Raw genomic sequence first — 144,179 nt, 5'->3', positions numbered from 1 at the left:
TGAGAAGTGTGAATGCATCATGAGATGAGTGCAAACAAAAGTGAATGATCATTCATGCAAACAATAAGTGTAGGATTCTGGAAATGGGAAGGCATGCATGTGTTTGAAGCGAGTGACCACAATGACAACCGTCCGTGCAAAAATAGTTTCATGCATGCGATAGCAGTGAGATGTTAACAAAAACTGAAACGATGCTAGTAGAAGCTAGTATGTATCAAAACAACAACAAGCGCTCACTGAAATCAAGCAGACAACATTCATACGAAGCAAAACACAAAAAAGCGCTAGAAACGTAGCGCGAGACATGAAAAGCGAGCTTACTCAAAAACAACTGAGCTGAATGTGCTGACAACTCCTAGATACAATGTGGGATGTTAGAGATACAAAGTCGATGTGAGGAATGAGCTCTGCAGTGTCCGGTTGATGAGTTTTGATAAAATCGAGGTTACGATGTGCATTCAACAAATATAGGGAAAGCGACACTTGGTGGGAGTTTTCTGAAATGATCTTTGCATCTAACCTCCAACTACTAAAAATAGATCCCTGAAACAAGGGATGCCTTTGTATGCTGCCTTGGGAGGAGTAGCCCATGCATGCAAAATAGTTTTTCTCGGTCCCGGAGGGAACCGATCAACTCAACTACACATGCAACAGTCTACTCAGCTGGGAGGAAAAAATGTACATTTCTGGGAGGGAGCTGGGTTGGCTTCCCAGAGGGATTGCGCAATTTCTGGGCAGAGCATCTGACTTCTGCACAGGATTGCGTAATTATAGGCTGAGAAGTCCTGCTGGGAGGAATTGCACAATTTTTCTAGTCAACAGTGACAGGAAAATTTGCACAATTCTAGAGCCCAGCAGGCTGCCAGACAGAATTGCGTAATTTCTGGAGGGAAGGCTAGTTTCCCTCCAGAATTGCGCAATTTCTTGAGGGAGCTGCTCAGCCTGCAGCTGGACCAAGTCTGGTGAAACAACCTATGAGGGGGATGCAACAAGATTTGATGGACATGCTGTCATTTTGCAAGAAAATCACTGAAGCTTATGTACTTGACAAGACAAGACATGCTGCTATGAAAGGTTGGTAGGGAGGCTCCAAAACGAAGCTAAGGAAAAATTTTGGAGGGTGGTTGTAGATGATACAACACGACAATGGAAGAATTACATTTTGGGAAGGAAATGATCATCCGCATAGACCACCGACCCCTATAGTTCATACACACGCAAGGAAAGTTGCAGAATGATTGCCATCAAAAGTGGTCCACATACCTGCAACAATTCTATTTGAATATTAAGTACAAGAAGGGAAGCACCAATAATGTTGCAAACTGCCTCAGCTGACCACCAATAATGGTGTTAATCACCGTGCTCAACTCTTGTGGGCACGAGACTTCTGATTGGCCACTCCTCTACAGAAGTGACCCAGAATTCGGCCACACATACCGAACGCTCTTGGAGGGTTGGTAAGTTCCATATTTTCACCTCCAGGATGCCCTGTTATGCCACCTGGGACATTTTTGTGTTCTTCAAGTGAGCGTACCAAGATGATTTGGGAAGCACACTACACTCAGGCTGCTAGGCATTTTGGGGTCGAGAAAATGGTGGTAGTACTATAGAAGTATTTTTATTGGCCAGATATTTGACACGATGTTGGGAAGTACATCAGATCCTGCACTGCCTGTGTCATTGCCAAATCAACCATTTAGAAGCAAGGCCTCTATACTCTGGTGCCTACCCCTAGTCGACCTTGGGAATCCATCTCCATGGATTACATATAGGACCCTCCTTCTACTAAGCATGGCAACGACTGTGTTTTTGTTTTCGTCAACAAATTCTCGAATATGGCCATTATGGTGGCCTGTAAGAAGAATATCACAATAGAAGCCACTGCTAAACACTTCTTTGAACAAGTGTGGGTACACTTTGGGATCCCACAGTCTATCATCTCATATTAGGATAGCATGTTCCTCAGTACATTTTGGTCTAGTCTCTGGTCGATGCTAGACACCAAGATCACTAAGTCCACAACATTCCATCCCCAAACTGATGGCCAGACAGAGGTCGTCAACAGGATGATTGTACACATTCTGCGCATGTACAACTCAAATCATCCACACACATGGGATGAGAGCCTCCCCTATGTCCAGCACAACTATAACCGAGCTCTCCATAGCTCGACTAACCACAACCCTTTTTAGGTGGGCTTGGGATTCTAGACACTATGTTGTATTTATGTGGCCATACCATTTGCAGCTACTCAAGAAGATTCAGCTCATGTCTAGTCTGAAGCCGATAAGGCAAACAACTTCATTGATCACATCCAACACATCTGCTTGTAGGTCGGCAACATTATGGAGAAATCAAATGCCAAGTACAAGTAGCGACATGATCAACATCAGGTGCCACATAAGTTTCAGGTGGGTGATAAAGTCTGGTTGTATTTGCAGAAAGAATGCCTTACCAGAGCCTATCGGAAACTCAAACCACTCCGATATGGTCCTTACACCATTACCAAAGCTGTGGGAGACAATGCATTTGAGCTCAACATTCCCTTATTCCTTGGCTTGCACCCAGGGTTCAATATGGACCGCCTTCGACCATACTTCCCACAATTACTGGACACATTAGACATTGTAGAACAACTCACACCTACAGAGTTAAATCCAGACTGCATGGAACAAGCCACAAATGATCGGATCATGGACTCATAGATCAAGAAATACCGACAACAAAGGATCCAACTATATCGAGTTGTCAAAGCAGGCCAACTCCTTCACCAGGGCAAGTGGCTCATCAGGGACCAAGTTCAGCAAAAGTTTCCTCATCTCATGGAGGAACTCAATGCAATGGGGGCCATTGCTTCCTAAGGGGGGAGGAATGATCCAGGTGGATATTGGTGGCCACTCACATATTCCACTTGGACCCCCCACCATTGTTTCTTTAATTTTTTTAGTTTCCTTATTTGTAGCACAATTTACTATTTTTGGCAGTTTTTCGGGTCCTGAACTTCCGGAGCCGTTTTTAGGCCCTAAACGACGTTATTTGGAAAAAGATAGGACCAACATGGGTCATACATTGATGTTGGTCATTCAAAATTTGTAGTCCTTTGATAGATCTTTCTAATGAGGTATTGTGCACGTCAAACAGAGATCGTATGCCAAAGTTACGACCTAGGGAAGTTGATGTACCAATTTAACCAAACGGGGCCCATATTGGTGCTTCATCTCCTAGGGTTAGGTTTTTGGATGTTTAGGGTTTCCATTTTTTCTCAATAATAAATATGCCTTTAAGCCTCATTAAAACACAGTCAAAGGCATGTAGCCACCACATCTCTTCTGAGAGATAAGCTACCATCGCCCGAGCTAGTCTTATTTCCATTATGTTTGTAAGCATATTTTAGTATTTGATATTAATGAAATGAAGTGTTATTTCTGTTGCATATTTGTATTTATGGTTATATCTGTAATTTTTTGCGTTCCTGTTTAAATTCGAATCATGGTCCCATGGTATTATAATTAAATATTTGTATATATAGGGGTGTGAGTAAAAAAAAGGAAATATATGGGTGAGAAAGAATGAAGCAAGTGAAATGTATAAATATTTTCATTGTGATAATAAAAATATACTAAACCCTTTCCTCGTGGTTTTTCCCCAAAATGAGGTTTTCCACGTAAATCTAGTGTTCCGTTTTTGAGTAAATTTTCTAGATTATTTATTGTTTTAGTGCATGATTTTTTTTATTTTTTTTCGGTTAAATAATTTTTCTGATGTCTTTTATTAAGAAATGATTCTCGCTAAAGATGCAATAACTAGTCTAAAATGATAACAATTCTTGATGTTAAAGTGAAGATGAAAAAACCACAAAACTACAAACCTTCAACTTCTATAAACGAAATTAGATCAAACTAGATTAGTTTATGTTAGACATACTATATTGGAAACCAACTCAACTATATTAAGAATTGATGTCAAATAATGATATACACAATGTATATATAAATACATAAAGAAATTGTTGATTTACTTTTTGGGTCTTCTTGGACTCTAATAACCACTCACCATAACACAAACCTAATCCCGAGCATTAGTTGTCTAACATTCCCCCCTTAATCTGAAGGGATGTATCAAAGTCCAAGAATGAGAGCTCAAAATGTAAAAAATGCATCTCAACCAAGAGCTGAATGTCTCTCATAAATGGTTTTTAAGGATGACAAAAAACCAAGGATGGTGGTTTTTAAGAGAAAACCACAAAGGATACCCACATCTAAAACCTTCATAATAGTGCTCAGATCAATAAAAAAATGTAAACTCTAGAACCATCAATGTAGTTCCTCAAACAATTCTGAATTTGGAAGTGCTCGTGCACAAACAACTAATTCAGAAAAAAACTAAACTCTTTCTGGCTACAACACGAGCTCCTGCTAGTACAGTTTGTGGCTCATGCTCACTTGTGGATCTTTGAGTCAGGCAAACTGCTGGATTCAGTTTCTATTCTTGAACTTCAATAACTAATCACCCTAATACACTAGAACCCAAATCAAAACTCGAGGATTAGGTGTCTAACAATTTATACATTAATACATCAAGAAAATTTATGATGTGCAAATATTGTTAGCTTAGTTTAAAGGAAGGCGGACATCAATGACTCTTGAAGTTTGAAAGATACTCCGTTGATGTATTAATGAATCAAATAAAAAATAATCACAGTTAAATTGTCAACTCAAAAGAACGACATCCTTTATAATGAAAATCACGGAATCAAATCACGAAGACTCTAATTGTAGTAATGCCCAAAATCTATATCATTCTTAGAATTCAAATTACTAAATAATGATACAATTGATATAAACCACGAGTTAACAAAATTTAAAGGAAATGCAGGATAATCTATTATTCGTCCATGGAATCAAATTACCGAACAAAAATAAACAACCATCACAAAACTTTAAGAGATAAAACTACAAAAAAAATTTGATAAGGGAACATTACAATGATCATGAAAAAAAAATTATGAGCTTGCATTAATTGAGTAAAATAAAAAATCCACCTCCTTACAAATTGTCTCCATAATCGTTCAAACACAACGTTTCCTTCCTCCTACATTAAAGATTGATCCTCCTATTCTACAAATTACAAATTTATTCCTTATACTACCACCAATATTATTTCTAATGCTAACTCATCCCCCTTTAGTTTATTTCCTTTATAATCTTGGAAGAGTTTCTCTTCATGGTTTGGATTTGATTTTCCTCCATATCTTTAAGACCTCAAATCTTCCATTTTTACCTGCCAAACAAATCACAAGATATTATTAGCTAAAAAATATTTAAAAGATCAAACTTAACAATAATCTAACCAAAATAATATTAATATAAATCTAACCAAAATAAAACTATATATATATAAAACTAAAATTAAATATTTATACTAAACATAATTATATAACAACTAACCAATATAACCTTAATTGTATCTTAAATAAAATAAAAAATTACAAGTTTTAAATTAAATAAAAATGTATCATTTAAAACTATAATGAAACCATAAAAATAAAAATAAAAATGATTTCAAAATAGTTATGTTGTAACAAGGAACGCATGTCCAAAAATGGATACCAAGGAACCACGAGGATCTCCCAATCGGCACATCAAATCCTGAATATTTTTCACAGGGAAACTAATTGGGCCAATTGCCGAAAAGATCCATGTTCCATATTTTGGAGATTCGTCTTGGTTTGGACAGGATCTGAGTTGGAAAATGATCGTTTTTTACAATTTCACCGCAATTCGTTTTCCTATTGCTTGTCAAAAATTCAGTCAAAGATCATACCTGCAACAAGGAGAAAGGGAAATCAGTACTGAGGATCACGAATCAAACAAATAAAACAATTTGAAATAGTTTCAAGGTAGAAAAATTATGAAAAAGAACCATATTTACCCTATTCTCGCAACTTCAAGTTTTGCAACAACATTATAAATTTCATTAGTTTTCTAGCAAAATGGAAAAATGGTGACACACAATCTAATTCTAAATTGCCTCAAACTCACCTACAATCACAAACCAAACCAAAATAGTCGAAAATGGCAGATCTAATATTAAAGAATCTCGTGGAAAGATCAATTTTGGATTTTCGAGAGTCACTGTTGTAAAACACATGAAACTGGAAACCAAATCAAATGTATATTAATTGATCTCAAACAATGATGTACAATGTGTACATATTAATACATACAAGAAACAGTTGAATTAGTTCCTGGGAGTTCATAGACTCCAATAGCTACCCAAACTGACCCAAGGTTAATCTCGAGGATTAGCTATCTAACAGTCCCCCCTTAATCTGAAGGGATATACCAAAATCTAAGAACGAGAGTTCAAAATGAAAAACTGCATCTCAACTAAGAGTTGATTGTCTCTCAAGAAATGGTTTTTAAGGATAACCACAAACCAAGATGGGAGAACTCAAGCTATCAAAAAACACCAATTCTGGAACCTTCATAGCAGTTCTTAGAACAATAAACAATGTGGTTTTAAAGTGACCACAAAATCTAGAACTATCATAACAGTTCCTCGAACAATTCCAAACATGGGAGTGTCAATCAACTCAATCAACTCAAATATGATTCAAGCTCACTTGACATCTCGAACTCGAACTTGTAGCACACCATCAACAATTCCCCCCTTGTCAGATACATGGTGAGAAGTACTCTTCATCACTGCGTGATTGGTCATCACTCTGGAACATATTCTTCAATATGACCTTTAAATCTTCTTAGTTATTTTCGTCCAATCCCAAGAAGCAATCCATCTGAAATTTACCTTCTCTCTTACAGTAGTCTTCTTTCTAGAACATCTATTTTTGTGATGATTTCGCTTTCCATAATGATCACATGGGTGAAGATCAAAACATCAGCCTTTCACATGTCCAACTTTGTTATACAGTCGGCATCTATCAACTTGCTCTGAAAAAACACTGTCCAAAAATCTAGCACTTCAGAATTCTATAGGTTTAGCGAAATCTGGAATGTGAAAAGATACATCTAGAATATCTTCCCATGGTCTTATGAAAGTTTTGGAATAACATGCTTCTCATAATAACTTTTAGTTGCATCCAAATTTGCTTTTGAAATCACTACATTACTCTGATCATTTTCTGACTGGTGATCGAGCTCAAACAAACTGTTATTATGAACAAGAACAAGTTCAAAATTCTTCTTTTGCAGTTCTTCTCGTTGAAACTGGGACTCTAGCTCCAAGAATTCAAATTTTCTTTTCACATTTTGCAAATATCTTTGGATGTCAAAGAGCATGTCCTTGCTAACTTGGACACTGTTATGAACACTGGATGACATTAAACTACGTAATAACTACAACAAATCATCGACTTTGGCCATTTTCTTCAGCAATCAACTTTGAAAAATGGGTGTCGGCTACCACAAAAAATGCACCCAATACAAATAAATTTACGATAACTGGGTGTTGGGTTCAACTGATCATGCACCCATCTACAACATAACTTTAACTTCGGGTTTTCAATTTAGACTTTGACTTTTCAACTTTAACAAATTTTGTGGTAAAAATGCAAAATAAAAAATTATTCAAAAATTATTTGTCAAGTTCGACTTTCACTTTACAACTTTAAAATTTTTTGTGATAAAGCACAAAAAAATTCTAAAATTATCTTGTCAAAGATTTAAACCTGTGACCTTCAATCCACCAAATAACTATATAAATTTCACCAACCACAACACCTTCTCTACAACTTCAATTTCAAACCCAAATATCCATATCCCAAATATCCATAAACTTCATATCGAAAAAATAGCTATGCATAATAACTCTTATGCTTTCCACTCTTCGAATTTTCAAATTTATTTGAATTTTCTTAAGTTCTCAGTCAACATGTATTTGTGAGAAATATTGGTCAGCATGTATTGGTGAGAAAGATGAAGACATGCCTTAAATCCTCCACGCCATGAAATATTGAAACATAAATCTCACGTTAATAACAGATCCAACAAAGCATGTGCACGCTTATTCCTATGAATAATTTTTAGTTAGAAATCATACCTCTTATGCTCTCAAGAAATTGCAAGCCTGTGACTTTGGCATTACGGACTTCAACACACTTCCAGAAGGAATTCATACTCTAAAAACAACATTTCTCAGTCTTTATCACAGTGGCAAATCTTCCTTTTTGATGTTATTGTTCTTATACGCCACAAAAGATGTAAAAAATGAACTCCGAGAGGCTTCACTGCCAGTCAAAGAATTTCTTCAAGGATTCTCCAAAGTTTTGGACTCTCAATTCTTTAAAGCACTGCAAACTTTTATTGACAAGTCAGTGACGTTGATCATTCACTCTCTGTTTTTGCAGTTACCATCCTTGAAAATGTTTGAAAAATCCATCTTTTATTGGTTCTTCTATGACAACATTGGTCTCTTTACATAAATATTACGGTGTTTCTATTATATATCTATGAGAGAAGTTCTCGCTCGGAAAGTCATGTTCTTCCTTCCTTTCTTCAACACCAACTAGATCTATGCTCTCACACGAACATGATTAGAAGTCCAGGTAGTAATATCAATTAAAGTATGAAAACTCTATGATTTGCTACAGTGTGATTGATAATGAAAGAAAACAAGTCATATGAAAAAAAATGAACAGAAAATTCCTCCTGGGAAACGTCGAGGCAATGACCCCCTTCAAATGTTAAATATTTCAAATATTCAAATATATCTACAAGTAGCATAACATAGTCTTTTGCAAGCACAACACGATGGAGGTCTTTTAACAAGCTTTATGTTATCCCAATAGACACACTACGAACCTCTGGTACATAAAATCCAATGCTGATGGTCTGACCACATTCGCCAGGCTCCAACACTCTTAGTGGGTTAGAGGATCTCTGTCAAGTTCATAACTCGTCCACCATCTCTTTATCTCGGTTATAGTAGTGCACATAACCATCATTCTCAGTCACATCGTCCTAAAAATACAGATACTGATTTACTTTCCAAATGATCTGATTCACTTGCCAGAAGATCTTTTGCATTGAGGTGGAACTTAGGTAAAATTATCCTCTTAGGTAAACTTCTCCTCTTGCCCAATGCTCTGGATGGCCACAAAACTAGTGGTTCACATTCAACAGAGCAAATCAACCATGCTCTGATACCACTGTAAAACACATGCAACTGGAAACCAAATCAAATGTATATTAATTGATCTCAAACAATGATGTACAATATGTACATATTAATACATACAGGAAACAATTGAATTAGTTCCGGGAGTTATTTGACTCCAATAACTACCCAAACTGACCCAAAGTTAATCCCGAGGATTATCTATCTAACAACTGTCAAATTAGTTCTAGAAGAACTGAGATTTTCTCCCAATTGGCCCAACAATTCACTGAAATCTCGGGAGCGAAGCTAATTGGGGGCATTGGGAGAAAAACTCGTGTTTCAGATTTGTGAAATTCGCCGTCAATCGGCTGAGAACAAACGCTGAAAATCAGGTGGTTTTTTTCAATTAGTTTTCTAGTTCATTTGTTAAAAAAAATATTTGCATGTTTGGGAATAAATCCCACAAAGTTATTTTTAAAAGTTGGTGGTTAGGCTTTAGATTAAGTAACATTGTGGTAACTATTGAGCCTGTGACACAGAAATGGTGATATATTTGTTGGCTTAATGGCTTGGTTGATAAATTACAATGTAAATTAAATACAATATAATACACATAAATTACAATATAAATTTAATACACTTTAAAAATATTATAAATACAACCTAAAACACAAAAGTATATATATATATATATATATATATATATATATATATATATATATAGTTTCAAAGAAAATAAATAAATATATATATATATATATATATATATATATATATATATATATGACTAAGCCAAACTAAAAAGTAAAAATATTTTTTATAAAATACAACATAAAAGATATTTTTTATAAATACAATATAATACACAAAAGTGTAAGTGCATATATATATATATATTATACCAAGACAAGCCAAACCAAAAAGATAAATAAAAGAAGGAAATGGTTAAACCTCGAAAATTTCATAGTCTCATCAATCAAGAAAAGTCAACAAACCACCATGAGAAAAGCGGTCAAAGCCAAAATTCCAATGATAAAAGAATCGCAAGAAATCATGACCAAAACTCGAAAGGGCAAAGTATAATAATCAATAATGAGGGGAAAACCATGAATCACATTAGGAATCATAATTTGATCAAGCCATCTGAATGATAGTGTTCATATAGACCTTATCGTATGTGAAAGGTATCATAGAGGTCTGCGACATAATGAAAGATTATGTAGCAGAACTTTATACTTTCAAATTCCCATTCACAAATTATTTGCAATAACCCCAAGAAACATGACCATGATGATGCAATTGAATGAAAAATTGATCAATGGAATCAAGCAGCCACTATAAGAAAATCGCTCAGATACCTTGAAGTCCATAATCCACCAATAAAACTTGTCCATTAAGCTCATTCTATTCAAATCCAAACAACTGGAAAAATAGTAAAAATTTCAAAGAGGGGCCCTTTATTTTTCTATAAAAAATCAAAGGAGTAGTTTGGCATGCCAACAATACCTATGCCATAAAACCTTGCATTTCACTTCTCTAAATAACATTCAAATCAACAATAAGAAGATTGGCATATATAGCATCCTCACCTTGGCAACATAACCATGACTTTTTTGTATTTTACAACATTCTTTTACTATGCAAGCCTAATTTTTTTTTTTGTAAAATTAGTTGATCCAAGAAACATCATATGCATCATTTGTAAATCCTTTCAAAACTAGGATTGGCTATTGGACGAGTTGAACTAAGGGTTCTCACCATTAGTTTCATTTTACACAATGATATGATAATATGGAAAGAATGTTGTGCCTTGCATTGTTTCTCAAACTCTCGATGAAGGTAAATCCTAGTCCTACCAGAAAGATCCAAGCGACAACTACTAGGAAATCCACTCACTTTCACCTCATTCGCATTTCATCTCACTTCTAGGTTGATAGGAATATGTCCTAGACCTATGGAAGAAATCCATTAGAGAATTTTTGAGGTTTAAAATGGGCCTCCTAAGAAATATTAGAAAATAACAATGGAAACAATAAAATAAGATTAGATTACATCATCAAATTTTAGAAGGAAAAAAAAGAAAAAAATACTTTTTGAACTCATATTTTCAACTTATCTCCCTACAATTTTACTCAAATTTCGAGTGGGAACGTTTGTTGGATGCAAAATTTAATTCCCCATCCAAAGGGCACCCGTGTTGCATATTTTTGATGGACCCTACTACATGAAAAATGAGAAATACATGAGAAAACATGATTGCAATCACGTTTTTCATGTATTTCTCATTTTTCATATAGAAAGGTCCATCAAAAGTATGCAACATGGGTACTCCTTGGATGATGAATCAATTTTCGCATCCAAGGAGTGCACTTGCTCGAACTTTGAGTAAAACCATAGGGAGGTAAGTGGAAAATACGAGTTGACAAAGTAGTTTTTTAATTATTTTTTAATATTTTCACTTTTTTACTCTAAAAATGGTGAATCCCAATGGTTGGCATAATCATATTTAATCCTATTGGTTCTTATAAAGTTGATTTTGGTTGTATATTTTTGTTTTGGGACCCGTATTTTACGTCAAAATTTCTCTAATGACTAAATAGTTAAACTAAGTGAAAGTCACTTTGGAGACACAAAGGGAAATAGAGATTCATCTAGGCTTACAAACAACGAAGTTAATCCAAAACCCAAAGGCAAAGGAATATAGAGAGAAGGTGAGAAAGATAAACCTAGTGCAAATATTTCTTATTCCACATAACTTATACTATTGTTGGAAATAACACTGAGAGGGGGGGGTGAATCAGTATTATCAGAACTATAAAACTTTTTCAATGCTCAGAAACATACACGCTACTTTCGTTAAGTTAACCCGCGTGTACACGCGACTGTGTCTAATGAAACAAGCGTATACCCAGAGATCTTATAATTCAGTTAGCTTTAATCTTCTGTAAATGCATCAGAACATTATTAAGCATATTAACAGTAAACAGGTGCAGTATAACAGAACAGAACATCACACAAGAGCCATACACATGAACACCATGATATAAGGTGGAAACCCAATGTGGGTGAAAACCACCTGCTGCAAGTCGTCTCTATCTTTGCTTAATAAGAAACTTCAGTTTACAATATTTTGTACTGGTGCAGCCTTATACCAATACGCAGGCTACAACCTGCAGAAGGCTTCAACCTTCTCTCGTTCTCCAAACTTCCTTGGAAGGGAGCTTCAACCCCCTTTGCTCTTGTACTAGCTAAGATACTAGTACGTAGGTGCTGGCCTACAATCTTCTTTCCTTCAGGTACCACTTTTCATACATTTTCAGACTGGATATTCCTGAAGCACAATATCACAATTCATTCAACCTTCATAGCAGATTACAAAACACCCAATACTCACATCAACAATCTTTAAATCATAGAACCACTGAAACCCTGTCAAACCCAGTCACCAGAACACAGAGCAGACTTCAGAACTCTGCAGTAACAGACAGACCCAACAGTAACCCAAAAAATCAAGCTTCAAAGATATACGCTACTTCAATGAGCAAAACCCGCGTATACACGCGCTTTTACCGAAGCCAACCAGCGTACAGATCTAAAAATAGTTTTCACAACTTGCAGCTGTACCAGACATCAGTTAGACCCAGAACGTAACATTGCAACAATATGCAGATCTAGAAACATGCATAATCAACCATATCATGATAGTGCATTTCACACCATATGATCCCGATCTATCCTTAGATCTAGTCTTCCATCAACCGATGTGATCTCTCCTTAGCTTAGATCAAGCAACCCAGAACCTGCATATCAGATCACTTTCGTTTCAGATCTTCAAGCCTTTTCAAAAGATGATATTGCCTAATGATCTTCTTCTCCTTATATAGCCTTAGGCCTTGCTCAATACCAAGAGCCAAAACCATAGGAGTCCAAAACCATCAGCCTTAAAACTAGGGATCAACACATCCATCGAGACACCAAGGTCCAAAACCATAGGCACAACTTCCAAGGAATAACCGCCGTGGACCAAAGGTACTTTTCCACATACACGCGCTTTTACTGAAGCCAACCGGCGTGTACACGCGACTTGGGCTTAACAAACCTGCGTGTATGAACTTTCTTACCATGCTGTACTAAGATCTGTCCTCTGATTAAGTTGCCATCACCTGTACCAACATCTGAGAGAGTTGCCATCAAGGACAATACTTGAATCATAATGCCAACAATCTCCCCCTTTGGACTTGATGGCAACCTTCAGATCCTTAGAATCATTCTCCCCCTTTGTCATCAAGGGCAAAGGGCTGTGCTCCCCCTGAGAACATGCTGAATCATGCTCCCCCTGACTGTAGGCAAGATCTGCAAAAGATGTTTTTCAACAAGAACCAAGACTTATACACCATAAGGGACCTTCCTATCACCAAAAGACTCAATACATACATCCATTCTCTCTACCAAGAGGGGACACATCAGAAACAATCAATTTGATTACATTATTCATCCCAGGCATAGTGGGGAAACCAACATAGGCCGTTACATGACCTTGACACCATAAAAGAGATATCACAAGAGAGATACATGACATAGAGACAACAGATCTAGACCAAGACTTATGAAAGTCACCAGCAGCATCTGATAAACATCTTTTTAGATCAGCAACCAGGATTTCTTTCCGAGCCCCTTCTCCTGAAACCAACAACCAAAACATCTGAATGCCAACAATGCTTTATGAGACTTTTAAGCTGCTCCCCCTGAACCTGTGCCTGCTGTACCTCCTGAAACTGTGCCTGAAGACTTCTGACATACCCATCTTAGACCTTTTCAAACCAGAGTTTACCCTTGCTGTTCAGGATTCCATATACGCGATTTCCCCTGCATAAACCAGCGTATGTACGCGGATATACTTTCTGAAACAAGCGTACAATATATACGCGACTTACCCCGCACAAATCGGCGTATATACGCAGATATCCCTTATAGAACTTGCGTATACCAACTTTTCTGTAGAACAGACAAGTTTTAACAGCAGGATGAGGCATCAACTACTCCCAGCTTTTGTGTGAGATATTCAAAAGTTTCCCTGGGCAGTGGTTTTGTGAGAATATCAGCAACTTGTTCCTTAGAAGGAACATACTCCAACTTGACCTTTTGCTCAAGTACTTGTTCCCGAAGAAAATGGTACTTGATTGGTATGTGTTTGGTCTTTGAGTGCATGACTGGATTCTTTGAAATGCTGATTGCACTTGTATTATCACATAAGATAGAGACTGGTGGTGTGCAAGTGATTTGAAAATCCTGCAAGGTCTGCATCATCCAAAGAAGTTGTGTGCAACAAGATGCCGCAGCCACATATTCTGCTTCAGCTGTAGATAGAGCAATCGAACTCTGTTTCTTGCTGAACCAAGATACTAATCTGGAACCCATGAAGAAAGCACCACCACTTGTGCTTTTCCTATCATCCACACTTCCGGCCCAATCTGCATCTGTGTAAGCATGAAGAGTGAGATCTGTATCTCTTGGATACCATAAGCCATAATTTTGTGTCCCTTGAAGATACTTGAAGATTCTTTTGACTGCCTGAAGATGAGCTTCCTTTGGGTTGGCTTGAAATCTTCCAACAATTCCTACTGCATGCATAATATCTGGTCTTGTACCTGTCAAATAAAGCAAACTCCCGATCATGGATCTATAAGTGTGTTGGTGAACTGCTGCTGATTCGTCACTTGCACTGAGGCTGCATCCTGTAACCATGGGTGTACATACTGGCTTTGACTCTTCCATACCATACTTCTTCAAGATCTGCTTGAGGTATTTGGTTTGAGACAAGAAGATACCTCCTTCATTTTGTTGGATTTGTAATCCAAGAAAATATGTCAATTCTCCAAGTAGTGACATTTCGAATTCTTCTTGCATAACCAAGGAAAAGTTTTGACTCATAGTCTCTTCATTGCTGCCAAAGATAATATCATCTACATAAACAACAAGAATTAGCAATTTGTTATTTTCAACTTTTATATAGAGATTGCTATCTGCTGATCCTTTTGAAAAGCCTTGTTGGTGTAGATATTTGTCCAATCGATAGTACCAAGCCCTTGGAGCTTGTTTGAGTCCATAGAGAGCCTTTTTTAATCTGCATACAAGGTTTGGATCATTCCCAAGAATGAAACCATCTGGCTGCTCAATATATACTTCTTCTTCTAAGTCTCCATTCAGAAAGGCTGATTTCACGTCCATTTGAAATACCTTGAAGTTTTGAAAGCTTGAGAGAGCAAGGAACATTCGGATGGCCTCAAGTCTTGCCACAGGAGCAAAGGTCTCTTCAAAATCTATTCCTTCTTGCTGCGCATACCCTTTACAAACAAGTCTGGCCTTGTTTCTAATTACTTCTCCATTTTCATTCAATTTATTCTTGAAGACCCATTTTGTTCCTATTACATTCTTATTTTTTGGTCTAGGAACTAATTCCCAAGTGTTGTTCCTTTCGATCTGCTCAAGTTCTTCATCCATTGCTTTGACCCAACATTCATCTTTGCATGCCTCTTTCACATTTTGTGGTTCAGTGGAGGAGAGTAATGCCAAATAGCTTGAAGCTTCTGCAAGTGTCCTTCTTGTTTGTACTCCTGCTTCTTTCTGCCCCACAATCTGAGATTCTGGATGATTCTTTTGAACATATCGGGATGGAGTCTTCTCTTCTATTCTTGTCTGCCCCTCTGGTTCTTCTTGAGGTTCTTCTTCTTCATCATTTCGCCTTTGAGAGTAGTCTTCATCTTCTTCAATGTCTTCATGATGAACTTGCCTAGGAATATATCCTTTCTCATCAACCACTACATCAATGCTGTCAACAATTCTGCCAAGTCTTTTATTGTAGCACTTGTATGCTTTGCTATGTGGAGAATAACCAAGAAGAATTCCTTCATCTGCTCTTGGTTCAAGTTTGCCAAGTTGCTCATCAGTATTCTTAATATAACATTTGCTCCCAAAGATTTTGAAGTGGTTTACTGAAGGAGTCTTCCCACACCAGAGCTCATGAGGAGTTTGAGTGCTATTTACTCGAACATTTGTTTTGTTGAGAATAATAACTGCAGCATGTGCAGCTTCACCCCAGAAAGTTGCGGGAGTTCCTGACTCATCAAGCATAGCACGAGCCATTTGTTGGATTGTCCTGTTCATTCTTTCCACAACTCCATTTTGCTGGGGAGTTCTAGCCGTAGAGAATTCTCTTCTTATCCCATGTTCTTCACAGAAATTGAAAAATTCATTTGAGGTAAATTCCCCACCTCTGTCAGATCTGAGGCATTTAATTTTGTGTCCTGATTCATTTTCAGCCAAGGCTTTGAAGGATTTGAATTTTTCAAATGCTTCATCTTTGTGCTTCATAAGTCCTAACTAGACAAACCTGGAGAAATCGTCAATGAATAATATCAAATATTCTTCTCCTCGAGGTGTTCTTTTTCTGAATGGACCACAAGTATCTGTATGTACTAGCTCAAGAGGCATACTAGCTGATCCTTCCTTCTCTGGAAAATTAGTTCTGGTTTGCTTTCCAAACTGACAAGATTTGCATATAGTGTTGTCTGGAATCTTGATATCTGGAAGACCGCGAACTGCCTGATATTTGCATGCTTTCCTTATTTGTGAAAAGCTTAGATGTCCCAACCTCCTATGCCATAGCCAGTGTTCATCATCCTTGCTCAAATAACATTGTTGTGGTCTTTCTTCAAATATGTATAGATTATTTGGAGTCCTCCTTCCTTTGATCACTGTTCTACCTGTATCAATATTACGAACACAACATCCATCTGATCTAAATATTACTTCTGTTCCTTGATCACACATCTGACTGACACTCAGAAGATTGTGCTTCAATCCATCAACATACAAGACGTTCCCAGCTTTGACCTTCTCTTTTAATGGAGCAACACCTTTTCCTTTTATGGCTGCAGAGATATCGTTTCCAAAAGAAACTTTCTTCCCCTTATTTAATGTTGTATATGATTCAAGCTTTTCTTTGTCCCCTGTCATATGCTTTGAACATCCGCTGTCAATGTACCATAAACTTTCTTGACCTTCTGCATAAAAGGCTATCCCACATCTTTCTGGTTGTTGTTCCTTTATTCTCCAAGTTCTGATATTTGAGGTTTGCTCCTTCTGAATTGTCTTTCGGAACCTGCTCCTGCATTCAGAGTCTTCATGACCAAAGTTATTACAAATAGAGCATTCAACTTCATTTTCAAGAACCGAAAAATTGTTATAAGTCCTTTTCATGGTTTCAGTCATTCTCCCTTGCTTTTGAGCTTCTCTAGTCATGATTGTCTTGTAGGCAACACATTGAGCTGCTTTGTGACCAAAGTTATGGCAAGAAAAACATTGGCCATTAAAGAAATTCCTGCGATAATCAGATCTATCGTCCAACCGATTGTAGCTTCTATCCATTCTTGGAGAAAATTGGGAAGATTTTACCTGTGGCTGTTTGTAGCTCCTGTTTGTCCTTAAGGCACCTTGTCCCCGAGTTTCTTGATTTGTTCTTGAGGTAAACTGTCCCTGATTCACTTGATGACTTTTATTTGGCCTTTGCTCACTTCTTCTAGCTGCATCAAGAAAACTTTTAGAAGTAGAAGCTTGAGATGTTTCTCCATTATATCCCAGACCTGTCTTGATCAGAGGAGACCGCTGCACATTGATAATCTCATCCAAGGTTTCAGATCCTTTAACAAATTTAAGATTAATCGCTTTTGTTTTCTCAACTTCCTTTCTAAGACAAACAATCTCACATTCCAATTTTTCAAGATGTTTTTCTTTTTCAGTCAGTTGACATTGTAACGAGTCAATAATAACACTTTTCTCTTCTAAGGAAACTTTGAGATTATTCATTTCATCATAAAAGCCTTCTACATCTATAGCATCCATGTAGTCATCATCTTCAAAAGCCATTAAGAGGTTATATCTATTAACTTGCTCATCTTCATCACTAATTGAAAGACCATCACTATCTTCATGAGTGTAATAGCTTTTCTTCTTTTCATTCTGTTTCTTGTTCCACTTAACATGTTCCTTTCCTTTGTCATTCTTATCTTTGTGAGGACATTTGGCAGCATAATGACCTACTCTTCCACAAGCAAAGCATTTAAAAGGTAGCTTACCTCTGAACCTTCCAGGGCCCCTTTGAAGATTTCTGACAAAATTTGATTCTTCTTCTTCTTCCTCTGGAACGTGACTTGCTTCATAATAATCTTCTTTTCCTGATGCCTTGAATGCAGCTTCTCTTCTGTCTGATGGACCTCCTTTTCTCATTTCATAAGCAGTTAGAATTCCATGTAGCTGAGACATAGTAAGAACTCGTAGATTTTCCTTTTCTTCTATTGCAGACACCTTAGATTCAAACTTGGGGGACAATGATCTTAGAATATTTTCAATTACTGTGGCCTCTTTTATTTCTTCACCCAAATTTTTCATACAATTAACAATCTCATCTACCCGAAGAAAGTAATTAGCCACACTTTCATCATTATACATTTTGAGAGTCTCATACTGAATCCTGAGAGTTTGAAGTTTAGCACGTTTTACCTGTTCATCTCCTTCATAGCTCGTGACCATCTTGTCCCATATCTCTTTTGCGGATTTGAAGTGCATTACCTTCATGAATTCTGTTTGGGATATACTTCCTAATAGAGTACTGTCTTCTTTCGCATTTGTTTCATACTTCTTCTTCTCAGCTGCATCTGTAGGAGTAGCTGAAGGAAAAGCGTAGCCTATTTCTACAATGTCCCAAACTTCTGTACCAAGGGATTGAAGATATGCAGTGACTCTTACCTTCCAATAATTCAAGTTTGTCCCATCAAAAACCGGTGGCCTGATTGATGCTTCTCTCTCGTAGTTGCTCATGATGAACGATCTTCCTTCAAGCGATCAAGCTTCTCTGAAGGACCTGCTCTGATACCAATTGTTGGAAATAATACTGAGAGGGGGGGGGGTGAATCAGTATTATCAGAACTATAAAACTTTTTCAATGCTCAGAAACATACACGCTACTTTCGTTAAGTTAACCCGCGTGTACACGCGACTGTGTCTAATGAAACAAGCGTATACCCAAAGATCTTATAATTCAGTTAGCTTTAATCTTCTGTAAATGCATCAGAACATTATTAAGCATATTAACAGTAAACAGGTGCAGTATAGCAGAACAGAACATCACACAAGAGCCATACACATGAACACCATGATATAAGGTGGAAACCCAATGTGGGTGAAAACCACCTGCTGCAAGTCGTCTCTATCTTTGCTTAATAAGAAACTTCAGTTTACAATATTTTGTACTGGTGCAGCCTTATACCAGTACGCAGGCTACAACCTGCAGAAGGCTTCAACCTTCTCTCGTTCTCCAAACTTCCTTGGAAGGGAGCTTCAACCCCCTTTGCTCTTGTACTAGCTAAGATACTAGTACGTAGGTGCTGGCCTACAATCTTCTTTCCTTCAGGTACCACTTTTCATACATTTTCAGACTGGATATTCCTGAAGCACAATATCACAATTCATTCAACCTTCATAGCAGATTACAAAACACCCAATACTCACATCAACAATCTTTAAATCATAGAACCACTGAAACCCTGTCAAACCCAGTCACCAGAACACAGAGCAGACTTCAGAACTCTGCAGTAACAGACAGACCCAACAGTAACCCCAAAAATCAAGCTTCAAAGATATACGCTACTTCAATGAGCAAAACCCACGTATACACGCGCTTTTACCGAAGCCAACCAGCGTACAGATCTAAAAATAGTTTTCACAACTTGCAGCTGTACCAGACATCAGTTAGACCCAGAACGTAACATTGCGACAGTATGCAGATCTAGAAATATGCATAATCAACCATATCATGATAGTGCATTTCACACCATATGATCCCGATCTATCCTTAGATCTAGTCTTCCATCAACCGATGTGATCTCTCCTTAGCTTAGATCAAGCAACCCAGAACCTGCATATCAGATCACTTTCGTTTCAGATCTTCAAGCCTTTTCAAAAGATGATATTTCCTAATGATCTTCTTCTCCTTATATAGCCTTAGGCCTTGCTCAATACCAAGAGCAAAAACCATAGGAGTCCAAAACCATCAGCCTTAAAACTAGGGATCAACACGTCCGTCGAGACACCAAGGTCCAAAACCATAGGCACAACTTCCAAGGAATAACCGCCATGGACCAAAGGTACTTTTCCACATACACGCGCTTTTACTGAAGCCAACCTGCGTGTACACGCGACTTGGGCTTAACGAACCTGCGTGTATGAACTTTCTTGCCATGCTGTACTAAGATCTGTCCTCTGATTAAGTTGCCATCACCTGTACCAACATCTGAGAGAGTTGCCATCAAGGACAATACTTGAATCATAATGCCAACAACTATAACAAGCCTAGATCCATCTAACACCGGACCTATCATGCACCAATAGGGATCAAATCCCTCGAGGTGAAAAATTCTTTTTTTTAGTGTAAAACTATTGAAAAATGCAACAAGAAAATCCTAATTTTATTTTGTCCTCGAATTAAATTAGGAATTAAATTGTAATTCTAATTCTCATAAAAACTTGTAATAGTTAACTAAGTTAATTTTACTTAGTTGCCTTAGTTAATTCGAGTTGGGAGTATATTTAAAGTCATGTCGATTGGTTCCTAAATTTTAGGGCCCAAGTTGAGTTATTTTGAGTTGTAATTATTTAATTAAGTTTAACTGAGTTAAATTCAATTAAACTAGTTCCAACTGATGGAGGAATTAGTGGGAGCTCTAGTAGTGGGGTTTAAATAGCATTTCTCAACCAGTAAACTGAAGATTCACTCATAATTAACTCATGCATACCATAATAGTGAAAGACCCAGTTGAGATTGGAGTTTAGGGATAGTGTACTATCTGTTGTAAAATCATATAAATTAAATCAATGGTGCATGCAATTAGAGGAAGACCTATTGATGGATTGCATAGTTATGGATGAGGAATTTCCCAATTAAAATATAGGCTAATTCCCTAGGAAATTACGCAAGGAAATAGGAGCTTGGAAGTTAATATATTTGGATAAGTATTGGCTGGAGCTTGTTTGTGAAGTAGTGAGATAGATTGAGATAGTGCAAAGGCTGCTCGAGCTTGAGTAAAGAATTGTAATCTTCTTAGATTTTATGATTAATACAATATATAGGTAGTAGGGGTTTTTAGTTGTGGCTTTCCCCATAAAATTATTGTGTTATGTGTGATTAAATTATTTTTGTTTTATTCTTTGTGAGTTCATCAATCGTTTATTCTTTCTGCTGATGAGTATAGTAGATTCAAGTCAAATGTTTTAGCATATTATAATCTGTAGTTTGAATCTACAAGGAATTTCTACATGGTATTAGAGCTGAAATCACTATAGAAGAGGAGAATACAAGTTTGTCTTTTGCAAGAGAAATCGAATTTGCAATATCTGTGAGGCTCCCTCCTAGGGTCCTCTAATATAACTAAATTCTCTATTTTCAAATACAATAAAATGGGAAATAATTTATTTTTAACTACACATTTAAAATTTATTTATTACAATTAAATAGTGAGTATTTCATTTCAATCACTTACAACAATAATCTATAAATATAGGAATACCTATTCCAATAGCTTGGTTGAGATGCCCCTAAGCTCCTGATCCTGTTGGAATTCTCCTCTTGACCACCGACTGGATTTACCTCTCATCCAACTAAGAAGTATTTCCTAACGCAGGAAACCTCCACAAGTTCCCTAGCCCTCCGAGCCCAGGTGCAACCAGATGTAGTGTGTTCAAGATAAACAATACTCTACTTCTCTCCCCCCTCTCTTCCCCACCTTACTCTCAAACAAATCCTCCAAAACCACAACCAAACCAAAACCAAAAGCAAGACCAACGATCCCTCCTGTCCACCCCTTATCCTTCCCCTTTTATGCCCCTTTCTCTTCTCCACCTCAACCACCTCTCATTAATATCATAACTACCCCCTCATCCTTACATTTGACTTATCTTCTCCCTGTTATGGCCTAAATCTACCTCAGGCTGAGAAAGGCAGGATCTAGGGTAACATCAAACCACGCTTAACCTGGTAGCTAGCCCTAGAGGGCTCTCTCCTTGTCAATCTCAGAAAGGATGGTTAATAAAGCTTGAGATGATTGATATTAAGACTTATTTTAGGCTAGGTATGTGTACAAAGGAGTTTGATTAAATTTAAGATGGGTTTGCTGGCTCAATTGTGAAAGGTAGATTTGGGTCCAGGGAATGGGCACAGTTTTGCAGAGATCTCTATGGGGTGAGGTAGGAAAATGGTTTAGCACTTCAAATTTAATGAGATGGAGAGTTTTTAGACTGGTGAGGAGTTGGAGAGGGCATGAAAGTCTCAGGGATCCTCTTCAAACAGCTAAAAACATAAATAACTAAACAAACCCTATGTTGTTATCGGGAAAACTAGTGTTTATGCAGAGCTGCTAGTCCCACTAAGGTTGGTAGCTACCTTAGAAACAAACAAACCAAAACTACTTTCATTTTCCTTTATGAGAAATAGATAAAAGGGGAATAAAGGAGACCAACCTCTGTCTTGCGCTTGGCTCCTTGTTTGATTCCTCTCTCTTCTGGTAGATCTTTGCCACTTGCTTCCTTGTCTACCCAGCTTCAAAGGGCACCTGTAGAATCAAAGCAACATAACACTATCTAAGAACATAGATCTATTATCATAAACAATATAGGACTAGATATATATTGACCACACAAATGCATATATCAACAATCATACAAAAATGTGGAGGAAAACCTGAATATCTTTATTGATAATCAAGAAAGAGCAAAGAGGATTACAACCAATTGTTCTGACCCAGTGTCATCCTCCTAGCAAGAGAGACCTTCTTCACCTCATGAAAAGCTTAGATCACCCAACACTATGATATTGCACCAAGAAATTAGCAACACTTCCTTACAAGATACAAAATTCCAGCCTCCGGATCTCTAGGATGAGGGATCCATATATAGATGTTTGCAAGGGGGGTGAGTCAGCTTTTGAGATTTGATTAGTGTCTTCTCTCTGATAGTTCTTGAATCCACTTGGAGATTGATGATCTCTTACTCATCCCTGGGCGAATGCAGAGAGGCAAGTGTCACAGGCGAAGTTTCTAGAAGATTCCTTGCTCCTCCACCTTCCAGATTGACCCTGCCATTTGTCCACTCTCGCCCATCGCACCCCATAGAAGGGATTTCCAAGATGCATCGCACCTCCCGTGAGTATTTAGGTGGGATGCAACGCACTTTGACCATGGAGCAGGTGAGATGGTCCAGTTTTGACCAGTTCTGAGCAGTTTTTCATGGAGAACTTTTGGGAGAAGATGTAATCAGTTGACCTTGTTCTTTTAGAGATTGGAACAACACTTTTAGGGACTTAAGAGCCCTTGGTTTATGGACATTTTATGATTGGGGTTGCAGTGCCCAAAAATGTCTATAACATAGGTAGAGCACTGCAATTTCAATGGATTCTACCTTTATCCTTGTTTAATTTAGTTAAGATAAAGCAAAGAGAGATAACACATGTAAACTTAAAATTACAGAAGTAAACACAATACCAAATCAAGATGCCACAAGAATCCCATAAAGTGCTGCAAACCCTGTTCAATTCCTTAGCTAAACTACTAAAAATGAATGTACAATAATGCTCAAAGCATTTACAAGAGTCCAACCTTTACAAATGACTGAAAAACTACTAGATATAGGAATCAAACAACTCATGCTAGGCTTTAGGAGTCGAATTCATGAATTTAGGAGCTATTTCAACAAGATCTAAACTAAAAACTGAAAAGTAGGCAGTGGAACAACATGCGTCTAAAACCTAGGAAACTGATTCATTCAATTGCAAACTACTTTTTCATGATGAATCTACCTCTATGAGTGAAAATTTAGCATAATTACATCAAAATACATCAAGACACATTAAATTACATCATAAGTTTGACTATTAGAAAGAGAAAATTCAAACTGTGAAGAAACTAGGCAAAAAACAAAGTTTTTTTTGGCCAAAATGAGCAAATTTCACCCTATGCGCCGCGCTGATTTCCCTATGCACCGCGCTACTTTGGAGCTGCTTTTGGAGGCCTTCCCATGCATCAAATTTGCTCCAAGTGAGCTTGTTGGAAAGTTATACATGTCTAATTTCCATAACAAGTGGAATTTCTAAATTTGGTCTTCATTTGCTCCTCCAAAATTGAGTTCTTCCAACACTGCTTCCTGTTTGTCCAAAAAGGGGTAGAAAGGTCATTTTTGAGGTGTTTTTGACCCTTTTGGAAGCTCAAAACCTGTCAAATTTTCTTGGCCATGTGAGGGAGTTCATATTTTTCCATGAAAAATCCAAAAATGCTGAGTTTTCCTCAAAACGAGGTCTCTAGAAAAAGCGCGCGCCAAGTGGCGTGACGCATCAGGCAGAAAGCCCTGTTTTTTAGGCCAAAATTTTCAAAATTGCAAAATTTTTCCCAAATTTCTTGAAATTTGGGCTAAGTGTTCCTCATCAAGTGCTGTGTTGGGCTAAGGAAGCCTCAACCAAGATCTGGAGTCTATCTTACTCTTTTCTCTTTCTCATGGCTTTCTTCAACTTGGCCTTCAAATTCCTGATTCTTGCTTTGCACACCATATTTCTTGACAAGTAGTGGTATGCCATGTTCCTCAACATGTTTTTCTCATTGTTGGCCTTCTCCAGCATCCTCTCCAAGTGCAAGTTTGTCCTCTCAAGCCAAGCTTCATGATCAGCTTGAATTTCTTGCTCAAGTGTGGTCAATTTGGTTTTCCTCCTTTTGGCAACTTGTCGTTTTGCCTTCATGTTTTGGAGCTCCATGATGGTTTGCTGATCTTCTAGCTGTTTGTTCCTCTGCTCCAAATAGTTGATAATCCACTTGGCTCTTTCTAGATTGAGAGACAAATGCTGAATGTCATCTTGCTGCTCCTGAATGATCTCTTTGAGCTCAAATCAGTGTCATCATCCTGAATGAGGATGAAATCTGCCTCTTGACCTCCTGAAGGTCCCTCATCATGTAAGGGCTTCTTTTCCTTGTCCTGTACTTACTCTGCTGATGGAGGAAATAAGACCCCTTCCACCCTGAGTGGAGATAGTACTCGTTTCGCTACTGCAAACAATCTCCTAGTGCCCTTTTGGTATGTGACAAACACTGGCACACTAGTGGTTTGTGTCTCATGCACCTCCTACTGATGTGAAGGCTCTCCTGCCTTATAAAAAACTACTGGGGGTACTTGAGGACCTATAAAGACCTGATGTGTAATGAAAACCTCCCATGAGATGTTCAGTAAACCAAGCTAATGTAAGACCACAATTTTGATTAGTGAAAAATGATATATGCTATTATACTGCTGCTGAAGAGGTTTCCTTTGCACTAAGGTGGTAATCTTCTCAATGTTCCGGCAAATGAAATAAGGGAGGTTCATCATCCTCACCCTAGTAAAGTGCATCAACAATCTGATATGATAGGCGTACAGACGAGAAAATCTGCCCTCACAACTGAAATATCTAATTATGAATTTCATCAAGGGAGCATATGTGTCCTTTAGATATTTGAATGGGAAAACTCTACTGACATGTCTCTGAAAACCAGCCTTGATATAAGGCTCACAATGATCTCTGTCTATCAGCTGCCTCTTATTCCACTGCTCACCTTCATTTGGAATGTCGGTTGCTTGAGCAATAGTCTCAGGTGTCAAGGTGTATGTCATACCTGCCAAAGTGACTTGGCCATTTTGAAGATGGAGCACAAACAACCTTGCTAGCTCATGGTGGTACTTGACTCTCTCCACCATCTCACAGAACTGATAACAAGATTTGTGTTGAAAGCATGTGACAGCAAGAGGACAGGCCAACAGCTCGGCAAGTGAAGTAGGCTCCTCCCAGTTATGTTTTCCACTCTTATGAGGCCTCCTTGGTGCATGCATTTCTCTAGAAGAGTCACTGACTGTTTCCTCATCTCTATCATAGGAAGAATCTAACTCCATTTTGCCAATGTTTGAGTTTTCTTAGATGAGTAAGAAGAGATTTTATAGTGTCTTTAGGTTTTTGCTGCAAAAGATATGAATGTATGAGGGATTGTGGAGGGAATGTGTATGAGTTGTTTGGGAATGTTGATGATAGTTTTTTGGGGGAATGAAAGGGTTTAGGGAATAATATTTAAGCTTTGGGACAACAATTAGGGTTTGGGGATATTTGACTAGGGTTTGGGATAGTGGGATTAGGGATTTAGGGTTAGTAGTTTAGGGATATAGGGATTAGGGAGTGAGTAATGAAGAATGAAAAGGGAGGGATAAAATGAAGTGAGGGAGTGAGGGAATGAGGGAATGAAAATGATAGGAGTAGGTTTAGCAGCAAAATATGCAATATGTAAACCCTATGCAATTGTTTTTATTAAGAAATGCAAGGAGGTAGGGTTTCAATTTTTTCCATTAAATCATCATAAACACCAAGATAAACTCATTCATTGGCCATCAAGGAGTGACAACTTACTTGGATAAGTGAGGAATTTAGCAATTTTAGGAATTTGGAAGAGGTTGTGAGTGAATTCGGGCCTTGTAGCCCTGTGCGCCGCGCCACCTCACAGGTGCACCACGCTCTCTCAATGCATCGCGCCTGTTATGAATTTACACTGCTAACTGTCACCCAGTTCATCGCGCTAGATGAGTACACCGCGCTCCAACCCCAGTGCACCGCGCCTGCGTTTTTTACCCTCCAAACACAAAATCGCTTCTTGGCTCTTGAAAACACAAACTACTTGCTCTCCTTCACTTTGGGCATGCAAATGAATCTTCTAAACATGAAAAATAGTTTATATACATATGGTTTTGATTTTTCATTTACAAAAACCCACTATTCTAATGTTTGGTTTTGACTTGCTTTTAAAACTATGTTTTTGAGTAGTTTGCTTTATTTTTGCCTTTGATGGACTGGATGCTTTGTCTCTTTTTTTGTTTTGCAGATGATGAAGTTGCAGAGGCTTGGCAAGGTGACCAGGGCTGCCTTTGGAATTATCACATATGGAGAAAATGAAATTACATTAAATTTGTACATGAAAACATAAAAACTCAGTTTTTCCTCAAAACCCAAATCATGAAATTACATTAAATTTGTACATGAAAACATAAAAACTCAGTTTTTCCTCAAAACAGGGTTTTGAGGAAAAATCAATCACTGGGCATGTGATTATGAAAATTATTGTTGCTGGGACTTTATTTAACCTCCTCATGTGCCTATTGACCATTATTGAGGATTCACAAGACCTTATTGACAAAACCCTAGACCTAATGAGACCTAAAACCCTAAAAATGACTTTTGCAAATTTAAATACAAAAAATCGCTGTAGATGATCTAGATGTATGAAAATGGGCCAGCAGGTAAAGAACATGAGGGAAAATGTATAATATGCCACTACCATCAGATGATCCATGACCCTAATGGAATGAAGCTGATTGAGTTAGACACCTAACATGCAATGCAACAAGAGAATTTGATCACTGATGGAGGGATGAAGATACCGACACTAACACACCCAAGTAAAATTGAGAGGACATTTTGGGGATGAGATATGAATATATAATTTGGTAATTAATTGGAGAGGACCATGTCTTCTCCCAAGTAAATTTGAGAGGACATTTTGGGGATGAAATATGAATATATAATTTGGTAATTGATTGGAGAGGACCATGTCTTCTCCCAAGTAAATTTGAGAGGACATTTTGGGGATGAGATATGAATATATAATTTGGTAATTAAATGGAGAGGACCATGTCTTCTCCCACGTAAACTTGAGAGGACATTTTGGGGATGAGATATGAATATTTAAATTGGAATAAATGGAAGGAGACCATATCCTATCAAAATTCAAAGTTGAGGATGTAAGTTGGGAATTGAATAATAACAAAATTTATATTAGTGATAAATTTACAGTTTCACCAATGTAGGTATGTACCAATATTTCGTGATAATTATATTTCAATATTCTAAGGTAATTTAAAAACTAGTAAAATTTGCATGATAAGATTAAGTAGGGCATTACATACTCTCCTCCTTTAGAAAACTTCATCCCGAAATAGAGTGTAAAAGATACAAGGAGTTCGAAGTAGTTTAGCAATAAGGCATAACAAAATAGAGAGAGAGTTATAGTAGTAAAATTTGATAAGTTAAACAATGACATTGTGTTCCATCAAGAGTCTCCAACTGATCTATATCCTCCTATCCTTCTTGACCTACTTCCGTTCCCACCCTATCCATCCTCTGCTGCTATATACGGTGGCATCGGATATACCAATTTAACCACTGATAAAACCAATATGGCGGAAGCATCGACTATATCAACCTAACTTCCCCAACATGCAACTGGTAATCGTCATCACATGTCTAGGGGAGCGTGACCACCACTACCCTCTCACTATTCCAGGTTTGGAGGTTACACGGTGGGAAATACCTCCAACCCTCCTCATAACTAGGGTCAACACCCTAATATGGACCACACTACAACGTTGGTTGGATACTTGCCATCGAATAATTCAGTCAGGTAGTCTTGTCACCTATCATTCACATTTTACCCATGTCATAAGAGTGCATATCTAGTAGATACAAAATGTAATAGAACAATGTACATTATACCTTTCCCTAATGGGAGAGTAGATCTTGGCTATCATATAGTTTTTTCCAATCTGCGGGTTAGCTCTCATTCATGCATTTATATAACAACAAGATATATATAGATAAGTGATATTTAAACATCATGTTATTAAGTCTAGTATCCACGTGTCAATCTTGCAGTTCATACTGGAAATAAATCATAATTTCACTAAGTCATTCATTAAATAAATCATATCCACTTGAGCCATACATGAAACAACAATAATTCTGATAAGTCACGCACTAGATAATTCATCACTAAGTGAGTCATACATTAGGCCATACATCAAACATTTCCATCATCAATACCAAATCCATCAAATGATTTATATAAGTAGTTTCACGTGTCCAACTAAATGCATCAATATTACATAATGTTCATAAATAAATAACATGGAACTGCAAAATAGAACCTTAGCATAGGTAGTTGTCTAAGTAAAAAATGGGCATCACAGATGCTCAAAAAGTGAGGGGTAGTCACGACGTATAGTCTTTGCATCCTCCTAGGTAGCAGATCCTGGGCTATACTTGTCCCACTGGACCTTAACTTGGTCCACCATGCGATGTCTGAGCTGTCAAACCCTACAGTCCAATATGCATAATGGTTCAACCACTATGGTTCCCATGTCTGAGACTTGCAATTACCTCCAATATAGTTTGTGAGATTCATCATAAACATAATGTCGTAAAATAGATACATGAAAAACATCATGATTTTTATCCAAATGGGGTGGCAGTACAAGACGATAGGCAACTGGTCCAATCTTCCCCTTGATCCTAAAAGGTCCTACGAACCGAGATGAAAACTTCGTCCCCTTCCCAAAACAAATGGTGCTTTTGTTGGGTCGGATACGAATAAAAAATTGGTCCCCTACTTCATAATCGCGCTCAATCCTATGTGAATTAGCATAACTCTTATGTCTATCTTGTGCTTCCTTTAACCTTTGTCGAATCTACTTTACTTGTTCCTCCATTTCTTGAACTAATTCTGGCCCAACTATTACTCGGTCCTCCAACTTTTCCCAACTCAACAACGTCCTACATGGCCTTCCATATAGAGCTTGATAAGGAGGCATCCTGATTGAACTGTGGTAACTGTTATTATAGGCAAAATCTACTAATGGTAAGTACCTTTCCCACTGAGTCTGATTATCCATGACGTACATCCTAAGCATGTCTTCCATAACCTAATTTACTCTTTCAATATGCCCATTTGTTTCAGGATAATATGTAGTTCTCAGGTTCAACTGAGTCCCTAGTGCTGACTGTAAACTTGTCCAAAACCTAGATATAAATCGAGAGTCTCTATCGGAAATGATCTTTGTGGGTAACACATGTAGTCAAATAACTTCACTTATAAACACTCGTGCCACATCAGTAACATCGTATATGTCTCTTACTGGAATGAAATGGGCACTTTTGGTCAATTTATCAACTATAACCAATATAGCATTGTGCCTCTATGAAGTGAGTGGCAAACTGTTGTGGGGGAAAGTATCCAATTTGGAATGACCCTAGCCCACTCTAAGGGTGACAGTTTCCTTAGCAACAGCTGAAAGCAAAGCGATCTAAAGTATCTTCTTTATAGCATGCAAGAGATAACGGGAAGGGATCCACTTACCAGTGCCTTGCGCAAACGGTCGATTCCGATCTCCTTTGTTTTCCGCTTGCTCCTAGATACAAGTCCTTTCACGGGCCCAGCTACGCGAGATCCTGCAAATAAGACAAGAAACGGAGACTACAAGAAGCATGCATGTATAATCGATCTAAGGATTAGCATAAATCAAAGACGCAAATGAAACAAACGATTATTGAAACACATGCGAATAGAAGAACCTCAAATGCTTTATTAATATATGGAAGTAAGGTTCAGGCGATGATACAACCATGAGCGGTCTAATCCAGCATCACCATCCCGACGGAAAGAAATCTCTTCTTCACCTCCCTCAAGCAATCACCCAATGCTCACAACTGCAAACCAACAGCGTTTCTTTGCTCTGAATTCCGTCCTCTGGATCCCATGGGATGAGGTCCTTATATAGGATTTTGAAGTGAAGATAAGTCAGCTGTGTGTGTGACTTGTCGTCCTCTTCAACTTCAATTGTGTCTCCAGTTCTTGAGTCCACTCTGAGTTTCTATCATCCACTTCGGGCTTCTAGAACCTCCAACTCATCAATCAGGCAAATCTTCTGATCTAAGTGTCAGTCTGGAAGCTTCCAGGGCACTGGCACTGTCTGTTGAGATTCCTCCACATGTCACTTTACGCCCAGCGCAGGTAGGCCTTGTTCTACCTGCGTTGCAACGCAGGTGGGCTTTGTTGCACCTGCTTTGCAGTGCAGGTACACCACAGGGCTTTTGATATGATCCTGGAAATGACCTGTTTTTGAGTATTTTTGGTGGAGAACTGATCTGTTGAGCTGTGGTTTGCCGGCCTTGTTCTTCTAAGGGTAAGAACAACATGTTTAGGGACTTTGGATCCCTTGGATTATTGACTTTTCATGCTCCCTGCTGTCAGGCACAAAAATGTCTATAACAGTTGCCCCCTAAAGTATGAGGTCGTTTATCGGGTGAAATGCTTTATTAGGAGGATCCGAAGTTCATTCAATCTGCCGGGAGGTGACCTGTTACAGCAATACAATACAATACATCATATTTCATTCTTTCTTTTCATGATCTAGCTGATGCGGGCATTTCCCATGCTCATCTTTATAAATACATTTGTCGTACATATACAGACGATCGTCTGATCACAGACTGATAATTCTTTGCTATTTAATTATCATCCTTTTAAGAGGATGATCATCTGCTGCACATGTCTTTATCTCCTGAATATATATATCGCAGCCCGGATGGATGAAACTAGATCCGGGGTCTTCAATCTTTCGATCTTCACATAAGTACAAGTCGATCCATGTGAGAATTTCTTGTAGTCGAACACGGAAAGACATCGCTTGATTACCAGTCAATAATGTGAACCGTTAACAAGCGCGAGAGGAATCACCGATAATGATGATGACCCTCAAGGTACTGTAGCACAATTCACGTGGCGTGAATATAGGATCTGACGTCGAACACCACGCAAAGTCTCCCGGTCGAAGGTCATTGATGTATACCTATCGCCGAGAGTGAGAAACTTGCCATTAAGGCATGCAAGCTTCAAAGTACTGAGGGGGGTGTTCCTAGATCAACTTCTTGGATTGTGAGCTGATGTCGACAAGAAGCGATCCGTCAAAGGAGGGCCTTAATGAATCCCACATCAGTGACACGGAACGGAACTAGTGATGATGGTGAAAACAATCTGCGAAATATGATTCAGGGTGGCGGTCATGGAAGGATGAAAAATGATGTATGGCAGTGGATGAGACCCGGTTGACACTTTCTGAATGACATCTCTTGAACATATAACGACACTGATGTGATGGATCGGTAGCATTACCCCAATATGGATGGTATGGCGAAACCATGGTGAAGGGACCGGTGAATGATAATAACCCAACCTGATGGAGGCAAAAGTGTCATGTTCAAGAGCGACTTGCTACCATTAAAGCTTTTGAAGTTCTTCCCATTTTTCCCCCGTCATTTCTGACCAGTACCTCTTTATTTTTGTCAAGCTTGAGGAGGATAACATATGCTTGTTCTATAACCTACCCTTCGGGTAAGCCCATCGCTATTTTTCAACGAGCCTAACGATGGGGAAACTCGTTTTGTCGCTCTCAAATACTTTTAACGAGTCCAGCGACAAAGACAACTCGGTCCTTTTCCTTTTTAGAGAGTCTGAAAAGGGTACATAAAGTGGACTCCAGGGGGGCCCTTTTTCGTCATCTAATCCCTTAAGTCCGAAAAAGTATAAAACAAAACAGAAGGGATGAATGTTCGATCTCTTTAACGAGCTGAACTAGACAAGTGCTCGACCTTTTTGTGCAATAATCCCTCCGGTCCAAAAAGATTAAAAGCTAGAGGAGGGATAGCTCTTTCTGTCCTTTTAACGAGCCGGAAGGCCAAAACTCGGCAATCTTTTCATTTTTAACGAGTCAATTGAAAAGAGCTCAAAGAAGACTAGTGTTTTGAGGAGCGAGTGACAAACAGGGATAGCTACAGAATCCAGGTACAATTTGGAATTTTTCCAACCACGGCAGTGTCACAAGGAGGGCTAAATGAGGTCACTCTTCGCAGCTGCCCCTCAAAAGAGGTAAACAATCAAGTGGATATGAATGATCGGCCAACTGCAGAGTGGAGGTGACGGTGCACAAACACGACCAAGGCTTTTATGGCTGATGGTTTTCAGGTCTCAGATGGTTATTTACCGGTTCATTTTTTCCAGTGAGCTTGAACTCTGGGGGGAAGCTTGCTCACATGCTTTTATTTTTTAACGAGCATGAACTTCCACATTAAAACTGCTCGGTCCTTGTGTTTATTTTTTAACGAGCATGAACCTTGCCAAAAACTGCTCATATCTTGTGTTTATTTTTTAACGAGCATGAACCTTGCCAAAAACTGCTCGTTTAGTTTGCATGCCCCCAGCATCATAATAATGCATGTCAAAGGAGGGTGCCCCCCAAGCTTCATTGCATTCAACTTGGTGATTGGAATGAAGGCTTACCTTTGAATTTTGAAAAGGGGATTTATTTCATTTTTTAATGAGGTTGCGAGAATAAAAGAACTATCCTCATGACTCCTTGTTTCATTTTTTAACGAGGTTGACACGAGATAAGAACCATCCTCGGGGCCCACTGTATTTACAGTATTTCCATTAGGGCGATGATCCATGCTGACAAAATATTTAGGAATCTTCCGAATCCGTTGGATATAGAAGATTTCATATTGTAGGTTTCCACTGTGGCTACTTCCGCCAGATTCCGGCAGGGGAAAAGTACCCATTAAGGCAGGGTCTTTTAGGAGACCTACTCCGATATTTTGGAGCGATTGATTACTTTCATGGATCATTGTGCTACTTCCCGTAACTTGAGAACTGTTGGGGAGAAATGTTTGTTGGTCGACGATTGTAATTTTTCCTTGAAAAGGAAATACAATCCTCCTGAAGTAGGTCGACACAACTGTAGCCATGGCATATGTCCAAGGCCTTCCCAGTAGGATGCTGTAATCTAGGTTTCCGTCGATTACTTCTACATCAATTTCTACTGTTTTGCCCCCTAGTTCAACTTGCAAGTTACTTAAAATCCCGTATGGAGTGTATGATCGTCCATCAAATGCTTTTAGCGTCGTTGACGATTTCGACAAGGGTGGTGAGCCTAAATTTTTCCAGCAACTCATCGACATAAGACATGTAGATGCCCCCTCATCAATAATTGTTCGGTGAACAGTTTTGTTGAGGGATTTCACTTGAATAAGGAAAGCTTGTTGAGCTGGTAACTGAGGGTCATATCCTTTATGATCAAAGGCCACAAGATTGGAATCCATTGGGCCAATCCCACCTATGGCTGATAATAAAGCTTGCTCTTGGGAGGCGCAATTTTGCGCTACCTCAAATGTCGACATAGCGGACGACGATTGGGCGAGGTCCTCTATTATATTATAATCCTGTGTTATTTTTTCACGAGGATTAAATATCGATTTGTGTACTACTCCCTTTGGCGAGTTTATTATTGGCTTAGGAACGATGGGTGGCACAACTTTGTTCAAAGTTGTTGTCGAACTACTAGGTTGTTCACCAGCCTTGTTATTCGACTGCTTTGGATTCCTGAGATCTTTATTCCTTGTCAAAGCATTATTCTGCTGCTTTGAGGTGGACAGCATAAGCACTTGGGATCGGGAAGCATTTTGATTAGCAACCAGATTTTGGCCTAGGTTAGGAAACGGATCAGTCAATACTGCTGGGGTTTTCGAAAAGATTTTCTTAACTTCAGCTATATGTGGACAATCTTTCGTCCAATGATCCTCATCGCATATATGACACCCTGTCGGGGGTTTCCCTTTCCTTTTCTTTTTCTTCTTGCCCCCTGGTTGCTTCAGTTGTTTGCCCTTGTCGGTCGACATGGCATTTACTTCTGAGGCAAGAAGTTCCTCATGTGCATTTTGACTAGAAATTTTGCGTTTGCTAGTCATGCCATTACTGGCGTGAGAGTTAGTATTCGATTTAGGAGGGGGAGGAATTGAAAATTCAGGTCTAGGGGCGTCAGGTATTTTGTCGTAGAGCGTGCCCGACTGAGTATATACTAAGTCTAAGTATTGAGCACGAGCAATGACTTGCTGCTCTGTTACGACTCCTCCCTTGGCCACATCTTCCGTTATAGCCGGAAGTAACGACTTTATAAACCATTCAGCTAACAGCTGATCGGGAACGTAAGTTTTCACCATCCTACGACGACGTTGCCACTCATGTATATGATCAGATATGTGAGTGGCCGTTGTCTGTTTGAAGTTGGTAAGGAGTTTTGTTCCCGTTTCATACCTTATCGGTAATTGAAAATGGGTTAAGAAAGTCGTGGCTAAGGAGCTGAAATTGTCGAAAGAGGCTCTTGGCAATTCAATGTACCATTTAGCCGCTGGACCTGTCAATGTCCTCTGGAAGAGGCGAAGTCTTATCGAATCATCGTTTAGAGTGTTCGATGAACACCACAGATGAAAAGTCATGACGTGATTCGACGGGTCTTCACCTGGATTTCCATTGAATTTAGGAATGTTCGATGGAAGTTTTTGCGGAATCGCTGGCCACCAATGGGCATAAGCAATTGGATCATTCGTCAGCCGGTTTAGATCTGGTAATTCTAGAGTTGCTATAAAGGGCAACTGTTGGTTCAGGTTAGGCGAAGCATATCCAGGATAAGATGGTATCGCCTGAGCAATGGGTCTTTGCAGACCAGCATAATGCTGACAACTTTGACAAGGTTGATGGGCGTAACCATTATAGCATGGTTGCCCATTACTTACAAAGACTTGTTGCTCAGGTCCTTGATATGATTGCTGGAATGGCGGTTGTTGAGATTGAACCAGCTCTGGTTGTTGGACCATTTGCTGTTGACCAATACTGGATGATTGACCAAGATGAGGAGTCACAGTACTTGTTTGAGCCTGAGTCGCTCCAGATAAGGAGGCACTACCCTGAGATTGTGATTGAGCCGTTTGTACTTGCGACGCATTCGCCATAGCAGGTGTGGTGGTAATATTCGACACAGGGTGTACTGGTTGCATTGAATATACAACTCCTGGTTGTTGGGGTAGTATTGGTACCCAACCGCTAGATGTAATTCCAGTTTGACCTGAACTTTGTTGTAAACTCCCATATGGTTGTTCTCTAGGAGGGAACAATGAAAGAGCATACTGCCCTCCACATGGTGGAAATCCAGTACTTAAAGGGTAAATTGGCCTTTGAAGACACATTGGATCAATTTGTTGAGTTTCAACATAAGAAGTACCAGATGATAATCCAGATGAAGAAACAGGAACTAACCATACTGTCGTCCCTGATGGAACCCCGACTTGTTGTTGACAATTTGCCGGGACAGATGGTATACCAGGGAACATCGTTGGAGTAGCAGCAGGAAGTTCTGCTGTTGCTGTGTCAGACGACACAGTCCTAGATGTCGACGGTTGTTCAGACATCTCTAGTCTATCCAAAAGATTGCTTAGCGATTCTACAAGAACTTACGATGCCAAAAGACTAACTTCGAAGATCAACGCCAGAATAAGGGGTGATTATGTTCCGTTTAAGATGAATTTTATATGACGACGCTTTAGACACACTTGCTTTTTCAGTTTTTAAGAGTCGAGAAAAAGCTAAAGATGACTCTAGTCGCCTTCGATGTATTAACGAGCCCGAAGTGACAAATGCTCGGGTGGACTTTTTCAATTATAGAGTTTGAAAAAGGCCAAAAGAAACTACTCTGGAATACTAGGCAGAGGGTGTGCCAAACCTTTCGTGAAACCACAGAATACGTTTTACGGTACGAGTGGTCAATCTTCGCGAATGCTGTGTTCACTGCATCACGATCGGTAGGGCGGCAGACACGGTTTCCTAAGGATAAAGGATTTGTTCCTATAGGGGTCCCCCAATATACGCGACAGTACGCGGGGGCACAATCCGTATTAGCGCTTTCGTCCCTCAGGAGGAATCACCCACCTTCGTAGAGATCGATAGTCACTATGTTTAACGACGCCGGTTCACGTCTCTACCTAGACCACTATTGTGTGTCGTTAAATTTCAAAGCGTTTTTAGATAAATTCAGTTCTTTTTAAGGTTGATCTTTCTTAGTAGTTTGCCTTTCAGGATCACCACGTGATGGATTATAAAATCTCCTAAATGCAGTCTAAGAATGATAAGCAAGCTTTATTCGATTCTTTCAACTATGAAAATCCTAACTACTGAAGGAAAAGAGAGACACCATCTTTTCAAACAGACATGTAGCACACACTAATGCACTTTTTCCTAAATCGACATGCAAACTGTCTACATGCACATGCAAGTATTTCTTTTCTTCTTTCTTAATGTTAATGGCGACAAAAAGAAAGCTGTTGTACGATTTCAAATTTCGATTTCAAGCAAACATGAACAAGTATTTGTCCAATGATCGAAAGCACACCTTAAGATCTACTTGTCTTTTCACAAGAAATATTGAAACTCGAACCAGATAACGAAAGCAAATGTTCAAGCAAGCTATGAACAGCAATAAACTATCTCTTAGAAACACTACGACACTTTCTGGAAGGTCTAGATCCAAGAGGTCAAAGCTACGCTAGTTTACTTTCGCTATGGGAAACAGTGAATGAAACAAGAAACACAATAAGAACAATCACGGTTTCAACGTACAACTGAGGCGGAATGAGGACAAAGAACAGTGGTTTATCAGCTGGGTATACAGGCAGAAAGCATCAACAAAAACTACAGAAAACTGGGCAAAACACAGTGAGGAAACCCAGTTGCACAAGGCAAAACTGGATCAGCACAGGTACTGCACTGTCAAAGTGGGATGCAGCGCAGGTAGCCCCTTCGGGACCTGCGTTGCAGCGCAGGTAGCCTTTGCTGCAGCTGCACTGATTGAGACAGCTCTCGTCTCGCTCAGTTTCCGGGTCACAGTTTGCTCAAAAATCAACAGTTTTTGATGAAATCAGAAGCTATCAGTCAAGTATACTGTAGGGGATGATGAGGGAAGGTAAATACTATCACAAAGAGCTCAGAAGGGTTCTTGTGGATCAGATATTCAAGTCTTGAAAAGGCTCAACACGGAGCCAGAGTAATCGTCCCTCTACTTTGCATTCGAAGAATACGAATGCATTTCGATCTGGTACCCTATTTTGAACAAGACGAGGATAGCAAAAACACAAGCTACCAAACAGAGACGATCCCCAGTGGAGTCGCCAGTCTGTTGTGGGGGAAAGTATCCAATTTGGAATGACCCTAGCCCACTCTAAGGGTGACAGTTTCCTTAGCAACAGCTGAAAGCAAAGCGATCTAAAGTATCTTCTTAATAGCATGCAAGAGATAACGGGAAGGGATCCACTTACCAGTGCCTTGCGCTGGATCAGCGCAGGTACTGCACTGTCAAAGTGGGATGCAGCGCAGGTAGCCCCTTCGGGACCTGCGTTGCAGCGCAGGTAGCCTTTGCTGCAGCTACACTGATTGAGACAGCTCTCGTCTTGCTCAGTTTCCGGGTCACATTTTGCTCAAAAATCAACAGTTTTTGATGAAATCAGAAGCTATCAGTCAAGTATACTGTAGGGGATGATGAGGGAAGGTAAATACTATCACAAAGAGCTCAGAAGGGTTCTTGTGGATCAGATATTCAAGTCTTGAAAAGGCTCAACACGGAGCCAGAGTAACCGTCCCTCTACTTTGCATTCGAAGAATACGAATGCATTTCGATCTGGTACCCTATTTTGAACAAGACGAGGATAGCAAAAACACAAGCTACCAAACAGAGACGATCCCCAGCGGAGTCGCCAGTCTGTTGTGGGGGAAAGTATCCAATTTGGAATGACCCTAGCCCACTCTAAGGGTGACAGTTTCCTTAGCAACAGCTGAAAGCAAAGCGATCTAAAGTATCTTCTTTATAGCATGCAAGAGATAACGGGAAGGGATCCACTTACCAGTGCCTTGCGCAAACGGTCGATTCCGATCTCCTTTGTTTGCCGCTTGCTCCTAGATACAAGTCCTTTCACGGGCCCAGCTACGCGAGATCCTGCAAATAAGACAAGAAACGGAGACTACAAGAAGCATGCATGTATAATCGATCTAAGGATTAGCATAAATCAAAGACGCAAATGAAACAAACCATTATTGAAACACATGCGAATAGAAGAACCTCAAATGCTTTATTAATATATGGAAGTAAGGTTCAGGCGATGATACAACCATGAGTGGTCTAATCCAGCATCACCATCCCGACGGAAAGAAATCTCTTCTTCACCTCCCTCAAGCAATCACCCAATGCTCACAACTGCAAACCAACAGCGTTTCTTTGCTCTGAATTCCGTCCTCTGGATCCCATGGGATGAGGTCCTTATATAGGATTTTGAAGTGAAGATAAGTCAGCTGTGTGTGTGACTTGTCGTCCTCTTCAACTTCAATTGTGTCTCCAGTTCTTGAGTCCACTCTGAGTTTCTATCATCCACTTCGGGCTTCTAGAACCTCCAACTCATCAATCAGGCGAATCTTCTGATCTAAGTGTCAGTCTGGAAGCTTCCAGGGCACTGGCACTGTCTGTTGAGATTCCTCCACATGTCACTTTATGCCCAGCGCAGGTAGGCCTTGTTCTACCTGCGTTGCAACGCAGGTGGGCTTTGTTGCACCTGCTTTGCAGTGCAGGTACACCACAGGGCTTTTGATATGATCCCGGAAATGACCTGTTTTTGAGTATTTTTGGTGGAGAACTGATCTGTTGAGCTGTGGTTTGCCGGCCTTGTTCTTCTAAGGGTAAGAACAACATGTTTAGGGACTTTGGATCCCTTGGATTATTGACTTTTCATGCTCCCTGCTGTCAGGCACAAAAATGTCTATAACACAAACCCACAACAAAATCCATGGAAATTACCTCCCTTTTAGACATAGGGATGTCATGAGGTTGTAGGAGTCCTGTTGGATGGCGATGATCAGCCTTCACCCATTGATATTCCAGACATCTGGCGACAAACTGGACTATGTCGTGCTTCATGCTTGCCCAGAACAAGAGTTTCTTCATGTTCGCGTACATCTTCTTTACTCCAAGATGTGCACAATATAGTTCTCTATGTGACTCTTCGAGGATGTTACTTCTTATACCCCCTTCCTTAGGTATGTACATTCTCCCTTGAAATCTCAATAGCCCATTTGGTTCAAGGACATATCCCTCAAACTTTGGTTCTATCTGCTTCCCACTCTGTAGTGTTAAGATGACCTTTAGATACCAACTATCTTTAAAGAGTTTCTCTAACACACGTTCCCTTAAATTTATATTAGTGCATCAGCCACCACATTCTTCTTTCCCTTGATGTATGAGATCTAAAAATCATACTCACTCATGAATTCACTCCACCGCATTTATCTAACATTCAAATCCCTTTGAGTGAAGAGATGCTTCAGGCTTTGATGATCTGTTCTTAACTCAAATGTTCTCCCAACGAGGTAGTGTCTCCACAGTTTCAAGGCTAACATCACTGCTGCTAATTCTAAGTCATGGGTAGCATACAACTCTCATTTTTCTTCAATTTTCTAAGTCATGGGTAGCATTCTAAGCTATTACTCTGCCTTCTTGCATCAATATTGCACCCAATCCTTGTATCAAAGCATCGGTGCAGACAGTGAAGTATTTTTCCATGTCTGGTACTCGAAGGATTGATGCACTAGTTAGTAACCTCTTTAGTTCTGTGAATGCAGTGTCACATTCATATTCCCATTCATACCTGACCCCCTTTCACTCTAATGTCGTGATGGGTTTTGCAATCCTTGAAAACCCTTCCACAAACCTGCGATAATACCCTACTAGCCCCATAAAACTACGTACCTCATGAGCATTTTTCGGTACTGGCCAATCCATTATGGCCTTCACCTTTTCCGGGTCAACTGAAATCCATTCTCCTAAAATGATGTGCCCAAGGTAATGAACTTTCTTTTGAAAGAAGGAACATTTTGACAATTTTCCATATAATTAATTTTCCCTTAAGCAAGTCAATACAACCCTTAGGCTCTTTTCATGCTCCTTTTCAATCTTGGAATATGTTATCACAAAACCCACCCCTGATAGACTGCTGATCAGGTAAACCTTGAGTAACTATTTCAAACCAACTTTTGGCCGAGGCTTAGCCTCCTCAACCTGAGAGGGCTCTCTCACAAGATTAAAGATTTTGATAATGAATTAGATGGATAACTCTATGAAACAAGTGAAGAAATATGAATGGTTGAACACAATCAGTAAACGTCCATTGGGCTTATGGAGTCAAGAAATGCTTTAGTATGACAATAATATTAGCTTTATATAGAAGTCAGAGCATCTAGCATTCAACATATGGAGAGTACATCAGAAGCATAAAGGAAAACATAGCCTACAAATGTATGAAGGAAGTTAGAGCATAACTAATGAATTCTAAGTAATCATACATTCATATCACTGTAAGTGATGAGAAGAGGAGAACCATAAGACATTTTGAACATTGAATTCCTTCTGAATCCTGAGAAGCAAAGCCAAATACTATATTACTTTAAATAGAGTCTTCTACCTAAGCACAATATGGAAGTTCTTTACAAAAAATTCCAACCCCAGGGGCATTGGATTTTCTCCTATATATAGAGCTCTTTACATAACTGAGATTCCTCCTCCAGCATGAGGGGATTTCAAATTCTTTCTACTATGACACCTATTGATACTTAAAACTAACTATTAAATGTAACTGGCTGTTGACTGGCAGTTCTAGAGACCTAAAACAATTAGGAGTATAACTCCTCATCATGTTGGTAGTAGCATTGATTACAATTCAAACTCGTTCTCTGACAAATGGCCTTCTTCAGTTTAACTTTGGTAGTGATTTGAAACTGCCTACTAACCCTTGATGTCTTATCCCTTTACTGTTCCTAGAAATTAGGAAGCTGCTCCTGTTTTTCTGCCTTTGGTCTCCATAAGGATTTTCGAGGTCAATTATCCCTGTTGTTCTTCTTAACTACATAAAAATGTATTGGACTATCTTGTTTTCCATGCACTATAGACCTTGCCCATATACACGTGTGAAGACAAAACCTTTTTAATGCTGCCTGAAGCATCATGAACAATACTAGCTATGAAATAATGATCACTTTCAGGAACTCCTTTTCAAAAATATTTCCCCTTTGTCTCTCAAAATTGGTCAACCAAATCATAATATGCAGCTACATGTGTAATTTCAAAAACACAGTTTAAGGCCAAAATTTGATTTTCTTGAGCTTTCGTTTTCTTGAAATGGCTTTTCCATCTATCATGAAGCTGTTCAAAACTGAATACATAGACACCATTCTTCAAGGTAAACTTCAAAAGGTAATTTATCAAAATTTAGGACTTAGCCTTACTTGCTATGTGATTTCTCTTAGCTAAGGATGTCCTTCACGCTGGCTTAGTTGTATCTTCAGATCTTCGATTTGCCTCTTCATAATTTTGATTCCAGCTCTCAGTTTTGTATTGACTTTCTTGATGTATCTTTCTTCCTTTATTGCAGGGACTGTCCAGGTGTAGTATTGAGCATGACAGTTGACCACTTCGGGTATTGAAATCGTTTTGTCTTCCCACAGAGCCTCCATTTTATTAAAATAAGCTTCCTTGATTGCATGTTTCCTTGAGGTTTTTCTTAGTTTGGCAATTTCAAGATTTTCTGACTTTAATTTCTTTTTTAACTCTTCAAAACTACATTCCTCTTGTTGAGAGATAATTGCCTTACCTCTATCGTTTTTATGCAGCCATGATGATGTTTCTGATGAAGCCATAGGTCCTTCATGAGATTTTGTTACCTCCCCTGTTTCACTTGCTTCTGGCAGCATCTCTTGTATCTCTTTTGAATGCCTTGTCACAGGTCTTCTTGGCTTAAAAACAAATTCAGAAACCTGATCATCAAATTTGAGCTTTTTAGAGGTTTTGGCCTTTCTGGTTTTGCCTTTACCTGTTTCTATCAAGTCTGCTCGAACCAGAGGAGACTCCTCAATGTCAATAGCTTGAAGCAAATCATTCAGACTTCCTTTTGAAACCGGGCTTGCCTCAGTAACCACTGTCTTGCCTTTTTCTTTAGCTAACTGGCTCCTGGTTACTCTTCTTTGGACCGTTTCACCTGTAGATTGCTCTTGTACCCCCTTTTTGATCTGACCTTTCCCTTTTTGTGACTGTTGGGGTGTGTCTTGGATTACTAGTGGTCTTGTGGGCTCCTTTACCTGTTTCCTAGCCTTCAATTTCACGAATCTCCTTGATCTTGTTTCTGCATGATGACTAACTGTTGGTGGAGAATTCTTCGTAGCCTGAGGACTGAGACCAGTTTCATTCTTGAAGCCAGACATAAACACGAACATGGACCATTCCCTATCTATTTTCTGGAGCTCATGCAAAAAGATCAGTTTGACTAAGCCGTGATGAAACAATGAGGTCTCACAGGCTTCCTTCTTCAACTGAACCTTGTCACACATTTTGCCTAGGCTACAAAACAAATAGAAAGGAAAATCAAGAGATATCTTTCCAGTGAAATGAAGCAGAAGCTTGAAGTGATAAGAATACACCTTATGAGAGCTCCCCTCATAGGTGAAGTATCTCTGTATGCAGGAAAGTAAGTTGGCATATGAATCTTTGACAAAATTTTTGGGCACTGACTTGTTTAAGTCTGAATCAATGAATTCTGGCTTCAAAAATTCCTTGCAAGGAGTCATATCAAACTTGAAATTTTTAAACCATCTCTCATGTCCCCTTGGAATTTTAGTGACTGTAGATATAACCTCTGGAGAGATTGGTAATTCGAGCACCCCAACTTTTGAATTCAATCTTGTGAAATTTAAAGCAAATTCTCTGGTGACTTGCATATGGCCTCCTTGAAGTTTTTCACAAAATCTCTAACAGCCAATTTGTTTGAAGGCTCGTTCAACTTCATTGTTCTTTAGGACAATATCTAAACCTTCAGGTTCATTTCTCAGACACCTGCCTGACCTATGATCTCTCCTTTCTGTAAACTCCTCCATGGAATTCCTGCAAAGTGAAGATTGAAGAAGCTTGCACCATCTTAATCTCGATCACTGCCTCGCTTGAAATGGATAGGAAAGCTGCCTTGCTTGATCTTCAAAGAATTCTAATTGAACGCCTGCCAATTTGCTCCTCATGCATGAACCCAAACATAATCATGACTGTGAATACTTGGCTTCTTTTTGAAACTTGCAACCTGAGCATACCAAGACACCTAATGACCCTAATGATGAGAATAAGCGGTTGAATGTGATAGGCAAAGTGTATGGGCTGACAACTGATGATGTAAAAATAACGGATTTTGATAGATTTGACAGTCGGATGAGATTTGCTATGGATCTGCACGAATCCCCGATTTCGTAGCGCAGCCAGTGCAAATTCTGGGTTTTGCACTACGAAAACACCTAGACTAGGTTTTGCGCTACGAAAACTCCTAGACAGTTTCGTAGCACATAAGAACCTTAAAACAAGTTTGATACATGGAATCTATATGTGTTGTGGGACCAGTGATGGGCGAGAACAGAGTGTTGACCCTCTTTAACCATACCAACAAGACTCTTTTCTAGAACTTAGACACTAAAGCAACCATGGAAAGACTAAACCAGGACTAACACCGAACCTTTGCAATAAAACTGATGTTCAGAATTTAGAAATTGTTCCTTAAGTGATAACAGAATACACAAGAATGTCGTCTAGAAAGACTTGCAAAAATTGGTCCAAATACTTCTTGAACACACCATTCATGAAGCTCATGAATACTGCTGGTGCATTGGTCAAAGCAAATGGAACAACTGCAAACTCATAGTTCCCAAACCGAGTTCAAAATAGAGTTTTTGAGATGTCCTCTTCCTTCATCCTCAATTGGTGGTATCCAAATCGTAGATCGATATTTGAGAAAACCATTTCTCCCTTCATTTGTTCAAATAGTTCATCTATTCGAGGTATCGAGTACCTATTCTTTATTGTGGCTCTATTCAAGTCCCTATAATCTATTCATATCCGCAAGGAACCATCCTTATTCTTGACAAAAATCACTGGTGCACCCCAAGGTGAAATACTAGGTCTGATAAATGCCAAGTCTAAGAGCTCTTTTGACTGCATCTGCAACTCACAAAGTTCTGGATTTTTCATTCTATAGTGTGTCTTAGATATTGGTTCTACACCAGGTTTTAGGTCGATTGTGAAATAAATCTCCCTTACAGGAGGTAATCCAGGCAATTCCTTAGGAAAAACATCGTTGAATTCTGACAAAATTGGGTGTTGATCTAGGGAGGGTCCTTCCTAGTCACTTACAACCTCGACCACATATAGCTTGCAAATTTGTCGGAGACAACATTTTACCTTCATCATGAATATGAATTGTAGTGACACTCCTCTCTTGATTCCAAAAATCTTAATTGGCCTACCTTCATCATCTAAAGAAATCACCTTCTTCTTGAAACAGTCTACCAAAATTCGATGAGCTTCTAGCCAGTCCATTCCAATAATTACATCATACGTCCCCAATGTTGTGGCGTATGCCTTCAACTTAGTCATACACACCCAGAGGTTTACCTAACATTTGTTAACACTAGGTCCTACTGCTTGTTTTATCCCAGAAGCCATCTCAACTTTCTTAAAGTCATCGTGCTCATAGGCTGCCAACCCACATTTTTCTAATGTAATTGGTGAAATGAAACTATCTGTAGCACCATAATCAAAAACAAATTTAACTTTTACTTTGTTTATCATACATGAGGTTTCTACCATGGCAGACTGGTGTTCAACTTGTTGGTTATCAATTGTTGCATAGATTCGATGGTGGCTACTTGCCCCCCCCATTAGTGCTTTTCCTTCTCTATGATTGTTACCAGCTTGTAACTCAGGGCGGTCACGTTGGTAATGAGGCCCCCTGCATCCCCAACAAGTGATGCGCGGTAGACCTTGAACCAAATGTTGGGGATTTCTTTTGAAAGAGTTCCTTCCCTTGGGATCCCTGCCCCTACTTATTGCTCCTAGGGTATGACCTGGATTTGCACGTGCCCTTGAAGCTGCGGGTGAAGTTGCACTAGTAAAAATTGAAATCCCCACTATCAGTGCTCTGTGTACCACCTTGTTTCCATATGGTGGTGGCCTCAAAGTTCCTCCCTTGTGGAAGGTACGAGGGGCCTTCCCATAAACCTTGGTTGGCGTGGAAAAATGGTTTTGTTTCCACGCTTTACGTCTAAGTGTTATTCGACATAATGAGCCTATTCCACAGCTTCTGCAACTAAGGATGGTTTCCACATCCGAGCCATTGCCCTAATCTTAGGGTTCAATCCATAAATAAAATGATTTGTTTGGCACTAGTCAATATCCATGTAGGAGACATACTTGACCAATTCCATGAATCTAATTTCATATTCTTCTACCTTACGATTTCCTTGTACCAGGGCATGGAAGGCTCCTACATGTTGTTATTCATTATATGCTGGTAGGTACTTTTTCTTGAATCTCTCCTCAAATAATTCCCAAGTAACTGTGTCCAGAGTGAGGTGTAGTTGACGCTCTAATTTACCCCACCAATTCAGAGCACTATCTCTGAGTTGGAATATTGCTATTTTAGATTTTGAATTGGAATTATAATCCCTTAGTGCGAAGCACCTTCTTATTCCTTCTAACCAGGCTTCTGCACATTCACTGGCACGACCTCCAGCAAACTCCGGGAGCTTAATATTTTGGAGCTCCCTAGTAATGTCCTCGATTGGAGGTCCTCTATTAGAGTCTCTTGATCCCTTGAGATTTCCTAACCCTGAGGGAGGGTGCTCCACTTCCACTTCATTTGTTTGGCACCCTTTTAAAGTCTCATTAATTGCTTCTAGGGAATGGAAGATGAGAGTCAATTCCAGTGAAGGTAATGGGTTATTTGTAGGAGGTCCTTGTGATGAATCTCCCTGACCTTGATTTCTTCATGTCCTCACCATTTTGAATTGTCCAAATATCTGCATGATGTGCAAGACTCATTAATCCCTCTTAGGACTTATCCCTCTTAGCTGACTCACATACATGTGTATAACGATAGTCATAAGTTTTCCTTTTACTATGCTCGTAAACAAGCATTATTAGTACTGAGAAGATTCCCAAGGATCTACCAAATCCTCTCATGTGTGAATTCTACATAACTTACAAATTTTCTCTTGAGACTCGCTAGGGTACTAGTGTAATGTACTTGTAAGTCACGCTCTAACACAAATTGTTTTCTTTAGTACCATAGCTATAATTTAATATTGAGCTAATTAATAACTTGGTTTAATATATTCAAATAATTAAGTCAAATACTAATGTGAATAATACCCTTTTTAGCCATGTCTTCCTTCTATGGCCATTATTTGTTCCTTCCCACCCTTTTATATTATGTTTTTAAAATCCTTTATGTCCATTTTATGAATCTTGGGACCCCCTATAGGACATATAAACAATTAGTCTCACCTCTTGAAGAGGCAGTGTCTTTGAAGCAAGGTTCCTAAGAAATTATCCATGAATGCATATATATATATATATATATATATATATATATATATATATTTGCAATAATTAGTTTAAACAAGAAAAATTACATTGCCAAAATAAATGTGACTTCTTACTAGCTTCATAGACAAAATCTAAAATATTGTGGGATGAAAGAATGCCACTTTGTGATATTAATAGAATGGAGAATGAAAATTAATATCACTTATATACTTTCAAAACACATAAATCTCAATTTCAAAATGTATTTAACATATAATTTTCATAACTTCTTAACTCATCGAACTAACGGAATTCAGAGAATCTTTTAGGTCAATATTTACGATTTAATTTTGATAGATTTAGAGATTTTATTTTTATTTTTATTTTTTTGAGATGGTTGTGAGGTTGCAAGATTGAGCCATATCTTGAATGAGTGGTGTAGCTTTGTTATTCACAAAATGAGTTTAATCCATGCCTAGAGAAATGTGTTTCATACCCAAAATTGTCAGACATGTTTTCAATCTTCAAGGATTGAAGTTTTCAAAGACTCAGAAACATAGAAGGCTGTTTTGTGAAACTAAAAAAAATAACAACGAATACCAAAAGAGGCTTGTGCAAATTCAAATATTCCAAGGGATGGCTAGTTAAAGACTCTTCAAAATACTGGAAATACTATTTTCCACCCAACAAAATCATTCTGATGGGAAAAGTGCAGAAATAAAATCTGCTATGGAGTCTCTTTTTCGATACGAACTTATTTAATAAATTCTAGATAATCAACCTAAAAAGGTATAACTTGAGATATGAACTTTAATACTTACATGGAAAAGCTCTCCAATTTTTTTTTTGAGATGATATAAAGATGCTCACAAATGGTATATATATAAAATTTTATCTAATATTATAGATTAATATACATTTTATAATAAAAATATTTTATATTGTTTTTTTTATATAATGTTTATATATAAATGAGAGAATTTTATCTATAGACAAACGTTGTGATTTAGGAATAGGAAAATTACACAGTGGAAGTTTGTAAAAAAACTTCTAGTTATGATTGCTTAACTAGAACTTAGTTGTTTAAAAGAATGAGAATATATATATATTTTTTAATGAAAAGACCAAATTTCATTAATTTATGTGGCCATGGTGAGGAGGCACTGGAACTGTTTTACAAAATTAATGAAATTAGGAAAGTGGAAAAACACTAAACAAGACGATGCAATTAGATTGAAGGCAAGTGATAGGGAAGTTTAAGAAAATTTAGAGCCAAAATTTATGAAAATGGTAGGTAAGCTTCTACTGCGAATCAATTTTAGATTTGTATCAGATAGTCTTGAAAGCTAATGTAGAAAGAGCATGCAGAGGTTACATAGTAAAGTAAGATAGAATATGGAAGATGGTTTCTATGATATCGTAATAAATTTTTTTTATTTCGAAGCACTTTTGATTCATTCTCTTGGATATAAATGTAAAGTAGACACCAACAGAGTTGTTTCAAATAACTGAATCAGATAAATCGTATTTCAATATCTTTCCTAGCATCGTAATATCAATAATTTGAAGCGACAAGGCGATGGTCGGTAGAGAGGGTTCCAGGAAACGAGTTGCAAGTTTAAGGCCCGTCAACTGTCCTCTCCATTTTTAACGTTTTTGCATAGACAATTGCAATTCAAATAATATGCTTTTCTCCCCCCTTTTTGCACTACGCTGGCCAAGAGAGAGGACTAATGGCTCGCTGGCTCATTACTCGATTCCAAAATATATCCTTATATCAGTCCCTAATGTCGTTTTCTCTCCATTTGTCATCATCTGAAAGTTGTTAAAGCTTCGGAGAATCCCTTAACTTCTAACCGATTATGGTAATTGGGAATAGACAAGAACCCAAATTAGTGAGTCCATCCGTAACTTCTGAGTTTCCAAACTCACTGTCTGTTTCCACATTAGGGTTGATGGAAAAATAAATAAAGGTTTTCATATTAATAAAATGTAGGGTTTTAAATTTGAATGACACCCAAATGTTAAACCAATCTAATATTTCAAAATAATCATGACTGTCAAGTCTAGAACTACATAACATTTTTTTCTTGGAATCTATTGTTGATTGTTTTGAGAAGATATATCATGTAGGTTAAGCACCCTATCTCAGCCTAGTAATATCGTTTTTCTTGTAGATATGAGCATTATTTTTCATCATGTTTAATGGAGATAAATAGGCCTCCATTGGTTTGGCTAACAAAGAAGGCACTTACAGCCTCTCGGATCAGTTTTTATGTTTAAACTCACCCGAAACCTGTAGTGGATCTCATGAGCAACAACAAGTCAAATGATTGTAAATGCCTCAAATGTTAACATTCAAGGATGAAAAATCGATTTCACATCTAATCCGCTCATCATTTTTGTCAAGCATACAAACTTTTTCACTAAACACAAATAAGAACTCATGGAGCAAAAAAAAAATAGAAGAGAAAGAGCAGAGGAGGCAAAAGGATCAGAAACCTCCACTTCCTGAGAGAACTGGAAACAACCAAGAGACATGAAAGGCCTGTTGTCTCTCCTAGTTAGAACAAGGGATACAATTTCATGGCAAAATTATTCACTCTGGATTTGAATTGAATGTATTTGTAGGCAACGCACTTACGGACATGTATGTCAAGTGCAGTAGCATAGAGGATGCCTGCAAAGTATTTGATCAAATGCCAAAGCGTGGTGAGGTTTCGTGGAATGTGATGGTCATAGGGTATTTGTGGGATGGGTAGGTTGAGGAATCCTTGAATCCTTTTCAACAATCACAAAGCATATCTTTTGATTTGTCTCAATTTGCATTTTCGAGCATTCTCAGTGCTTGCGCTAGCTTACAGGCTTTTGAGTAGGGGAAATAGCTTCATGCTCTGGTTTTTAGAGATGTTGTCCAGTCAAATGGCATCGTTGGGAATGCTCTTATTGACATGTATGATAAATTTGCTGGCATAGAGGATGCATATCAGATGTTTGACAAAATTCCCAACAGAAACCTGATTTCCTGGACTGCTATAATCATAGGATATTCGCAGGCGGGATGTGGCGAGGGAGCTTTGGATTTGTTTTCTCAAATGTAGAAGACAGTTGTGAATCCCCATCAAGCAACCTTTGCTAGTGTTCTCAGAGCTTGTGCAAGCCTAGTAGCACTGGAACAGGGCAAGCAAATCCATGACTACATGATTAAAATTGATTATGAGTCGAACATTCTTTTTTTCTTCAGCAAGTGCTCTATTGGACATGTATGCCAAATGCGGAAGCATAGATGATGCTGATAAATTTTTCAGTGTGATGCCTGAGTGGAATTTAGTGTCATGGAATGCCATGATATCAGCATATGCCCAAAATGGTTATTCCATGGAGGCACTTCAACTCTTTGAACAAATGCTACAGGAAGGCACAAGTCCAGATCATGCCATATTAATTTGATTGCATGACAAAAGATTATTGTGTTACGCCGAGAGAAGAACACTATTCTTGCATGGTTGACCTTCTTTCTCACACCGAGCACTTGAATGATGCAAAAAACTTCATCAATAATATCTCCCTCGGACCTAATGCTAGAATGTGGATGGCTTTGCTCAGTGCTTGTAGAACCTATGGAAATATAGAGCTAGGAGAACACGCAACAAAAAACCTTTTGAATTGGAACCAGAGATGCTACGACGTATGTGGTCATGTCAACCATCTACACTATAGCTGGTAAGTGGGATGATGCTGCAAGGATTAAGAAGATGATGAAAGATAGATGAATTAAAAAGGAGCCCGACTACAGCTGGATTGAGGTAAATAATAGGTCATATGCATTTGTTGTTGATGATAGATCACATGCTCAAACAGAGGAAATTTATACAACATTGGAGAAACTGGCTGAACAGATGAAGATAGCAGGGTATGTACCAGATACAAACTTTGACCTACATGACGCGTTGAACAGACCACCGACCCCACTATGGGATCTTCTTTGGATGTGTCGGGTTTAGGTTACGCATAATACTTTAATAATGGAATAATTGACGATTATGACTCTAGATATTATATATCACATAAATTCTCATTTTCTGGAATAGCCAAGGGCACTTAATATAGTGTAGGACGTTTGTATATATTTTTGAAAATAGCAGGAAATATTAGGGCAATATAATTTTATATATTTCCACAATTTGAGAACTCTGGTGCAGTAATGTTTCCACAATCCACTTTATTGTTTTCTATCGTGCAACTGAATTCAGAATTTAATGATTGAGTACAGTCATATGGATAGCCAAAACATATGCAGAGCCCATAAGGTCCCAAAGAGTGTAAACCTGCTCTGATACCACGTGTGAGGCTCCCTCCTAGGGTCCTCTAACAAAACTAAATTCTCTAATTTCAAATACGATAAAATGAGAAATAATTTATTTCTAACTAAACATTTAAAATTTATTTCTTACAATTAAATAGTGAGCATTTCATTTCAATCACTTACATGAGTAATCTATAAATAGAGGAAGACCTGTTCCGATAGCTTGGTTGAGATTTCCCTGAGCTCTTGATCCTGTTGGAATGTTCCTCTTGACCACCAACTGGATTTACCTCCCAGCCAACTAGGAAGTATTTCCTAGCCCAAGAAACCTCCACAGGTTCCCGAGCCCTCCGATCCCAAGTCCAACCAAATATAGTGTGTTCAACATAAACATTACTGTCCTTCTCTCCCTCCTCTCTTCCCCACCTTATTCTCAAACAAATACTCCAAAACCACAACCAAACAAAAACCAAAAGAAAGACCAAGGATCCCCCCTCTCCTCCCCTCATCATTCTCGTTTAATGCCGCTTTCTCTTCTCCACCTCAACCACCTCTCATTAATGTCATAACTACCCCCTCATCCTTACATTTGACTTATCTTCTCCCGAGTAAATTTGAGAGGACATTTTGGGGATGAGATATGAATATATAATTTGGTAATTAATTGGAGAGGACCATGTCTTCTCCCAAGTAAATATGAGAGGACATTTTGGGGATGAGATATGAATATATAATTTGGTAATTAATTGGAGAGGACCATGTCTTCTCCCAAGTAAATTTGAGAGGACATTTTGGGGATGAGATATGAATATATAATTTGGTAATTAATTGGAGAGGACCATGTCTTCTCCCAAGTAAATTTGAGAGGACATTTTGGGGATGAGATGTGAATATATAATTTGGTAATTAATTGGAGAGGACCATGTCTTCTCCCAAGTAAATTTGAGAGGACATTTTGGGGATGAGATATGAATATATAATTTAGTAATTAATTGGAGAGGACCATGTCTTCTCCCATGTAAATTTGAGAGGACATTTTGGTGATGAGATATAAATATTTAAATTGGAATAAATGGAAGGAGACCATATCCTATCAAAATTCAAATTTGAGGAGGTAAGTTGGGAATTGAATAATAACAAAATTTATATCAGTAACAAATTTATAGTTTCACAAATGTAGGTATGTACCAATATTTCTTGATAATTATAAGTCAATATTCTAAGGTAATTTAAACACCAGTAAAATTTGCATGATAAGATTAAGTAGGGCGTTACAGTATCATACTTCAGATCTAGTAGGATGTCGTTCTACGGATTGAGACTCGAATATGACCTTGATGGTAGTTCAAACTATATTGCTTTGAAGGACAAGATGGAGGCATTGTTGAAAGACAATGAGATTAAGGAATTCATAGACAATGATATTCCTAACCCAGTTGATGCTCAAGATTTGGTAGAGTGGAGAAAGTGTGTGGCAAAGGTGAGACGTATTATCCTAGAAGGAGTTTGAGATCATATTTTCTCGAACCTCCATGGTAAGGAAACTCCATTTTCAATGTGGAAGGCCTTGAAGGACCTGTTTCAAAATAACAGTGACCACAAGAATTTGGCACTGAAGGACAAGATCAAAAAGATCAATATGGAGAAGGGCGACACAATACCGAAGTACTTGACCAAGTTCACCCAATGTTGAGATGAGCTTGGAAGTTTTAGTGTTATGGTTACTGAAGACAATATGGTGAGCCTAGCACTTCTAGGACTTCCTAGGATCTCACACAGCTACTAAGACTCAGTTAATGGGAGGGAGAATCTACCAGAGTGGGAGTGATTGTGGTCTGACTTGGTACAAGAAGAGATTCAACAAAACACCAAGGATGGATCCTCATCCAAGCATGATGATGAGGATAACCATACCTTAGATGGAAAGGTGAAGAAAGGGAAGGGTAAGTCAGCCCATTCCAAATTAGATTCCAGTTAGGGTGGCAAGAAGAAGGACATATAAAATATTAAATGTTTTCACCATCACAAGTTGGGACACTATGCCACAAAGTTCCCGCACAAGAAGGTCAGTAAGAAACCCTAAGGAGGAGTAGCAAGTGAATTTCTTGCTTCACAATTCAAACTGGATTTCACCCTCATCGCTTACATGGTGACACCAGTGATGGGTAGTTTGTGGTACCTGGATAATGGAGCCTCATTCCATATGACCGACAACAAAGATTTCTTCAGCAACTTGGAGGAGAAGAACTTCCAGATGCACATCGATATGGGAGATGATAGGATGTATAGTGTGACCGACATCAATATTGTTACCTTTCAGAGGGATTCTGGTACTCCTCTCATATTAAAAGATGTCATGTATGTTCTAGGCTTGAAGAAGAATTTGGTTTCAGTTTCCATGTTGGAGGACCATGGCTATGATGTGATATTTAGCAAGAGAAATGATTTCCTTCGTCATGTAGCCTCAGAATAGGTGAAGCGGATTGAGGGTCGAGTGAAGAACCTCTACAAATTAAATGTAGAAGACTGCATTGCTTTGACCACTAAAGAAGAGAAGGTTCAGAGCCGAGACATCGATGAGTTGTGGCATAGAAGATTGGGTCACTTGCACCATGAAGCTTTGAAGATCATGCAAAAAAATTCTACAGTAATTCCCAAGTGTACATTAGAGCAGAGAGACACATACAAAGGTGTACATTGGGGAAGTACACAAAAACTTCTATTCATGATAAATACAGTAGAGTGCAAGTGATCCTTGATAGAGTTCACTCAGATGTGTGTGGACCGTTCTCGACAACATCCACAACCAAGCACAAGTATTATGTAATATTTGTTGATGATTTTTCTCACAAGTGCTAGATTTTATTCATGCAAAAGAAAGATTAGATGTTTTCTAAATTTTATGAATTTAAATCACTTGTCAAGAAATATACTGGTAGGAAAGTTAAAGTTATCAGAAGTGATAACAATGGAGAATATGTTTCGAATGAGTTCAAGAAATTTTGTGCATTAGAAAGCATTCAACGGGAGTTAATTGCACCTCATAACCCACAACAGAATGGGGTATCTGAAAGGAATAATAGAAGTATTGTGGGAGTGGCACGAGCAATGTTACATTATGAGGGCCTACCGTTGCACTTGTGGGTTGAAGCATGCAACACAACTGTTTATTTGTAGAACAAAAGCCCTCATCAAATTCTCAAGATGAGTACACCAAAAGAAGCTTTTTTCAGGTAAGAAACCAGATGTGGCAAACTTTAGGATCTTTGGTTCATCAGTCTACTATTATGCTACCAAGGACACACGGAAAAAGATAGAGACAACACTTGAGTTGGGCATATTTTTTGGGTACATTGATACTGATTTGAATGCGGAAATGACCAAGATCTTTTCTAGTTCTTGTACAAAATGGAATGCAGGCATTACTGGAACAATTTTTCGTTTATGTGATTTAACCGTTAGACATCAAATGATTTTAAGTATAAATCTATGAATGTTTAGATTTAACTAATTCCACATCAATCACATAATAAAAACATAATACCAAAAGTTTGTTATGGAGTTTGTCCCTCCTGGACTACATCTGCGGGTCCACCTTAGAAATGTGCATCCACTGTATTCCTTAAGCCAAGAGAAATATTGCTTACAATTAATCATCAGTTTCATTGCTGATGTTGTAGATATGGATCATCTCTTGAAGAGGCTTACTTGAATACAAATTCTTATCCTTCAATAATTGAGAAAGGATGAGGATGAATTGCACACTATTGCTGAAGAACTGAAGCTTGCTGGACCTTTGACTGTATGGTGGATGAACAGAGTTTGGAAAGTCGAAGTGGATCTCGTCAATCATCAACGTACTTTGACATTGTACTATGCAAGTAAGGATGTCCTTTGCTCCTTCAATAACCTGCAAAAAGAAACTCTCCACCAATTTATATTTGAGGTATTATTCAAAGTGTTCACTTCATCTTGAAGTAGAGAAAACCATCCCTTTTCCTCTCAAGTCACTCCTCCTTCTCAAAGAAACATTCTTTTCTTTTTATAAGTGGAGTTCTTTAAACTTGGCAAATTAAATCCCTTCATATCCTTGAAGAGATCTCGAATCCCATTGCATTAATGGTTTACATAGCTCTCTTGGGTTTGTTATGACTCGTAGTGTCTTTGGATAATGGTGTTGTTAATAGACAACGCCCTTTTTGTATCCCAAAAACCCACTTTATAACTATATGTTATAATTTTAGCCCTGATGGCTAACTAACCGGGCAGAAGATTTAACGTTCCGCACATGAGCAGGCGAAATCCACTGATGGTTAGGTGGATTGTGCTATGGCGGTTCATCTCTCACCTGGTAGATAACTGTGTTCTGATCACATGCTGGTGGCTATTCCTGCGGTTGTGATGCTGACATCTGGCAGATAATTCCTACAGTCTCTGCGCTCACATAATCCAGTTTTGCTAACATTTACAGTCTTTCTGTTCACAAGTTATAACTTAACTCTGACGTGGTCTTGAAGCTGTAACATTCCATTACCTGTATAACCCCGACAGCTATTCACATGATAATTGTTACTACAGTTCCCGACGCAGTGACTGTCATGGTCTATAACCCGCGGCTTACCATAACCCTGCATTGGTCACATCCCGTAGATTCATGACGCGATTACTTTCATGGTCTAGGCCTGTAATGTTTTAATTGTAATGTTTACAATGTTTGATACAATAGGCCAAGAGGGTTTAGTGCCATAGTTGATGTATTAATACATTGTCTTAAAGTATTAGAACTTAGAGCATGGGGTCTGATAGGTTTAGCATGACCCCTTTCAACCTGTGATATATTTTATACCCCATTTCCATGGTTTCTCACCTTAACCTAGGTAGATTTGCATTTGACACCTAGGGCTATTTCTTAGGTTTTTGATTTAGAACTAGGAACTTAAATCTAGTTTTAGTCCTTTACCTTAGGATTTCTTATCCTTTAAATTTTACAAAGTGGACTGGACATTTGACATTCTTAACACCTTTAAGTCATTACAATCATAACTTGTTGTGTTTTTTATGTCGCGGGTTGATATGATGATGTATTGTTCTGACGCGATGTTGATGTTGATACTGATGTCGAACTGATGTCAACACTGATGTCGAACTGATGTCAACACTGATGTCGAACTGATGTCAACGCTGATGTCGAACTGATGTCAACAATGATGTCAAACTGATGTCGATACTGATGTCAACATCTAAACTTAAGTCGATGACCATCTTGGTTGAAACACCTGTTTTATTACATTATCGATAATTACTTATTTTAAAATGACCATATTGGAAATTTGGTAATTTTGATGAAATTTTGAGAATCCAAAATTGGATCACACCTCCGAACAAAAATAACTTTTGGTTCTCCAAAAATTTTATTACAATACTTTTTGAAGAAAATTTTAATTCTAGAACCTAGTTACATCTTTTCTAGATCTAGACAATTCTTACAAATTCATATAGCATATAGCATAAAATTTGCCCAATTCCATTTAGCATATGATTGTTCTCCAGCAGTTGAATTGGATACATCCTGGGCTGTTGGTGTTGATGTTGTTTCACTTGGAAGGATTGGACAATTGCCTTTGACATGCCCTAACAATTTGCATTTCTAACAAACTTTCTCCTTTGTACTTGTTAAGTTTTCAGAGTTGGGTGCTTCTTTTGCAGATTGAATCGAAATTTTTCCTGACTGCTTCTTAACTTGAAGTGTCTTGTCATCTTCTGATGGCTTACGTTTTGTAGCCCCAATTTTCCTGTTGTAGACCTTATGTTTCTAACATTGCTCTACACAGTGCCAAGAACGACTACAAAATGTACATGGATATATTCTCTTAATTGTTTCTATTACCCTTTTCTGATAAAATAAATCACTATCAGAATCATTATTGCTAGAGGATTGTGGTTTCTTACCTTCTTTATCCTGGAGCTTCTTTGGTAATAGATTAGGATGCATTGACCAACATTGGTCAGTGATGTGACCAAGCTTCCCGCAATAGTCACATTCCATCAAATCACATCCTAGACCCAGATTCTTAGGTCTTTCTTGTACCTTGATAGGTAGAATCCTCCCTTGTCCATTTCTTCCCAAGCCTTCGCCTTCTTAGTATCCCATGGCTTTCATCATGGATAAGCCTTTGCTTTCAAGAACCACAATTGGTTTCTGACTAGAGACTTCATCAGACTCACTTTCCGATGATGTTAGTGAATCAAAATTTTCCTCAGCCAATGATTTGGAAAAAGAACCCATGGCTTCCATTGCTGACTTTGGTGAGGATGAAAGAGAAGAACTAACTTTATCTTCCTGTTGAAGAGAAGGTGTAAGTTGTTCGCTATTAGAAGCTGCATCTTTCATGAGAGGACTGTTTCCTCTTTGATTCCTCCTCAATTCTTCTAGTTCAGATTGCAAGCTTTGCTTGTTGCTCTCTAGCACTTGCACCATCCTCCGTAATGCAACATTTTATTGTCTATACTGCTGATTGAACTCTTCCAGTTCTTTTAGCCTTAGCTACCGTCGGGAGTTTCCACCCATATTGTACCTGAAAAATAGCTAGACTGCTCCGATACCACTTGATCTGAATGCGGAAATGACCAAGATCTTTTCTAGTTCTTGTACAAAATGGAATGCAAGTGTTACTGGAATATTTTTTCGTTTATGTGATTTAACCATTAGACATGAAATGATTTTAAGTATAAATCTATGAATGTTTAGATTTAACTAATTCCACATCAATCACATAATAAAAACATAATACCAAAAGTTTGTTACAGAGTTCATCCCTCCTGGACTACGTCTCCGGGTCTGCCTCAAAAATGTGCATCCGTTGTATTCCTTAAGCCAAGAGAAATATTGCTTACAATGAATCATCAGTTTCACTATTGATGTTATAGATATGGATCATCTCTTGAGGAGGCTTACTTGAATACAGATTCTTATCCTTCAATAACTGAGAAAGGATGAGGATGAATTGCACACTATTGCTGAAGAACTGAAGCATGTTGGACCTTTGAATGTATGGTGGCAAAACAGAGTTTGGAAAGTTGAAGTGGATCTCGTCAATCATCAACGTACTTCGACACTGTACTATGCAAGTAAGGATTTCCTTTGCTCCTTCAATAACTTGCAAAAAGAAAATCTCCACCAGTTTATATCTGAGGTATTATTCAGAGTGTTCACTTCATCTTGAAGTAGAGAAAACCATCTCTTTTCCTTTCACTCCTCCTTCTCAAAGAAACATTATTTTCTTTTTATAAGTGGAGTTCTTTAAACTTGGAAAATTAAAATCCCTTCATATCCTCGAAGATATCTCGAATCCCATTACATTAATGGTTTACATAGTGTTGGGCTAATTTATTAACATAAATTAACACAAGTATTTAATTATCAATCCGGGTTTGTAAAACTTGGAGGCAAATCCACAGTATATGGACATCAGATATAATCAAGTTTAGAAGATAAAATTTGAAGAGTTAAAGAAGTACATATTACAAATATAAACCTATTTAACAATTTCTAATTCATTTATGTAATATATGAGGGAAGAGGCTCCTAACTTAGGAGAACCAGGTTGTCCTTCCCTACAATACTACTTTCATGAAGATAAATCTAAGAGCATGAATTAACAATGGTTTATGATGCAGAAGATGTAAAAGAAGAGGCTCCTAACTAAGGAGGTCCAGATTGTCCTTCTTCACAATCCTACTATATCACAATCACCATTGCTTCAAACCAGAAATGCAGAAATAACTTCAAATAAGAAATGGAGAATGAAATTCAGTTTTAGTTCAAGATCAAATAGAAGGGGAATTTAACTTAAATTCATGTGTTTCCCTTCATATGTAGATTAGAATTAAACCAATATTCATTCAGCAATCATCACACATCTAAATACATTTGAAACAAGAACTAATCTATGAAAACTATGAAAATTGAACCAAGAAGTGCACTTAGCTTGGTGTGGGGGCCCTCCACCCTTGCCTTGCACACTTGAAGAAATCTCAGCTACAGAAACTTCAGTAAATCAACCAAGCATGAACAACAAATTGAAATGAAACAGGTTCTTCAAATTAGCTTCAAACTCCCAAGTGTCTTAGCATAAAACTATACAAAAGTTACATATAAATTACATTTATAAGCCATCAAAGTCTTGGCTTTAAATAGAGGTTTTGTGAAACAAACTAATCTATATTATCTCTAACACTCATATCTACTCATATCCACCTATCTAGGTCGAACTCATCCAATTCATCCCAAGAAATATGGTCAATCCCATAAAATCTCAAAACTGCCCTATTTCCTAGGGATTTTTTGGTGACTAGTCATGTTTGGCCAGCCTTGACTGGGCCTAATAAAGCTTGTTTTGACCGAACCAAGTGGAGTTAGCTCAGTCCTAGTTCCCAATCTTTCCATTCATGCATCCAACTCGAGCCCAAGTGTCCTGCAAATATGTCATCCACATAGCTATTACGAGAATTTTTTATTCAATCCAAAATTACACTTGAAACTCAATTTTCATAAAAGCTTCTAGAAATTGAAAAATTAAAATTAAACACCTGAATATGCATAAAATACATCAAAATGAGATGGATTTGATGGAAAGTGGATGGAAAATATAAGGATTAATTAATTTTTCTTAAGCAAAAATAGACCAAAACTGAGGGCCAACATCTCCCCTTTGCTGATCTTCAAGCATGTCCTCATGCTTGCTTCTTCCTTTTTGACTTTTTACTTCTCTATGTTGACTGATCCGCTGATGTACCTATGGCTCTGACCCTTGAAGATGAATTTTTCTCTTGATCTACCTGTAAAAGGATATCTATGCCTTCATGTACTTCTTCTCTTTTCTTGTAGATGACATTTTGTACCTATCAGTGGAAAAATTATGGCTTGGGCCATGTATTCTGGAGTGATGGGAACAAGAATTTATCCGATGTGTGATGAGGTTTCACCATCAACTTACAAATTTAAAAACTTTACACTATTCCTCTTCTGATGATAAAATGCCAATATATCATTTTGGATGAGCGGCTTCAGAGAAGACAACAAATAAAACTTGAATTTTGCATAGGATTCATGTCCCTCTCAAATTAACAATATCAAAAATTTTACTCAAAGGATCCAATATTCAGTTGCCCTTACATCTCACTAAAAGAGGCAATTTTTTTTATGTCTAGGCATTCACTTTCAATTTAGCCACAAGTTTACCCACGCAATCTGCAAAATAGGGGTCAAAAGAACCATAAAAATATCCCAAATAGAAATGAATTTGAGAAAACTGCTCACATGGAGCCTAATTAGGCTCATTCTGAAGAAAACCCATGTTTTCATTTTTCAAATTTCAGTTTCATTTGCCCAGAAAAAGCAATGAAAAATAGTAGCTTCTCAAAATTGAAATGCATTTCTGAGATTGAATGATCATTCAATTTGAAATCAATTTTTTCTCTCAAATTTTTCTCCAGTATCCTGCTTACCTCTTTTCTGATGCTCTTAAAAAACAATTGAATTTCATGCTTGTTTAATTTCTGTTTCACTGCAACAATAAGTCATTGTTTTTAAGCATTACCCTTTGTAGAAAAGAAACACCTCTGTAAAAAAACTGAGTGCTGCTTTGAAATAGAAATATTTTTTCTCTGCTCTCTGTACAATTCATCATGCAAACCAGGATTCCATTCACTGTTCAGTCTTCAATGATTTATAAATCTTCATGCAAGCCTAATCTTTAGCATATCAATCGACATATGACTCTTCATTGCTCCAATGACCAATATAAACCCCTGCGCTGTTTTATTTAATCATTACAGTCAATTTGGCTTTGCGCACTCAAATATAAACTCAAATCTTCAATCATAACTTGAACTCTGTTTTTATTGACCGATTCTTTCATGCAATCAAACTAAAACTCCTATCACACTGTCTGATAAATAAAAATGAACAAGTGTAGTTGTAAACTTGGCTGGCTATACATTTCAAAACTACACAAAATTCCTCATTTCATGTAATCAAAATTTATGAACAGACTCTATTTTGAATTCCTGTGAAAGATTTTTCATGCACAACTGAGTTCATTTCATTTTGCTACCTCCTACAGTTAACAAAACGTTTATCTCTAGCTATGTCACAGTTTTATTGATTGTGCAATTGAGCCCACTGCATGTACATTTAAACTCACTGTATAAACACTTGTTTTTATTAGCAAACTTGGCGATTTCATGGAATATTGAAATCGATTTACCTGACTGTTGTTGAAGTGTCATGATCCCCATGATTCATGGCCTAATTAGCTGCATTTCATATCGTTTCTTCCTATTAAATACGCTTATTTGTTGACTGGTGGCATAAATGAATTTTAAATAAATGACAGATAGAAGTTGTGTGCTTTCATGTCCCGACGATCTTTTAGAAAAATCCCGAGATTTACTAACCATAAAATCTGTTCAACACTAGTAAAAATCCGGAATCAATCCTTACCTGCCTCTTCTACGCAATTCATGGGATTCAACTCAGCGTTAAATCTTATGTATAACCGCCTTATTTCTCCACAATTTCCACCTTTATTTCTACGTTGCCTTGCTTAGCTTTGCATTTCTCTCTGCGTTTTTTATGGCTCCAGCTTCTTTCACACGGTGAAAGGCTCAATCACTGAGTCGGGTTTGCATTTTAATTGTGGAAAATAACATTACAGAGATTTTTTAAATGTAGTTTGACTCTGTTTTTTTACCTCTCCTCTGTTGTCAAAACGTTTTTCTTCTCTCAACTGCTTGCCAAACGCATCTACCATCTTTCCTGAGCCTCAAACGGCTGTGATGGGAACAAATTTACGGTTCTGAGCATCAACAATGGCAGAGCTCTTCCCTGTTAATACACACAAGGTTTTTTCTGCTTGTTTCAAAACGTTTTTACTGTTTCATTGTTTGGTTGCTGTCCTTTGACCAGATGTCGTGTATAGTCTCCATTTGACTGTTGAATAGAACTGTTTATACCGTGCTGTCGCCACCATCCGGTTTATTATTTGCATTCATATTTGAAGCCATCCTTCTATCTTGTCGTGGCTGTTATATGTACATCACCTTAATACCATGCCGATTGCATGATTCATCATTCTTCACGTTCCATTTTATTTCCATTATATGAACCATATGCCTCATCGTATTACCATATACTAGCCTTTACACCATGCATATAATAATAGCATTTCTTCTTAAGGTTGATCATTTTGATTTGCACTTATTCCATATGTATTGCAATGTATTTCCTTAATTTTAAAATGACCATTTTTAGGTCATGTTTATAAGTGTTTCCATAATACTAATGTTTTATTTATGGTGCAGGTTTCGACATGTTAAATCCTCATTTTGATCTCTTTTGCTTTATGGAAAAACACTTAGGGTTATGGAATGTTAATGTTATGGAATGAATATGGACTATAGAAATTAAATATAGAATGGACATAGGATTAGGTATAGGATAAATGTAGAATGTAAATGTGGGATAGGATTAGGTATAAGATAATGGGTATAGGATGAGGAAAATGTAATAAATGCATTCAGGTATTAACTCAATTTTAACAAAGTCTACAAATTTCTACAAAAATTTAAATTTTCAAGAGTAAAATTGTGCACTTACTATTCTTGTACTTCCCTGATAGTATTGGATGAATGTTGTTGTTCTTTAACAATATTGGATGAAATTGTCTTGTTTGAATATCGTAGATAGATAGAAACATAGAGCTTATTTATGCTTCATGTTCTACATTCTTCATTGATTCTGGTCCATTGATTGTTGATGTCGTTCATGTCCCTCTGCAATTGATTCATGATAACTCAGGTCCCTTCTGTCATGTACATCTTTATGCAATATATACATGTTTTTTTTTTTTCTAACATTTCAGGTCCCTCTGCAATTGATTTCAAAAATATTTCAGGTCCCAACTACCAACAATACAAGTTCCATCGTCAATTCAGCTGCACAATTAAGTTTCTTTTTGTGAACCTTCCCCCCTTGCTGATGGGAAGACTTGTCCCCAAGTCTTGTTTATTCTGGAGGATGATTCCTGCAAACTCAAACTGAAGAAATGGTAAAACAAAATAGAGAATTCATATTTCCCAAACAAGTTGGTTTTCATATATGAATTCAAGTTTGTATTGTGCCACTTTCGTGGATTTTCACAACCAAACTCCTTTATTATTTTTTATCTTTTTCTATTTTTATTTTATTTTTTCCTTTTCTAGATGGAGGTGGGGTGTAATGGAGTAGGGAAGTATGAAAAGCTTATGGAAATAGGTTTTATTGAAGTCATGAGATAGTAGTAAATTGATAGATAATAAGTCTAGACTTCAACATGCATGGTCGTGGACCTTAACATACAATATGGATGATGGATCAAATCCTAAACAATATGGCTTATGAAAGGCTTCTTTAGAGATTGATGTGACTTGACATGGTACTGAACTTGACTACTTCTTCTGATGATTATCTTCATGTCTTTTTGCCTTGATCTCGATCATGTTGTAGGGTTTGTTGGTGTTGTTGGTCAACATCTAAGAGCAAGCTTCAAGAGTTTGAGTTTCATTAAATGAACTCAAAATCAGGTGAATTTTCACTTTGCTTTGACTTGAACATTTGTATTCATATTCTAAAATATGAATTTGACTTTGAAAACTACTTCATCCATGGAATTCACTCCTTCATTCTTCCTATGACCTGCAAAAACATAGCACTTGCCTGCAATACAATATTAGATGATGGAGGAAGAGAGGTGTATAGTCTCTCTTCTTCCAATATATATGTAAATCATTACAAGCATTTCTTAGAAAACAAGTCCAACGATGATAGACAAACATAATGCATTTATTTACCCCTTGAAGAATGGTGGCCAACCTAGACCTCCTAGCGGTATTTTGTTTACAAAATATTCATTTTATATCCAATTAGAGTGATTCCAAAGCCAAGTTAAATTGAATTGATATGGCTACCTCCTGTATAAATATGTTTTCAAAATGGTTTAAAATGATATGGTAAAAATTATAAGGAGTGCCATGTTTGATAGAGCTGCTTGTTAATTTTTAACTAGACCAACAATCACTATTTGAAGTGTAACTTCTTCGATAAAGATCGGATTAATGTAATTCCACTTGGATATTAAATTAGATTCATTTTTGTATTTCCAGTAGAAACAGGTTTTAAAAATTATTAGGCTTGATATCATAAAATTGGTGATGAACAGACCTAGGAGGCAGAGTTTTACTATACTGTTTTGAAGACATGCAATCACTAAATGTGGCATAAATTTTTCATTTCACCTCCAAATGGGATGATTCAAATTGTGTCTTAAACTAGACTTGAATATGTATCTCCCATATAAACAGGTTTTGAAAATAAGATGATTTGGTATGTCAAATATGCCAATGAACAGTCAAGACCTAGAATTGTCACCATGCAGATTTTTCGACAAGTAGTTAGTATTTCAAGAATAACTTTTTCATATGATACCTGATTCAAGTGATTCAAATTGATTTGGAAACTAGATTCCAAGGGATATCTTCGCTATGAATTTAAGATAAAAATTTTTCCATTAGACACTTCAAATATATTCTATACTAACTCTATCCTCAACATTTCACTTGAGACCTAGTTTTGATTTTGATCACATTTTTATTTGTGATATAAATTGAAAACTTCAAAATGGATTCCAAAACTAGATTTCAAGAGATATTTAAAAAAACCATGATTTGATAATGATCCTATATGGTTACCCAAAATAGGCTTGTTCTTACTGCATTTTTCCATGTAGTCCTTTTGAATGATTCAATCCAAAATTACACTTGAAACTCAATTTTCATAAAAACTTCTATTAATTGAAAAATTAAAATTAAACACCTGAATATGCATAAAATACATCAAAATGAGATGGATGTGATGGAAAGTGGAGGGAAAATATAAGGATTAAGTAATTTTTCTTAAGCAAAAATAGACCAAAACTGAGGGCCAACACATAGCTCTCTCGGGTTTGTTATGACACCTAGTGTCTTTGGATAATGGTGTTGTTAATCGACAACGCCCTTTTTGTATCCCAAAAACCCACTTTAGAACTATATGTTATAATTTTAGCCCTGATGGCTAACTAACCGGGCGGAAGATTTAATGTTCCGCATATGAACAAGCGGAATCCACTGACGGTTAGGCGGATTGTGCTCCGGCGGTTTGGCTCTCACCTGGCGGATAACTGTGTTCTGATCACATGCCGGTGGCTATTCCTGCGGTTGCGATCCCGACATCTGGTCGATAATGCCTACAGTCTCTGCACTCACATAATCTGGTTCCGCTAACATTTACAGCCTTTTTATTCACAAGTTATAACTTAACTCTGACACGGTCTCGAAGTCGTAACATTCCATAACCTATATAACCCCGACAACTGTTCACATGATAACTATTGTTGTGGTTCCCGACACAGTGATTGTCATGGTCTATAACCCGCGGCTTACCATAACCCTGCGCTGGTCACATCCCTTAGATTCCCGACGCGGTGACTGTCATGGTCTAGGCCTGTAATGTTTTAATTGTAATGTTTACAATGTTTGATACAATAGGCCGAGAGGGTTTAGCACCATAGTTGATGTATTAATACATTGTCTTAAAGTATTTAAACTTAGAACATGGGGTCCGATAGGTTTAGCATGACCCCTTTCAACCTATGATAGATTTTATACCCCCTTTACATGGTTTCTCACCTTAGCCTAGGTAGATTTGCATTTGACACCTAGGGCTAGTTCTTAGGTTTTTGATTTAGAACTAGGAACTTAAATCTAGTTTTAGTCCTTTACCTTAGGATTTCTTATCCTTTAAGGTTTACAAAGTGGACTGGACATTTGACATTCTTAACACATTTAAGTCATTACAATCATAACTTGTTGTGTTTTTTATGTCGCAGATTGATATGATGATGTCTTGTTCTGACGTGACACTAATGTCGATATTGATATCGAACTGATGTCAACACTGATGTCGAACTAGTGTCGAACTGATGTCAACACTGATGTCGAACTAATGTTAACACTGATGTCGAACTGATGTCAACACTAATGTCTAACTGATGTCAGCACTAATGTCGAATTGATGTCGATACTGATGTCAACATCTAAACTTAAGTCGATGACCATCTTGGTAGAAACACCTGTTTTATTACATTATCGATAATTACTTATTTTAAAATGACGATATTGGACATTTGGTAATTTCAATGAAATTTTGAGAATCCAAAATTGGATCACAATCTTAGCCTAGGTTTAACATCACAATTATCGGGTGTACCTTCCATCCAACAGGATGATAGTGGTTAGATATTTTGTCAATGAAGAGAAAGCCATGAGATGTTCCCTTGAGAGGGAGATTCAGCTACACGCAGATGAAGATATTTTAGCTCCAAAGGAGGAACCTCAGGATGATGTGGAGTAGCCACATGTAGAGGAGAAGAGATTGGAAGCACCCACTGATGCAAAGACTTCCAAAGATGGAAGGAAGTACACCATAGAGGCTAACAGATTGATGCATGATGCCAGAGAGAATTTGGGAGCACCCACATCACAACGCAGACAAAGAAGGTCACCAGATTGTTAAACCGGCTACATGGCTTTGATGAGCGAGAGGGTAGAGGTTGAGCCATCCTCATTCGAGGAAACAACATAGCAACCAATATGGGTTGATGTCATGGTTGAGGAGTATGACTCCATTATCAAAAAAAATGTTTGGGAAGTGGTCCCAAGACCAGCAGACAAGTCAGTGGTGAGTTCCAAATGGCTTTACAAGGTAAATCAAGCAACATATGGGAGTATGGATAAATACAAGGCCATATTTGTGGCCAGAGGGTTCTCTCGGGTGGAGGGAGTTGATTACGATGAGACCTTTCCTCCAGTAGCAAGGTACTCATCAATCAGATATATTCTAGCAATTTTAGCATAGATGGGATGAAGGATACATCAGATGGATGTAAAGACAACATTCCTCAATGACATGATCGAGGAAGCAGTGTATATTGAGTAGTCGGAAGTATTTGAGACCTTCAACATAGAATCACATGTGTGCAAACTCAAGTGAGTGCAATATGGACTGAAACAAGCACCTTGTGCTTGGTACACTAGGATTGATAGCTATTTCACCGGGTTGGGCTTCACCAAAAGTGAAGAAGATGTGAACCTTTACCATATTGTGGTTGAAGGTAAATTGTTGATTATAGTATTATATGTCGATGATTTGATTCTAACAGGTGATGAGAAGTTGATAAAATATTTCAAAGAGGATCTTGCAAGAGAATTCGAGATGAAGGACCTAGGGTTGAGTCATTACTTTCTTGGTATGGAAGTATGGCAAGGAGATGAGGAACTGTTTGTCTCTTAGGGAAAGTATTCCAATGAGATATTGAAGAAGTTCCACATAGAGATCATAAAACCCATGGAGACTCCTCTTGCAGGAAATTTGAGGAAGGAAGATGTTACTTCAGGTGAAGTAGTGGAGACTACTTTTTATAGACATCTTATGGGTTCACTTTTGTATTTGGCGAACACATGATCAAACATGTGTTTTGTATTTAACCAACTTAGTCAAGCCATGGTTAAACCAACCAAAATTTATTGGAAGGAAACTAAACATGTGTTGAGATACATTAGAGGCACCACTCAGTTTGGTCTTTGGTACAAAAGGACAAAGGTAGTGAAGCTTCAAGGCTTCACAAAAGATGATTGAGCAGGGAGACCATATGATAGGAAGAGCACATCAGGAGAAATCTTCAGTATTGGGTCAATGACATTTTTTTGGTACAATAGGAAGCAGAGATCAGTTGCACTCAATTCAACAAAAGTAGAGTACATACGTACTAGTCAAGCATCTTGTGAGGATATCTGGGTGAGAAAGATCCTTGTTGGGTTATTTGGTCAGCAGATGGATCCTACAGTGATTTATTGTGACAATAAGATTTATATCAAACTCTTTGAGAATCCAATTTTTCATGATCAGTCCAAGCATATCGACATCTGGTATCACCATATACGAGATTGTGTGCAGAGGAGAATCATGTTGTTGGAGTACATTCCTACAGAGGAGTAAGATGCATATATTTTGACAAAGGCATTATCAAGATGCAAATTCGAGTTTCACAAAGGAAGGATGAGGGTAGCAGATGATCCCTTTCTTGTTGAGAGGGAGTGTTGAAAAATCCAACAAGAAATCCTAATTTATTTTTGTCCTTGAATTAAATTAGGAATTAAATTGTAATTCTAATTCTCATAACAATTTGTAATAGTTAACTAAGTTAATTTGATTTAGTTAGCTTAGTTAATTTGAGTTGGGAGTGTATCTAGAGTCATGTAGAGTCGTTCCTAAATTTTAGGGGCCCAGGTTGAGTTCTTTTGAGTTGTAATTATTTAATTCAATTTAATTGAGTTAAATTCATTTAAACTAGTTCCAACTGATGGAGGAATTAGTGGGAGGTTGAGTAGTGGGGTTTAACCACCACTACTCAATGAGTAAACTGAAGATTCACTCATAATTAACTAATGCATGTCAGATCAGAGAAAGACCTAGTTGAGATTGGAGTTCAGAGATAGTGTACTATCAGTTATAAAATAATCTAAATTAAACTGATGGTGCATGCAATTAGAGGAAGGCCTATTAATGGATTGCACAATTATGGATGATGAATTTTCCAATTAAATACGAGCTAATTCCCTAGGAAATTGTGCAAGTATATATGAGCTTGCCAAGTAGTAGATTTGGCTAAGTATTGGCTGGAGCTTGTTTGTGAAGCAGTGAGATAGATTGAGATAGTGCAGATGTTTCTCGGGCTTGAGAAAAGCATTGTAATCCTCTCAGATTTTCTGATTAATGTAATATACAAATAGCAAGAGGTTTTAGATGTGGCTTTCTCCATAAAATTATTGTGTTATATGTGATTGAATTCTTTCTCTTTTCTGCTTCGTGATTGCATCAACTGTTTATTGTTTCTGCTGATGAGTAGAGTATATTCAAGTTAATTTTTTTAGCATATTACAATCTACAGTTTGAATCCACAAGGAATTTCTACAAAAACTTGAGGAAAGGTGTGTACCTCAAGGGATTTGATCCCTCTCGGCGCATGATATATCCGGTGTTAGATGAATCTAGGCTAGTTTCAATCGTGCACAATCACATATAATTTGTTGAACATCTAATTATTCTGACCATTTTAAATATGATAAATATGTCTGAGATTAATCTAGTCATTTTAATTTTAAATTTTCTCAGTTACCTCAATTTGTTGAGATGATAGATATTGTTAATAACATTAATGATGAAAAATGATGAAATGGAATTTTTGAATGCAAAGTGACAATGTAATAGTGTTGAATACTAGAAAATGTGAATAATGAGAATGTAGCCAATTATAAATAGTCTTCATTGTGATCAATGCCAAACTATTTTCTTCCACTATTCTTATTGTCACCCGTATTACTTTTGCCATCTTTTCATATTTATTATATGAAAAATGAAGTTGAAAACATAAACCATTTAAATATTTAACCCGACCTATTGTATTTGGTCAAAGACCAGGGGAAAACCCCACAAGGGGTAAAACCATTTCAAATTTTTCTTCTATTAGATTGTCATCAAATTTTCAATAGAGAGATGCATTGTTCCAAATCATCAACAAAAGATTTGAATTCAATCATTTGACTATCCAAGAGACTAACCTACCAAGTACAAAAGATGGGCCTCAATGTCAAATCCAGTCAACAAGTCAAATATACACTTTTTTTCAAAGTTAACAACAATCAATAGAAAAAAAATGATTCCCTAACCAGTCCAAAATTCAATGGCAAACTACCTCCAAAAGAGCTCAGTCAATAGTAAAAAAACTTAGCCTCCTTTGTTGTTCAAACCTCAGTCAAAACAGCCCCAAAAAGCCTCCGTAAAAGGAGAGAGAAAGCCCCGGTCAAAATTTAAATCTCTACAATCAAAATCTAGTTAAAAAACCTATGATCAAGCCAAGTCAAAGTGCCTAGAAAAATTTGGTTCCTCCATCAAGAAATTTGGCCTCCAAAAATCAAAATTTTGTAAGTCAAACCAAGTCAAATTTGGTCAAAAACTATGCAAATAAAAAGTCAAAAAAAAATCAGATCTAACCTATTTCCCTTACCACGTGTGAACTCAAACTCCTTTCTTCAAAACTTTAAAAACCAATCAAGAAAGGAGAGATAAGAAAAAATGAGTTGATGTGATGTGCAAATGAGGTGACCTTCAAGTGAATTTATATGTGAATTTGGAAATACAATTATGACTTTGGCCCAACCTATACTTTTGTGAACTTGTGGGTTTTTCATTAAAAATAATATTTTTCCTTTACTAAATTAAAGTATTCCAAGTGAAAATAGGGTATTCTATGGATGAGGAAGGTTTTCCAAAGGAGGGAATTTGTCCCTGGGCTACCGAATTAACACTCCCTTCCAACCATGGAGAAATTTATGACTGCATCATGAATCTCATATCAAAAGTATCATCATTTTGATAAATGAACCTAGTCATATCTCATCTCTTCTCATCTCTACTTAGTTGTTGAACATTCTTGAATCTAAAGAAGAAGAATCATAATCATAGGGGAGCTCCAGCTACCACCCTATGTCCAAGGACAATAGGTGAGATCCACTTACTACAAGGGTAAGGATCACACTCTATCCTATTGACCTATGACAATAGGCGAGATAAACTTAAGGATTAGAATATATCCTATCATCTAATGACAATAGGTGAGATCAACTTAAGGATCACACTTTGTCATATCGTCTACTATTCTTCACATATAGACCCTCAAGAATCAAGTGGTAGAACACCTACATCCCATCACTTGAGTGAGATACAACTTACCATAATGGTAAGGGTCACACCATATCTCATGTCACCTCAAACCATTGGCTAGATGGGGAGCAACAATCCCAACAAACCTATCTTATGGGTAGGATTCAAACTAGGATATACTCTTCCAAGTCCCATACTTAATGGTAGGTGGACATACCCACTTATGATAAATGATAAGGATCACACACACACACACCCTACAATGACATTAGGCAAGATCTACTCACCATAGGGGTAAGTATCACACCCTATCCTATTGTTTAGAGTTCCCTCAATCACAGGGGCTCTCAAACTCAATTCCTCTCCCTGTGAGCTCAAGTAGGGAAGAATATCATAGCTCATTCTTCTCGATCAGTTGGGACCCTTGCCTAGGAGGTACACCGCCATCAGTCCAAGTTTCTCTCTAAATACCAAGAACTTCCCTTTTGGAAAAGCCTTAGTGAGTATGTATACTAGCTACTCATCAATCAAAATATGATGGAATCTCATGGCTATTGGAAACCTTTGAGAACTACTAAGAGGGGGGGTGAATTAGTAGTGTGACTTCATAATAATTTTTACCAATTAAAACTTCTCTATAGAATCACACATTTATTAACCAAAAACACATTAAATTGTCTCATAAACATAAACCATCTATGTAGCTAAAACAAGATAACCATACAAGAAACATTAAACAACACATCAAGATACATCCACACAAGAGACATAAGATATCTAGTGGAAAACTCTCCACCGAGAAAAAAACCACCCTTGTTGATGTTGCACTGCTCTGAATCTTATATTAAGAAAAATATGTCTTTTACATAGATTTGTTGACTCCCATCAGCTAGGGGACTCGACCTCATATACAATAGGCCAACACCAATCATTCAGGAGAATTGATATTACTAATCAACTTGAAACTTTTTTATCACATGAATATATGGACCACCATCCATTGAAATCCACCACAATCAACGATCCTCTCCAAACTCTAATTAGACTATCCAACTTCCATTGGATACAGAAACTATTCATTTCGCTAAAACTTCATAATCACTTCTCCACACCCATGAAATCACTTCTCCTCTACTTTATGCAGACCTTCTTTCATATATTTTCATACTCGATCCCAATACTTTATGCTCAAATTGATTCAGCTTTGCAATACAATCTCTGGCATCAAGATAATCGCATCAAATGAAAAACACCACAAACATGCTCTCTACTCCAAAAAATTAGTGGCCACAATCTATCCAATAAAAAGTAAATAATATCATCACCAATAACATAAAATACCCCATAATCAACCATAATATCAAACCCTCACTATACAATATAATTACTGCATAATACAATCAGCAACATAAAACAAAATGGTTATGTGCCAAATGCACTAGCATCACTTTCAAAACAAATGTGAGAGTAAAAAATATGGAGCTATCCCAACCTTTCCATCTCTACCAACACCTCTACTACAATTCTCATCTTATCTGATCTACAATCTAAATTTTTGAATCAATACACTGCTTCAACAAATAGATATGTTGATTTTGTTGCTAATAAAACTCATACATTGAAACAATCTTGCTCACCAATAGGTTTGAGGAATATTTCCTCTATGCAGCCTTCTCTAACTCACTCTTGCACTGAACCAACCATCAACCAACTCCAAAATGTAGAATATAAAACATGTAGGGAAAATTTTACTTTTTGATTGGGATCAAATGTTGGGATAAGGAATTGCTGAGCGAGGGTGGGGTTAATCAGTAATTAAGAAACTCTATTATTTTTCTTATTATGCTTATAGTCCCTTATTATATTATTTTACTTGTGGCATCATATATTCGCAAAAAAAATGAACCAACAATATTTCAGACACACAAGTTCAAACAACAATCACATGAGCAACATACATTTGAAATGGTGTTTCTCATGTAGAAACCTAGAGGGAAAAACCCACCAAATTTGTTGTTTGTTTATGATGTAAGTTAAGAACCCACTTAATTACATTTCTTTGTTTGTGAGCACCTATTACAAAGTATTTTTTCATGCCTCCTGCACTTCCCTGTGTCATACCCTAAAGTGCTTGAAACTTCACAATCATGCACTGTACCCATCCTGATATGTGGCTTAGGTCCTCCTTGAAACATTGATGGAAACATGCCTGAGCCTTCCCTGAAGAAGTAAGCTCTAAAACCCTAATTTGAGGACCAGCGTGACCCTGACACTAGCAACTAGCACTAATGGAGAGTTGCATCATACTGACCTAACACTGCCAGCATGCTTTTTACTTGGATACCCACGCTGATCCCTAAAAGGAAAATTTTCCCAAAGAGAACATTAAGCTTCGTGATCTAGAGGCTTCCAGAATGACGAGCTGGAGGTTTTTCGATGTGGATGAGGTCTAATTCTCCCTGGCCCTTTTGTCTTATCCCTATGAGATACCTCCTTAAGGTGAGGACCTTCTCCTATATTTGGAGAGATCCTGACTCCCTATAGGTTTTAACCCCATACAAAAATTACCTGCATACGAATTATAAGAACAAAAAATAAACAAATGCGAGAGAATAACACATAAAACACATATACATAAAGACTTTCCCCTGGATCCCAAAACCGGGACTATTAGCTTGATTTTTGATTATGTTCCTTTTAATGTTACAATACATATTTATACATGTCGCAACATCCAATACCATGGACCAAAAACCATCGTGCCCAAAACCTTGTTCGAAAACCATGCACAAAACTATAGGTAGGTCCGCCCAACCTAGTATAGGGTCCAAAAAAAAATTTGCCCAGGGTGCTGCCCTAGACCCTATAGAGGGGGTCTACCTTTTCCCCCTCTAACCCCTTGGTTAACTACGTGGGCTAGTCATGGAAAGAATATAACACAACCAAACATTCTCCCACTTGTTGTTTTCTTTCTATAGGGGGCCACAGGAGAGCTTAGTCATTTATCCACCCCTGCAATGCCCATTGTTTCTCTAAACCAAGAGAACTTCTCAGAGCTCACAAATTTTGTGAATGCATCTGCAGTATTCTTCAAAGTATCCACCTTTACCAGCAACACCTTTTTGTCTTCTATCATATCCCTCACAAAGTGATACTGAACATTAATGTTCTTTGTCTTTGAATGGTAAGTAGGGTTATTTGCTAAGAAAAATTCACTTTGGCTATCATAGTCTATCCTTGTAGCTCCCTGTACTAACCCCATACTTGAACACAATCTCTGCAACCAAACTACTTCCTTGCTTGCATGAGTGGCTGCCATGTATTCTGACTCTGTAGTTGATAGTGTCACTAGAGATTATTTCTTACTCATCCAACTAACTACACCTCCAAATGGGTTAAACACATACCCAATTGTAGATATTCTTTGATCCAGATCTCCAGCACAGTCTTCATCAACAAAGCCATGAATATCCAACACTCTGTCCAATCTTGGTCTTCCTTGGTAGCACAAACCATAATCACTAGTGCCATGCAAATACCTGAAAACCCGCTTCACTATTGTCCAATGGTACTTCCATGGTTTTGACATAAACCTACTCAATACTCCCACTGCATGTGCAATGTCTAGTCTAGTACAAACCATTGCATACATCAGGCTACTGGCTGCACTTGCATATGGAATATGGGACATGTCCTATTCCTCTTCTTGTGTCTTGGGACATTGTTCGGAAAATAACTTTACACCTATAGGAATAGGAACCTTCACCAGCTTACTATCCTGCATATTAAACTTTTGATGTGTTGTCTCGACATACTTCCTATGGTTTAGCCAGAGCTTCCTCTTTGCCCAATCTCTTTTAATTTCCATGCCCAAAATATAGTTTGCAGCACCAAGATATTTCATATCGAATTTGGAAGAAAATTGGGTCTTCAAATCCTGGATAATTTATTTTTCATTTCCAACCAGCAACATATCATCCACATACAAGACCAAATAAATAACACAGTCACCAATTAGTTTAAAATACACACAATGATCTGCTTTGCTTCTGGTGAAACCAAGTCCCCATATAAATGCATCAAATTTTTTATACCACAACCTTGGTGATTGTTTTAACCCATACATAGACTTCTTTAACTTGCATACCAGTTCTTTCTTACCCTTCACCACAAAACCTTTAGGTTTCTTTATGTAGATCTCCTCTTCCAGATCCTTGTGAAGAAATGTTGTCTTCACATCCATCCGTTCTACCTCAAAATCAAAAGCAACAGCAACAGATAAAATTAATCTAATAGAAGCTACCTTAGCAACAGGAGAAAAAATATCACCAAAATTAATTCCCAACACCTGGGAATAACCTTTTGCTACCAACTGAGCTTTGTATTTCTCCATGTTTCCTTCTGCATTTGTCTTCTTCTTGAACACCCATTTGTTGCTAATGGGTTTCCTTCCAGCCGACAACTCCACTAGATCCCAAGCCTCATTTCTGTGCAAAGATGCCATTTCATCAACCATGGCCTCTTTCTAGAGTCTCGCATCCTTTGAATATATTGCTTCCTTCACAGTTCTGGGATCGTCATCAATAACAGATAAATAAAATTTTTAACAGAAAGCAGATGGACTATACCTTTTTGGCTGCCTTCTTTCTCAAACTGATCTTCTCACACCCGGAGTTTGTGGTTCTTCATCTTCTGATTCCTCCTCTGTTATAGAGTCTAATTCTTCCTCCTTAAGCTCAAACTCTATCTTCTCAAGTTCCTTTGGTTGGACTTCATGTTTAATATCATATTTCACCTCTTTAACACCAAATCTAGGTTGTACACAACCTTCCTTGTTATTGGGTTCCAAATCTTATAACCCTTTAAACCATCCTTATACCCAATAAAGATGCACTTTTCAGATTTACTATCCAACTTGGTTCTTTTCTCCTTTGGAATGTACATATGCATCACATCCAAATACCCTCAAACGTGAAAGAGAGGTTTTCTTACCAGTCCATACCTCTTGTGGATTCTTATCCTCCAATGTTGATGAAGGTGATCTGTTGACCAGGTAACATGCTATCTCCACTGCCTCTGCTTGGAATTCTTGTCCTAACCAGGCACCAATGAGCATGCTTCTTGCCCTTTCCATCAACGTATTGTTCATTCTTTCTGCAACTCCATTTTGCTCAGGTGTGTATGGAGTAGACTTCTGCCATGATGTACCACACTTCTTACATAATTCTTCAAATTCCTTGCTGCAAAACTCTCCACCATTATCTGACCTCAAAACCTTTATCTTCTTCTCTATCTATTTTTCCACTAGAGCCTTAAATTCTTTAAACCTGTCAAAGACTTCATATTTCTTCTTAAGGAAATATATCCATGTATTCCTTAAGAAGTCATCTATAAATGATACATAGTACACAGACTTACCCAGTGATGGAACCTTCACAGGTCAAAACACATCACTATTCAGAAGCTCTAATATCTATTTTGCCCTCTTACCACCAGAGGGGAAACTCACCCAATTCTACTTCCCATATACACAATTTTCATAAAAATCAAAATCCAGAGAGATATTAGTCATACCTTTTACCATACCTTTACCATGAAGTATTCGAAGGCCCTTCTCTCCAATATGTCTAAGCCTTTAATGCCATAGCATGGTCTTTTCTCTATAGACCACTAGATTTTTTGCTCCACTTTTAAGAACCATAGAACTGTTGCACCCATCAATAACAGTGCTACCCTGTAGCTTGTGAAAAGTTCCAATCCGAACTCCCCACATCAATACCAGTGCTCCCCGAACCATCCTGCAGGTATCTTTCTTGAACATTTTTTTTACCCCTGCATCATCCAGCTTGCTTATAGAAATAAAATTTTTGGCCAATGTAGTAATATGTAAAACACCTGAAAGTTTTCTAACCCTTCCACCTTGCAAATTCAACTTTAATTTTCCACGACCAATGATTCTAGCCTTCCTATCATCCCCTAAGAAGACATCACCACCATCGTATTTCTCATACTCGCAGAACCACTCTCTATGGGGAGTGAAGTGAAAGGATGCACCTGAGTCAATCAACCATGCCTCATGATCTACCTGTGTACTTGAAGAAGCCAAGTACACATCCCCACCTTCATCTGAGGTGGTTTTTGCCTCTACAGAAGGAGCATTATCAAATCCCTTTCCTTTGTGAGGGGATTTAGACTTACAGTCCCTTTTGTAGTTCCCTTCCTTTCTGCATTCTCAGCACACCACCTTTACAAGTTTTCTTGGAGATTTAGATCTCCCTCTAGATTCAGATATCCTACTCGATAACTTATTTTTGTTTTTGTTCTGGGGCCTTCCTCATACAAACAAGGCATCACCATTCTAGCTCTCCATTTCTTTCTGTCTCATCTCCTCCGTCAGCAAGGATGAGACTATTTCATCAAAATGTAAGGCAATTGCATTGCTACCTATTGCAATAACTTGAGTATCCCATGAATCTGGTAGAGAACACAACAAACTGATGCAGTTATCTTCATCTGAAATTTTAATATCAACAGACAATAATTAACTTACCATGGTATTAAATGCGTTCAGATGCTTTGTCATCGAGTCTCCATCTTTCATCCTCAGGTTATACATGTCGAAGAATCCAATACCATCGACCAAAAGCCATCACACCCAAAAACATGTGCAAAATCCATGCACAAAACCATAGGTAGGTCCACCCAACCTAATATAGGGTTGAAAAAAAAAATTTCCCAGGGCGCTACCCTAGATCCTATAGAGGGGGCCTACCCACCCTCCTAAAACCCCCTTATGACCCCCCCACTACGTAATCGACGCAACAAAGGGGGGGGCTCCGCCGCCCCTCTAACCCACCAATTAACTACGTGGGCTAGTTGTGAAAAGAATATAAACACAACCCAACACTCCCTTTCCCTGCATATATATTCATCTTCTCCCATTCCCAAATGCTTGGTCTCTGAGTACTAGAACCCTTATGCTAAGATTGTGCCTATATGCTAATCGATTGGCTTGGAGAAGGAGTGCTCGGATGTCTTGAGCTTGGACTTGGACATTCACTCAAGGAGAGCTTATTGACATCAAATCTTGTTGTATGGTTTCTCACTTATTTCATTAATATATACAACTGTTGTTTCACTTTCCATAAATTTTTGTGTTAATGCATCATTTATCTTAATGCTCCTTGATCTGTTAAGTAGGTTACTATCTATTATGCTTGTTGTATTCATCTATTTGTTTTGTGTTTGATCTCTTGTGCAGTTATTAGAACGTCACGAGCAATATATATGAGCTTGAGGAGAAAGTGATTTCAAGTCTTCAACAAAGGAATGTGGTATAGAATTATAATGAGGTAGGCCATCTCCCTTTTCTTTTATTTTCAATTGTAATCTAAGAAAGTGTCCTGTAGATTGTCATGTAGGTTGCTAGTCCCACTCATTAGGCTAGTGGGATCGTCTTTGTCTGCAAAGAGGATTTAACTAAACAAAAAATTGCCAACTCTGTTGGGGAAGCTATAATCCTTTCCATCCATTCCTTCAATTAGATTCTCTGAGGAGTTTGACCGACCATCAATTTCTTGTCTTGTGTGCATCACTATAGCCATTTTCAATCACTATTTATTTTCTAAGGGTATTTAGTCTACTCTGGTCTTGAATATTTTTTATCTTTTCCTTATTTTTCTCACCCAGTGTGTTTTCTGTTCCAACAGAAGTGTTGTCAGCACTGATTTTTTAATTACAATCATGCTAATATTCCTTTCATCACCCTTTTTCCTGTAACAGGCGTGTTGATCCCAGAGGATAGAAGAAAATTAGGGTTTCTTCTTGTTTTCAGAATTTTTTACCTCTGTCAATGATTTTCTAGTGTAACTATAGTGTATTTGTCTTGATTGTTAGGCTTGTGTCATTGCAATTGTCTCTTGGCTTTGTTAATGTGTGTTCAAAGCTTGATTACCTTCTAGGTATTATAGGGTCTCTAGGTTACCCTCTACTCATTACTTGGTCTTCTTTTCTGAGATTGATTTCTTCCATTCAGGAGTCTTGCTGTAGGCATGACATCCTTTTCAACTTTCTTTCAGTTCATTGATATGAAGTTATTTTCATTAGTATTGAGTCATATAGATTCTTTGAATATTGGTTTTACTCCATGTCAAGTGTAGATACAATTGTTTTCTTTGGTAGGGCTGAAAGTGAATTCTTGTTTTAATTCCTTTGTTTTGGAAATAAAAGTGAAATATTTCTTAAATTAAGTATTTTTGGAATGTTTTTCATTTAGTGAAAGGATTTTTCATTTTAATTGTGTTAGATTGCATTTTCTTTTTCTCATTACATTAGTTTGCATTGTTGAATCAAAGTGAAAGGAAATGATTACTGCATCTTAGTGAAAGGAAAGTGATTTCTGTTTCTCATAGGATTGCATTTTGGCATTATATTTGTTAGTGAAAATGAAAGATTAGATGTCTTTTTTACATTTTGCATTAGAAGATAAAGAGTTGTGTTTTGATGCATTTTTCTTGTTTGACGCATTACTTAGTTGTCTCTATTCCTTCATTACTTTACTCCTTAGGTGACATCGTTGAGCCATAAAATTGAAACTTAAGTCAAGATCAACTTAAAATTTACCTCAATTAACCTAAGGAGCATTTGTCACCTAACACAAATATCTAGAGGTTTAGGCTAGAGATGTGTTCCAACGTCTTTAAACATAGTAGTTGTCATTAATTTTTTGTAGTGTATATTGGGGTGAAGTCTTGTCCTAGTATAGAAGTATATTGAAGGTTCTTCAATACTTTTGGGTATTATTGTAGGAGGAACTTCAATATGGTAATTATATAGGGACTCTCTCATCAAATGATTTTGTATTACACAATGCTAACACAGACTTGTGCTCCCCATACCATCGAGTATATATTGGGAGATCCCACTAGGTTGTTATCTTTTAGCCACATGTGATCAAGCCAGCCACCTTGTAAACGTGATACACCAAACACAACATTCGGGATGATTGGTCATCATATGTCAAGTCCTTGCTTTCAGCTAAGGTGTTGTTGACTGTGCTAAACCCACCAAAATATAAGGGGATCTCCCCCGTAAGAAGTCTTAGTTAGACCTCAGACCGTTTGGTGTAGGAGTCCCAATAGTGGGTCGTATGATAATGCCTTGACCGCGATTTCACATAGAGGCAAGTAAGATAATTCTATTGGTAGCAAGGGTGTGACAGTTGCAGTGAGTCAAGGAAGGTCCATGAGAGGTTCTAACACACGAGGGTTGAGAGGAATGCACCCCTTTGAAACCTGCAATAGTACTCGGCTTGGAAGGGAACACATGAGCAAAGATGCATCACAAGCTGGAAAGCAAGTTAGCAAGAAATCCAAAGTGATGGTTAAATCAACATCACATTTTAGAAACATTCATACATAATTATACAAAATAGTCCATACATGCATGCGTAAGCAAACAATACATATAGCATTTAGAGTAGATATCATAGAACACAATACAACATATGCATGAAATGTGTTGGCTCTATTATATTAAGTGTAAGTTCCAGTCATACAATACATCCATTTCCAACCACTAGTTCCAATAGTGGAACATTACAACCACAACCACCTGCTCCTCCAAAGACATGTACTAGCTCTGCACAATGGAGAATCCAAGGCTTGTTACAATATTGTCCAAGATTTCTCTAAGATACTCCTATCGAAGCTTGGTTGGCCAGAGGCCTTTACAATGAGTTATGAGGTTCTATTTACAGCAAAGGGTGGGGTGACCCTTCACATTCCCCTTTGTGACAGTTCATCTACCCTCATGACTCTTAATCTACTCTATGATTGTTACATCCAATTATTGACAGTTGAGCTTCCAGTTGACACTGTGTTACATTACAATGCACATGTGCTCATGTGAGATAAAATGGCTTGAGGAAGCCATGCAAGACATCACTGGCACTCGGTCCATTGTGGTGAAACCAACTCTTTGACATGCTTGCGATGGTGAAGGTGGTGAGCTGATGCCAAGAATGGTCAGTCGTGATGGTGTGCATGCACCCCATGGTGACATCTTGCTGAAGCGAACTCTCTCCTCTGTTGCAACTGGGTGCATTGGTATGGCTCCTTCATCCAACTTGTATGTTAGCATGCGCATGGTATTCTTGGTTCAACCAAACCAGAAACACACTGATGCATAGTGTTCATGTTGATCTTCTATTGTGTGATGGTTGTCATGGGCATCAACTATCAACTACATGCTCAACTCCAGTCAGACTTGCTTCTTGTATTCGCCTTGGTGAGTATTCTGAATGGGTTGGATCGCATGCTTCCGCACAATGATATGCATGCTGCTGAAACATTTGCATGTGATCAACAACACTGCTCACCATGTCTGCTCCGTGCCAGTTGCTGATATGGATCTATAACTTGTACGGGTGCAGTTTCATTCGTTAGTACAGGTTCGCCCCCTACTGTTCTCGTTCTTGCTCCAACTCATTTTCTTGTCTATGCATCTCAAGTTCTTCCTTGAGTTGTTTCTTTGGCACATGCAACTCCTTTTCTGTTCCATTCCCTGTCTTCGCGCAATCGCACCATCACCTCATAGCCTGAGTCTCCAAAGTTGCTTTCATCATCAGTGGATCTGCTTGAGCTTTCAACTTTGTTCCACCTCCATGTTTTCAATAAACCTTCATTTTGCATTCATTGCATCTGGTATGATGGCTTTAGCTATTGTTCATGATGGTACTCATTGTGATGTTTCCATAATCATATCTTTATGTCCTTGTCTATGACCAAATTGATGTCTTCATGAGTAGGCAAGCTCATAGACACTTGATCGACTACATCCCCAAGTGTGCTCTAAATGGTTTCTTCGACTCTGCTCTCCTGAAAAGCATTGTGCATGTGTTTCTGAGAGGCAGATGAACACATGTGATACCTAGAAACATGGAAACACTCATGGAAAGCAATATGTCATTCGAAAACCAAAATGAACTTGAGAAGTGACTTGCAACATACTTGTGTGACTGATCATGAAGGTTGCACAATTTCCATCGGGAGGTCGGGAGACTGACTTCCAATACTACGCAAGGCACATTTTGGGCTACTGGGAGGCTGACTGATTACTGGAACTATGCAATGCATAGTCTAGTCTAGTTGTTGATTTCTGGAATTGCACAATGCATAATCTCAGTTAGTAATGGTTGCAGTCTCAGTGACTACATTACGCAATTTCCTGGACCAGCATTCCTTGTCCCTTAGAATTGCGCAATGAAATACTGGAGGAAAATCACTGGTAATATATGTTTATTTAATGAGAGGAAAATAGATCCTTCCCTCTTAGGATTGCGCAATGCTGTCTTGGTGAGGCGGAGTCTGGGCCAAGGCTACCTAGACTCGCAGACGAGCAACTGAAAGTGAATGTGAATGTGAATGCATGATGATAATGAGTGTAAGAATAAGTGAATGATGATGCATGAAAATAGTAAATGAAAGATTCATAAAATGGAACAATATGAATGTTGGTGAGGCAAGTCACCTAATTGAAAACCGTTCTTGAAAAATAGTTCCATGCATGTGAGATCAGTGAGATGTTAACAAAAACTGAAATAGTGCTAGTACAAGCTAGTATGTATTAAAAAAACAGCAAGCACTCACTAAAATAAAGTAGATAGTGTTCATATGAAGCGAAACAAAAAAAGAATAAAAAATGCAACACAAGACATGGAAAGTGGGCTTGCCCCAAAACAACTGAGCTAAATGTGCCGACAGCTCCTAGATGTAATGTGCGATGTCAGAGCTGAAAGGTTGATGTGAGGAATGACCTCTGCAATGTCTGGTTGATGAGTTTTGATAAAATCGAGGTTGTGACATGCATGCCACAAATCTAAGGAAAGTGACACTTGGTGGGAGGTTTCTGAAATGATCCTTACATGCAACCTCCAACTGCTAAAAGTAGATCCTAGAATCAAGGGATGCCTTTGCATGCTTCCTTGGGAGAAGTAGCCCATGCATGCATGTCTGTTTTGCTCGGTCCTGGAGGGAACTGGTCAACTCAGCTGCACATGCAAGAGGTTTCTCAACTGCTATGAGAAAGTGCACATTTCTGGATGAGAGTTGGGCTAGTTGCTCAGAAGATTTGCATAATTTCTAGGCAAAGTAGCTAACTAATGCCTATATTTTCACAAATTATGGGTTGAGTAGCACAACTCGGAAGGATTGCACAATTTTCTGGGTGAATCCTGCTCAGCAAAATTGCGCAATTCTGGGGCCGAACAGGCTACCAATCAATTCCAGAGGGAAGGCCAGTTTCCCTCCAGATTTGTGCAAATTCTTGAAGGAGCCACTTAACCTGTTGCTAGGCCAAGTCTAGATGAACAACCTATGAGGGTAATGCATCAAGGTTTGATTGATAGGTTGTCTTTCTATAAGAAAATCACTAGAGCTTGTGTGTTTGACAAAGCAAGACATGTTTTTGTGAAGGTTGGTCGGGAGGCTCCAAGATGAAGCTAAGTCAAAATTTTGGAGGGTGGTTGTAGCCACTACAATACTTGGCGATGCACTAGTAGAACTCCAGCTCTCTGAATGTACCTTGTTCATGAAAAAGAAGTTTAACACCTCTGAAAGTATTGTTCATTTCTCAGTTCATCTTGGTTTCCACACTTTCTTGAATGTAAGATGTAGCATTTGCCACGCTGTTGGTTGATTGACACAAATTCCAAGCCAAGTCAACGCAGTTGTTTTGAATTGGGTTGAGGGGTATATTGGTGCACAAGCAATATATTCATTAGAGTCTTAGTTTCATCTCTGGTGTTTCTCCACTTTCAACAAGCCTAGGCAATACCCTGATGGAGTCACATAGGAATGCAAGAATGGATCCTCTACCAGCAAGTCTGGTCAATACCCCGACGAAGTTACTTGCATCACCTCTCTGTGTAGGAAGCCTTTCTCTTCTTTCGCCTTATTCATTTTTTATTTTTTCATTTTTCATCTTCATAATTGTGCATAGAACTTATTCATTTCAGAGGCAGGAGAGGGATCCCAACTTATTGAGAGTGGAAGAGGTTGTTCCTTCAAATAATTATTTTATTATAACTCTGACGTATCTGCTAAGGTTTTCCCCCTCACCTTACTCTACTTGACTGAGATGACAAGGATTAACCCAAAAAGAACCGACTAGAGTAGGTGATACTAGTGAGCACGCAAACCTTGTGTTTTCACCAAGGTTCACTTTGAACAATACGTGTTTTCCATTGATGTATCATGGACTTAAAAAAACAAGTTCTTACATAAGAGAGCAGACAACAGATAACCAAATGTTGATAGTTGTACAAGTCCTCTCATACTTTACCCAACTTTTTTTAAGAGTCATACATGGTTTCATGCGAAACTAATCTACGAACAAAACAAGCAAACAAACAACAAAGCAAAGAAGAAGCAGAAGCAAAATCGAAAGCAAAGCGAGAAATAAAACAAGCAAGCAAGTGAATCAAAAAAACAAAGCAAGTAAGAAAGCAATCATGCAAGCAAATATACTAAAAGCAAAAACTACTCCTACTTCTAACCTAACGATGCATGGGCCATATCATGTGAAGTGATACTTCCAATGAAACCACTAGCGCATTGTTTGACCCATGTTGGTGAAGGCATGGTTCGCGAACAAGACAGCTACACGAACCAACAAACAAGAAAGATGTAACATTGAAGACAAACACACTCCAAGTTTACAAATGACTACAGAAAAGAGATGAGTGGAAGCGCATGACATGCACTCTATGGAGCTGCCATGGTGTTGTGCTACGCTGCATGAATTTGTTGAGTGTGTGCATTCCCTTGAATGTGGCATGAAAGCAAATGTGAGAAAGGTAGACCACTTATGTTGTGAATGTGTGCCTGTTGTGTAAGATTCCTCCAACGCATGAGCGATGGGATCGTGTAGTTTGAGTGGAGGAAGTGAAATATGGGTTTTTGGTTGATCTTCAATGCAAAGTAGAGAGTGATGAGGAGCCTTGAGTGTTTCAACAATTTCCTGACTAGAAGTGAAACCAACCATCATCTCGAGATGAAGTGCCTCTACATTCTATGGGGTTTCAACTTTGTTGACAAATAGATCATTATAGATTAGTGTCTTAGATAGATTAACAATGATTGAATTAACATCGTGATCATATTAAGAAGTAGAGAGATCAAGACAACCAACATCAAAAACGTTAGGATGTTTGTTGGCATCCTCATTATTTGATGAATCGGGAAGAGGGGTAGATGAGAAGCAATGATGTTCACCCTCTTTGTTTTCAGAAATGACAGATGACAGATTGGATAGATTTTTGAAGGAATATTTGTCCTCTCCGCACTGTGATGGTATACTTAAATCCGATGTGTCCTATGAATGATCGGAAGTAAAAACATCCGGAAATGGGTTCACAGGGGAAATCAGCAATGGCAAAATCACAATGGATGTTAGGATGAAGCAGATGAGGTGTGGCTAGAAGGGAGACATCCTTCACCACGGGTTATTTTTTATATTCCTTTACACACTAATCATGAATGATGGTGCAGGTTGGATGCATTACACCAAATCCATCGACAATTTGATCCTCATTCACAACAGGTGAGGAGTCCAGAATGGAAGGACACGAGACAATACAATCCAAAGGATCAACAGAACGTGAGGATGGAGGTCGAGGGAATGAATTCACGTGACAACCAACAAGCTTGCAAGAAACATCTATGCAGATATCAAGAGCAGGTGGGGTTGGAGGATGTGATAGTTCAACAGAGGTATGTGCAGGATCTCCCACATCACTCCGTGATGGTGGTGGTGTTTGATGAGGTGAAGGCAGATAGTCACTTGTGACAGTGATTGTGCCTGCTCGTGGTTGCGTAGTTCCATCACTGGAGTATGAGCAGGATTCAAGTGATTTCAAGAATTATGGATTTTTAGATATGTAAAGAAGATACTCAAATCTCCCATCGAGAAATTCCCAATCAATATCATCTTTGGGGAATCGGTATGCAATATTACAAAAGCATGTGTGAAACTACTCAATGGATTCATCAGGTGTTTTTCTTAATTTTAGAATTTCTTTGTTGAGTGCATTACAATCAAAGTTATTGAAAGCACGTTCTTTCTTTGGGACTAGATTAGCAAGAGAATGAATATATTTTTCAGGCAGCGTGGCACACCAGTGCATTGGGTGCCCTCAATGTGTGTATAAGAACAACGCACAACTCATGTATTCTTCAAAGAATCCATGTCTTTCACATGAGGCTACAATGCCAACCATGTGCCTAACTAAGGCTATGTGGCCTCCACCATCATATGTTTTATGAGACAAGTTATCCAAGAGATTTTCCAAGATAATAAGGTCATTTCCATAAGACATGCACTATGGAAGAGAAACTCACTAGTTAGTCATGATAGATATGTAGATATTCAAAATAGATGTGAGGGCTCAGCTTGTCATTTGGCCCTCATTCTAGCACCAAAATGTTGATGGTGCTGGACCTGCCAACATGTAAGGGGATTTCCTTGGTAAGAAGTCTTAATTATACATCAGACCATTTGGTGTAGGAGTCCCAGTAGTGGGTCATACGATAATGGCTTGACCACAATTTTGTACAAAGGAAAGTAAGATAACTTTGTTGGTAGCAAGGGTGTGACGGCTGTAGCAAATCAAGGAAGGTGCATGAAAGGTTCTAACACGCGGGGGTTGAGATGAGTGCACCCCTTCAAAACCTGTAATAGTACTCGGCTTGGAAGGGAACACACTAGCAAAGATGCATCACAAGATGGAAAGAAATTTAGCGAGCAATCCAAAGTCATGGTTAAACCAACAACACATGTAAGAAAGATTCATACACACTTATACAGAATAGTCCATACATGCAGCATAAGCAAACAATACATATACCATTTAGAGTAAACCAGATAGCATAGAATACAATACAACATATGCATCAAACATGTTAGCTCTGTTATATTAAGTCTGAGTTCCAATCATACTATAGATCCATGTCCAACCACTAGTTCCAATAGTAGAACATTACAGCCACAACTGCCTTCTCCTCCAAAGGGATGTACTAGCTCTATGCAATGGATAAGCCAAGGTTCATTATAATACTATCCAAGATTTATCTAAGATACTCCTATCGAAGCTTGGCTGACCAAAAGCCTTTACAATGAGTTATGAGGTTCTATTTATAGAAAATGGTGGGGTGACCCTTGACATTCCCCTTTGTGAAAATTCATCTACCCTCATGACTCTTCATCTACTCTATGACTGTTACATCCAACTATTAACACTTTAACTTCCGCTTGACACGACGTTACATTACAATGAACATGTGCTCATGTGAGACAAAATGGCTTGAGCAAGCCATGCAAGACATCACTGACACTCGGTCAATTGTGGTGAGACCAACTCTTTGACATGCTTATGATGGTGAAGGTGGTGAGCTAATGCTAAGCTTGGTCATCCATCATGGTGTGCATGCACCCCATGGTGAAATCTTGCTGAAGAGAACTCTTGCCTCCGTTGCATCCAAGTGCATTGGTGTGGCTCCTTCATCTAACTCATCTGCTACCATGCACATGGTCTTCTTGGTGCAACTGAACTGGCAACACACTGATTCATAGTGTTCGTGTTGATATTCGAGTGTGTGCTGGTGGTCATGCACATTGATTATCAACTACATTCTCAACTCCAATCGAACTTGATTCTTGTCTTCACATTGGTGAGTGTGTTGAATAGGCTGGATCTCATGCATGCACAAAATGACATGCATACTGCAACAACCTTTGCATGCGATCAACAAAACTGCTCACCATGTCCACTCCGTGCCAGTGGCTGGGACAGATCTATAGCTTGTACGGGCATAGTTTCATCCGTGAGTGCATTTTTTCCCCCTGCTATTCCTATTCATGCTGCAACTCATTCGCATGTCTGTGCAGCTCATTTTCTTCCTTGAGTTGCTACTTCAGCACATGCAACTCCTTTGTTCCATTCTCTGTCTTCACATGATTGTGCCATCACCTCATAGCCTGAGTCTCTAAAGTTGCTTTCATCATCAATGGATCTGCTTGAGCGCAACTTTGTTCTGCCTCCGTGTTTTCAACAACCTTCCTCTTTCATTCGTTGCATCCGGTATGCTGCCTTTAGTTGTTGTTCATGATGTTGTTCATTGTGATGTTATTTCCATCATATCTTGATGTCCTTATCTACGAGCAACTTGATGTCTTTGTGAGTAGGAAAGCTCATAGACACTTGATCGACTACATCCCCAAGTGTGCTCTAAACGGTGTCTTCGAATCTTCTCTCGTGGAAACCATTGTACCTGTGCTGCTAAGAGGTAGATGAACACCTGTGATACTTAGAGATGTGGAAACACTCATGGCAAGAAATATGTCAGTTGAAAATGAAAATGAACTTGAGAACTGACTTGCAACATACCTGTGTGACTCATCATGAAGTTCGCGCAATTTCCAGCACGAGTTCGGGAGTTTGACTACCAATACTATGCAAGGCATAATCTAGGTTGTTGGGACATTGACTGATTGCTAGAACTACAGAATGCACAGTCCAATCTGGCTACTAACTACTAGAATTACGCAATTCGCAATCTCAACTAGCAATGGTTGCAGGCTTAGTGACTGCATTGCGCAATTTTCTGGGCTAGCAGTCATTGTCCATCAGAATTGCACAATGTAAGACTGGAGCATAGTCGCTGGGTAGATATGCACATTTCCTAAGAGGAAGACAAAGCCTTCCCTCTTAGGATTATGAAATGTTGTCTTGGTGAGGCAGAGTCTAGGCCAAGCCTACCCAAACTCACTGACGGGCAACTGAAAGTGAATGTGAATTCGAATGCATGCAATACTAAGTGTAAGCATAAGTGAATGATCATGCATGCAAACAACGAATGAAATATTTAGACAACAGAACAACATGCATGTGGCTGAGGCAAGTCACTAAATCAGTGACCGTTCATGAAAAACAATTCCATGCATGTGACAGCAGTGAGATGTTAACAAAAACTAAAATGGTGCTAGTACAAGCTAGTATGTATCAAAATGAAAAAATTCTCACTGAGATCAAGCAGGCAATGTTCATATGAAGTGAAACACAAAAAGCACCAAAAATGCAACACAAGACATGAAAGGCGAGCTTACCCCAAAATCGTTGAGCTTAATGTGTTGACAACTCCTAGATGCGATGTGGGATGTCAGAGCTACAAGGTTGATGTGAGGAATGAGATTTGCAGCATTCAATTTCCAGTTGATGAGTTTTGATAAAATTGAGGTTGTGATGTGTATGCCACAAATCTAAGGAAAGCGACACTTGGTGGGAGGTTTCTGAAATGATCCTTTCATGCAACCTCCAACTGCTAAAACTAGAACCCTGAATCAAGGGATTCCTTTGCATGTTGCCTTAAGAGAAGAAGCCCGTGAATGCAAGTCTATTTTGCTCTGTCCTAGAGGGAACCGGTCAACTTAGCTACACATGCAAGAGGCTGCTCAACTATTGGGAGAAAATGTGCATTTCTGGTTGGGAGCTGGGCTGGATTCTCAGAATATTTGTGCAATTTCTGGGCAGAGTAGTTGATTCCTGCCCATATTTGCACAAATTTTGGGCTGAGCAAACTAGTTGTGAAGGATTGTGCAATTTTTTGGGTGAAGCTTGCTCAACAAAATTGTGGAATTCTGGGGTCTAGCAAGCTGCAAGTCAGGATTGTGGAATTTTTAGAGGGAAGGCTAGTTCCCCTCCAGATTTGTGCAAATTCTTGAAGGAGCTACTCAGCTTGCTGCTGGACCAAGTCTGGATGAATAACCTGTGAGGGTAATGCATCAAGGTTTGATCGATAGGCTCTATTTCTGCAAGAAAATCACTGGAGTTTGTGTACTGTATGAAGCAAGACATGTTGTTGTGAAGGCTAGTAGGGAAGTTCCAAAACAAAGATAAGGAAAAATTTTGGACGATGGTTGTGGCCACTACAACGGGTGTATATAATGGTTCACAGATACTTGGTAAACCCTCTTGCCTAGTATTACCCATTTTGATTTATTTGTTGTTTCGTGTCATAAAATTAACTGCCAATGATTACATGTCGAACTTGTGCAATTTCTTCTTAGCCTCACATTGAGTAAATACTTGTAAATTTTTAGTTTAATCAGCCCTCAACAAATCATCTCTTCTTTTTCTTCTCTTAAGAAAAGGTCACCATGGCTGAACCATTGATTTCACCCCACATTTCCCCTTCATTATCTGATACTGAAGGGTCTTCGCATGGAGTTCATCTTGAAATCTCAATCACTTCAAGCTCATGTCTTTGAACATAGGATTCTTCCAAGCATTAGACCCCTTGCTTCTCATCCACCACCTTGAGATTCAAGGTCATCTCAGGATTCTGATCTTGAAACTCCTAAGAGTCCATAGAGGCTTGTTATATATCCTCTGATTCCACTTTACGATCCTTTGGTGATATCTTCTCAATGTCCTTATAGTCCATACGATCGACCTGGCATTTCTTTGGAGTTATCTCATCATCCAACCCAGATTCCTTCTCGCCAACTATTTCCACATATGGCTTTAGAAGGTGAGATCCGAACCTCTCCTTGATGTCCTTTGGAAGTCTCTGCTAGTCACACTCCTAGTGTCGAGGAAGATTTTGACTATGAATTTACCCTAGAAGGTTTTCCTTATGTAAGAAGAGTTCCATCCCAACCTTGTCTTGAAACTAGTGGGCCTATGTTACCTCATGGTTATACAACCTTGGCTCAATTAGTTTCAGGGACTCCTAGTGCATCTTCATTGTACCAAAATCCAATTTGGTCATCAAATGCTATGCCTAATTCTGGTCCGTATATTTCTAATGTGACCTCCCAAATTCCGGTACAAACTGTTGTTACCTCAGTTTTGATTCAACCTCCTATCCTGTCACAATTGTTATCATCATTTCAACCTTCCATTACGATGCAATCGATAGTTTCGATTCATATGTCTGTAAGTTCCTCTGTCCCATTTTCAAGTGGACAAAATGTACCACCACCTCATTCATATCCTAGGGGGAGGAATCCAAATATCCCTCTTGTTTCAGGTGGAACCCATGTGAGTGGATCACAACTTCACATGGTTGGATTAAATCAACCTAATCCTAGTGGTATCCCTAATCTAGTTGGTCCATTTGGGGTAGGTAATATCTAGTATCAATAGCCTTACATGGCCCAGATACCCCTCCAATAGTATTATGTTCCATATGGTTAATAAGCACTGCAAAATCCACCTTATATTCCACAAGTAGGTTCTCATGTGCAACCTGGTCAAAATTCTATTCCTAGTGCATATGTTCAAATCCCATTTGGAACTTATCAATACCCACGGGGAATCCCTCAAGGAATTAGCCAATAACTATTACTACAACAAGTTCAACCTTTAGAGCAGTAAGGGAAACCTCTTTAGCAGCAGGGGAAACTTTTGTAGCAGATTCAATAGCCTTTGCAACAACAAATGCAGTTTGTTCAATAACCCAACCAACCTTTGAATCCACAAGGTCAACCATTGTAGCAACAAGGTTAATCTTTGTAGCAACAAGCTTAACCTTTGTATCAATAGGGTCAAACCTTGTAGACACAAGGCCAACCCCTGCAACAACAGGGTCAACAACTTCTTACTAGGGTCAATAGGTGTAACAGTTGTACAATACATATGTCGCACATAATGTATATACCCCTTATGGTTATCAACAACCTATGGTAGGTCAATATCAACCCTAACCTTGGTAGAATCCACCTTATGATCAACGTACCCCTCAATGGGGGGGAAATTAAACCCCCTATGGTCAAAATCCTCCACTTTGGGGGAAGAATACTTACCAACAAGATTGGAACCCATAGACTATGCCTTATCAAAGGCCTTATATGCCTTTTAATCAACAATTTCCATATTTAGCTGCATTGGAACTGCTTGATGCCTCTAGGCTTACTAATTATTTGATTCTTCATTTACCTTATTGGCCTCTATTTCCCACTAAGATTCCAGGTGATTTCCCCAAATTGGAAGAAATGCGAAAGAGGAGCCTCAAGCCCATGTGATGACATATCACTCATGTGTTCTTCTAATTCCTATAGTGATGATTATGTTCATCTCCACCTCTTTCAATGAACCTTGATAGGTACTACCATGAAGTGGTACGTTGAGTTGCCTCGAGGTAACTACACAGACTTCAACTCTTTGGCTATGGCCTTCCTCACCCACTTCCAGTTTCCAGTTCATTATGAAACTGGTACTCATTTTCTCACATCTCTGAAGAAGGATACCATGACCCATATCTCTGATCACATCCATGAATGGAGACGTTGGTGTTGCCTCATCAAATTTGAAATCCGTGATGAGTTGCTAACTGAATGGTTTACCAAGTCATTCATAAAAAAACTCACTAAAGATATAGAAATGGGTGGTTGTGTTACCGAGAACCATGCTCTTTCCTGTGCCTAGTATTTGGATTTGGTCTATTTCCAATCTGACATGCTATATGAAATGTTTTCTAATGCTCCAAGACCATCTTTGGATCCATCATCTTCAAAGTCTCTCTATGTACCACCTGTTGACGGTATAATTGGATCAGTATCCCAAACTTCCACCATATATTCTTTGAAGAAAAAATATGTTTCAAATATTGGTTCTAGTAATCCTTCGAAAAATCCATTGAATTTTAGTAAAACCTTTAAGGCCAATCCCATTTAGTCTACCACAATAGATAAAACCTCGAAACGTAAGAAAAAGGATAAAGGTTAAACAAAATCTGATACCCCAAAACAAGATCCTCCTATGTCATCTACTAATGATGCCTCTAAACAAAAGCCAAAATATCCTTGCCTCATTTGTGACAAATATCATTATACCAATCATTGTCCCAAATGTGCCGAACTTAGTCATTATTGAATGGGGCCTTGATTGTTTTGAAAGATCCATTCCCATCTCAGCAGCCTTAGTTGGTAAACCAACCACAACCCTCTGCCTCATCTAGTTCTCAAGTTTACATTATGATGGATTCATTTCCTATCTCTGTATCCACTCGATGGAAATATTATCAAACTTCTCAAAAGAAGATGGTGGAAAAATAAGCCACTGATATACCTTCTACTTCTACTCCACCCAGTTCTAGTCCTCTCCATATTGAGAGACCTAATAATGAATCCGTTACTCGACCACCTCCCAAGGGTGTGCTTCGAAAGTCATCCTATAATATAAATGTTAGAGATGCTCAACATTATATTATTTTTGAATATTTACCCCAAGCACCTTCGACGATGTTTGCTTTGGAAGTTCTCCAAACATGTCCAACACAACGGAAATCATTATTTTCTGCTATAGGAGGCATCGATCCTGCTGATTCAAACTTGATTAGTTTCGATCTCAAAAACCATGTTCCTTGTCTTCCTCATCATATTACATTTTTTATTTAATTCATTATAAAAGGAAAGATGATCCATCAGACTATCATTGATGAAGGTGCTTCCACCTACATCATGTTTGTTTCGAGTTGGAAAGATATTGGCTTTCCACCTCTTAACTAGTCCCCAAACACCTTGCAGGCCTTTGATCACAGAGGCTCCTTTTCTTATGGTATTCTCACAAGGTTTCCCATCACTTTGGAAGGGAAGACTATTGAGCTAGGAGTGGAAGTTGTAGACACAAATATTAATTACAGCCTTCTACTTGGGCAAAGTTGGACCCAAACCATGTTTTGTGTGGTTTCTTCTTTGTTCTGGGTGCTTCGTTTGCCCCGTGAAGGAAAAATTGTCACCATCGATCAATTGTACTTTTTATCTTCTGGTGCATCAAATGGAAACACCCCATATGTGGGAAATACCAATATTCCATATGAAATCATGGGGGCAGGTCTTTTAAACATTTTTTTTTTAATGGTAACTTTTTCTCTCCCACCTCCACATGTCGCCTCGATCAACATGATTATTGTTTCTACAAACCCATGGATCATTCCTTCTTCATATCAATTTGATTTTTTTGGTGACGCTATACTGCTAAGTCCTTTCAGTCAATCTTATGATGAAATTGTCCCAGTTTTTACAGCTGCTTCAGAAATTCATGTTGTTCTTAGTATGTATCTAAATACAAATTCACAATCTCCATGGCTTGGTTCTTGTGATTTTTTGGATCCTTTGAATGAGATATTCCCCACTGGCGAGAGTATTTTTGAGGTTATGTCTCTTGAATAATTTCGTTGGAACAATATCCATTGTCGTTCATTGTTTATTCCAAGCCTAAGTGATACCCCTTCGTGTCTTGAAGATTATGTTTCTCATAACCCAACACATCCACTTCAAACACCTGTTATAGTGCACGAGGTCTTGTCCGAAGGTAATATGGGGAATATTACTGCAACCATGCCACTTGACATTTCCATTAAACCTCGAATTGTTGAGAACATTCAGATTGGGGTTTCCTGTTCTCCTGATGAGATTAGGGTTTACACTGACCTTTTCAACGAATTTCATGATGTTTTTTCTTGGTCGTTTAAGGAAATGCCTGGTATTGGTCCAACTATTGTGGTGCATTAAATACCCACGTATCTTAGTGTGAAGCCCGTTGGTCAACGACTCCATCCCATGCATCCCACAAAGTAGGGGTGATTTTAGGGGCGAATGTTCGCCGTTTGGCGAAATTAAGGGGTTTTAAATTTTTAGTGAGCGAATATTTTGTATCATAGTACATTTTTACAAATCACCTCAAATAGCCCACCTTATTTTAAGGGAGAGGGTAAAAAAGGTAAATTTAGCCCTTGAAATTAGGAGTTACAACCTTCCATTAGCCCATTTTCAAGAATAGGTTTTATTTAAGTGAATCCTATGGGCCAAAGGCCCAAATACCATATTTATAAAAGAGGTATGATAGATTAATAAAAATATAAATAAATGAGAGGTATGGTAAATAAATAAAGAATTTTTTATATTTACTCCATAAGTCACCTTATATACATGCAAGGGTGTAAACAAATAAAAATATAAGTAAAGTGGAGGTATGGTAAATAAATAAAACGTCTTTTTATACTTACTCAAAAGGTATGGTAAATAAATAAAAATATAAATAAACTAGACGCATGGTAAATAAATAAAATCTCTTTTTATATTTAGTCCATAACCCTCATTCTATTTATGAAGGCTCAAGAAAGAGGTTTTATTTAAGTGAATCCTATGGGCCAAATACCATATTTGTAAAAGAGATATGGTAAATTAATAAAAATATAAATAAGCCAGAGGTATGGTAAACAAGTAAAACATTTTTTTATATTTACTCCATAAGTCACCTTGTATTTATGAATGGTATGGTAAATTAATAAAAATATAAATAAAGGAGAGGTATGGTAAACAAATAAAACATTTTTTTATATTTACTTTGTTAGTTTCAGTCTTTCCAGCCTTCCTCCAGTGATCAAACATGCTCTTACATAGTGATTTTGAAGTGTCAAGGTCAAATTTTGTCATTTCAAAGAGTTTTCAAGCAAAATTTGGTCACTAGGCATTAGGTATAGGGTTTGCCAAAATGTCAGTCCATGTCATCATTCAGCTGATCCTATCATCATTTAGAGGGTTGTCATTATCATGTCAGTGTCGAATGAGTCATTTAACACCTTATTCATGCTTCAGTTGTGCCTAGGTAGGGTCATTTCCCTCTCCTAGGGTTTTGAAAGCTAATTTCTCTTGGACGGTCAAATCATCAACAAAAATTGTATCCTGATGTTCATACACCTTCCCTTATCTTTAAAGTACCTTACCAAATGCTTCCCATCCCTTAGATCCGCCAAATTCCTCATTTTTGCATAAACCCTAGTTTCTAGCTACAACCTGGCAATTTTCTAGGTTGGGCCTGTGTATTGCCCTTTTGGACCCCTTCCCCTCACTCAATCTCTAAGATTCCACTTTCCCCTGCTTCCTAACATCCCTCCCCACTCCCAAAAATTTCCCCAAGAATTTAGAAGCCCCCTATCCCCTTCATTTCGCTTCATTTCGACAAAATTCCTTGTTTCACACATCGGGACAAGTTTCACTCAAAAGATGTTTTAGAGAAATAAAAGATGCATTTTGGGAAACTGAGAGATATTTTTGTCCAAAACATGCCAAGGAAGAAAAACCTCCTTCACTTTTTTCACAGGTGTCATGGTTTGAGAGAAATGTCAAGAATACCATTGCCTCAGGAGAATCAAAGACACCTCTGAAGTGACCTTGGGAAAATCAAGTTTTCTCCTAGCTTGGTTGGTCAAATGATTTTCTTGATGGGTAAAATGATAACTACACATAAAGATCTTTCCAATGAGCTATCATGAGCTCAATTTGGGGTTGCGAAAGGCATTCAAAAGTTGACTACAACAACATTATTCCTTGAGGTAGCCTCATTTGGCACTTTTTGACCAGTCTTGGGAGATTTGATTTTTGACAGGTAAAATGAACTCCAAATTGAAAAATTCAAGTTGGGTTGGAAAGTAGACTCAAATACATTTCGAACGAGCTATCCTGCACCCGATTCTGACATCGGGAAGGCCTCCAAAAGCCTCCTGTAAAAGCGCGCAACCCGTTGAAGGCGCGCGACCCATTAGGACACCTTTGCCAGTGTAAAAATTACACGGGCGCAACCCGTCAGAGCGCGCGACCCGTTGGGGATTTCTCCACAGAAATTTTCCAGTAAGCTTCTAAATAACCCAGGATTGCTTCAAGGTTGCAAGTAGGCCTCTCCTCATGAAAATACATTGTTTACCAAAGTTCGAAAAGCATGTGAATGTTGTTTAAGCCAATCATTTTGAAATAATGAGTCCAATGCATATTTGCTCAAGAATGTCAAAGTGTTGGTTGAGCTAGGGTGTGTCTTGTTGTTTTCAAGGTTATCCTTTTCACCCCCACTTTTTCCCTACATCCTATTTCCACCTCCCTCATCATTTTACTCATTCTCCCTACCAAAAAATACCAAAAGCACTAAACCCTACCTCTCATAAAACCTTTGCAAATCATAAATATGTGATGGGGTATATATCATGATTCCTTCCCTTAACTCCATTTCATATGTATTTTCCCTAAATCCCTTCAAAATTCCCCCTCCCTAACATCTCCCTTGTGTTTTTGTCCCCTTGAAACAGCATCTCAAACAGTCAAAACAACACGGTATCCCATGGGAGGATTTTATCTCTCGTGAGCTTTTCACAGCACCATCACCGCCACATCCTGAGGTTATTCATGAGGAGGGAGGACCATCACAGCAGCATGACATCCCCGTCACTAGACATGTCAGATCCTCACCTTTGGTTACTTATCAGAGAGGCCAGAGGGCCTTATTTGCAGCAGCTCGGCAAGTACTTTCTCCATAGCATGTGGAAGGGGTCTCGCCTTCTTCATCGGCTCAGCGAGTGTTATCTCCACATCAAGTGGAAGGGGCCTCGCTTTCTTCAGCAGCACAGGTACCAGGGAGGGGCAAACAACCCAAGATTGACGAGGGACCATCAGGTGTTCCGGATATAGAGCTTATTGATCTTGATGTCAGTTCTCCTAGCCGAGAGTCAAAGGAGATCATTCAGCACCTTAGAGCTGAAAATGATGCCTTGCAGAGGAGATTGGATGGGGCACAATGGACAATCTCATACCTGGAGTAGTGCAACAAGCAGTTGGAGGATGAGCAAGCTCTTGATGAGTTGTGGAGGATTCGTGGAAATCGCATTTTGAATAGATGAAGACCCGGTGATCTATTGCCCACTGAGCGAGAGTCCATGCTTATCCGGCTCAATGCTCACTTGGATAGGCTGTTGGCTAAGGCCAACCAAGATAAAAAATTGTTGAGAAACATGAAGAACCATTATTGGGCGAGAATGCACGTGTGCAAGGCAAAAATGAAGATGTTCCAAAGGCGGTTGGCCAAGGCACAAAAAAGGAGAAAGAGGCCCGATCCCCTTCATATCTTGGAGGAGGATTCACTGAAGGACCAAGGCACTAAATAGCCTAGCCACAGCGCAAATCCCAAGAAATTTTGATCATTTTGGGTAAATTTTGGTTTTTTCAGGCATTTACAGGTTTTTCCCCATTAACGGGTCTCACCCCCCGCGCGACCCTACATCATGGCAACTCCATTTTGCAAAAACTCAGCATTTCCAGATTTTTCATGAGAAGTTACATATGCTCATCAATGGACTTGAGATTTTATGAAGTTTTGGGCCTCCAGAAAGTCAAAAAACTAGCAAAAAGTGACTTTCTACCACTTTTTTGAGTTACAGAAAGTAGTCTTGGGAGATTTGATTTTTGACAGGGAAAATGAACTCCAAATTCAAAAATTCCAGTTGGGTTGGAAAGTAGACTCAGAGACCTTTCCAACAAGCCTACTCTTGCCCAATTTTGACACCTGCAAGTGCCCCAGAAGTTGCTCCAAAGGCGCGCGACCTCTCAGACAGGGCGCGCGACCTGTCAGGCAGGGCCGCGCGACCCGTTAGGCAGATTTTTCCAAAATGCACTGTACAGCTCAGAAAAACGCAGTTTGACCCAGTTTGACTTTTTGGGGTGAATTATGATTCTCTTTGATGTAATTATTGTACTTTTAAGACACTTTTACTCTTATGTAACACTTCTAGAAGATTCATTCATGAAAAGGGTAAATATTAAATGAGTGAATTGGTTTCCTAGCTTATAGAGGCAAGTTGTTTTGACTGCCTAGTTTGTAGTGCTTAGTTTAGAAGTGGTTGAAACAGCTCCTAGGATAGTGAGCTCGACCCATGGAGGCAGGGAAAGAGGTTAGATCATCTATATTATGTACTTTCTTGCTCATTTTCATGGTTTGACTCTTGAGGGAGAAGCTATCATTGTATTATTCACTGTATCTCTGCAATTTTTGGCTAAGGAAGACCAGGATTTTGCAGTCTTTTTTGGGATTCTTGTGGTTACATGTATTGATGGTGTTTTTCTCTATGTACCTGTAAGTGTGTTATGTGAATCATTTCCTTTCTTTTCCTTCTGCACATTAATCAAACGAAGTGTTAAAGTAAGAATTCATGACTGTCATGCTCTGCTTTTAAGTTTGTTTAATTTCAATGTTTTCTACTGTTTAAGGAGAATTCAAAGTTAATTTTTTCTCTCCTTAGCTCCTCACCTGTCATTCCTGACCATCCACCTCAATCAAAGGCATCAATATTGTCTCCTACCTTGCCCCAAAGAACCCCCTGCAGAAACTCTGTCAATCCCCGCACCCAAAATTGCCATCCCCTCAATTTGCCACCGAAAACCCTAAAAAACCCCAAATCAACCCTTTTGATCAGTTTACTAGCCTAAAATCAGTGTTACCCTATTGGTCATCTCATCCATTGAAGATCTCACTGAGATAGACCGGAGAGAGCCCTCTCCCGCCCCGTAGGGCTAGCTACAAGGCGAAGTGGTTTGATGTTGCCTTGAGGTTTACCTTTCTCAGCCTAAGGTGAAATTTCAAGCGATAACATACTGGTGACCATACTGGGGAGAACAAACTAATCGTTTGCTCATTGACATGTTATTTCATAAGTCTTAGATGGAGCCTGAAGATATGCCAGGTAGCCTTCGAAAACGCTCTTGTTTTACATCAGCATCAGTAGATAAACGCTGCTTCAGTCAATCTCCGTGAGCTTGTGAATACAGCACTTCATTTGCATTTTACCCCAGTACATGTATCAAGTTTAGATCTGATTGTTGATGGTGGACAACGATCAGACACTTGAAAGGCTGAAATCATTCACTTGGCGACTCTAAATCATTTTCGAGATCAGATCCAAAGACTCCACTGGAGGATGATCCCGACCAACAGAAACATGAAAGGACAACATGCACAGATCAGGTATTCAAGTTGGAATTTCATCCGAGACATTTTTTCTTTGTCATAAATTATTTCTTCTCTTTTCCCAAGAATGTAAAGAAGGCTTTGCAAAGTATACTATGCTTGAGAAGAGATCCTCGGCCTGCAGTTGATTCTTTCCCTTTGAAGATTGTGAATACCAAAGATTTGCATGCCTTCGAGCTTGATCAAGATCCTTTTTCTGAATTTTGTGATGACCATCTTCAAATTGATGAGCCTCTAAAGACCAAGACTAATTCTATACCTGTTGTACATACCCCTACACCTTGTAAAATTCCAGATCGGTATAAACCTCTTGTTTTACCTTCTATTCTCCATGCTTTCCCCAAAAGCTATGATCTATACTTGCCGAGGTTCAATGGTGAATGTAAGAATGTCAATGCCGAGCAACATGTGCAGAATTTTGAGAATTTTCTAGATCTTTTTGAAGTTGATGATGAAGATGTTAGTATAAGGCTTTTTGCTCTTTCTTTGCAAGCCAAAGTCAAGAGTTGGTTCAAAGCCCTGCCTAATGCGAGCATCTCATATTTCTAGCAGTTCGTCAAAGTTTTTCTCGATAGGTGGATGATCGGGCAAAACCTTTTCTTGATTGTAGAAGAGTATAACCAGCTGAAAAGACTACCAGGGGAGACAGTACAACAATTTTCAGCCAGATTTAACCAAGTTTATTATTCGATGCCAGTTGATATAAGACCTTCTTCTAGATCTGCTCTCTTGCACTATCCGGGTGCCTTTGATCCGGAGATGGAGTTTCAGCTGAGAGAAAGGGATATTGCAACACTTCACGAGATGCAAAACAGTGCAGTAAATGTAGAAGCTCATCTGCTGATCCGAAGGGCAAGGATGAAGGAAGAAGAGATGAAACACATAGATCCGGAAAAATCGACATCTCTAGAGGTAAAGCATGACATTTTGGTAAGTGCAGTAGAAAGGATGATGGAGAAGGTCACCGTAAGAAATGCTTATGATGTTCAAGCCCATGGCTCACTGATTGAAGAAGAACAGGTTGTTGATCCAAAACATTTTGTTTCTTATCCTAGTTGTCATAGATCTGATAATGATTGTTTTGTAGATCACCTTGGCGAAGAAAGAACTATTGATATGACCTGCATGCTTGATGATATGTTTTATACCGATGATATGCCTCGGTTTGATCAGTATGATGATCATTATGTTCTCCAAAAAGAAGCTAATCTTGTAGACAAATCAACAGCTAGTTTGTGGAGGAAGAGGTTCACTTACAGCAGCTCGAGTAAAATGATCAAATGATGCATATCAGCTATGACAGTGACGAGGAAAGTGCAGTAAAGTTTGAAGTAAGTGAAGGATCTTTGCCTTTTTGTTTTGATTCATTTCAGTTCATCAGAGATAACTACCATGCAATCAGAAATCAAATGTCAACAAGTCTTGATTTGAAGCATCTTGAGAGCAATGAAAATTTTGTTCAAGACTTCTCATATTCAGATTTGCGACCCCCGAAAGCCATTGATTGTCAAGTTGCAGCTGAAGAATTGGAAGGGGATACACATGATTTAATGATTCGAGGTGACTCCGTACCATTCTGTTTTGAATCATTTCAGTTTTTGAAGGGTAGATTGCATAGTAAATCTTCAAATGAATAGCCTATAACAAATCAGCAATCTCTTAGTGTTAATGTTGAGGATGAGACAGATAACAAAATTCTTGAGCAGCCTGTAGCATTAGATTTGTAGCCACCAAATGAAATTGAAGGGCAGATTATAGATGAAGCTGTGGAAGATGATTTGATGATGCAGGAAGATTCTATACCCTTTTGTTTCGAAGCATTTCAGTTTATAAGGCAGAATCTTCACAAAATCTCTCAAGAAAAAGATGAACAACTAGAAGGATGTCATACATTTTCAATGGATACAGTGCATCAGTCTTTTCAGGTTTTTCATGATCCAATAGTTGATGTTTTGGATGAGGTTTGCAGTCAAAGTCTTTCTCCATTGACTACATGTGAGCTTGAAACATGTGCTGATATGAATTTGATCTGGCAACCAGTTTCTTTCTTATTTTCAGCAGAGGTCTAATTGGCGCTAGATGCACAAGGCTCAGATCTAAGTTTGCATTCATGGTATGCGGAGAAGAGAAGTAATCCATTCGATAAGCTAAATCCCAGTGTGCATGAATTTCAAGATCCTTATGCAGTGTTTTTGGAGGCAGATAGAGAATTCATATCATTCAACGGATCTGTTTCTAAGTTGTCATGGGAGTTGCCTTTCAGTAGTTCTCTTTTGTTGTTCATAAGTGAGCACTTGTGGATAATTCAACCAGCAGATGGGACACTTACTTGGTTACATTGGTTGTTTCATTTCACTTGACCAGGTGATGAATGAAACTGTTAGAGTAGGTTGTGATGAATAAGCTCCACTTTGGGCATCATTTCCAGTTTGTCGGTTGTGTTTAAGTATTGAGTCAGTTTTTAGTTGAGTGAGAGTCAATTTGTGTTGTCAAGTCATCAGTTTTCAGTCATGCATTTCAGCTTGAGTTTTTGACTCCATTGCCCAATGATTGAAAAGCACTGGTCTGCTCTCCCAGAGGTCTAAGGTTCTTGGCACCTCCAAGGAGCTACCATCCCCATTGGAGCCAATGTTAGTGTCAGTCTTTCCAGCCTTCCTCCAGTGATCAAACGTGCTCTTACATAGTGATTTTGAAGTGTCAAGGTCAAATTTTGTCATTTCAAAGAGTTTTCAAGAAAAATTTGGTCACTAGGTATTAGGTCTAGGGTTTGCCCAAATGTCAGTCCATGTCATCATTCAGAGGTTTGTCATTATCATGTCAGTGTTGAATGAGTCATTTTACACCTTATTCATGCTTCAGTTGTGCCCAGGTAAGGTCATTTCCCTCTCCTAGGGTTTTGAAAGCTAATTTCTCTTGGACGGTCAAATAATCGGAAAAAATTGTATCCTGATGTTCATACACCTTCCCCTATCCTTAAATTACCTTACCAAATGCTTCCCATCCCTTAGATCCGCCAAATTCCTCATTTTTGCACAAACCCTAGTTTCTAGCTACAACTTGGCAATTTTCTAGGTTGGGCCTGTGTCTTGCCCTTTTGGACCCCTTCCCCTCACTCAATCTCTGAGATTCCACTTTCCCCTGCTTCCTAACATCCCTCCCCACTCCCAAAAATTTACCCAAGAATTTAGAAGCCCCCTATCCCCTTCATTTCGCTTCATTTTGACAAAATTCCTTGTTTCACACATCGAGACAAGTTTCACTCAAAAGATGTTTTATAGAAATAAAAGATGAATTTTGGGAAACTGAGAGAGGTTTTTGTCCAAAACATTCCAAGGAAGAAAACCTCCTTCACTTTTTGCACAGGTGTCATGGTTTGAGAGAAATGTCAAGAATACCGTTGCCTCAGGAGAATCAAAGACACCTCTGAAGTGACCTTGGAAAAATCAAGTTTTCTCCTAGCTTGGTTGGCCAAATGATTTTCTTGATGGGTAAAATGATAAGTATACATAAATATATTTCCAATGAGCTATCATAAGATCAATTTGGGGTTGAGAAAGGCATTCAAAAGTTGATTGCAACAACACTCTTCCTTAAGGCAGCCTCATTTGGCACTTTTTGATCAGTCTTGGGAGATTTGATTTTTGACAGAACAAATGAACTCCAAATTCAAAAATTCTAGTTGTGTTGGAAAGTAGACTCAAATACCTTTCCAACGAGCTATCCTGCACCTAATTCTGACACCGGGAAGGCCTCCAAAAGCCTCCTGCAAAAGCGCGCGACCCGTTGAAGGCGCGCGACCCATCAGGACACCTTTGCCAGTGCAAAAATTACACTGGCGCGACCCGTCAGAGGCGCGCGACCCGTTGGGGATTTCTCCACAAAAATTTTCCAGTGAATTGCTAATAACCCAGGATTGCTTCAAGGTTGCAGGTAGGCCTCTCCTCATGAAAATACATTGTTTACCAAAGTTCGAAAAGCATGTGAATGTTGTTTAAGCCAATCATTTTGAAATAATGAGTCCAGTGCATATTTGCTCAAGAAGGTCAAAGTGTTGGTTGAGCTAGGGTGTGTCTGTTGTTTTCAAGGTTATCCTTTTCACCCCCACTTTTTCCCTACATCCTATTTCCACCTCCCTCATCATTTTACTCATTCTCCCTACCAAAAAATACCAAAAGCACTAAACCCTACCTCTCATAAAACCTTTGCAAATCATAAATATGTGATGGGGTATATATCATGATTCCTTCCCTTAACTCCCTTTCATATGTATTTTCCCTAAATCCCTTCAAAATTCCCCCTCCCTAACATCTCCCTTGTGTTTTTGTCCCCTTGAAACAACATCTCAAATAGTCAAAACAATAGGGTATCCCATGGGAGGATTTTATCTCTCGTGAGCTTTTCACAGCACCATCACCGCCACATCCTGAGGTTATTCATGAGGAGGGAGGACCATCACAGTAGCATGACATCCCCGTCACTAGACATGTCAGTTCCTCACCTTTGGTTACTTATCGGAGAGGACAGAGGGCCTTATTTGCAGCAGCTCGGCAAGTACTTTCTCCACAGCAAGTGGAAGGGGTCTCGCCTTCTTCATCGGCTCAGCGAGTGTTATCTCCACATCAGGTGGAAGGGGCCTCGCTTTCTTCAGCAGCACAGGTACCAAGGAGGGGCAAACAGCCCAAGATTGACGAGGGACCATCAGGTGTTCCGGATATAGAGCTTATTGATCTTGATGTCAGTTCTCCTAGCCGAGAGTCAAAGGAGATCATTCAACACCTTAGAGCTGAAAATGATGCCTTGCAGAGGAGATTGGCGGGGGCACAATGGAAAATCTCATACCTGGAGCAGCGCAACAAGCAGTTGGAGGATGAGCAAGCTCTTGATGAGTTGTGGAGGATTCGTGGAAATCACATTTTGAATAGATGAAGACCCGGCGATCTATTGCTCGCTGAGCGAGAGTCCATGCTTATCCGACTCAATGCTCACTTGGATAGGCTATTGGCTAAGGCCAACCAAGATAAAAAATTGTTGAGAAACATGAAGAACCATTATTGGGCGAGAATGCACGTGTGCAAGGCAAAAATGAAGATGTTCCAAAGGCGGTTGGCCAAGGCAAAAAAAAGGAGAAAGAGGTCCGATCCCCTTCATATCTTGGCCGAGGCTTCACTGAAGGACCAAGGCACTAAATAGCCTAGTCACAGCACAAATCCCAAGAAATTTTGAGCATTTTGGGTAAATTTTGGTTTTTTCAGGCATTTACAGGTTTTTTCCCATTAACGGTTCTCACCCCCCGCGCAACCCTACATCATGGCAACTCCATTTTGAAAAAACTCAGCATTTCCAGATTTTTCATGAGAAGTTACATATGCTCACCAATGGACTTGAGATTTTATGAAGTTTTGGGCCTCCAGAAAGTCAAAAAACTAGCAAAAAATGACTTTCTGCCACTTTTTTGAGTTACAGAAAGCAGTCTTGGGAGATTTGATTTGTGATAGGGCAAATGAACTCCAAATTCAAAAATTCCAGTTGGGTTGGAAGGTATACTCCCAGACCTTTCCAACAAGCCTACTCTTGCCCAATTTGGACACCTGAAAGTGCCCCAAAAGTTGCTCCAAAGGCGCGCGACCTGTCAGGCAAGGGCGCGCGACCCGTTAGGCAGATTTTTCCAAAATGCACTGTACAGCTCAGAAAAACGCAGTTTGACCCAGTTTGACTTTTTGGGGTGAATTATGATTCTCTTTGATGTAATTATTGTACTTTTAAGACACTTTTACTCTTATTTAACACTTCTAGAAGATTCATTCATGAAAAGGGTAAATATTAAATGAGTGAATTGGTTTCCTAGCTTATAGAGGCAAGTTGTTTTGACTGCCTAGTTTGTAGTGCTTAGTTTAGAAGTGGTTGAAACAGCTCCTAGGATAGTGAGCTCGACCCATGGAGTTAGGGAAAGAGGTTAGATCATCTATATTATGTACTTTCTTGCTCATTTTCATGGTTAGACTCTTGAGGGAGAAGCTATCATTGTATTATTCACTGTATCTCTGCAATTTTTGGCTAAGGAAGACCAGGGTTTTGCAGTCTTTTTTGGGATTCTTGTGGTTACATGTATTGATGGTGTTTTTCTCTATGTACCTGTAAGTGTGTTATGTGAATCATTTCCTTTCTTTTCCTTCTACATATTAAGCAAACGAAGTGTTAAAGTAAGAATTCATGACTGTCATGCTCTGCTTTTAAGTTTGTTTAATTTCAATGTTTTCTACTGTTTAAGGAGAATTCAAAGTTAATGCTTGCTCTCCTTAGCTCCTCACCTATCATTCTTGACCATCCACCTCAATCAAAGGCATCAATACTGTCTCCTACCTCGCCCCAAAGAACCCCCTGCAGAAACTGTGTCAATCCCCGCACCCAAAATTGCCATCCCCTCAATTTGCCACCGAAAACCCTAAAAAACCCCAAATCAACCCTTTTGATCAGTTTACTAGCCTAAAATTAGTGTTACCCTATTGGTCATCTCATCCATTGAAGATCTCACCGAGATAGACCGGAGAGAGCCCTCTCCCGCCTCGTAGGGCTAGCTACGAGGCGAAGTGGTTTGATGTTTCCTTGAGGTTTACCTTTCTCAGCCTGAGGTGAAATTTCACGCTAACATACTCTATAAGTCACATACCATGAAAAAAAACGTTATTAACCCTAATATTAGTATTACTAAACATAAAAATGGCACATGTTATTGACCCATGGTATTCACTTGGAATGTAGCCTATTTAAATGGGGGAATTAAACCAACATAGATCCTTCTTTACTCTGGATCTACTAACCCCTGAGAGGTATCAAATATCGTGATATGCAAACTAGCATAGAGTGAAAAAATATTTGATCCGATCAAGAGTAAAAGTGGATGTTGTGATTTAATGTATGTTAAACATTTTAGCTTGGTTAAAATAAAAAATAAAATAAAAATCAACTATTAATATTATTAATTTTTATAAATTACTAATAGTAATTTTTAAGCTCTAGGTTTATGATAACCCATGATATTGACCCATGGTATTCATGTGAGCATAGACTATTTAAAGGGGAAATTCTATCTTAGATCCATCTTAATTCTGGGTCTACCAAGTGCTCAGAGGGATAAATAGATTTCATCCCCCTAAGAGTGGTAGATGTGGAGTTAAGATGGATATAGGATGGTTTTTATGATAATGAAGATATTAAATAGACTTAGGAAATTATATTGTAAAAACATCTTAAGGTGAATGGTTAAAGCATAGACATTGGACGAGTATATTTTTATACTTCTGTTTTAAACTGAAACAAATCCAGGGCTAAAAGGAATGGATTGATTGCACTAGTCATCCTTCTATAACTTTCCAACATATGCTGGAGTAAATAGATTGTAATTTGGGTAATTTTTCTAATTGCAAACGGGAACATACTTGTGTATTGGCAGGGTGGTTACAAGGTCCCTAGAAGTGGAGTAAACAGATTGCAATTTGGGTAATTTTTCTAATTGCAAACAGGAACATACTTGTGTATTGGCAGGGTGGTTACGAGGTCCCTAGAAGTGATGAATTTGAATTTTTCTTGGTTTTATATATAGTATTAGGTGTTTTCTCATGCTTTCTGTGAATGACACGGGTGAATTTTATCCTACACCCACTAGGTTATCGATATGTAATTTCGGTAATTTTTATTTCAAAAGATATTTTAAAGAAATGCAATAATTTGATTTGTGTATTCAATAAACACAAGATTTTATAATTGAGTAAAATATTCGCCATGCCTGGTGAGAGATTCGCCAAAAAATTATATATACATATCATATTATTGATAAAATCGCCTTCCATTTTTCCTATATACCATGGAGATTCGCCCATTTATTATACATGTAAATTTAGGGGGTGTTCTTAGAAATTTTCCCTGCCACAAAGGTTGTTGCTATTAAGGGAGAAGTTGAAAAACTTCTAAAATATGGTTTTATTTACCCTATCCCATTGACATATTGGGTCTCTAATATTGTACATGTTACTAAAAAGAAGGGCACAATCTGACTTTTTGATGAATACCATGACATCAATCATGCATGCCTGAAAGATAACTATCCCACTTCATTTATTAATCAAATCATTGATGAGTGCACTGAGAGTGAGATATTCTCTTTTATGGATGGCTTTTCTGGTTACAACCAGATCAATATATGACCCATTGATCAACACAAGATGAATTTCATCTTTTTTGAATTCATCTCCACCATTCCTTCCGCAAAAAACCTCTGCTGATTTTACTGAGAAGATTCCTTATGAAACTTTGTTTCTCATCAGCACTGTCGACTCATGGTATGGAGATATCATTGTCTATCTTCATACCAAAACCTTCCAACCCGAGTTGTCTTGATCTAACCGATGACACATTTAGATTCAGTATCAACCTTATCAGATTATTGGTGATACGTTGTACCGAGTCGGTGTTGATTATGTTCTTTGCAAATGTCTAACACTTGAAGAGGTTGAATGAGTCCTGAATGACTGCCACTTTGGGGCATGTGGTGGTCACATTTTAGGCTATGCCGCTTCTCATAAGATCTTTTGCGCCTATTATTTTTTGCCTTCTAGCTTCAAATATTGTATTGCCTATTCAAAAGTACCATGAATGTTAAATTTATAACAGTAGATAGCGTGCCCCACCGACACCCTTACACCCAGTCATTATCATTGGCTCATTTGCTAAATGGGGCATAGATTTCATGACATTGTTGTATTGGCTACGACCACCCTCCAAAAGTTTGGCCTACACCCATTTCGGAGCCTCCCTTGAGAGTTTCACTTGATGACTACACACACTCGGGTTCACTCTGTGAGCTCGTGTGAGTCTTCGCACCCACCTTGCTTAATCATTTCACCCAAGTTTTTGCATTTTGATGTAAAACTCATGCTTGCAACCATGTTCTAGTTATACTAAAAGTCTTTGCTTTGTGTGTACTTCTTGTGTTTGCTATGAAAACATTTGTCGCACTCACACATGGAGTCACATTCATTGTCATGCAAGCATCATCATGGTTAACCAATGATCGATCACAAGTGTCGCGCTTGTCACTTACATCGTTGGTCTGTCATGTTGAGCATCTGTGTCTGGATGGTTTGAGTTGTCTCGTCATCAAGTCATGTAAGTTTGTGTTTGCAAGATCACATATGCATCTTTCGCTCGTTCACACACTTAGTCACTTTGTTGAAGTTTTGATGACCGAATTCCTCTTTGACAGCTAGACCATCACCCTGCCATTGACTCAATTAAATGTCAACCAAAATAGCATAGAAGCACCAAGCAAGCCATTTCAAGCTTCATTGTCTGCAAGCAAATCAATCAACCTTCATGCTGGTCAATCAGAGAGTTTGACCCGGCAACCACCTCGGGACTAACTTCCCTAAAAAATTGTTCAAACGCTGTAGACCTTGTCCACTTCGGTGACTGAGAAAATATCATAGATAGTTCAAATAGGCACACAGTGCCCACCCTTGTCTCCCTCAAAAAATTGCACAATTTTTCTAGCCAACCCTCTCGATAGTCGACCGGTTGCTCACCCAAAAAGTTGTGCAGTTATCATGAGCTAGTCCTCTACTTCCTGTTGACACCTAATCATCAGGATTGGATGAATATAATGTAAATGAATAAATAATTAATATGAACAGTCATCGGGAGATGAAGTGAACAGTCTCTCCCTCATGTATATAATGAAGAGCAGCCTGAAGGAATAAGATATACGAATCAATTTTTCTTTGAGAAGTTACTGCCTGGCCTGACATGGTATCAGAGCTAGCTCCCAAAAATAGTTGTGACTCCCTTCTACCTACTGCTTTCTATCCACTGTCTACTGCGCTCTCTGTCCCCTCGACAATTGCTGCCATTGTCTAATGCATAATCACTGCCACTGTCTAATGCACAATCGCTACCTCTATCTAACACATAACCAAGAAAAGAAAAATTTTGGTGTAAGATTAGCCAAGGAGAAGTATGGGTTACTCAATTTCCTTAACATATCTTCATGTGGTTAATGCCCTATTTCTCTTCTGAACAAGTTGGAAGAAGCAACAACATAACATTTGAAGGCCTTACTTTTATAATCCGCCCTTTGTTTCTCTGCGTTGAACCAACCATTTCACCCTTTGTTTCGAAACCTTGCTAGAGTTGTTGGGTCATCCTCAGATGATGGGAATTCTGTGTCTTCCGAAGAGCCGACGAGGACTCCGAACCGATGCCAATCTTTCAAGAAGCGTGTGGGATTGGTGGGTTTCAAGTGTGAGTGCAGTTATGTTCTCTGCACCAAAATTCAGACAAGCATGGATGCTCATTTGATTACAAGGAGGTCGGGCATCTAGAGATCGAGAAATATAATCCTGTGGTGAAAGCCGATTTTTTTTTGAATATTTAGAGATTAGCTGGTCCGACTTGCTATCCGAATTCCTATCACTATATTTACACTGGCCTGACATGGTAATGGAATTGTGAATGGTTGGCTAGCATCTTCACGCTGGTACTATAACACTGTTTTGGTATGCCATATGTTGAACGTTGTTTTGGCATTGTATTAACGTTGTTTTGGTATGCCATATGTTGAATGTTGTTTTGGCATTGTATTAACGTTTTCTTTGTATGACATATGTTGAACGTTGTTTTGGCATCGTATTAACGTTGTTTTGGTACACTATTCATGGCATGCAAAATGTGATTAATTCCATACATTGAACCCTGTTTTGGAACATTGGTAAGCCATCTAAAATATGTTAAATGCATATGTGAGTTGAGCCATGTGTTGAATGTACATGGTATATTGAACTATTTTGCTACACTTCCTATGAAGCGTTATCCTATGATGTGGGTTGAGCCCTAATTTTGTGCATGTTTTAAAATCGCCACTATGTTAAAAATTTTTGAAGGGATACAATGGGTGATCAATGTAAAAAGAAACTAATATATATCTTGAGTAGTGCCAATATATATGTCTTGGGTATTGACATTTGTTGTCAAGTTGAGTTTGTTGTCCAGTCATATCAGAACTATATTTTTTTCCCATTAAGAGTAAAAGTTTTGCAGCAGAAGTTTTTTGTTACATTATGCATTCAATTATATCCATCATTGGAATAGTTCTCACTGGCAAAGAGAACTATCTTGATTGGTCCCAAATGATAAAACACACGCTCATTTTCAATGAGTTGTGGAAAGGAGTGTGTGTTGGAGACAGAGACAAAGAGCCAGAATAGCCTACATCAGACAAAAGCTCGTCATTTGGGAAAACAAGAACAACAAAGCTTATGCATTAATCCCAGCATCTGTAAATGAAGAGGTGAGTCAACATACTTCACCATTTTCAACTATTTTGAAGCCTTAAAAAAGCGGAAAGAACTCTATGACTCACATTCTACACTTGAAGTTGTTCAACTCATGATTAAACTCTTCACTCTTGAACTACAAAATAATGATCCTCTTTATCTTGCATCTGAAGTAAAGTTTATAATGCATGATATCAAATCCACTAAGGTTGAATTGGATATTCCTCTTATCGCTTTTCTCAAGGCACTTTATCCTACTTACTCCAACTATCTTGAGTCATTACAAGCAAATGGAAATCTCAAAGATTTCACCTTTGACTCTCTTGTGAAAAAGTTTGTGGAAAGAGAGAAAGCTTTTGGAAATAAGACAACCCCTGAATCTTCTGAAGAGGCTATGTGCCTTGCTCATAAAGAAAATAATCCTGCTAAAGATTCTTCCAGAGGAAGAGGTGGTCGAAGAGGAAGACGAAAATATTTCAGAGGCAGGGGGACAGACACTCTCAAGGATAAAAGGAAGATTTGCACTGCATACACTACAAAAGAAATGGATCACCTGATGCCTCTACATGCAAGTTACCATGGGACAAAATTGAGCAACAAAGAAACCAACAAAAAGGTAAAACTAATGATACAGAAAAAGGTAAAGCACCTAAATCCGCTCACTATGTTGTGGCACAATGTAATATTGGAGTAAATGAAGATTTATTTAGTGCTTCACTTGCTTCTTGGAAAAATGATTGGTTGCTTGATTCAGGAGAAACTTGCCACATGACTCATAGAAAATATTTTTTTGAATAATTTACTGACAATTTTGATGGGGCAGTATACTTTGCAGACCAATCAAAAATCAAGCCATCAGGGCTTGGCACAATCAGACTTAAATTTCCTGGTCTTCCAGACTTTCTTCTACACCATGTTCTATATCCCCCACAGCTGAAGAGAAACTTGCTGTCCTTGGTTCACATCTGCCAGCAAGATCACTCCATTCATATGTTTGATGGCAAGCTTGAGGTGAGAAAAGCATCTATCCACTCACTTGTCATGAGGGGAATAGAAGAAGAAAAGCTTATCAAGCTGCAAGGTACCTCTGCTCGTACACAAGATTTCTCATACAATTCTCATTATGAAGAAGGTACACTTCCATCAAGTTTATTATGGCATGCTAGATTTGGACATTTGAACTATGAAAGCCTCCACTTGTTGGAGAAAAATGGTGTTGCTGGTTTGCCTACAATTCCTAGGAAATTTAAGCAATGTGATGCTTGTATTCTAGGAAAGCATAGCAAACAGTATTTTCATGATTCACGTTCAAGAGAACATAGAAAAATTGAACTCATTCATTCAGATTTATGTGGTCCAATGCCTGTTCCTTCTGCAAATGGAAATAAATATATGATAACATTTATTGATGACTACACCAGAATGTATTGGGTTTATTTATTGAAGAACAAATCTGATGCTTTTCAAACATTCAATAACTTTCATAAATGGATTGAAAATGATGCAAAATCTCATATTGGGTCTATTCGCACTGATAATGGAAAAGAATGCACATCAAATGAATTTGAAAACTGTCTTCACCAACATGGGATCAAACATCAAACAATTGTACCTTATATTCTCCAACATAATGGTGTAGCTGAAAGAATGAATAGGACAATCTTAAATATCGTATGATCCATGCTCTTCTTCAAACATGTAAAGATAATGTTTTGGGCTGATGCTATTCTATGTGCTGCATATATAAAGAATAGATGTCCATATAATGCTATTAGAAACAAGACTCCATATGAAATGTGGTATGGACATGTTCCTTTGGCAAAGCATCTCAGGGTCTTTGGTTCCACCTGTTATGCCTTGATACCAAAGGTACATAGAAACAAACTTGGTGCAAGAAGTCGTAAGTGTATCTTCCTAGGGTATTCAAACACCTCCAAAGCATACCATCTCTATGATGAAGTAAATAAAAATTTTGTTGTATCTAGAGATGTAATTTTTCTTGAATCATCCAAAACTGATAATGTTGTTGAGCGGAAACTTGATCGCTTGGATAGATTCGCAAAAGTAAAATCATTTCAAGAATTTGATAACTAGATTCCACATCTTGAAAGGGGGATTTCTATACTAGATCAACATGTGGAATCTTCTTCTGAAGAACCCCCCCTGCATGAAACTCCAACAACAAATGATGCTTTAAGTGATGTGATTGATAGAATTGGGAGACTCAATCTTGATTCAGTCCCAACTCAATCAACGGAGCAGCCTGTACCATCTGAGAAAGGTCCCCCAAAGTGGCTGACAAAGAGACTTTAAAGTGTTCATCCTTATGAGGTTGGAAAGACAAGAACTAGAAATTCAAACCGGCAAAATGGAGGTGATGTGGATGACTCTAATTCACCTGTTGATATGGATGTTTCTTATGATTGTGTATTGAACTTGTCTATAGATTTTGAACCAACTTACTTCAAAGAAGTTGCTTCTCATGATGAATGGAAAGAAGAAATGCAAAAGGAGTATGATGCCCTCACAAATAACGACACTTGGAAGCTCGTTGATCCTCCATTAGGAACCAAACCAATTGGCTGCAAGTGGGTCTACAAGAACAAATTTAAAGCTGATGGCTCACTTGACAAGCACAAATCTAGGCTTGTGGCAAAAGATTTTGCACAGAAGGAAGGGGTCGATTATGAGGAGACTTTTTCCTCCACAGCAAAATGGGCTACCATCCGGACACTCTTTGCCCTAGCAGCTCAGAACGGTTTGAAAGTCCATTAAATGGATGTAAGAACTACTTTCTTGAATGGAGATCTAAAAGAGAATGTTTTTATGTCCCAACTTGAAGGATTTGCTGTGAAAGTACATGAACATAAAGTATGCAAACTTGTGAAGTCCTTGTACGTCCTCAAACAAGCACCACAAGCCTGGTATGAAAAACTAACTGAGCATCTTCTGAAACTCAATTTCAAACATTATGATCTTGATGATGCAACTTTATCTATCAAGAAAGTTGGAAAAATAGTTGTATATCTTGTGGCATATGTAGATGATATTTTAATGACAGGGAACATTGAAAGCTACATTGCATCCATAAATAAGGAATTGGGGAAAAGTTGTGAAATGACTGATTTGGGTTATGTTCATTACTATCTTCGTATTGAAGTAACCCAACATCCGAAGTCCATATTTATTTCTCAAAAGAAATACATTAGAGATCTGTTGAATAGGTTTGGAATGACAGAAGAAATCCTCTTACTAATCCAATGGAACAAAACTTAAAGCTCACATCTATTGAAGGAAAAGAATTTGAGGATGCAACAAAGTATAAACAGCTTGTAGGAAGTCTCAACTACCTAACTACTACCAGACCAGAAATTTTGTTTGCTATTGGAATCCTCTCTAGGTTTATGCAAAAGCCTTGTGAGGGACATTGGTCTGCTACAAAAATATTTCTAAGGTACTTGAAGGGAACTCAAGACTTTGGAATCAAGTATACACGGGTGGACGACTTCAGCTTGATTGGATACTCTCATTCAAACTTCGATGGAGACAAAGAAACTGCGTTATCTACTTCAGGATATGCTATGACTCTTGGATCAAGAGTTGTCTCTCGAAGATCACGTAAACAATCAGTTCCAACAGATTCCACAATAGAAGCAGAATACATGGCAACAGCTAAAGCAACAAAAGAAATTGTGTGGCCCAGGAAAATTCTTGAAGATTTGTAGGTAAAACAAGTACAATCAACTCCACTCATGATTGGAAATACCTCTGCAATAAATTCGGCCAAGAACCCAAAGTTCCATGATCAAATGAGGCACATCAATACTAAATATCATCTGATTCGACATCATGTTGAGGCCAAAAAAATCCATCTCTGTCATTGTTCCACTAATGAGCAAATTGCAGAAATCTTCACTAAAGCGCTTGGAAGAGAAAAGCTTGAACGATTCAAAATGAAGCTTGGACTCACCAACATCCCTTCAGATTAAGGGGGGAACATTGACACCTAATCATCAGGATTGGGTGAATATAATGTAAATAAATAAATAAGTAATATGAACAGTCACCGGGAGATAAAGTGAACAGTCTCTCCCTCATGTATATAATGAAGACCAACCTGAAAGAATAAGATATACGAATCAATTTTGCTTTGAGGAGTTAGTGCCTAGCCTGACACTTCCCAGTAGTCTACTCAGCTCAGAAAATACACAAAGGTGACCAGTAGGCCAACCTCCCAACATCAGTGCAGTTTTTCCCACCAGCTGCTCCTAGTAGCTGATCGACAGTTCCATTTAGGAATTGCGCAGTTTTTGCTGCCAAGCTCGAATAGTTGACTATAATTGTGCAGTTTTTCTTGCCAAGATATTGACATCAGACGGCCAGTTCCCCTCTGGAATTGCATAGTTTTTGCTGCTAGGGACGAGCATCTGACTGCTAGTTCCCCTCACGAATTTCTCAATTTTTCCTACCAAGCTCTCAATACCCGCTCGCTCCAAAAATTGCGTAGATTTTTCCTGCCCAACCTTTCCACAGCTCAGACTGTTCCTCTAAAAAAACTCCACAGTTTTGTCCTCTAGTTGAGCTAGACCCCATGGACAGTCACTGTCGATTCGGACTTCCCATCTTCATCACCCAGTGACTCCTGCGTAGTTTTCATTAGTAGTTCCTAGAGCCTCCATCCTGCCTCGCAACCTTGTCACCTCTCCCAATCACCTTCATCCAAAGTCATCATGCATCATGGTAGACTAGGAGGTTTATGGATTTGATGTCATCTCGCATGCGTGACTACAGACATAGGTACACAAACAAGCATGGTGTGATGATAGATGGGATGAACAAAGGGAGCACATGCAGAAGGATAGGTTCACCAATGGATGAACAGATGATGCACGCAAAGAGATGTGCCCGCGAATGGATGATCATGAAAATATGTGTTCATGGATGGATGGACGAGCAAACATGCAAGATGTGTTCATGAATGGATGGATAGACAAACATGCACCTTTCACGAATGGATGAACCTGTCAAGATTACCAACATAAAAACAAGGACAAATGTGTGAATGCAACATCAAGCGAACCAATGACCATCGAAGACTTTATGCACTTTGCCATGTTGAGGTGAAGTTGTGAAACACCATAAGGACATCCATCATCCAGTAGCATTGCAGCTCAACATGCACACCAATAGCATCATGAATGTAACATCATTTTCATGTTGAGTCATGTCGTCCACATCTCTACTGTGGGCCATACTTTCAATCAATGTAATATAACGTGGAAGTCCAAGAGACCCACTTGTTGTAAAAAGAGTCATGTAAATTTGAAAATTCATGGAAGTCAAATAGTCATGAGGGTAGTCGAATAGCCACAAGGGTTAGTTTTACCCTTGGCTATAAATACCCCCTCATTTGTACATGCAAATGACTTTTCACCTTAGTTCCTCCAACATAGCCTTGAGAGTCTGCAATCTTTTCTAGGAGGAGTAAGTAGTGGCTCCAATGCTCCGAACGTGGGGTTAGTGATGTATGGTGTAACGATGTGTCTTGGAATTCTCACTTAATTCAGAAGCCTGCTAACATGCCAACATGTTTTTACACATGTATTGTAATTGTTGTAATACTAATATTTAACACTTGTAATGCATGTTGCTTCAACCTGTGTTTAACACTTGAACTGATTCACTTGCTGTAATACACATATGTTAATGAAAACGTGTTGTATATGCTGTTAACATTGTCTTTCTCGTGTAGACTACTCTCCCAGACATCAAACAAACCTTTCACATAAAACTAGATATAACAACCATTGTACTCGTGCAAACTAATCTACTGAGTGTTATATGTGTTATCTTCCCTTGTGTGTTGTGATTGTCACATCCATGTGAACTGTTCCACCAGATGTTGTGCACGTCCTGTTGTGTTGTGTGTTCCTATCAGATTTGGGACTTCTCCTAGCCAACTTGGGACTCACTCCCACCCTCTATGTTAGGTCTAGTTGGGACTTCATACCAGGGTGATCCCATGAATTTTGGTGGGTCCAACATCGTCAACATTTATGGTGCTAGAAGGATGGCCAGATGACAAGCTAGGTCCTCACATCTATTTTGAATCTCTACATATCTATCAGGACTAACTACAAAGTTTCTCTTCCGGAGTGTATGTCTTATGGAAATGACTGCATTATCTCAGAGAATCTCTCGGATAACTTGTCACATGAAACATACGATGGTGGAGGCTACATAGCCTTGGTTACGCACACAATTAGTGTTGTAGGCTCATGCAAAAGACGTGGAATCTTTGAAGAATACATGAACTGCACACTGTTTGTCTACATGCTTCGAGGGCACCCCATGCCCTCGTGTGCCATGCTGCCTGAAAAATCTATTTATTCCCTTTCTCATTTGGTCACAGATATAGACCACACTTTCAATCACTTTAATCATAAAGCACTCGAGAAAGAAATTATGGAATTATGAAAAGCACTCGATGAATCCATTGAGCAATTTTACAAGCGCTTTTGTAATCTTGCATATAGATTTCTAGAAGATGAAATTGATTGGGAATTTCTTTATGGAAGATTTGAGTATCTTCTTCACATATCCAAAAATCGCAACTCTTGAAATCATCTGAACCACACTCAGCACACTTCAGTGATGGAGTTGTGTAATCATAGGCAGGCATAGTTGCTATCACAAGTGACTGTCTACCTTCACCTCATCAAACAACTCCACTACCATAGAGTGGTATGGGATATTATACATAGACATCTGTTGAATTGTCACATCCTCCCACCCCATCTGCTCTTGATATATAGGCATATTTGGCTTGCAAGCCTCTTGGTTCTCACGTGGATTCATTCCCTCAACCTCTGTCCCCACATTCTGTTGATCCTATGAATTGAACTGTCTTATGTTCTTCCATTTCAGACTCCTCACTTGTTTTGAACGAGGATCAAGTTGTTGATGGAGTTAGTGTTGTTCATCCAACCTGCACCATCATTCATGATGAGTGTGTGGGGGAATATAATGAAGAACCCATGGTGAAGGATGACTCCCTTCCATCTGTGCCTCACCCACTCTATATTGACATCCCTTGTGATTCTGCCACTGTTGATTTCCCAAGTGAAAACTCATTTCCAGATGTTCCTACTTCTGATCATTCACACGACACGTCAGATGTCAGTTTGTCATTACATTTTGGAGAGGACACATCTTCCTTCGAAAATTCACCCAATATATCATCTATCATTTATGAAAACATAGAGGGTGAATATACTTGCTACTCATATACCCCTCTGCATGATTAATCAAATCATGAGGATGCCGAAAAACATCCTGAATGTTTCTGATCTTGGTTGTCATGATCTCTCTACTTCTTCATCCGATCATGATGTTGATTCAATCATTGTTAATCTATCTAAGACAGTGGTCTACGATGATCTATCTGTCAACAAAGTCAAAACCCCCTAGATTGTCGAGGCACTTCAACCCGAGCTGATGGTTATGTTAGGTCCTCACTGTCTTGAGGTTGGTTTTTCTTTTGATTAGGAAATTGTTGAAACACGTAAGGCTCCGCATCACTCTCTACTTTGCATTCAATATAAATCTAACACTCATTTTTCACTTCCTCCACTTGAGCTACATGATCCCATCGCTCATGAATTGGAGGAATCTTACACAAAAAACACACTTACACAACGTAAGTGGTCTACCTTTCTCACGTTTTCTTTCATGTCACAGTCAAGACAATGCATACACTGAACTTCTACACACAATGTAGCACAACACCATGGCAAGTCCACATAGTGCATGTCATGCACTTTCACTCATTTTTGCTTTGTGGACACTTGTAAGCTTGGAATGTATGTGTCTTCATTGTTGTATCTTTCACATCTAGTGGTTCATGCAACTATGTTGTTCACAAACCATGCCTTCACCGACATGGGTCAACCAGTGCGCCATTGGATACATTGGAAGTATCACTTCACATGAGACGACCCATGCACTATTAGCTTAGGAGTAGGAGTAGTAATTGCTTTGATTTTTTTCTTGCATGCATGATTACTTCTTTCTTTCTATGTTTGCTTTCTTGCTTGTTTGTTTGCTTACTCGCTCTACATACACATTTTCTTCTTCTTCTTGCTTTTCTTTTTGGTTTGTTTTCTTGTTTATGTCCGTAGGTTAGTTTTTCGTGGACTATGTGTGACTCTTAAAGAAAGCTAGGTGAAGTACATGAGGACTTGTAAAACTACCAATAATTAGTTATCTATCATCATGCCTCTTGTGTAAGAACTTGTTTCCTTCAGTCTATAATACATCGATGGAAAATACGTAAAAATTCTAGGAGAAGCTTGGCCCACACACGTACCAGCTACAATCACTTGATGGGAGGGTTGACAACCTTCCTGTCAATGACCAAGATCTCAAGCATTATTTACAGTAGGTTGGGCCATGCCCCATTCTATGTACATAGTCTTCTTACTGCTTGTTGTTTTCATTTTGTTTGCCTTGATTACTATCTTTGTTCTTATTTGGTTTGTTCTTCTTACTATTTTTTTACGTTTATTTTTATTACTTGATACCTTACTATTTTTGTTTCCGGAAATAAGTGCTGCCAACTATTGCATTTTGGCTTTTGAATAGAGTATGTGGTTGATATTTGAAGAACCTTGTGACACTACAACACTTGGTTATTCTTGTGTCCATCTTCTCTATTCTTGGTTATAACCCTCGGATGATGATATCTTGATGAGAAATATGAGCTGTCTACCAGGGAATTTTTGGTCCAACCATGAACCTGTTTCCACACTAGGAAGCCCCATGCTTGCACTCAACCTTCTGCTTTGTGTGTTCAAGCTCATCCAAATAGTAGAAGTGGAGAAGGTGAAAATTTAAATGAGAAAACCTATGTCATAGGTATTACATGCTTCTTTGAAGGAATAGCCACTTCTTCTCTCAATAAGTTGGGATCCCTCTTCCGCCCCAAAAATAAATGAGTGCCTATGCACAGTCCTCTTGAAAAATACAAAGGCAAAAGAAGAGAAAGGCTTCCTCCGCAAAGAGGTGAAGCATGCAACTCCACTGGGGTACTAACCAGGCCCACTAGTAGTGGAGAAATGTGTGTGTTCCTACATGAATCTATTGGGGCACTGTCTAGGCCTACTAGCGACAGAGCAACACCAGAGATGAAAACTTATAATCTTAAAATATTCAACTCGTGAGCTAAAATACCCTTCCCAAATTTGAAACAATGTGAGCAAGCTGAACTTTTGATTGTGTTTGACTGAATTTGCAAAAAGGTGAACCAGGTATGTCCATGAGGTAAGTGCGGAAGTGGGAGTAACCCACAAAGTGATTCAATACTCCTCGAAAGACCAAGGCCCTATGTTGTCGTTGAACCAAAACAAAGAAGCTAGAGTTCTACTAGTGTGTCACCAAGTGTTGTAGCGACTATAAACACCCTCCAAAATTTTGGCTTGCACCCATTTCAGAGCCCCCTGGAGAGTTTCACTTGATGATTACACACACTTGGGTTCACTCCATGAGCTCGTGTGAGTCTTCGCACCCACTTTTATTGATCATTTCACCCAAGTTTTTGCATGTTGATGTCAAAGTGATGCTTGCAACCATGTTCTAGTTATACTCAAAGTCTTCTCTTCATTTGTACTTGTTGTGTTTGCTATGAAAATATTGTCACAATCACACATGGAGTCACATTCAGTGCCACACAAGCCTCATCACAGTCGACCAATGATCAATCACAAGTGTCTCTCTTGTCGCTTACACCATCGGTCAATCATGTTGAGCATGTGTGTCTGGATGGTTTGAGTCATCTCGTCATCAAGTCATGTAAGTGTGTGTTTGCAAGATCATGTATGCATCTTTCACTCGTTCACACACTTAGTCACTTTGTTGAAGTTCTGATGACTGGATTCCCCTCTCACAGTTGGACCATCACCCCGCCATAGACTCGATCGAATGTCACCCAAAACAGTGCAGAAGCACCAAGCAACCATTTCAAGTTTTGTTGTCCACAAGAAAATTAATCAACCTTCATGTTGCTCAACCTGAGAGTTTGACTCGACAGCCACCCTAGGACTAACTCCCCTAACAAATTGTGTAAAGGCTACAAACATTGCCTACTCTGGTGACTGAGAAAATTGCACAGATAGGTTGAACAAACACCCAGTGCCCATCCCTGTCTCCCTCAGAAAATTGCACAGTTTTTCCAACCAGCTCTCCCGAAAGTCGACTGTCTACTTGCCCAGAAAATTGTACGGTTTTCATGATAAAGTCCTATGCTGCCCAGCAGTCCACTAAGCTCAGAAAGTACACACAGGTGACTAGGAGGCTAACCTCCTAGCATCAACGCATTTTTTCCACCAGCATCTCCCGACAACTGACTAACAATTCAATCCAAGAATTGCATAGTTTTTGCAACCAAGCTCTAGTAGCTGACTGCCAGTTCCCTCTAGAAATTGAATAGTTTTTGGTTCCAAGCTCTCGGCAGTTGACTACCAGTTCCCCTCAGGAATTGTGCACATTTTGTTGCTAGTGACCCAACATCTACTACCAATTCCCTTCAGGAATTGTGCAAATTTCTCTACCAAGCTCTTGCTGCCTGCTAGCTCTAGAAATTGCACAGATTTTGCCTGCCTAGCCTTTCCACAGCTCAGACTGTTCCTTTCAAAAAATGCATAGTTTTTTCCTCTAGGTAAGCCAGACCCCGCTAACAGTCACTATCAATCTGGATTTCCCATATTCATCATCTAGTGAGTCTTGTGTAGTTTTCATCAGCAGTGCCCAAAGCCTCCATCCCACCTCGTAACCTTTTCACCTCTCCCATTCACCTGCATCTAAAATGATCATGCATCATGGTATACTAGGAGGTTTATGGATTTTATGTCATCTCGTCATGAGTGACTACAGACACAAGTACACAAAGAAACATGGCAAAAAAACAGATGGGATGAATAAAGGGAGCACATGTAGAAGGACAGGTTCACCAACAGATGAATAGATGATGCATGCAAAGAGATGTGCTCACAAACAGATGATCATGCAAAGATGTGTTCTCGGATGGACGAACGAGAAAACATGCAAGATGTGTTCACGAACGGATGGACGGATGAACATGCACCTTTATCGAATGAATGAACCTCTCAATCTTACCAACATACAAGTGAGGATAAATGTGTGAATGCAACATCAAGCGAACCAATGACCATTGAAGACTCCATGCACATTTCGATGTAGAGGTGAAGCCGTGACACACCATAAGGACATCCACCACCCAACAACATTGCAGCTCAACATGCACACCAACAACACCACGTATATACCATCACTATCATGTCAAGTCACGTCATGAGTCATGTTGTCCACATCTTCACTATGGGCCATACTGTCAATCAATGTAATGTAACATGGAAGTCTAGGAGACGCACTTGTTCTACAAAGACTCATGTAAGGTAGAAAAGACATGGAACTCAAATAGTCATGAGGGTAGTCAAACAGGCACAAGGGTCAGTTTCAACCTTGGCTATAAATACCCTCTCATTTGTACATGCAAAGGAGTTTTCACCTCGGCTCCTTCCACATAGCCTTGAGAGTCTGCAATATTTCGTAGGAGGAGTAAGTAGTGGCTCCAATGTTCCGCACGCAAGGTAAGTGATGTATGGTGTAATGATGTGTCTTGGAACTGTCACTTAATTAATAATCCTGCTAACATGCCAACACATTTTCACACATGTATTGTATTTGTCGTAAGACTAACCTTTAACACTTGTAATGAATGTTGCTTCAACCTGTTTTTAACACTTGAACTGATTCACTTGTTGTAATACACATATGTTAATGAAAATGTGTTGTATATGTTGTTAACATTGTCTCGCCTGTGTAGACTACTCTCCCAGACATCAGACAGACCTTTCATATAAAACTTTCTATAACAACCATTGTACTCACGCGGACTAATCTACTGAGTTTTATACACGTTATCATCCGTTGTGTGTTGTGACTGTCGCATCAGTGTGGACTGTTTCACCGAAAGTTGTGCAATCCTATTGTGTTGTGTGTTCCTAGCAAAGTTGGGACTTCTCCCAACTGACTTGGGACTCACTCCCACCCTCTCCCTCTACAGTTAAAGAACCATTGACATAAGAGACACTTACAATCACCAGGCATGGGAAACTCACTTCTTGCAAGATAAAGCATACCACTCTCCTGTGTTGGCAAGCAAGAGTTGAGGCAAATCTTTAAGATAATGACAACCGGGCCATTGTAACAGATGGGACTCCCACACCAAACAATGTGAGGTCTAGTTGGGACTTCATACTAGGGTGATCCCCTGAATGTTGGCGGGTCCAGCACCATCAACATTTATGGCACAAGAAGGAGGGTCAAATGTCATGCAAATTCCTCACATATATTTTGAATCTCTACATATCTATCATGAATAACCACAAAGTTTCTCTTCAAGAGTGTATGTCTTATGGAAATGACTTCATTATCTCGAATAAGCTCTCAGATAACTTTTCACATAAAATCTATGATGGTGGAGGCTATGTAGCCTTGGTTAGGCATGCAGTCGGTGTTGTAGGCTCATGCGAAAGACATGGAATCTTTGAAGAATACATGACCTGTGCATTGTTCATCTACACTCTTTGAGGGAACCCCATGCACTGGTGTGCCACGCTTCCTGAAAAATCTATTCATTCTCTCTCTCATCTGGTCACAGAGATAGACCATGCTTTCAATCACTTTAATCGTAAAGCACTCGATAAAGAAATTCTAGAATTACGAAAATCACCAGATGAATCCATTGAGAAATTTTAACATTCTTTTGTAATCTTGGATATCGATTTCCCGAAGATGAAATTGATTGGGAATTTTTTATGGAAGATTTTAGTATCTTCTTCACATATCCAAAAATCTGCAATTCTTGAAATCATCTGAACCGCACTCAACACACTTCGATGATGCTGCGCAATCACAAGCAGACACAGTTGCAGTCTCAAGTGACTGCCCAACTTCACCTCATCATATAGCTCCACTACAACAAAGTAATATGGAATATTATACACACACATCTGTTGAATTGTCACATCCTCCCACCCCACCTGATCTAGATATCTGTGCAGATTTGGCTTGCAAGTCTGTTGGTTTTCACTTGGATTCATTCCCTCAACCTCCATCATCATGTTCTATTGATCCTCTGGATTGTACTATCTTGTGTTCTTCCATTACAGACTCCTCACCTATTGTGAACGAGGATCAAGCTGTTGACGAAGTTACTATTGTGCAAGAAACCTGTGCCATCATTCATGATGAATGTGTGCATGAATCTAAAGAAGAGCCCATGGTGAAGGATGACTCCCTTACATCTGCACCTCACCCACTATATCGTGACATCACTTTTGATTCTTCCACTATTGATTTCCCCTGTGAAAACTCATTCCTAGATGTTCCTACTTTCGATCATTCACAGGACACGATGGATTTCAATCCGTCATTACATTGGCGAAGAGGACACATATTCCTCTTAAAATTCGTCCAATATGTAATCTATAGTTTATGAAAACAAAGAGGGTGAACATCCTTTCTTCTCATATACCCCTCTACATGATTCATCAAATCGTGAGGATGCTGACAAACATCCTGGATCTTATGATCTTGGTTGTCATGATCTCTCTACTTCTTCATCTGATCACGATGTTGATTCAATCGTTGTTAATCTGTCTAAGACACTAGTATATGATGACCTATCTGTCGACGAAGTCGAAACCCCCAGACTGTTGAGGAACTTCAGATCAAGTTGATAGTTATGTCAGGTCCTCGTTGTCCTGAGGTTGGTTTTTCTTCTGATCAGGAAATTGTTGAAACATGCAAGGATCCTCATCACTCTCTTCTTTGCATTCAAGATCAATCTAGAACTCAGATTTCACTTCCTCCACTCGAACTACATGATCCCATCGCTCATGCATTGGATGAATCTTACACAACTAGCACACTTTCACAATGTAAGTAGTCTACCTTTATCACATTTGCTTGCATTTCATAGTGAAGAGAATGCATACACTCAACATCTGCACACAATTTAGCACAACACCATGGAAAGTCCACAGAGTGCATGTCATGCACTTTCACTCACTTTTTCTCTATGGAAGCTTGTAAGCTTGGAGTGTGTCTATCTTCATTGTTGTATCTTTCACATCTGCTAGTTCACATAGTTGTGTTATTCACGAACCATGCGTTCACTGACATGGGTCAATTAATGCAACATTGGATGCATTTCAAGTATCACTTCACATGAGGTGAACCATGCACTATTAGCTTAGGTATATGAGTAGTATTTTATTTGAGTTGTTCTCTTCCATGCATGATTTCTCCTTTCTTTGTGTGTTTTCTTGCTTGCTTGTTTGCTTGCTTACTCGCTTTGCATACGCATTTTCTTCTACTTCTTTCTTTTATTTTTGGTTGGTTTGCTTGTTGATGTCCATAGGTTAGTTTCGCATGGATCGTGTCAACTCTTAAAGTGAGCTAGGTGAAGTACATGAGGACTTGTACAACTATGAATACTTGGTTATCTGTCATCCTACCTCTTGTGTAAGAACTTGTTGCCTTCAATCCATTATACATCGATGGAAAATATGTACACAATCCAGGAGAATCTTGGTCCACACATGTACTGGCTACAATCACTTGACTGGAGGGTTGACAGCCTGTTGTAGCAGCTGCAACCACCCTCCAAAATTTTGTCCTGCACCCAATTCTGGAGCCTCCCTTAAGAGTTTCACTTGATGACTGCACACACTCGGGTTCACTCTGTGAGCTTGTGTGAGTCCTTGCATCCGCCTTGCTTGTTCATTTCTTTCATGTTTGTACATGCTATTGACTAAGTCATGCTTGCAACCATGTACTTGTTATGCTTAAAGTCTTCACTTCATATGTGCTTGTTGTGTTCACTATGAAATCATTTGTGGGACTTACACACAGAGTCACATTCATTGTTGTGCAAGCATCATCTCGACCAATGAATGGTCAATCGCGAGTGTTGCACTTGTCACTTACACCATCAGTCAGTCATGTTGAACATGTGTGTCTAGATGGTTTGAGCCATTTTGTCATCGAGTTATGAGAGTGTGTGTTTGCATGATCACCTATGCATATTTCAATTGTTCAAACAGTTTTTATTTTTGCTAAAGTTATGACAACCAGACACCCCTTGACAGCTAGACCATCACCCCACCATCGAGTCAATCGACTTTCAACTAGAATAGTGCAGAACCATCAAGCAAGTATTTTCAAGCTCCACTGCCTGGAAGCAATTCAATCCACTTTCATACTAACCACCCAGACAGTTGGACCTAGTAGTCACCTCAGGACTGACTCCCCTCAAAAATTGCACAGAGGCCACTGACCTTACTTGCTCAGCTGACTGAGGAAATTGCATAGACAGGTTGGACATAAACCAAGTGCCCGTCCCTGTCTCTCTCAGAAAAATGCACAATTATCCCACTCAGTTATCCTAGCAGTCGACTAGCTTCTCATCCAAGAAATTGCATAGTTTTCATGAGCAGGCCTTTTGCTGCCCAACATTCTGCTCAGCTCAGAAATTGTATAGAGATGATCAAAAACCCTGCCTCCCATCCTTAGTGCATTTCCTCTACTAGCAGCAGACTGTCAGTTCCCTCCAGGAATTGTGTAATGTCTGCTGCCAGTGACCCAGCAGCCAACTGCCAGTTCCCTCTAGGAATTGCATAGTTTTGGCTGCTAGTGACCCCAAAAGACAACTTTCATTTCCCTCTGGGAATTGTGTAGTTCTGACTACCAGTGACCCCAGCAGCCAACTTCTAGTTCCCTCTGGGAATTGTGCAATTTTATCTACCATGCTCCCGGGCAGTTCGTCCCAAAAGCTGCATAATCTCTGCCTGCTGACCCTCCTTGTAACTCGGCTTGTTCCTCCAAAAATTTGCACAAATTTTTCCTTCCATCTCCTGCTACCCGATCATTCCAAAAATTGCACAGATCTTGCCTACCTTGCCTTCCTTTAGCCTGGACTGTCCCTCCCAAAATTTGTGCAGTTTTGCCTTCCAGCCGAGCCAAACCTTGCAGACAGTCATTGTCAACTTCGATTTCCAATCTTCACCACTCAGTGACTCTTGCATATTTTTTATCAGCAGTGCTCGGAGCCATCATCCCACTTTAAAACCTTGTTGCCTCTCCTGGTCACCTGCATGGAAATGATCACGTGTCATGTTAGACTAGGAGGCATTGGATTTGATGTCATGTCGTCATGTGCGACTATAGGTATGGGTACACCAACAAACATGGTAGACAATGAATGCGATAAATGAAGGGATCACATGCAGAAGGACAGATTCACCAATGGATGAATGAATGATGCATGTGAAGAGATGTGCTCACGAATGGATGATCATGCAAAGATATGTTCATGGATGGACAAATGAGCAAACATGCAAGATGTGCTCATGAATGAACGAACAGATGAACATGCACCTTTCGCGAATAGATGGGCCTGTCAAGCCTTCCAACATGCAAGAAAGGAGAAACATTCCTAAGAATCATCAATTGAACCAAAGACCATCGAAGACTCCATGCACTTTTCCATGCAGAGGTGAAGCTGTGACACACCATGAAAACATCCAGAACCCAGCATCACTGTAGCTCAACATGCACTCCAACAGTAGCACGAACATACCAACATTGTCATGTCTAGTCATGTCATGAGTCATATCCCCCACATCTCCACTATGGACTATGTTGTCAATCAATGTAATGTAACATGGAAGTCTAAGATACTCACTTTTTGTATAAAGAGTCATGTAAAGTTGAAAATTCATGGAAGTCAAATAGTCATGAGGGTAGTAGAACAACCACAAGGGTCAGTTTTCACCCCTGGCTATAAATACCCCCTCATTTGTACATGCAAGGGACTTTTCACCTCAACTCCTCCCACATAGCCAAGAGAGTCTGTAATATTTCCTTTGAGGAGTAAGTAGTCGCTCCAATGCCTCTCACATGGGGGTTATTCATGTATGGTGTAACGACAAGTCTTGGAAATTTTGCTTCATTCAGAAGCCTCCTACCAGGCCAGCACGTTTTCACACATGTATTGTAACTGTTGTTAGATTAATCTTTAACACTTTTGATGCATGTTTCTTTAACCCGTGTTCTACATTTAAACTATTTCACTTGTTGTAATGCATGATCTATTAATGGGAATATGTTGTATATGTTGTTAACATTGTCTTGCCTATGTAGACTACTCTCCCAAACATTAGACAAACCTTTCACATGAAACTTGTTGTAAACTACTATTACACTCATGTGGACTAATCTGTTGAGTGTTATACATGTTACCTTCCCTTATGTGTTTTGATTTCCGCATCCATGTGGAATACTCCACCTGAAGCTGTGTATGTCTTGTTGTGTTATGTGTTCCTAACAGTTTTCGGATTGTTCCTAATCGACCTGGAACTCACTCTCACCCTCTCCGTTGATAGTGAAAGAACCATTGAAACAAGTGACACTTACACTCACTATGCACATGAACTTCACCTCTCGAAGACAAATAAAACCACTCTCTTGTGCTGATAAGCAAGAGTTGAGGCAAATCCTTAAGATAATCACAACTGGGCCATCGTACCAGATGGGACTCCCACACCAAACGGTGTGAGGTCTAGTTAGGACTTCATACCAGGTTGATCCCCTAATGTTGGTGAATCCAGCACCATCAACATTTAGGTGCTAGAAGGAGGGCTAGATGACAATATGTGTCCTGTCATTCTATTTTGAGCCTTTGCATATCTATCATGGAGTTTTGCCCTCTTCTCCCTTCGTGATGTTTTTCAAATCCTGAAGATGTCACCATCATGAGGGATTTTTTCAATCTCTTGTCCACTTACAAGTATTATGGTGAAGGTGAAGTGGTCTGGCCTAAGTTCTTACATGAATTTCTTTCCATGCTTCATCAGGAAGATGGACATTCTGACGATCACGCTAGTTTTTTTCTTGCATACACACTTCACAAATCTCCAAATTGGTGGTTGTGCAGCCTATCAGTTGACAGTGTGCACTCACTTGAGCACTTTTGTGATCTCATTGATGACACTTTCCATCATTTTGATCCATAACATCTTGAGCAAAAATTGATACAACAACAGAATGATCTGCATGAATTGCCTATGGATTTTTGGTAGTGCTTTCATGATCTACAATTTAAGATTTGAAGAGCCAAATGACATTTTTCTGTCTTTGGGACCGATTTGAATACTCTCTTAAGAAATATGCTCATCCCAAGAAGAAGTTGAAGCTCAAACCTCGCTCAGAATTATTCAATGATGGAGTTGCGCAATCACAAATGGATATGGTCGCTGTCACAAGTGACTGTCCACCGTCCCCTCATCATACAGCTCCACCACTGCAGAGTGATTCTGGAGAGTATGCACACACATTTTTTGAACCGCCATGACCTCCCGAAATAACTCCTTCTCATTTCCGCGTAGAGATGGTCATGGGTCCCATACCTCATCACATGTATTTTTTACCTCAACCTCCATCTTCTTATTATAATCATCCTCCAGATGACAAGGTCTTGTGTTCTTCGATCCCAAACTCTACACTTGCTTTAAACGAGGACCAATGTATCGATGTGTTGTGCCCACAACCACCACCCTATTAAATTTTTCCCTAGGGAAAAATTGAATGGGTCCCCCTAATAAGTTTGATCCTTTGTTTCTTTGAATGATAACTGGAGTTGTCAGATGGAATTATGTTTTCAAAGCTGAATGATTTTAATGGTTTTAAAGATTACGGTTGCAATGTGTTTTGAGGTTAAAATGGAAACTTTGACTCTTGATGCCCAAAAAATGTCATGAAGTGCTTGCTATCATGATTATCCTGGATTATCTGATTAAATATATGGGGGCTCTCAGTATACGGCATCGAATGTGAATAAATGAAACCAAATCCGAAGGAGGTGTGTACCCATCGCACAGAAAGATTTTAATCATTTCACCGCATGGCTAGCTGTTTCGCATTTAATCATCAGTTTCCATTAAAACATCACCTTGCAAGTTTGAAGCCATCATTTTTCCATGTCTAAGTAAGGATTATCGCACTCTCTTGAGATTTAGAGTCTAAAAGATTCATAGAGATCCCAGTTACGGAGTCTTTCTCCTTTTGAAAGTTTGGATTAAGGTAAGGTTTGTTTTTGGGCATTTCTTTCATATCTTTCATGATTATAGCTAATGTTAATCATTTTGTAGGTGAGGACCAAGTGAGGAAATGCAGAAGTCGAAGAAGCAAAAGAAGGGGAAGGTGCCCAGAGCCCGGCGGCTCCTCCTGACCCGCCACCTCCTCAAACCATTTTTAGAGACACAAAAACATCCACCAGAAATGAATATTTCCACTCATGGACCGACCTGAGTTTATTATACTTGAGTGTTCAACCGATTCTGGAGTCCTCCAAGGAGGAATCTGAGGAAGAAAGTACCGAGAGAGAGAAGAATGAAATGAAATTGGACATCCAATGATCTGGAATCCATCTTATTGCCACTAGGCCAGCCCTGTTGCCTTAAAAAGAAGTGACCCGATGGGCCGCATAGCATGTGTATCTCCCAAGCCTTAACATAGTAAGTGATGCAGGGGTAATCCTTGTGTTAGCGCTTGAAATTTCACCTCAGGCTGAGAAAGGTAAACCTCAAGGCAACATCAAACCACTTAGCCTCGTAGCTAGCCCTACGGGGCAGGAGAGGGCTCTCTCCGGTCTATCTCGATAAAGATCTTCAATGGGCAAGATAACCTATAGGGTAACACTGATTTTAGGCTATTAAACTAATCAAAAGGGTTGATTTGGGATTTTAGGGTTTTTGGTGGCAAATTGAGGAGATGGCAATTTTGGGTGCGGGGATTGGACACAGTTTTTGTAGGGGGTTCTTTGGGGCGAGATAGGAGACAATATTGATGCCTTAGATTGAAGTGAATGGATGAGAAAGAAGGTGAGGAGCTAAGGAGAGCAAACAATAACTTTTAATTCTCCTTAAACAGTAGAAAACATTGAAATTAAACAAACTTAAAAGCAGAGCATGACAGTCATGAGTTCTACTTTAACACTTAATTTGCTTAATATGCAGAAGAAAAAAAAAGGAAATGATTCACATAACACACTTACAAGTAGATAGAGAAACACACCATCAATACATGTAAGCACAAGAATCCCAAAAAGGACTGCAACACCCTGGTCTTCCTTTGCCAAAAATTGCAGAGATACAGTGAGTAATACAATAAGAGCTTCTCCCTCAAGAGTCCAACCATGAAAATAAGCAAGAAAGTACATAATATAGATCATCTAACATCTTTCCCTACCTCTAGGGGTCGAGCTCACTATCCTAGGAGTTGTTTCAACCACTTCTAAACTAAGCACTGAAAACTAGGCAGTCAAAACAACTTGCCTCTATAAGCTAGGAAACCAATTCATTCATTTAATTTTCACCTATTTCATGAATGAATCTTCTAGAAGAGATACATAAGTGTAAAAGTGTCAAAAAATTACATTATTTACATCAAGGAGGATAACAATCCACTCCAAAAAGTCAAACATGGTCAAAACTGCGTTTTTCTAAGCTGTACAGTGAAATTTTGAGAAATTTGCCTGATAGGTCGCGCGCCTCTGCCTGACGGGTCGCGTGCCTTTGAGGGCACTTTTGGGGCACTTCCAGGTGTCCCAATGATCCGGATTTAAACAGGAACGCAACAAATTACAGAGATAACCATATACACCAAGATGCAGCGGAAATAATACTTCATTTCATTAATGGAAAATACTGAAATATGCTTACAACCAGAAATGGAAATAAACCAGCTAGGGCGATGGTAGCTTATCTCTGAGAAGAGATGTGATGGCTACATGCCTCTGAACTGTGTTACAATGAGGCTCGAAGGCCTATTTATTGTTGAGAAACAATGGAAAACCCTTAACATTCCAAAACCTAACCCTAGGAGATGAAACGCCAAACTGTGGGCCCCGTTTGGGGGTAAATTGGTACATCAACTTCCCGGGGTCGTAACTTTGGCATATGATCTCCGTTTGACGCGTACAATAGCTCGTTAGAAAGATCTATCCGAGTACTACCACTTTGGGAGGCAACATCGGTCCATGGACCCATGTTGCCCCAGATTCCCAAAAAAACGCCGTTTAGGGCCTCAAAACAGCTCCGGAAGTTCAGGACCCGAAAAACTGCTAAAAATAGTAAACTGTGCTACAATTAAGGAAACTGAAAATGCTGAGAAAGACAATGGTGGGGGTCCAGGTGGACTTGGCAGGTGGCCACCAATATCCACCTGGATCATTCCTCCCCCCTTAGGAAGCAATGGTCCCCATTGCGTTGAGCTCCTCCATGAGATGAGGAAACTTCTGCTGAACTTGTTCCCTGGTGAGCCACTTGCCCTGCTGAAGGAGTTGGCCTGCTTTGACAACTCGATACAGTTGGATATTCTGTTGGCGAGTGTTCTTGATCTGCGTGTCCATGATCCGATCAGTTGCAGCTTGTTCCATGCAATCTGGATTTAATTCTGTGGGTTTGAGCTGTTCTGCAATGTCGGATGTGTCTAGCAATGGTGGAAAGTATGGCCGAAGGCGGTCCACATCGAACACTGGGTGCAGGCCAAGGAATGGGGGAATGCTGAGCTCAAATGCATTGTCTCCCATAGCCTTAGTAATGGTGTAAGGACCATATCGGAGTGGTCTCAATTTCCGATAGGCTCCAGTAAGGCGTTCCTTTTGCAAATGCAACCAGACTTTGTCGCCCACCTGAAACTTGTGTGGCACCCGGTGTTGATCATGTCGCTGCTTGTACTTGGCATTTGATTTCTCAAGAATGTCATGGACCTGCTGGCGAATATGTTGGATGCGCTCAATGAAGCTGGTGGCCTTATCTGTTTCGGACTGGACATGAGCTGAATTCATGTGAGTAGCTGCAAGGGGCATGGCCACATCAATGGGACATAGTGGCTGGAATCCCAAACCCACCTGAAAAGGGCTATGGCCAGTGGAGCTGTGAAGAGCTCGGTTGTAGCTGTGCTGAACATAGGGGAGGCTCTCGTCCCATGTGCGTGGATGCTTTGAGTTATACATGCGCAGAATGTGCACAATCATCCTGTTGACAACCTCTGTCTGGCCATCAGTTTGAGGATGGAAGGCTGTGGACTTCGTGAGTTTGGTGTCCAGCATTGACCAGAGACTGGACCAAAATGTGCTGAGAAACCGACTGTCCCGATCTGAGATGATAGACTGTGGGATCCCAAAGTGCACCCACACTCGTTCAAAGAAGAGTTTAGCAGTGGCTTCTGCTGTGATATTCTTCTTGCAGGCCATCATAATGGCCATCTTCGAGAACCTGTCGACGACCACAAAAACACAGTCATTTCCATGCTTAGTGGAAGGAAGGCCTGACATGTAATCCATGGAGATGGATTCCCAAGGTCGACTAGGGGCAGGCAACGGGGTATAGAGGCCGTGCTTCTTAATGGTCGGTTTGGCAATGGCACAGGCAGTACATGATCGGATGTACTTCCCAACATCCTGTCGAAGATTCGGCCAATAGAAATAATTTTGCAGTACTGCCACTGTTTTCTCGACCCCGAAATGCCCAGCAGCCCGACTGTAGTGTGCTTCCCAAATCATCTTGGCACACTCGCTTGAAGGAACACAAAGGTGACCGAGGTGGCATAATAGGGCGTCCTGGAGGTGAAAATCTGCAACATGCTGACCCTCCAAGAGTGTCTGGTATGTGTGGCCGAATTCTGGGTCGCTTTTGTAGAGAAGTGGCCAATCAGAAGTCTCATGCCCACAAGAGTTGAGCACGGTGGTTAGCGCCATGATCGGTGGCCGACTGAGGCAATCTGCAACATTATTGGTGCTGCCCTTTTTATACTTGATATTCAAGTGAAACTGTTGCAGGTATGTAGACCACTTCTGATGGCGATCATTCTGCAATTTCCCTTGGGTCTGTATGAACTGCAGAGGTCGGTGGTCTGTATGGATGACCGTTTCCTTCCCCAAAATGTAATGCTTCCATTGTCGGCAGGCCTGTACAATGGAATACATCTCTTTATCATAAGTGGGGTACTTCCGGACTGTGTCTGAAAGTGTTTCACTGTGATATGCCACTGGATGTCCATGTTGAGTAAGGACTGCCCCAATAGCATAGTCAGAGGCATCTGTCTCGACCTCAAATGGTTGTTGTAAATCTGGTAACGCGAGCACTGGTGCTGTGCAGAGGCGATCCTTCAATTCCCTGAATGCCTTCTGTTGAGATTCAGACCAAAAGAATTTTGCTTTCGCCCCGCCCTTGGTGACTTGACTCAAGGGCCAAGAAATATGAGAAAACCCCAACACAAACCTGCGGTAGAAGTTGGCAAGACCTAGAAAGCTGCGGAGCTCTGTTAGAGTGGTTGGAGAGGGCCAATCCCGAATGACTTGGATCTTGGCCGGATCGACATGCACCCCCTGTTCATCAATGATGTATCCCAGATACTGAACCTGGGTCATGCCAAAAGTGCATTTCTCCAAATTGGCACATAGCTTGTGTTGCCGCAGTGTTTGGAGAACCTGTCGGATGTGGTGGAGGTGCTCTTCCCAACTCTGGCTGAAGATCAGAATGTCATCCAAGTATACTACTACAAAGGAGTTGGTGAATGGCCGCAAGATGTCATCCATTAGCCTCATAAAGGTTGCAGGAGCATTCGTCAATCCGAAAGGCATGACCAACCATTCGAAGAGGCCCTCCTTGGATTTGAAGGCAGTCTTCCACACATCGGAGGGTTCGATTGGTACCTGGTGATATCCTGACTTCAGATCGATCTTGCTGAAATATTTCGCCCCCTTTAGTTGGTCTAGGAGGTCATCAATCCGCGGGATCGGGTACCTATTACGGACAGTGATCTTGTTCAGCGCCCGATAGTCAATACAGAGTCTCCACGTCCCATCCTTCTTCTGTACCAACACGATCGGGCTCCCACAGGGCGATGAACTCGGACGGATGTGACCTTTCTGCAGGAGCTCCTGAATCTGCCTCTTGATTTCATCGTTCTCCAGAACGGAGCGCCGATAAATTGGTCCATTGGGTAGCGGCGCACCTGGGGTCAGATCGATGGAGTGCTTGACTTGACAGTGCAGAGGAACCCCTGCCGGGGAGGTGAAGATGTCCTCGTACTCCTCCACAACCTTGTCCATCTGTAGTTGTCGTGCAGAGGGGCCCCGTTTGGAGGCCGCGGCCACTGTCTTCTTCTTTCCTTGATGGCGTATCATCAGGAAAACAAATTTCCTGGTTTTGGAAATGATCTTACTGCATTGTTTTGCAGTAATCAAAGAGAGGGCGGCAGGTGGTGCTACCTCTGGTATCCTGAACAACTTATTTCCCAATGTAATAATAACAGCACGGGGCCTTGATTCATACACAGCATGTCGCTTCCACAAGTATGGTTGTCCTAGTAATACATCACAAACTTCAAGGGGAGCAATGTCACACAATACCTCATCCGTGAAGGGCTTGACGTTGTATGGAAGGCGACACTGCTGGCTCACGCGAAGATCTCGTCCTTGGTGAAGCCACCCAACGGTGTATGGTTGTGGATGTGCTGTGGTCGGTAAGCCCAACCGCTTCACGACCTCTGCCGAAATGAGGTTCTTTTGACTCCCGCTATCAACAATGAACTGTATCGGGGAGCCCTTTACCCACATCTGGGAGTGGAAGAGACGCTCCTCCTCCTCTGGATCTTCGGGTTCATTTTTCTGGATCTTTGCGGTAGCAACAGTGGCGCTGGGATCCGCATCAATGATCTGCTTCCCTTTTTCATACCCCTTATCGGGTTCTGACTCAGAGTCGGAACATGCATCTGATTCTGAAACCTTTAGCTCAGCCACCAGTGACTGCTTGGCCCGACACTCACTTGTGTTGTGAGTGGAGCTCTTATGGAACTCGCACCATTTTCCAGTGTCCTTTTTCGGCTTCGCGGCGCTGTTCTTTGCTTGCGGCTTCGGCTGGTTGTCTTGGGCTGTCCCGCCTTGGCTTTGTCCTTTGCTTTGTGGTTTAGGGGCACCTTTCCCCTGCTTCGGATTCGCAGATCCAAAGTCCCGCTTCTTTTGTTTAAACTTCTGCTCGACCTTGACGGCATATCGGTATGCTGCGCCGAGCGAGGGGATGTTTAGGAATTGTATTTCTTCCTGGATGTACTTGTGCAGGCAGCCACGGTATTTGAGTATCAAATGTTGCTCCGAGTCCTTGATACCCAACTTGGTGCGAAGGGTATGGAAAAGATTGGTGAACTCCGGCACGTCTTGGTCCCTTCCCTGCCGCAGCGTGGTCCACTTTATGTATTCATCCTCATAGCTTCCGACAGGGTAGTACTGCTCCTTGATGGCATCCCGGAACGAATCCCAGGTGGGTGCGGCTGAAAATAGTGAGCCAGTACTTTCATCCTTCTGCTCGCAGTAGGTTTCCCACCAGTCCTTGACGTGGGGGGCTGCTTTGAGAAGAGCAAAAACAATCTTTTCCCGACTCGAAAATTCATGAACAGAAAAATAACCCTCTAGCAGATTTAACCATTTATCTACGGCATCTGCGTCTATCTGACCCTCGAATATGGGGATTTCAAAATTAACTTGTACCTTAAAGGGTGTGGCGTTTCCAGAGTAGCTGCTGGAAGCCGATGCGTTGCTTCTGGGTAGCCGCTGAAGGATCTGGGCAAAGCTGTCCATCATCGCGTTCCGTTGTCGCTCGAGGGCTTCTTCGAGCAAGATTTTGATGGGATCTCCTGCCCCCTCGTCTTTCTTCTCGTCCGCCATGGGAGGGCGTCGGGATTTGCGAGGCTAGTCTTGCAAAGGTTCAACCAGTTCAAGCCCTAACTCCTTATATCCCGACCTTGTTGGGGACATGCAAAGAAAAACAGAGAAAAAGCAGACCGCTCTGATACCACTGATCCGGATTTAAACAGGAACGCAACAAATTACAGAGATAACCATATACACCAAGATGCAGCGGAAATAATACTTCATTTCATTAATGGAAAATACTGAAATATGCTTACAACCAGAAATGGAAATAAACCAGCTAGGGCGATGGTAGCTTATCTCTGAGAAGAGATGTGATGGCTACATGCCTCTGAACTGTGTTACAATGAGGCTCGAAGGCCTATTTATTGTTGAGAAACAATGGAAAACCCTTAACATTCCAAAACCTAACCCTAGGAGATGAAACGCCAAACTGTGGGCCCCGTTTGGGGGTAAATTGGTACATCAACTTCCCGGGGTCGTAACTTTGGCATATGATCTCCGTTTGACGCGTACAATAGCTCGTTAGAAAGATCTATCCGAGTACTACCACTTTGAGAGGCAACATCGGTCCATGGACCCATGTTGCCCCAGATTCCCAAAAAAACGTCGTTTAGGGCCTCAAAACGGCTCCGGAAGTTCAGGACCCGAAAAACTGCTAAAAATAGTAAACTGTGCTACAATTAAGGAAACTGAAAATGCTGAGAAAGACAATGGTGGGGGTCCAGGTGGACTTGGCAGGTGGCCACCAATATCCACCTGGATCACCCAATGAGGTAAGAGTAGGCTTGTTGGAAAGGTCTGTGAGTCTACTTTCCAACCCAACTGGAATTTCTGAATTTGGTTGTCATTTGCCCCTCCAAAATTGCAATCTCCCAAGACTGCTTTCTATGTGTCAAAATTGTGGCAGAAAGTCATTTTTTGCTTGTTTTTTGACTTTCTGGAGGCCCAAAACTTCATAAATCTCTTGGCAATGGATGAGCATGTGTAACGTTTCATGAAAAATCTGGAAATGCTGAGTTTTTGCAAAATGGAGTTGCCAAGAGAAAGGGTCGCGCGGGGGGTGAGACCCGTTAAAAGGACAAAACCTGTAAATTGCCTGAAAAAACCAAAATTGACCCAAAATGCTAAAAATTTCTTGGGATTTGTGTTGTGGCTGAGCTATTTAGTGCCTTGCTCCTTCAAGGAAGCTTCGGCCAAGATGTGGAGGGGATCGGGCCTTTTTCTCCTTTTTTGTGCCTTGGCCAACCGCCTTTGGAACATCTTCATCTTCGCCTTGCACACGTGCATCTGCGCCCAATAATGGTTCTTCATGTTTCTCAACAATTTCTTATCTTGGTTGGCCTTAGCCAACAGCCTCTCCAAGTGAGCATTGAGCTGGATAAGCATGGACTCTCGCTCAGCGGGCAATAGATCACCGGGTCTTCTTCTATTCAAGATGCGGTCTCCATGAATCCTCCACAACTCATCAAGAGCTTGCTCATCCTCCAAATGCTTGTTGCGCTGCTCTAGATATGAGATTGTCCATTGTGCCCCCTCTAATCTCCTCTGAAATGCATCATTTTCATCTCTAAGGTGCTAAATGATCTCCTTTGACTCTAGGCTAGGAGAACTGACATCAATATCAATAAGCTCTATATCTGGAACACCTGATGGCCCCTCATCAATCTTGGGCTGTTTTCCCCTCTCTGATACCTGTGCTACTGAAGAAAGCGAGGCCCCTTCCACCTGACGTGGAGATAACACTCGCTGAGCCGATGAAGAAGGCGAGACCCCTTCCACATGCTGTGGAGAAAGTACTCGTCGAGCTATTGCAAATAAGGGCCTTTGGGCTCTCTGATAAGTGACCAATGGTGAGGAGCTGACATGTCTAGTCACAGGGATGTCATGCTGCTGTGATGGTCCTCCCTCCTCGTGAATAACCTTAGGATGTGGCGGTGGTGGTGCTGTGAAAAGCTCACGAGAGATAAACTCCTCCCATGAGATGCCCTGCTGAGCCAACTGATGTAAGACCACAAGCTGAATCAAACCATAATGGTAAAGGCTCCTATACTGCTGTGCCAGGCTCTTCCGCTGCATCACAGGCACCATCCTCTCAATGTTCTGGCAGAAGAAAACAGGGATGTTCAACATCCGTACCCATGTGAAGTGCATCAATAAGCGAATATGGTACGAATATACCTGTGAAAATCTGCCCTCACAGGTAAAATAGAGCATGATAAGCCTCATCATGGGAGCATACTCACTCCTGAGAAATTTGAAGGGAAACACACCTGTCAAGTGTCTCATGAGTGCGGGTCTAACGAAAGGCTCAAACTGAACACTCTCCAACACCTTGCGCTTATTCCATACCTCTCCGACATTAGGTATCCTTGTGGCCTATGCAATCATCTCGGGTGTCAATGTAAAGTCCACCCCGGCATGGTTGACATGTCCATCATGCAAATGTAAAACAAATAGGCGAGCCAACTCTCTGTGATGCTGAATTCGAGAGATCCTCTCGCAAAACTCATAACAAGACATATACCGGAAACATGAGACTGCCATAGGACAAGCCTGTAAATCTGTCAAAGAAGTGGGTTCCTCTCTCTTATGATGACCACCCTTTCCACCCTTATGAGGCCTCCTCTGTACCTCAAACTCTGAAGCTGATGCCTGGTCATCACTTTGCTCGTAATTGGTTTCGGTTTCTGACATTGTTTAAGGAGCAAAGTGGCTGAAATGTATTGTTGTTTCTACTTGGTAAAATGCTGATTAAAATGTTGTTTCAAGGGGACAAGGAGCACGAGGGAAATGTTAGGGGAGGGACACTTTAAAGGGAAAATGGGAATAAATATATAAAACAGGGATTTTGGGAAAAATCATTGCAAAATCATTGCATATACACCATTATACAAACTTATTAACATGGATATTATTAGAGGTAGGGTTAGGGTTTGATTTTTACTTGTTAGGGAAGAGGGGTAGGGTTTAGGGCTTTTCACTAATTTTGCAAGGGAAATTTACATGAAATATCAAGGAAAAAGAAATGGGAATGGGGACAAAAAATGATAACAAGGGGATACAAAAATGATAAGAAGGGGATACCTTAAAGCAGCATATAAACCCTAGCCATTTTTTACAATTTTAAACCAAAGCAAAGTGGAGCTTTTCATTTGCAAATGGAGACCTTTGAAAATGAACTCATAATTTCCTTTAACCATAACAAGCAACAAATTTTTGAGTTGGAGGGCCTACCTCACACAATTTGGCAATTTTGTGGCTCCTTGATGAATTTACAGGCAGTTTTTACAATGAGGGCACTGACGGGTCGCGCGCCTCACCCAACGGGTCGCGCGCCTCTGACGGGTCACGCCCGTTACAATTTTGCACTGTCGGAGGGCGCCTGACGGGTCACGCACCTGTTCTGATGGGTCGGGCGCCTCCTCAACTCACAAATTCGCCTCAAACTCACTTGCAATCACTTGCTCAATGACTTGGATGCACAATGAGGCTCGATGGAGGGAGATTGGGCTTTTATAACCTTGATTTGAATTAATTTCATGCCCAAACCCACTTTATAATGTTTTTCTTTGACACTTTATAAACTTGATGTTTTTGGTTTCCTTTTGTCCTGAAATTGACTAATTTGATGTTTTTACTCGATACTTTTTTGCAGGGATAACATCTAAGGGATCTTGGCAAGGGAGCCAGGGTTACATGGCTGTCCTTTGAAGCCTTTTGAAATTTTACCATTTTTTACAAAATTTTGAAAAATGACCTTGGCTTTAAAAACAGGGTTTTAAATCCAAGGTGAAATTTAACTGTACAAGATAGAAATTTTCGAAGAAACACTTTGAAAAAAATCCCTCTGGCTTGCTGGGCACTTATTGACCTTCAGAGACAATGACCTTGAAGACAAACTTGACCAAAACCCTAAACCTAGAATTTGACTTCAAGACAAGACAAGTAAGCTTGAAAGAGTCTAAGGACTGAAACAACCTTGATCCAGCAATGCCAAGAGGGGAACAAAGGCACCAGCTCCTCCATCAGGGCTATGGAATGCCTAATGGAATGCAGAAAATGACACTGATGAGACACCTACTTATGCAAATGCAAAGAGCTTTGATCGCTGATGGAGGGCTACTAGACCGACTCTAACATTGGCTCCAATGGGGATGGTAGCTCCTTGGAGGTGCCAAGAATAGCAGATATTTGGGAGAGCAGACCAGTGCTTTCATCCATTGGGTGATGGAGTCATTATTTCCACCTTTGACACAAAACTTTGACACATTTATTGAATGAAAACTTGACTGAACACTGACTGAAACTTAACTGGAACTTGACTCAAACTGACTCGATGGCAAACTGAAATGACTTGAAAAACTCACTCAACAGACCAAACACAAATGAGTCATGACTAACTTAACTAAAACAAGAACTTACAAAGCTTATTGAAGTGCAGCAGTCCATCAATATATGAAATCATGATGACAACCACCTGTGTTTCTTACAAGAAAAAATACCATCAAACTATATCAAAATGCCAATGCAACCAATCAAGCAGATGCCTTCTTGATTGATTCTCCTCATCAAATCTTCTGGTCAACAATACAAACCTATCACTGGGCATCCAAAAACATAGTTGACCATGGCTGCAACAAAACACTGTAATAAACACTTTCACTGCTGGCTGCAACAAACTTGCTAGAGGATCGTAAAAAACATGAAGATTTTCCATTGCCACCTCCTACTGAAAGAACAAGGTGTCTTTTGCTTCAAATTCTGATCTGCCTTCATCATGTGCTTCAGTAAAAGTATGCTCATGGGCTTCAAAAAACTCTGAACAAATAGATGGGCAGATCTCTTCTTGGAAAAGCATTTCAGCACATGAAACATATGAAGAGGAATCTGAATGGAAATCCTGAATGTTTTGTTCGTCTTGTTGTTCATGAGCAGACTAAATGACCTCCTCATGAAGACTCGGTTCCAATGACAGACTGGCAGCATGACTGAGAACATTTGAATCCATACCGCTGTCTATGATCTCAACAACAAAATTCTCCTTTTCAGGATTTAGCACAAGGTATTCTTGGTCATCATGATCTGAATGTTGATCTGAAATAGCTGACTTGACTACATCACATTCTGAAATTGAATCTTGACTACCCTGCATGCTATCTTCTTCTGTGGGCAGATCTGAAATAGAACCCTCTCTTTCATCGTTTTCAGCCATATGGCCATCTTCAACCTACTGATCTTGATTCTGCTGCAAAATTTCCTGATCATCTTGATGGGTATCCTCTAGGTTCTCTTCATGTTGCTGAAATGGATTCTCATACAGAGCCTCCATAATCTCAACGTCCATAAAATTATCATCTTCATAAAACTTCTCAATGCTTTCAATAAAACTATAAGCATGCTTGCAACAGTCTTGAACTAAATTTAATGATGGATAAGAGTCCATATATCTTTCAATGAACATAGCATGAAAATCCTTTAAACAGTAAATACAAGCAGGCGGCAAACTTTCATACCATGATTGGGCTTCACCTTCCAAAGTGGCCAGGAATATCTTCATCAAGAAATCTTCAGGAAAATCCACCTTCAACTTGCGAATATGCATATGAAATCTAACTAGATGAAGAGCAGCATCCTTCTTACCATCATCATTAAATATAGGCAAATTCCTTGACCAATCTACCTTCAGAATTTTATTTGGAAAACCAGGGATGTGATCTCGACTCAAGGGAGCATATCTTCTTGTAATCCGATCCACCTTGAAAAGCACAAAGCTACTGATCTCTCTGCAGCGAAGTCACCATGAAGCACAGGTTGTTGGATTCTTCAGCGAAAGGATTCGCCAGTGAATGATTTCAACCTTTCAAGTGTCTGATCGTTGTCCACTATCAACAATCAAATCTGAACTTGATACATGTACTGGGGTAAAATGCAAATGAAGTGTTGTATCCACAAGCTCACGGAGATTGACTGAAGCAACGTTTACCTACTTACGCTAATGCAAAGCAAAAGCGTTTCGAAGGCTACCTGGCATAACTTCAGGCTCCTTCTAAGACTTATGAAACAAACACATCAATCCACAGACAAGTTTGTTCTCCCTAGTATGGTCGCTAGTATGTTAGCGCTTGAAATTTCACCTCAGGCTGAGAAAGGTAAACCTCAAGGCAACATCAAACCACTTAGCCTCGTAGCTAGCCCTACGGGGCAAGAGAGGGCTCTCTCTGGTCTATCTCGATAAAGATCTTCAATGGGCGAGATAACCAATAGGGTAACACTGATTTTAGGCTAATAAACTGATCAAAAGGGTTGATTTGGGGTTTTTATGGTTTTTGGTGGCAAATTGAGGAGATGGCAATTTTGGGTGTGGGGATTGGACACAGTTTCTACAGGGAGTTCCTTGGGGCGAGATAGGAGACAGTATTGATGCCTTAGATTGAAGTGAATGGATGAGAAAGACAGGTGAAAAGCTAAGGAGAGCAAACAATAACTTTGAATTCTCCTTAAACAGTAGAAAACATTTAAATTAAACAAACTTAAAAGCAGAGCATGACAATCATGAGTTCTACTTTAACACTTCATTTGCTTAATGTGCAGAAGGAAAAGAAAGGAAATGATTCACATAA

This window comes from Pinus tabuliformis, chromosome 2_1, assembly GCF_031772625.1.
Source record: "Pinus tabuliformis cultivar Carrire ecotype Pingquan chromosome 2_1, CPIR1, whole genome shotgun sequence".
NCBI classification, from domain to species: domain Eukaryota; kingdom Viridiplantae; phylum Streptophyta; class Pinopsida; order Pinales; family Pinaceae; genus Pinus; species Pinus tabuliformis.
The sequence above is the reverse complement of the archived record's forward strand: the minus strand, read 5'-3'. Positions refer to the sequence as shown.